Source organism: Micrasema longulum, unplaced genomic scaffold (genome assembly GCF_059751315.1).
Source record: "Micrasema longulum isolate JH-2025_06_02 unplaced genomic scaffold, ASM5975131v1 h1tg000548l, whole genome shotgun sequence".
Lineage (NCBI taxonomy): Eukaryota > Metazoa > Arthropoda > Insecta > Trichoptera > Brachycentridae > Micrasema > Micrasema longulum.
The window spans coordinates 108,153-252,331 of record NW_028277744.1 but is presented as its reverse complement, the minus strand read 5'-3'; the positions used below and the strand labels follow the sequence as shown (position 1 = coordinate 252,331).

General features: G+C 32.0%; 3 protein-coding genes across 4 annotated transcripts; 2 read left to right on the top strand and 1 right to left on the bottom strand.

Moving 5' to 3' along the window:
- Nucleotides 1-39,801: 39,801 nt before the first annotated feature.
- Rcd1 (Reduction in Cnn dots 1) lies at nucleotides 39,802-62,832 on the bottom strand. Of its 2 annotated transcripts, none has more exons than XM_088227954.1 (17): nucleotides 62,522-62,832; nucleotides 62,001-62,090; nucleotides 58,826-59,008; nucleotides 56,644-56,762; nucleotides 56,045-56,303; nucleotides 55,010-55,253; nucleotides 53,664-53,812; nucleotides 52,947-53,098; nucleotides 51,846-51,993; nucleotides 50,710-50,962; nucleotides 46,576-46,689; nucleotides 45,121-45,220; nucleotides 44,422-44,456; nucleotides 43,951-43,977; nucleotides 43,739-43,863; nucleotides 43,547-43,634; nucleotides 39,802-41,815 (listed from the first exon to the last, which is right to left on the bottom strand). In XM_088227954.1, exons 1-17 carry the CDS (start codon nucleotides 62,615-62,617, stop codon nucleotides 41,196-41,198), a joined length of 2,802 nt encoding a protein of 933 aa, XP_088084080.1. In that variant the 5' UTR covers nucleotides 62,618-62,832; the 3' UTR covers nucleotides 39,802-41,195. The 2 variants fall into 2 exon arrangements, with proteins under 2 accessions (XP_088084080.1, XP_088084081.1); XM_088227955.1 differs by having other exon boundaries at nucleotides 62,235-62,567.
- Nucleotides 62,833-63,038: 206 nt separating this feature from the next.
- On the top strand, nucleotides 63,039-98,871 carry LOC148280703 (inhibin beta chain-like). Its single transcript, XM_088227959.1, has 4 exons — nucleotides 63,039-63,127; nucleotides 86,700-91,581; nucleotides 94,091-94,408; nucleotides 95,876-98,871. The coding sequence occupies exons 2-4, from the start codon at nucleotides 91,300-91,302 to the stop codon at nucleotides 96,149-96,151; spliced, it is 876 nt and encodes a 291-aa protein (XP_088084085.1). The 5' UTR covers nucleotides 63,039-63,127; nucleotides 86,700-91,299; the 3' UTR covers nucleotides 96,152-98,871.
- Nucleotides 98,872-110,081: 11,210 nt separating this feature from the next.
- Nucleotides 110,082-119,278, top strand: XRCC1 (DNA repair protein XRCC1). Its single transcript, XM_088227884.1, has 8 exons — nucleotides 110,082-110,244; nucleotides 110,435-110,632; nucleotides 111,536-111,703; nucleotides 112,416-112,605; nucleotides 113,809-114,306; nucleotides 117,050-117,251; nucleotides 117,759-118,024; nucleotides 118,278-119,278. The coding sequence occupies exons 1-8, from the start codon at nucleotides 110,194-110,196 to the stop codon at nucleotides 118,982-118,984; spliced, it is 2,280 nt and encodes a 759-aa protein (XP_088084010.1). The 5' UTR covers nucleotides 110,082-110,193; the 3' UTR covers nucleotides 118,985-119,278.
- Nucleotides 119,279-144,179: the final 24,901 nt, after the last annotated feature.

The following is a 144,179-nucleotide window of genomic DNA, read 5'->3' as shown; positions in this document are numbered from 1 at the left end:
ATTAGATGAATCTCACCCGCATAAATAAAGGTTTCAGCTCTTTAACTTCACAAACATCAACAGATGAAAGAATTGAAGGAATATGGATGTTCAAATATAGGCAGAATGGTGAATGTTACACAGTGTGTAAAGTGGCCACTTAAACCAGCCATTGACAGGTCATAAGCCCTGTAGATGCTTAGACTTCTATATTACCTTCTCTTAAATGTTCTTCATCTCTGTTGTAATATGTTAATATAAACAGCTCCCCAGGGAGTTGAATCCAGTTCTTGTCTACAAAAATTTGGACAAACTCAAAATATTGTTGATAAATTACCTGGTCCATGAAGAAGTATAGAAATTGAAAAAATAATATTTTCAGGCGTTGCCTAGTATGTAGGTGAAATAATTCAATTAGACAAATCTCACCCGCATAAAAAAAGGTTTCAGCTCTTTAACTTCACAAACATCAGCAGATGAAAGAATTGAAGGAATATGGATCTTCAAATATAGGCAGAATGGTGAATGTTACACAGTGTGTAAAGTGGCCACTTAAACCAGCCATTGACAGGTCATAAGCCCTGTAGATGCTTAGACTTCTATATTACCTTCTCTTAAATGTTCTTCATCTCTGTTGTAATATGTTAATTTTATTATTGCCAATTTCCCATAGCACCTCACCAGAAATAGCTCTATTAACTCCCCATTATGATCGGTACTCTAAAAGAAAAAATATATAGGTGCGTTGGTTTTTTTACTCTTTCCGTCATTTTCGGGTCCTGCGGGTTGGACTCGTTTCAACGTTATGGCTGCCCTTGCAGGAGCTATCTTTAGGGTAGGCGATGTAATATAGTATGTGACATAGTCTACCCTGAAGATGGCTTTTGTAACGGTAGCCAAAAACATCGGATCGAGTCCAATTAACAAGGAATCACCCAAAAAATACGAAACATATTAAAAAATATTGAATTAAAAAGTTTTCTCACACAAACAAAAATTGCGTGATTTGAAACGATAAAAAATTAAAACTGATCACTTTCATGTTTTTGAGGACGTATAGATATATGTTAGTAATTTATCCATATTTTTATTAAATGAAAAATAAATTCAATTAAAAGTTACATAATATATTGCTTACAGTTTTATGATAAAACATATTGTTCAGTAGAATTTATTAATATTTTTCTGTTACACGCTTTGCGTTGTTTATTGTCGTGTAAAATTCTTGAACAATAAATGTAAATTCGTAAATTTTAATTGGTTTGATTCTCGACAAACAAATTATTCCTTCAGTTCTAAAATACCACAATGGAGTTTATTAAAGAAAGTTAATGTGTAAAAGCGTAAGGCACTGCATTAGTATTCCAATCGAAGACAATCTTGATTTTTTTATACGTGAAGACAAGATTATCAGTCCTACACTTTAGATATAGTCCAGGGGCTGTAAAATATTAGAGCAAAAATAACTCTTTCAAATATATATTTCATATCAACCTTGAATGAACCCGGAAACTTAAGTTGGAAAGCAAAACTAGGATGCGTAGTGCTCAGTGGTCTGCACATGATTTTCTTTTTTAGGATTTTTACTAGTGATGAAATTTATAATGGTTTAAAGTTGTCAAAAAAAAATTTTTTTTTTTTTTCATTAAAAAAAAAATATATTTGTGTTCTTATGATTTACCCAAATATTTCATTTTGAGGGCCATTTTCAACGAGTTTTAAATAACTCACTATTAGAAAATGAGAATCAAATTAGAGAAGAGTGAGATTCAAACCACGGACCATTGATCCGTGAGTCCGAGACACTAGCCACTATTATTAATATGTGTGTTTTTATTACAATTATATATATATACATATATATATATATCTCTATTTATATGACATAAATGAATGTATTCAAGAGTCCCAATTTAACGTGGAACTATTTATCAAGTTGGGACATGAAAATGAATAATTGTGTGATAGCGGAACTGTACATATAAAGTGCATTTTAAATAAATACCTACTTAATGTGAGAATTGTTGGGAATTAAATGGATCTCTTGCATGCTTACCAAACGCGATAACCACTACACCACACGGCAGAGAATACATTGACATATTGATGGAGTCATAAAAAATTGAAACACGAAGGTGTGTTTCGTTCATTTGTTTTTCCTTGTTAATGGCTTATCAGATTATAACGTTAAAAAATGTCGCGTCGCTTCATTAAATTATCAAATAATCTGGCGTTCGTAGCTTGAAATTTATGTAAATCCATGAACAAGTAACTGATTGAAAGAAATATGTTAATGCCGGAATGAAACGAAACATCCTAACTGCATGTAGACATGACACCGTGTGAGTGACTTGCGCCGTGCAACTGTCGGTACTGGAGTTGATGGTGCTTATGCGCGTATTAAATCAACTGAATGTAATCGATACTCGATTCGTGTGAAAACGTGCTATTTTCTTGGAAAAGTAAGCTTTTTCCAATCACATCTCAGGAGGTTATCTTCGAAAATGGTCAAGTCTAAAAACGTGTTTTTATTTTTTATTTTTTGAATATTTTTTTACATTTTTTACATATTTTAGAGCATCGCCGTTTGCGTCAAATGTATCATTTTTATTTACACAAAAATGAAATGTTTTTAAATGACTAAATTTCAATTTTTAACAAGTATATGCGAGAGTGTGTAGTGAATATAAGTGGACTTATTGATCAATGATTATATAAAATATAACAGTTTTTTTTTATTTTTATAATCATTGATCATTAATAAATCCACTTATATTCACTACACACTCTCGCATACACAAAATACCCCTACACCCATACACATATACACACACCCTAATACACAATCACACACCCTAAGTATATATACTCACCCAGACTAATATGTACAATAATAAAACGGATACACTAAATAAGAGTACGCATTGTTTTTTTTGTTTATTTTATTTTATTGTGACTATTATTACTATAATTATTGATTTACATTTTAAAAAACTTATTACTACTACGAGATTTTATTAATAATCTAGTAAAATTATATTCGATTGTATAAATTTCATCTATCTTAAATTAAATTTAATTAAAATTAATCTTATTTAAATTCTAATAAACTGATTTAATAACATAAAATGAAAACTAAATTTCGGTAAATATACAATTTTTAATTTTTCTTTTGTGACTATTGGTGTTCACATATAATTGGTGAAAGATGTTTTGTGTTATTATTTTTTATTTTATAAATTGTATTTATATTGTGATATCTTTTACTGTTTGTGAACTGAAAATAAATAAATAATTAAAAGTCTCTCACTGTTCTGCCTCAATAATTAAATGCAAATAAATGGCTCATATGTAACAAGGCTTTATATTGATTATTATTTTATGTTAACAGTCATCTATTTAATTTTTTGTTAATAAATATTGTAAAAAAATACGGTTGCTTTTAGTTCTTAATAAAGTTTATATTACTTTTTAAAATTATACAATTTCTCAAACGTTTTTCTTTGTAAAGGAAAAATAAGAAATCTGCTGACAAACCGGTTTCACTGTTAAGTGGGTTTCATTATTTTTCCTTTTATATTTTTTGTTTATTTTTACTTTCTTAAATAAAAATAAATACAAAAATGCTAGATCTAAATACAGAAGCTTCAGAGACCGAAAGTCACATTTACTCAATTTTACAAACAACCGAAAAACTAAAGGCAGGCAGAGTCAAATTTTAGTTTCGTCGTCGATTGGGCACTGTTCGGAATTTCGCCAATGTAGTACAGTGTGTTTTAAATTATGTACTGCCAATTGATACAACTTACAGAATATATAACGAATGTCACAGTTTGACTAAATTAGACTTATCGCGCGTCCAAGATCATTGGAAGATTCGAGGCATCTTCGAGACTCGAGAATTGGAAAGTGGTGAAACTGGTCGCTGGTTATTCCGAATTAGTGGATTTTAAGAAAAGTGGACATGACCTTTTTTCGAAGATTACCTTATGATTTATGTAGAATATAAACTTCCACCGTGTGTATCCGCTGCAGCTATGTTAAACAAATTCTTAAACTACAAAAAAATTTAGTATAAAAGTAATAATCAACCCTTGCGTGGCTATAATGTCACACGAGTCTACATAAAATACAAGAATTGATAGATCAGAATTTTAAAAGGGTACTTTTTTTGTTTGTGTATTTTTTTTTTTTTCATTTAATTTAATTTTATATTTGAGAAATACAAGCAGTTTAAATCACACAAATTTTAATATATTACAACAAAGATTAAGAACATTTCATAGAAAAAAATTATAAGTCTGGGCATTTGCGGGGTTTAAGACCTGTCATTCTGGTTTAAGGTGGCTACTATGCACACTGTGTAACATTTACCAATCTGCCTATGTTTAAACATCTATATTCCTTCAATTTTTTCATCTGTTGATCTTTGTGAAATTTAAACACTGAAACCTTTATTGATGCGGGTGACATTCTGACCTGTAAATGCCTAGACTTTTATATTCCCTCCTATAAAATTATCTTAATATCTACAATATTTTGAGTTTGTCCAAATTTTCGTAGACAAGGACTGGATTCAACTCCCTGGGGAGCTGTTAAATAATTACACATAAAGGTTTCAGCTCTTTAACTTCACAAACATCAAGAGATGAAAGAGGAGGGAATATAGATGTTCGAATATGGGCAAAATGGTGAATATTTCGCAGAGTGTAAAGTGGCTACTTAGACCAGCCAATGACGGGTCATAAGTCCTGTAGATGCCTAGACTTCTAAATTACCTTCTCTAAAATGTTATTCATCTCTTTTGTAATATATAATTATCAATAACTCTCAAGGTAGTGAATCCAGTTCGATAGTTTCAAAATATTGTTCGCACAAATTTTGACGTATTTTTCTAAAATTATAGGTTAAATTTTGCCTTCAATTATTTTTAAAAAACTGAAATGTCAATAATTATATCAAAGCCTAAAAACACTTAAAATCGTAGCGTATGATTGTGTATTTGACAAATAAATAAAATTGACAAACGTGATCGTAATACTTCAGAGTTGAGAAATATGATTTGAGAATTGTCCGCAACCAATCCGAGCTCTGAGATTTATTTTCCGCTTATTTCACGGGAATCGCACCGCTATTCGCCATTGTGCAGTTGACAGATTTACCGCGGCGCGGGGTGTGCGGCTTAATCGATATCCCCAGGCCGATATATTCAGTGGCATAGCTACCCGAAATATCGATACGCTCACACCTTATGAGGTTGACAAATTTGAATCTGCAGGTTTTTTTTCTTTTATAGTTTTTCAATTTACTATGTATTTTTCTGTTTTTATACGTTTTTTTACTGGATTTTAAAATATGTTTTTTACTATTTCTTACTTTTATTTTTCATTTAAAAAAAAAAGAAATATTAGCGTTCTTACAATTTACCCAAATATTTAAATTTTTGATCCCCATTTTCAACGAGTTGTAAATAACTCGCTATAAAAAAATGAAAATCAAGTTGGAGTAGAGTGGGGTTTGAACCTCGGGCCTCTGGCCCGTGAGTCCGCAACACTAGCCACGGGACCACAATCGTTTCTCACTACGTATTATCTTTTTACTATGAATTTTACTGGGTTTTCAAATACTTTTTTATATATTTTTTTACTCCATTTTTGCTTTGTTTTTAATACATTTTTACAATGCTTTTTCTAACTATGTATTTTACTATGTTTTTCACTTTATCCAATACCTTTATTAATTTTTCTATGTATTGATTACTGTTTCTCATATATATATTTGGCTGGCTTGAAACGGGGTAAATAACCCAAGTTAAATTGTCAAAGCAACGTTTTATAAATGTATAATTTTATGTACATCTTCTTCTTCTTCTTCTTCTCAGCCTATTTCTCTCCACTGCTGAATATAGGCCTCTTCCAAATTCTCTCCTTTGTTTTATGTATGAAATATGATAATTAATAAAAAAAATTACTGACAGCTGAAAAATTATGGGCAGATAGAGTAAAATTTAAGTTGTGTCATCGATTGGGGTATGTTCGGGATTTCGCCGATGTGGTACAGTGTGTTTAAAATTACGTACTGCCAATTGATACAACATTTACTTAATATTTAACGAATGTTTAAATTTGACTAAATCAGACTTTTTGCGCGTCCAAGATCGTCGGAAGACTCGAGACATCTTCGAGACTCGAGAATCACGAAAGCAATAAAACTGGTCGCTGCTTATTTAGAATTTGTGGATTCAAGTAAAAACCTAAAAATTCTGGGCATAGGTGAATGAAAACCATAGTTAGTTCTATGGTTATCGGTATGAATTATACGGTTTCGTTTAAAGTTTCTAGTTGGGATCAAAGAGTAAGTTGATAATTTTAAATATAACCAAAAGGTCAGATTTACTTCGACGGTTTCGAAGAGAAGATATATTTCAGCTAGTTTCTAACTCATTTTACGTATATTGGTTTCTGAATAAGCCCAACCTCCAGCCTTTCTTCCTTACAAATCAATGTTGAACGGATTAAATATTTTTTATGTGAACATCTTAATATGGAGACCATATAACAGAGGAATACTCTAAGTGCGGGCGCATTTACTCAAATCTAACAATAGCAAAGCATTGCTGGGTTCAGTTCGTTTACAATATAATTTAATTTATATTTATTGGGACAGAAGACTCAACTCTGTGGGACCAAAGTCCTGAGTTGAGTTAACAAAAATACCTTAGATATTGACCACTATCATTTAAATCCGGCGACCTTCGTGGTGTAATGGTCAAAACGCTTAACTTACACACGGAAGGTTCGGATTTCCGTTAAAAACGCAAAGTTTTAAAATGTGATTTTTCTCAAACCTGGGTGTACTGTCCTGTAATTCACCACTGTTATTGGACCTCCTGGTCCGATGTGGTGCAAAAAAATAGGTATTGCCTAAGCATTTTCTACAAAAATACTACAAAAATATTTATTATTAAAATATCTCCAAAAAAATATTTTATTTAATTTATTAAAAAAAAAAACAACAGCCAGTAAAAAGGGAATTTCAATTTACAAATAAACCAAAATTATAGTCCAATTATAGTTTTCAATGTATAACTAAATACAATGCCAAAAAATAAGAAAAAAAGCGTAGCTGTGTAAACCCACTCCATATCGTATACAAAAAATTCACGTTCTCAGACATTTTGATGAAAGTCTACGATATGTTTTATTTCTCCTGGAAATTTCTGTAAAAACACGTAGCCGGTTTACAAGGCGCAACGACGTAAAATATCTAATTTTTTTGGAACACAGAGGGAAAAATTTTTTAGATGGTAATATGGAAATCTAGGTATTTACATGGCTTATGATCTATCATTGGCTGGTTTAAGTGGCCACTTTTCATAATGTGTAATATGTGGACAAACAATTGGATACACTCAAAACATTGTTTATTTATTTTTTACATAAACGGCACAAATTGCCTTTAACATAAAATGAACATGAAGAAAAAAAATACATAAATCAATTTAGAGAAAAAAATGACAAAATTGCATAACTACATATAACAATAGTAACAAGTAAGTAAATACACATAAGCAACCAAAAATATTTACGAAACAAATACATAAATATGAAAAAGGAAAACATTTTTAAACATAAAGAAAAGTTTAAGAATTATATTGCGAGAGAATAAAATAATTTAGACTCGTTTTATAACTATTAAGTCCTGAACCCAATATATCTGCCTGGTCCTCATACTGATTACCATATCTGTGGAGCCTAGGGATAGGCGAGTGCATGTGATAGTTGGTCCTAGAACTTGCAGAACAAAAATGAGATTTGTGGCGGGTATGACGACCAGGACGCGGAAAATTGTTGACGTTATTTATTTATTTTATTTGGAAAATCAACAGTTCTACATACATATTTATAGTAAACAAACAGATATAGTGTATAAACTCAGAACTAATAACAGATTTCCACAAAGTATACAAAGTTAGTAAAGAAAATATATTACATATCAAATAAATACATATAATTTATACATATAAAAATGTTATTTTCATGTGCTCATAAATATTTTTCAATAATCAAAGAATTTTTTTATATTTATTTTAAGAACATTAAGTTACTGTAAATTGTTATATAAGTTAAACACGTAATATTATGTAGATGGTATAATCTACTTTGGCAAACAAATGTTTGTCGCAGGAGGCTAAACTAGCAGTTCACAACGGAGTTCTAGTGCCAACTCTAATGTATGGGAGCGAAATATGGAATTGGGAAAATAATGATGAAAGTAGGTTGAACGCCGTCGAAATGCGATCCCTCAGGCGAATGTGTGGTAAAACTATGTATGATAGGTGCACAAACGTCGAGATCCGTGAAGTGTGTAACGCTGAGACATGCATTATAGACAGAATCAAGAAAGGGGTGCTGCGTTGGTTTGGACATGTAGAGCAAATGGACAGCGAAAGAACGGCTAAAAGGATCTACGATGCAAATGTTGATGGATGCAGTAAACGAGGAAGACCGAGAAAGACATGGCACAATCAAGTCCATCAAATACTTGAAGATGGACATGTCAAAAGTAGGAATAATCGGCGTGCGTGCATGAGAAGATGTATGAATGTAGAGGAAGTGAGGTTTGTATGCCAAGATAGAGTGTTATGGCGTTCTATCCTCTCTACCTACCCCTACGGGGAAACGGCGTGATAGTTCCTTTGTTGTTTGTTTGGTAGAAGTCATCAGTAATGTGTGGTTTGCCGAAAGAGAATCATTAAAGAAATAGTTTTTTTTTTACAATTGTAGAACCTACGCCACTGAATTTTATTAATTTAAAATCTTATAAACTTGTCGCCTGAAGTAACAATAATTGGTATTACACCGTGGACATTGATTTAAAGTAATCGCTTTTCGCATTTAAAGCATCTCATATCACATTCATATATTTTTACTATCCTTGGAGTCTGGTAATGAATTCGAAAAGCTCTAGGTAGAAAGCTCTGGCTGATGCAAACATTATACATTCGTAATCGGTTTCGGAGTGTTAACCGTATGTTAGCAACTGGTTCTGTAGGAAAGCACGCAAATAGTAACTTGCGAAAACAAAATTCCAACTGAGTATCATCTGCGTCACAATTATAATCGTCAAAAAGTTTGATAATGCTTTAGTAAGACAAATCAGCTGTAATAAACAATTAAAAAATATTATGGTGAAACAATAAAACATGTTTTTATTTCTGTAATATTGATTGAGGGAATAAAGATAAAGTTATGTGTGTGAAATGGAATCAGTCTTAATGAAGAAGTTCAGTGGCACGGGAAATTGAATGGAAAAAATATGTAATTGGAAACGAGGAACTAGAATCCCAAGCGTCCATGCGCTCTGTAGATGCAAAATGTGCTTGGATATTAATTTATTGCACAGCGCCCTTGCGACGATTTTCACAAAAATGGCGCTATATAAATTATCCAACTATATACATATATTTATATATATATATAAACATACAGATTCATTCCTCGGGTGAAGTGGTCAGCGCGTTTGCCTGCTATGCAAGAGGTCTCGGATTCTATTCCCCGCATAGTTGATATGAAATATTTATTTCATAAGGTGTTTTTACGGTTGAATTTTTCATAATCCATGGGCCCCGATTACAATGGGGAGTTAACATTTATCTTCAATTTTATCTACAAAAGAACAATTAAGTTTTCTGTATGAAAAGCAAAATATTCATACATTTTTTTTTTTTAAACATGTTCAGTTATAGGTTACCGCGAAAGACATTTTAAATTTTCATGCAAATACACTCATTTTAGTTAACACATATCAGGTTTTCTTTATAGACAGCCGAAGATAACTCTGTTAACTTCCAATTGTAATAGGCGCCCTGAAGCGTAACTCTGAGACCTTCATGTAGTAAAAATGATCAAGATACACTGCGATTGGTGTTCCAATGCAATGTCCTCTGCACTATTAGGTGCGAAAAGGGAATTAAAAAGAAGAAGAAAGATGTTTTATTTCTGTGTATTTAGGTTTAGCGTAAAACTACTCCTGTAAATGGAAAGATCTGTGTTTTTCGAAACTATGTAAGTAGAGATTTAAAAAAAATTCAAGTTTTGATTGAATGTTTTAAACTTTTATTATTAAAAGTTAAACACATGTAACAAAAAAGATCTTGCCTTAACACATATAATTTCTAGCTAATCGGGACTTGAAACAACGAACCTGTATACATTGTAAAAAAAGAGAAAAATACTTTTATTATTTTTGTTATTTTGTGCTATAATTTATATTTTAATTGACTACCGCGCCGTGGCCAATTTATACAAATTGTATAACACATCATTCTCTTTCTGCACCTAATGGTGCATTGGGCACCTGCATTGGTACACTAATCAAAGTGTATCTTGATTATTTTATTACATAAAGGTAAGATGATCAGTCTTACGCTTCAAGTACCAGTCCAGGGTATTAAATATTCTAGCGTAAAAACACATTTAAAAAAAACAAAATTCACTGTCAACCATGTCGGGAATCGACCCCGAGACCTCTACATTGTAGGCAAACGCGCTGACCTCTACGTCGCAAGGCCGACACAGTAAAAAGTTATAAATGTAAGATATATATTAAGTTTATAAATCTTGCATACATATTATGATGTATACATAGGCACATTATGTAGGTTGCAGACGTTAGTATAAATAGATTAAATTTTACCTATTTGTAAACAGATACATGTTTACTAAATTTTATTAAACATTTCTATATAAACACTTACTGACTTTTCTTTGTCTACCGGTTTCGAGACGTACCCGTCTCTTTGTCAGCACACATAGATGTTTAATAGTAAACCATCATGCAAAACCCCTACACCTGCACCGATAAGGACAAACATGCACTGATTAGATTATAAAAATATTTTATGTTGTTCACCGGTAGACATAGAAAAGTCGGTAAGTGGTTATATACATATATTTTATTACATTTAGTAAAATGTTTGACCAAAAAGTTAATGCTTTAAATATTAAAAAGATTATTTTTTTGGTTCATTACACAATAGTAGCTATTTCCTATGTAGAACTAAATGAGTATATTGAATCAATGTAAATAGTAAGTTTGATTGTGTGTAAATAATGTTTCAGGGGTCTCAAATCAATTATGTTTACTCTCTCGTTTTAGAAAAAAATCATATATATATTTATATATATATATATATATTTATGTAAATAAGGATATACATTTTTTTATTTTTTTTTTATTCATAAATTTCATAAAAAGTACATGTTTTTGTAAAATTCTAAACATATCTACTTTTACGCATCTAGTAAATGTTATCACTGTAACTCTCCAAAAAAAGAGACTAACTCTTGTGCTTGGAGAGTGACTTACACTGTTTTAGTTGTTTATTAATAAGAGTTTGTATAATTTTACATACGAGTACATGAAAAGAAAAATAAAAAGATAAGAAATATAAAGAAAAAACCTAAAACAATAATTTAATGTTGTTTTTACACGAGTTCCAAAAAAATTCTTTAGATTAACTTTAAATTCATTTATTGATATATTATTTTAATAATTTTTTGTTCATTAGGAAGATTATTATTATTTTTTACACCTTTTGAATACAAAGCTATTTTGACCATGACTTATATGGAATCTAGGAATTTTAATATTATGTTGGTATCTGAGTGACTTATTCATTTCAAATTCTTTTCTTTTTTCTTTTTTATTTATTTGTATAATATAATTTATTTTATAAAGAGTGTCTACTGTATAAACCTTAAATTTTTTAAATAGACTTTCCGTATTGAATGTTAAGGGTTTCTTTAAAATTACTTTAATAATTAATCTATGTACTATTTTAAGAGGGTTTAATATATTGGCATATGCACCACCCCATCCTACAATACCATATTGTAACAAAAATTGTACAATTGAGTAATAAGCTATTTTTAAATGATTGATTTTAAAAATATTCCTTAATCTAATAAATATGTATATACATTTTCTAATTCGTTTAACTGGTTCACTGATATGGTCTTTTCATTTTAAGTTTTGGTCTATGTATACACCAAGATATCTAATTTTATCTGTTGTATCAAGTACTGAACATGTGAGATCGCAGTTAGTTTTGTTACAATTGCTTTGGTGAATAATTATTTTTACTACTGAATCTAAATTTGTTTTGTTAGTAAAAAATAGGATGATTTTTGCCTTTTCCGTATTTAAAGATAATATATTTTTGTCAAACCATAATTTCAATTTCAATCAAGGTATTATGCATTAGCCAGAAATATTGCGATTATTATCTCTTTATAATGTAAATAAATTGCTAAAATCTCATTAATCAAGAGCTCGGTATGCACTACACAATCTACACGGTCATAGCAATTATAACAAACGTATGAAACAAAAAGATTAGCCCGGGGCCTTAATTTGTATTAAAAAATAAAATAACTACTTATCAAGCTCGATTCGTTACTAAAATATGTAATTAGTGCAGCATTGTTTAATATTCAAAGGCACAAGCTCTCAAACATAAACACGCTTTGTACAGACATAGTTTGTGCCTCGGGTCTTATTAGTAGGTTTCATAGGGTCTGTATGAGGCGCGTGGGTGGCAAGATAACCTTTGTTCTGATGGGGTCATGTAAGGCCGGCGTTACAACCGACCGGAAGCGCACTACATAGCGATGTTTTTGATAGGCATACATATCTATTTTTTCATATTTATTTACAGACTGGCAATTTCTATTTTCAAGTATTATGGATATTTGCATTACGTGTGAAATAAAAGACTGTATCAAAATTTATAAAAACTTTACACCAAAAAAGGAAAACACCATTATATACAAAACATTTGTAATAACTGCGAAAAAACGAAATCTGAAAGGTGCATAAAATACCTGGGAGTAATCATTGACTGTCAACTTAAATTGACTAATCATCTTGAAGTAATTATTAATAAACTGAGATATTTAACCTATGTGTTAAAACGGTTAAGTATTTACACCCAGCTAAATACTATGAAAATGGTAAATTATGCTCTTGTACAGTCATCGCTTTTCTATGAAATAATCGGATGAGTGTAAGCTTTTAACAACCATATTAAACCATTAGAAACTGTTCAAAATTTATCTTAAAAATAATGCTTCACAAAAAGAGCACTTTTTTCTCTTCCCAGTTGTTCCAAGAAGCTAAACTTTTGAAAATAAGACAAATATATTGTATTCAATGTTTAAAAGATATATTTAAGAACCAAAATGTATTTACAAGTAATTCAAATAGATCAAGTCAAAGAAAGAATCGTGTGTTAGAAATACCACATTGTAAAACGAGGCTAGCACAGAGACATGCATATTTTATAGGCCCAAAATTTTTTAATTCTTTTTTTACTGATAATATTTCCTTGATCCCAAACTTTTAAAATTTTCCTTCTTTTAAAAAACACGCACTATCCTGGATTCAAACTAAAAATATTAACCAACAATATTTTGAGTTTGTCCAAATTTTTGTAGACAAGAACTGGATTCAACTCCCTGGGGAGCTGTTTATATTAACATATTACAACAGAGATGAAGAACATTTAAGAAAAAGATATGAAAAACATTTTTTCTTAAACGTTCTTCATCTCTGTTGTAATATGTTAATATATACAGCTCCCCAGGGAGTTGAATCCAGTCCTTGTCTACAAAAATTTGGACAAACTCAAAATATTGTTGATAAATTACCTGGTCCATGAAGGAGTATAGAAATTGAAAAAATAACATTTTTAGGCGTTGCCTAGTCTAGTATGTAGGTGAAATAATTCAACTAGACGAATCTCACCCGCATAAATAGAGGTTTCAGCTCTTTAACTTCACAAATATCAACAGATGAAAGAATTTAAGGAATATAGATGTTCAAATATACGCAGAATGGTGAATGTTACACAGTGTGTAAAGTGGCCACTCAAACCAGCCATTGACAGGTCATAAGCCCTATAGATGCCTAGACTTCTATATTACCTTTTCTTAAATGTTCTTCATCTCTGTTGTAATATGTTAATAAAAATATTAACTCTTTTTTTATGATATATTTTGTTGCCCTTTAATTATAATGATTTTTTTTATTTTTTTTATTTTCTTTTCAATATTTATCAAATAAAAAGTACCTTCTAATCTTTTACATCACATTTTATTTTCTCTTTCTTATATAACAGAAAAACATTATACCGACCGATATGAAAAAACACACCAGTTTGACATAAAATACTTGACGAAATAGGAGACGGTAAAAATTATACGCAAAATAGTACCAGCAAACATACAAGACCATGACATAACACTTACTAAAAATGCTGACATACACAAACCAGACAACAACAACACTACCACATTCAAAAAGCAAAGAAAAATATAGGAAAATCAAAAATACTATAAAATGGACAATACGGTGATTCACCTTACCGCTTGAAAAATTACACTGGCGACAAATTTAAATTCAACCTGAAAAAGCACATGATGACTACAATAATCAGACGAGTCATATAATAAATATGTAAATATGAACAGCACCCTAGGGGGTTGAATCCAGTTCTTGTCTACAAAAATTTGTACGAACTCAAAACATTGTTTGTAAGTTTAGAAAAAATTACTATCTTTTTTAATTATTAAACTTACCCAAGCTATCATAACCTAACCCGGCGGCTTTTGGTTCGGCCGTTTCCAAAGGGATAGCTTTCAACCAGCTATAAGTTGAATGTTGAGCTATCTTAATTGTTTTAATGAACGGCGTAGCCATTCTGAGGAATTTAGGCATTTAATGGACAGCCTAGCCGTGCATTTGAGCGGCTGATCGAACTATTTGGTGGCGATATATATAATTTTTTTTTTGTAATTTTTTTATAATTGGGAAAAGTACTTAAATCAGTGAAGGTAACATTGAAACTTGTGCAGCGCACTTTAAGGGCTCTAGTGATAACTTAAGGTTGTAAGCAAACCTTTGCGAGTATCCTTTCAGGAAATCAATTTGGGATGTAAAGTTGAACTGTCAGACGACTGTTTTTTTTATTATTTTAAAAGTACAAGTGTCGAGGTTTAAACTCAAAACCTCATGTATGGAATCATAACTGACTAACGGCTAGACTAAGGAGGCGGGGAAGTGTGCACCTACGTGCGATAAAATGCATTATCGTTGGTTCTCAAACTGGGAACCAAATAATCTGTTATAACGTTTCAAAAACATTTTCAGTTTGTAAATTTTTTTTCAGACAAGGATTAGAAGCGGAGCCCATGGGAGCTGTCAATATTATTGTTAGCATTTTTATTCAGTCTTATTTAAAACTAATTTCAGTTTTCTTGTATTGCTAACTTTCGTTTTTATTAATTTAGATTTCTTGTATTGGTATCTCTGAATACGCGCCTATGATCAGAGCGCATTGAAATTTTATAAATACAACCGCAACGGCATTTTTGTTATCTTTCTCGACAAAGTTCTCAGATCACAACAAATTACTTGATGTTAATATTGGCTGTAAGTTAGTCGCCATTGTTTATTTATACCAAAGTGATTAATTGTAATTAAGTAAAGTTATACAGTTAAAGGGTCAACGCGACTTTTAAGCGGAAAGACAGCGTCTTTATTTTGGTCAGTAAAACATACCTACTGTCCACATTCTAGCAATAATATGGGGGTTGTTTGGCGTGTTATCTGACTCATAAAATAACCCGGGATTGAAAAGATGAACGCGGATCAGGTATAAAGTATTTATTAACAATGTTATGCACTAGAACACCGTATTATATAATAATCAGTAGGAATTTTCTGTAATCAGTACTTGGAAAGAAGTCCCGTGGGGGCTTCGCCAACCTCCGTCAAAAAAATAGGTATATTCGATATTAGTTAGAACAGATTTACAAAAATAAAATTATTCAACTGTTACTTGTGACGAGCCGCGCTGCCAAAAACTGTTGTTTAAAAACATTTTATTTTCATGCGAGTGCACCATTTTCCCACTCTGCTCTAAAAAGTGTTAAAACTGTTTTTTTTACGATTCAGATTAAAAACCGTAGTAAGTGGCGTGCCATAAAAATGACATAACACGTTATGTCATAAAAATTGGCAATTGTTCAAAATGCTTAAAATTTGGTGGATTTCCACCTAATTCAGTAAATCGGTGGGTTGCTCCCGAAATCGGAAGAGTTGGCAACGCTGGAGAAGTGCTGTCAAAGCTCTTGTGTGAAGTTGTGTTCGCACCTGCGTTGCCAACTGAAGAGCGCTTTAGTCCAGCCTGACAGTATTTATTGCGATGCGTTCTGTCTTCCACAATATTATCATATTACAACAGAGATGAGGAGCATTTTAGAGAAGGGAATATAGAAGTTTGGGCATCTAAATAGCTCACGACCTGTCATTGGTTAGTTTAAGTGGCCACTTCACACACTGCGTAACATTCACCATTCTACCTCTGTTTTTACATGGGTATCTCTTCAATTATTCAAGTTAAAAACCTCAAACCTTTTTTTTGCGGGTGAGATTAATAGGATTGAATTAATTTACCTGCGTACTGAAATGTGGTCAAACTCAAAGCTTGTACAAACTCAAAATATTGTAATAAAAACAACTGGTCCAAATAGAAGTATACAATTTTAAAATCGTCTTCAGGTGGTGCCTATTACGTGGAATAGACGAATCTCTTCGCAACACTAAAGGTTTAATAAAAAAAATAATTCAATGTTTTGAGTATGTCCAAATGTTTGCAGGCAGGCTGGATTTCTTCCCTAGGAAGTTATTCAGATCTAAAGTTGTTGCAACATAGGGGGAAATCATTTTTGAGAAGAGAATCATTTCTGAATTGCTTCAGCCGGATGAATCTTATCACATGATGAAGTCAGCTCTTTTATTTAACAAAAGTCAACAGATGGAAGAATTGAAGAAATATGGATGTTCGAACATAGGCAAAATAGTGAATGTTACACAGTGTGTGAAGTGGCCACTTAAACAAGCCAACGATTGTCCTGTAAATGTCTAGACTTCTATATTCCCTTCTTTAAATTGTTCTCCATCCCTGTTGTAATTTGTTGTTGTTTTTATTATTATTCAAATTCAGTTCTACTTATAATGTCAGTAGAGAGAGAAACTCATATAATTTATTTTTTTTAAACCAATCAACAGGCTTATAAAAGCCTTAACAGATTAGCATTATTGAGTATATATTATAAAATCACAATTAATCTAAACAATCTAAAAGCGTATTTACAAAGGTATAATTATAGCATAATCTAGGCAAGTGTGTCATCGCGAATCATGAGTGACAACACCGCTTGCTTCTTGAATGTTTGCCTTTGCTGTAAAAACACATCTACAGTACCGTTTAATGAGATTTTATTCACTGCTCTAAAATATATAAATTTAGATCATTTTGCAGTTTATGACAGTCATCAATTGATTTTATAATTTTTTTATATTTTAAGGTCATCCGCAAATAAAAGATATTTGGAAAATTTTATTTTTAAGCAATATCATTTATAAATATTAGAAAGAGTAGAGGTCCGAGGTTGGATCCTTATTTTAAAAAAAAAAACAAAATAAGTGAACTAATTGTAGTTTGAATATAAATTTGAACAGCAAAATAATGCCATTGAAATAGTTTCAGAAGCTTAAGAAGACGTGGGACGAGAGACTACATCTTGAACCTGGCGCCGGAAGTATCTTTAGTAAGATATTATGTACCTACCTATTATAATTGATAATGGATTATTATTATAGTATTGTTTTTTTAAACAAAAGAGAAATATCAAATCTTGTAAAGCGGAAACGACTGCGTGTGTGTGAGAATTATGAGTATTAAATATCTTACTAAATGTTATTAAATATTTTTACATAACCACTTATCGACTTTTCTAATTCTACCGGTTTCAAAACTTATTCGTCACTTCATCAGGACACCGATTAAACGTTGGTTTGTTGATGCAAAACCCACTATACACCTTCACTATAGTTGTTGCATAAGGGTTAAAAGTAAATAATATGGAATTATTTAACATTACGAAAGCTTTAAAAAATAATGTTCCTTTTTTTTACTATTTTTTTAAGTCAACCATCAGGCTTATGTAAGCCCTAATAGATTGGAATTAATGAGTATATAACACTTATTCTAAACAGTCTTAAAATCATTTATAATTTACAAAAGGTATAAATATGGCTTAATCTAGGCGGACATGGCAAGTGTGTCATCGCGAGTCAGGAGTGACAACACCGCTTGATTCTTGAATGCTTGCCCTTGCTGTAAGAACACATCAACAGTACCTCATCTCACTGACCCCCACCTCTAAGAATATGAATACGTCATCCTTATTGATTGTGGCCACAAATCTGAAAATGTTACCACTTCAGTAATCGGTTAGTTGTTGAAAGAGGTTGAAACAGTATTTTATACAGGTGCATCTTATGGCTAGAGGTGAGATGACCCTTAGTAATTAATACCCAAAAATAGTTTACAAATTATACACTCTTGTGCGTGCTCTCTCGGCATATAGCACCCAATAGCTTTAAGGCCTATCGAAATATTTATTTGTATCTAGCTGATCTGGTAGATGAAAATCGCTTTACGGCTCGTTTTCGTATTCGATAAATTGTTGGGAACAAATAATTAATATATTATAATTTTTTTAATAAATTTATTGCAAAAAAATTGAATACCAGGGAATCTAATTAATAACAGGAAATCTACATAAAATTAATTAATGTAAAATGAAAACGGAGTATTCTCTGTTTATGATAGTCTCCATCTAACATGGCTCAGCCTGTTCTAAGGTGGAGATTTTTTATCTTTAGAGCATAAGTAACCCTGTACTAATAAAACAATAACATAAAAAAGAAAAACCAAAACTACTTAACTATAAATGCCTAGCTAATCAAATGGAAGAAATTAAAAATCGTTATTATACAAATATAAAGTATATTTATGTGCCAAGAATACATGTTACTTAAACATAAATAATATAAAATACATTAGTTTTAACATTAGATTGTTTTCTGTTTATTTTGTTTTATTTTTATTTTTATTTATTAAGAAAAAACAACAGTTGTAAAAAATAGTACATACATCCAGTTAAAGTTTTTCACAAATATAATGTGAGAACGTGTTACACAGTAAAGAGAAAAATAATATATTATATAAGACATGAGAAAAAAAGAGCTCTTAAGAAGGTTAAGGAATGAGGAAATAGACTGGAGGAGTGGAGGAGAGGGATTTTCATAATAAAGTTGACCAATTCAAAATTTTGATGTTATAATAAAATAAACATAATTAAAGGAACATAAACTTATTATACACTGACAAATGTTTTATTTTACAGTGTTTCAAAAAGTTTTTTTTTTAAAGTCACAAAATTTTGTATAAAAAATATCTAAATGGGGACAAAACAAATTAAATTTAGAGCAGCTACGATAAATAAACGAGTTTTGAACAATAAATCATAAACAAATGAACTTGTGAACTTGAAAGATGAAGAAGAAGAAAAAATAAATTATTTATTAAATCTTCAAGTGCATGCAGTTTATCGCAAATAAAACTTTGGTTGTGACGTGTAAAATGTGTATTAATATGTTGATAAATTATTGATTTATTCATCAATATTCAAACCAGGTCATCGGCTATTGTTACGTGGCTATTGTTGCGGACTCACGATTCAGAGGTCCGAGGTTCGAACACCGCTCTCCCACAACTCTTTTCTCCAGTTATTTACAACTCCTTGAAAATAATCCCCAAAATTGGAACATTTGGCTTAATCATGAACGCATATTTTTATTCAAAAAAATAATTATTGTACGATATAAATTGTAGATATAAAAACGAGCCATTGATGTGCTTCACGAACGCCCCAGGATCGTCCAAACTGCAGAAGATAACAAATGTGTACAAAACACATACCTTTTCAATAAACCCAAGTTCTAATTAAGGGGACGGTAAATCACAGGAAGGGATTACTCTCTTGTTAACGCCTTTAAAATCGACAAGTGAAATGGATATAATTTATTTCCAAGTAAAATATTATGAATATCCCAATTTGTAAGGTGCTGTATTGTTACTGCAATGTCAGAGGTGCGTGCGTATTATTATAATGATCGAGGTACGATCGAGCTATCCGATTGATCGCTTTAAGTGATCACCGTACGGTTACGTAATCCAATAAGGGTCTGTCAAAAAACTTTAAACATACCTTGTAAATATTATGCGCAATCGTTCGCCCCCAATTATGTTTTAATTGGCTTTGACGTATGACTTTCACTGCCTAAAAACCCTTTAACAAACGTTTATTCAGCCCACCTTTTTAAATATGACACGTTTAAAAATTGCTTGCTTTAATACATCACATTGAACTCTTATCTGCAACCAGTGGCGCATAGGGCACTGCATTGTTAAATCAAATGCTGCGCATCTCAACCAGCTCTTACAAGAAGGTAAGGTGATCAGCCTTACGCTTCAATTGCTAGTCTAGGATATAAATACTTTTACCCACCATTTAAAACGCATATTTTATGGCAACCTATCCGGTAATCGAACCCGGGACCTCAAGTATGGTAGTCGAACGCGCCAACTATTACACCACGAGACGGACGCTTTTGCCTAAGAGTAGCCCTCAAGTCAAAAACACTTATCTAGGATTCTGGTTCTATTTTACAATTTATTTAATTTATGGAAATTTTTTAGAACTCTATACAATTAACTATGTAATGAAAAACATAATTGTTTTTTATTGTGTTTAGCTTTTATAGTATAAAGCTTAAAATGTGTGTGTGTCTTAGTATGTTTGTTTGTCCGTCACAGGAACTACTCCAAAACGCTAAGTCGTAGCGACGTGAAAAAATGGACACCTTATTCCAGATGAAATTTTTAGGTCGACAGAATTATTTTCTAGACCTACCTCAGTTCAGAATGGATTTTTTTAAACCATAATTAAATTTTAAATGTCAAATGTAATTTTTAAATCAATGATGCTGTGATGTGCAAATATATATACATGTATTACACTATTAAAAATAATTGTTAGAGGCATATGTATGAGAAGTTCATTATATTTTCATGTTCGGGTCGTGAACTCAGCTCGATAACTAAACGTTAAATCAAGTTCAATCCTATCGTGATCTGTCTTTATTAATGAACTGATTTCAGGATCGTGGCCAATCATTTACACAAATCTATAGATTTATCATCCGACTGCGAATAGTATTCTACTTTCGCAAATGCAATTATTACTATTTTTAATTATTATATTTTTGATGTTTGAAGCACTTACTTTGTGGAACATTATTTTTATTTTTTTTAAATGGAATAACCCGCTAAGCCTTTATTTTGAGGCTTGTCAGCAGGTGGGATAGAGGGGATATGGAAGGAGGTAATGAAAAATACACCACAACACCCAGACTAATTGAGGAAAAATCCTTTTTTGAATTTTTTTCATGCAACTGGTGGGAATCGAACCCGCGACGCCAGTTTCACAGATAGCCGTCTAACCAACTGCGCCACGGCACCTGTCTAAATTTTTTTTATTTTTTTATTATTTAATATATTCAAATAAAATAAAATCCCTTTGTTTTTAGATACCACTTGCATATTTATGATTTGACAACCAACTAGTTTAAATATTATTAATAATATTTTTTTATAATATTTTAATATTTTTATAAATAAATTTATACATTATTTATAATCAAATAAATCTTAGTAATAGTCCTATTTTAAATATGTTCCTTCTCCCTAAATCCACACACAAACCCCCTCTCTACTCTACTTCCGTAGCCACGCCCACTCTACCCTCACTGTGAAAATTTTATACATGTTATGTTAGTTTTTAATTAACCCCGAAGAAGGCATAGTATTGCCGAAGCTAGTTGGTTGTCAAATTATAAAAATATAAGTGGCACATAAACATTAAGTGATTTTATTTTAATATATTATAATTATTACTTTATTTCATTGCTATCTTTAGACCATATACTATTTTTTTCTTACATTAACTTACAGTTGTACATGAAATCTGATTGTGATCCCATGGGTAATATTACAGACTTACAAACGGATCAGAGGTCCAAGGTTTAGACTCCACTTTACCCCAATCTCATTCCCATTTTCTAATAGTGAGTCATTTTTAGCTTGTTGAAAATGCCTCCAAAACTAAAATATTTGGGTAAATCATAAGAAAGCAAAAAAATCAACAGTTCAGGGACTATGAAATATTAATAACATCTAAAAAATGCAACAAACCCACACATAACCTTTCGCCTGCGCAGTTACGCGCGGACTGAAGTAAAATTCACTGCGCTCCGTCTTAAATTGAAATAATGAACTGTGTGAGTCTGTTGGATCCTAAAAAGCTGCCGCCCAGTGCTGAATGCACGAGTCCCGCATGCACAAATTGAGGTCTATGGTAGATCTGTGGAAGCAATTCTAACAAACCAACTCATGTTTATTTTTCGAATATTGTGATTGTTTTATAACAAATTTAGCACTTAAATCGGTTGACACGATGATATCATGATATTAAACTAAAAATTGCTTTTTAGTTTATTTCAAAGTATTCACTTCGAATTACTGTGTTGGTAGTAGGCACCTATTTGACCACTTAGTACCAAGTGACTGCTTACTTAATCCAAAACCTCACCGCACGCCCCTGTTAGGTACTGTACTTCGTATGAAATATATAATAATTAATATTTGAACTCCAGTAAATCAAATATTTTATTTAAATTCAGATAAGTCAATACAAAAAATTAAAAACAAACACAACACCTGTATAATCTAGTTTAATGTAACGCATTCCTCCACGGACGATCTATAAATCTTGTATATCTTTTAATAAGTGGTTTAAATTTGAACCATATTTCATGTCGGCAAGGTTTAATTGAATTTAGAGATATGGTTTTTAGTCCTGGATTGAACTTAACATCCAATACTAGAGGAAGATTTGTATTATTGTGAGATTTATTGGACGCCTTGAGCGAATCAATTTATTGGACTTTAACTTCCTATTGCGATTTATATTGATCGCATTTCATTTTTAATGAAATGTGATTGCTTGGCAAACAATAATAATAATTAAATACTTGGTTTGGTTTGCATAAAACATATTGAATGTTTAATTCTTTGCAAATGATATTCTTCCTAATGATTCATCATGTTAAGGGTTAGTTGCCATAAAAAGTTATGTTTAATGTTAAATGCAAGTTTTTTGTTTCTTTTTTACTGCAAAGAATTTGTTATAAAACTGATTTTTATGTGCACATAGCCCTTGCTAATAAAATCTCTAAGAAAAGTAGCATGGATGCTTGGCCTCGAGGGGGGAGACTACACTTACGGAGAAATGGAGTCAATGTTAAAAATCTCAAGTCTACAAAAACGTAGAAATAACATTGACTCCATATTTATGTTTAATTTGCTGAATGGCTTAATTGATGTACCATCGTTACTGGAACAGATGGCATTCAATGTTCCGATCCGCCGGTCGCGAAATAATAATGTGCTGTTCCTCGATCAACACAGCTCAAACTATGGCTTGCATGCACCAATGTCCCGATTGTGTCGTATTGTAAACTCGAGATAAGATCTGGACTTTTTTGGTGAAAGTCTTTATAGTTTTAAAAATTCACTAAGATAGACCGGATCTTGTCTTGAGGTAATAATTTTTTTTTTGTCCTAGCTTTAATTTTATTTAGTTGTATTTCATTTTATTGGTGCCTGTATTTATTATAAGAAATTGTATTTAAGATCAATAGAATGGACTGCATACGTCTGTCAAATAAATAAATTAAAAAATAAATAATATTTTTTTAATGAAGAATAGTCAATGGTGGTGACGGATCAAAATTTTCTATTACGTAATGGTAAGGTTATCCGTCTTACGCTTTAGGTGCAAGTCTCATAATTCCTTTTTTGCAACTAATGGCGCATAGGTTACTTTATCGATACATCAATCGCAGTATATATTGAAGGTAAGATGATCAGTATTACGCTTCAGATGCCAGTCTAGGGGCTATGAAATATTCTAGCGTAAAATTACCTTTTTAAATAAATGTTTTATGTCAACCAATTCGAAAATCGAACCCGAGACCTCTCGCGAGGCGGACAAAGGGTACAAATATAGAGACAGTAAAATATCCTTAGAGTATATACTATATATACTCTAAGGATATTATATATAATATACTATATATAATATTGCAGTGTGAATTCCTCATGCATGATAGGTGAACACACAAACCGCTTGACATCATAGCAGACTAATCTTCACACGATTTCCTTTTTCGGGATTTTTATATAAGAGCAACCGCCGAGTCGAAACACTCATTCATGATTCTGGTTCTATTTCAAACACATAACTGAATGGTTTATCTGCTTAAGCACAGATTTTATTTTTTGTGAATTCATATTATTTATATTTTTTTTAGACTGAAGCACTAACTTTGTGGTTACTCATTATTTTATTATAAAAATATCATCACCAATACAATCATCAATTTTAACCACTAATTTTAATTAGTGTTTAAAAACAAAGTTGTTTTATTTATGTTTTTTATATTATATTTAATAAAACAATAATCACCATTTTTACTGAACTAAACATCCCTAAACTCCCTAAACTCCCTTAATTCTTTGTATTATTATTTGTTTATCTTCTTTTCTTTCCTGGATCCTCTTTCTGTTTTCTTCAAAACTCATTGCCTGATCCCATGTTTCGCATTATTACAATGTGTATGACATAAATATTTTTAATTAATAACTTAATCTGTGCAAGATTTTTCTGCTTACTTATATATTTGGATAATTTATATAGCACCATTTTTGTGAAAATCACCTCAAGGGCGCTGTAAATTGCTTATTATATATATATCGTCGGCCTCGTGATGTAGTGGTCAGCGCGTGTGCCTACTATGCAAGAGGTCTTGGGTTCGATTCCCGACATGGTTGACATGAAATATATATTTAAAAAGGTGTTTTTACACTAGAATATTTCATAGTCCCTGGACTGGCACCTGAAGCTTAAGACTGATCATCTTACCTTCATATAACTTAACAAACTGATCATCTTAACATAACATAAAAGACTGATCATTAAGACTGATCATCTTACTTTCATATAACATAACAGAAATGATTAAAATGCGCTGCCGTTAGTGTACTAATGTAGTCCTATATGCACCATTAGGTGCGGAAAGGGAATGGCGATATATAAATACGTATAATTTGACTGATCATCTTACCTATTTTCTTATTTTCTTTTTTGCACCACAACAGGCCAGGAGGCCCAATTGCAGTGGTGAATTTCATCACAGATTACCCAGGCTTGAGAAAAATCACATTTTTAATTTTTATGTTCTCACCGGGAATCGAACCAGGGACCTTCCGTGTGTATCAAGCGTCTTGATCACTACAACACGGAGGCCGCCTATAACTTAACAGACTGATTATCTTAACCTAACATAACAGACTGATCATTAAGACTGATCATCTTACCTTCATATAACATCACAGAAATGATCAAGATGCGCTGCCGATTTTCGTATCCAATTTCAAGTGGCACTAAACTTCCTTATTTTGAAATTGATTTTAGCAACAAGCCCGCCAAAGTTTAAACATTTTAAGTTCTAAATAAATAATTGCAAGAAATAGTCGAACTCTTTGCTAATATCGATAACTTTGCAGCCAGAAACGGCGTAAACTGACTTACTCAAATAATTGTTAAGGATTACACACTTAGGTACTATGTATACACCCCGCAAGAGGTCGCCCCGGTGATATATTGTACTGGACATAAATATTGGTTATGGGTTATGGCAATACCAGTGACCAATTTATTTTATGCCTCGGGGTATATAAAACAATATTTCTTTAATAATACTGTTGTACGTTAAACTCTCTTCAGTTTTAGTAAAAGTGCGTGCCTATTTAAACGTTATGCTAGAAAAATCTACTATAATTAAAGCCAAGCAAATAAACAGCACAATAGATAGAATAAAAAACAGTGGGGAAAAAAACTTTGGTTTATTACAAAAAAGATTATTGAAGGATTAATGAAAAATTACAATATTTTTTTATAAAATACTCACTAAACTTGTATTAGTATAGCGTATAGCAATAAATAACTCAGTGTAAATCCCTCTTCAAGCACAAGAGCTTGTTTCTTTTTCTAAGATGAACATCATTAAAAAAACTTAATATTACATTTATACATGAGATAAAACTGTGTTTTTTTTTCATGAAATTACATTTTTCTATTTTAATCTACTTTTATTTATTTCGTTAATCTTAAAACTGTAGCTTTTTAAAAAGAGACTAGCTCTTGTACTCGGAGAGAGGTTTACACTGTTTTAGCTATTTATTAATTTGAAGTTATGTCATTTCGAATATATGTAACATGTGAGCATAAAAGTAAAAAATTATACGAAATTTATTTCTTTCCTCAGAGAAAAACAGAAAAGATATTTTTTTAAATATTTATTAAAAATGAAATGATGTTTATATTATAAAAAAAATTTTTTTAGTTAAAATATAATAGTTTTAAATTTACTTTAATTGTTGTAATTTATTAAATAAATGAATGCATTAAGAGCTTTTTAAAAATAAAATAAGTAAAATTTATGTTTTTATTTTAAAAATCCATCATAAAAATACCTGGTTTTTTAATAATAAAACATTTTAAACGCGCTAAAATAAATGTTCTGTATAAAGTCGCACAACGTTAATATAAAGGTTATTTTCGATTTTCGGGCACCGAAATTTAAATAAAGAGCAAATAAATGTCAACTGCGCTATTTTATGGCGTCTTGTGACGATCCTCAATGGTCACATAAATCCTGTGAAAAAAATAAATTTACAAAACGCTACAAGCAAATGCATAAACTACAAATTACACCGCACCGTTGGAACGAACCTTTTTATGAATAAATCCAGGATTTTGATCCGATCAAAATCCCATCAATAAGAGTCCACAAGAAAAGAAATGCCATTTACAAAAAGGTTTGATTCATTTGATTGTGCAGTTATCAATACAGTATTCGTGGATGCGTATTTTTGATGATGTGTCGTTAATGATTGCATTTTTTTATTGATGTAGACGTAATTTTGGGAATGGCGGATCGTAGCGAGTGTACGGGTGGTCTTTTGCCTCAAAATTATGTTTTATTAAATAATTCAATGATGGGAATTAATGATTCCACAGTTCAAGGGGGGTAGTCGCGGTACACAATAAATAACATTGTCCCATTGAATTATAAAAAAACAAATTCTCCAAAATGTTAATGAAGGAATTATTTGACATATATGTTATATATACAAGAGATGATTTTTTTGCGTCCGGGCGCATGAAAAATACGGTTTTGTCTGTGAAATAAAACCAGAACCCTTGACGAGTGTTTTAAATTCGATTGCGATAGCTAGCCTCAGGTAAAAATCCTCAAAAGGAAATCGAGTGGGGATTAGTCGGTGTAGTGGTTTGCTTATTCGCCTCCAATGCTCCAGGTCCCGGATTAAATTCCTGGCAGGGTTGATGTCAAATATTGATTTGAAAGGTGATTTAACTCTGCAATATTCGACCGGTTCCAGAAGCGTAAGACTGATCACTTAACTTAATGTTACGGATGGTCAAGTTTCGCTGCATTTGCTTTTTCAACGCAGTGCCCTATATAGGGTGCTGATAGGGGTGCACATTTTTGAAAACAGAATATAGAAAACTGGGCATCAAAAGGTCAATTAAATTAACCTTCTTGGACGGGTATATAAATAGTAATTAATTAAAGAAATATTTGTTTACAAAATATCGTGGGTATTCTGCGAAAAAGCACTAAAAATTTGACTTTGTGCTTTTTCGCAAAATACCCACGATATGTTCAAAACAATATTCAACTATAAACAACAAAAATATGATTATTTTCCCAAAAAGACAAGACATTGCCTTCTTAATAAGTTTCATCCATCGAAAATTGATTTTTTTGTGTAACTGTCTTTGCTGTAAAAACACACCAAACGAGCTGTCTTTGGACACTTTAGTTTAAAGCTAGCATTCTTGGTATTGGTGAAAAGAAGGCTATGGTTTTATAGTTTCCATCAGCAAATAAAGTGTTAGTGGGATTAGTGCGTTTTATAACATTGGTGTTAATTTAAATTTTATATCTTAAATGTACAACCTGGTACCTTACTAATACGTCACTTATTGTCCAACAGACCATTTTTAAAGAAATTGAGTTAAATATACAGGAGTTCTGAGAAAGCCTTTATTTATAAAATTAAAACGACAAAACCGTTTTGAAAAATACTGTTTAAGGGGTATTTCAAACGAATTTCAACCTAAGTTGTGGTCGTTTTTTATATCTGTAAAAATCTTTAAAGCTAGAGCTTCTGCTGTCTTCCACAAATCTGCAGAAATATATTTCTGCAGATTTGTGTTTTGGTCTGTTGGATAAAATCGAACTGAAGCGACTAATATCCAAAACTCTGTGCTTAGGGAGAATAACAGTAATGAAGTGGTTGATTTTATAACCAACACTGAATTCCGAGAACGGACGCAGCAACCTCTTATAACGAGTGTTTTGAAGGCGCAGCGATGGACCTTGGTTGGACACGTACTGCTAATGTTTCATAACTTTTGTTCGTTGTTTCTTCTTTTATCCTTATGTAATAAATTTATGGCAGCAAGGTTGTATAAAATATTCTCAAGGGTTATCATTTACTCCACTTTCATACTTCTCTGTATTCATAGTTAAATCTTTTGTGTTTTTTTATTCATTTTATATCTGCGTTATTTAAATGTTTTACCATACTTATGTAATTTTTAATCTAACACCAAGTCTTTGCTTTAACCTCATTTTTTATAAAAGTATGTAATACGCGCTCTTATTTATGTACCTACAATAGTTTTATATTTTGCTATAGTTTGCTATGTGTTTCAAGTTTAAATTTATTTTGCCATTGTTAATTATTTCTTATAGATACACATTTGCTATGTATATTTTTTTTCTTATATGTATAAGTTTTTCTAGTTCTTTTAATTATTTATTGACATGTTTTAAAAGCATTTTATAAAATATGTTAAAAATTAGTAAATAATTTTCTTTTCAATCCGCTTACAACTGGGTATTTTAGCAACACTTAAGATTTTTATATTTAATAGCGTCTAAATAAAAAGTTTTTCTAACTGAGAATAATGATTTATTTAAATGTTTTACAATATAAATGTTGTAACGTTGTAAAAAACAAGTCCAACGTACCCCGTTTTTGAAAGCATTTTAGTACTGGATTATAATTCTATGTTGCCTGATTTAGCGCCATCTGACGGCCGCGGTAGTAACTCATCCAAACTAGTGCGCTAGAAATGAATTCTTTTCCATTTGAAAACTCGGGACGAACAGTCCAGCTGTCGTGGAAGGACTCAAAGGGCAGGCGACCGCACATTTCAAAAATATTGTCCTTCAAGAAAGGGAACGTTCAACGTAACGTAAGCCTATTTGTTTTAAATTTATTAGCGCGATTCTCGTAGAGAGAGATATCATATTCTAATGAGATTGTATTTTATAAGGTTCCCTTTTTTTCTTTCTTCTTCCACTTTTTTTCTATGTTTTATTTATTACACCTTTTTATTTACTTTGTCCGATGATAAAGATTTTACAATATGGTATATTTACTCCATGATATGAATAGATCACTAATTATTACGAAGTTTATTTGTAAATACCTAGAAAAGTCGGTGTCAGATTTTAAAGTTTTCTTGAAGATCATGAGACACAAATTAACAAATGCAACGAAGCAGACGATCATTTACTGAATTAAGATGTCGACAATTTTCTGGGAAATTGTCAACTGAGCCAACCATGAATTTAAATATATCAACCGAAGACGTCGCATATCGAATTCCATCTGCGTATTTTATTTTGTAAAATCAACATTATTTCATATTACGGCGAGAAGAAAACAATCAAGAATCTATTTCAGTTGTCATTATTATTGTTACGAATATTTACTTCTTAGGTCAATTTATTGTCAACCATTTATTCATATCAGCTAGGCAGAATTCTGATTTTTTATATCAACTAATCTTGTTACATTTGTAGAGAATTGCTTCTTTTATTAAAATTTTGTATTTCACTAACGAGTTGTTTATTTCATAGAATCCAGATCTTTAAGTCACATTTGTTCCATTATACAGTAAGGTATTTTATATATAACGTTTTTAATGCCGTTCAAAAAAATTAAATTTATTGAACAAAATCTTATTTTTTTGGAGAATTCTCATGTTCTTGCCGATTGAGCGAAACTGGTGAAGGGTAAGTTGTCTGTAGGTACTTTATATGGTTATCTTCATTATTCTTATATATCTTAAAAATTTGCTTATTGGTTTGTGATAACCTACCTATATATATATATATATTGTATGTGTTTTTAAATTATGTTTTCTTACTGGTTTTATGTAGGAATATGTATTTGAATGTACTAAACGCTCTATTTTATTTCTTACTTTATATATTTTATCTGTGTACCATACTTGTAAAAGCCCCCCGGGCGTTTATGTGAATTAAATAAATAAGCCAAGCCGCCTATAATCCCACCTGCGGACTGCCGCCGTCCTGGAAGGTCGTCAATGTCAATTTTTCTGCTGTATTGGAACGCGGAGTTGACACGAGAGTCTCCAGGAGGGGTCTGGTTGTGGAAAAGAAGAAGATACACATGTTTCCTGAATAAAATAAAAAATGCTTATGTTGCACTACACCCCTTGTCAAAACGCCAAACTATCGCTCACCGATTTGCGTAATTCCATTTTATGGCGGAATTAAAAAACAAAAATTGAATATTAATAAAAGCGATTGCTTCACCATTTACACAAGGAAATTACCCGGGAAAAGATTAATATAAACGGCCGTTTTGGCAAATTAAAGCCGGGAGTGCACAATGTTACCCGCCATATTTACATAAACACGGAAGAATGTTTTTAAATTATTATACCCGGTAATCAAAAAGGTGCAAAATAACATGGATAATAATTACTTGCATCATTTTGTTTATTCGCGGTAGAGATTTTTTTCATTAAATGCCTCGGAAGTAACACAATTATAAGCCGTTCATTTTGTATTAAACAGATAATTATAATCAGTTACGATTTTGAAATAATTTAACCGTTTCTGCGTGTAATCAATTCCTTTTTTGCCTTATTAGTGAATTACAGAACAGAATACTCATGATTAAATCAAATATTTTTTGTTTTATTCGTTAAATGAATTAGATCAATATATATATATATTTTAGATGTAAGTACAGTATATATATATTTATATAGATATATATTTGGATCATTTATATAGCCCCGTTTTTGTGAAAATCACCTCAAGGGCGCTGTACAATAAATAAATATCCCAGCACGTCTTGCTATGGAGCGCATATACGATTAGGATTCTAGTTCCTCGTCTCCAATTATGATATATTATAATTTTTCGTATATATTCCAGCTAGATCTAATAATCTAAAATATTTTATGTCATACTTTCAACATAAATTGAAAAATATAATATGTAGCCTCCATTACTAGATTAGTTCTGAAAAGGACCGTAGAAAAACCTAAATGTTAATTTCTTCAAAAACGTAAATTAAATATTCATGTTTCGCATATTTTTAGGAAATATATATTTTTTTACCTTTTTTAGTTAAGAAAAAAACATTAATTCAGTACATTTTTAACTCACATAATACAAGTGAAAATATGCATCAAAATCAGCTCTTATAACTTACGTAGCTACAATATACGTCAAAGGGTAAAGAAATAAGTGAAAGGATTTAAAAAGGACATTAATAAACTTCAATACGAACCGCAAACATAATTGTTTCTTCGTAATAACAAATATTAATTTATTTAACGTTGCGACGGGACTCGAAACAGTGACCCCGTGACCTGAACTCGCGCGGATTACCTTTAGGCTACGATAGGGGATTCGTTTTGTGTAGGACGATAATTTATTACAATTTCTCATTTTTATTGCTTCATTTTTGTATTACTTATTCGCTGAACAATACTGGAAAACCTACGTACTAACACCTACATGATTATTTATGCCTATGTAGAAAATTCAAAGTACCTAACACTAAAAAGTATTTCTATAACTAAGAAATTCAGTGTTTAAAGGATATTTATTTTGAACATGATAAATCATCATCATTCCCTTTCCGCACCTAATGGTGCATAGAGCACGGCGTTGGTACACCAATCGCAGCGTATCTTGATAATTTTGATTAATTTTTTGTTACGTGTACCTCAGATACCAGTTCAGGGACTATGAAATATTATAGTGTAAAAACACCATTTTAAATAAATCCTTTTATTTTATTTTTATTTTTTATTATTAATAAAACATAAAATACAAAAACTACATATTATACTCCTAGGAATTATTAGAAACTCTTTTGGGACCGTACATAAGAAAAAACATTTTTTTGACAATACATAATATCATACAAATTAATACATCCGAAATAAAAAGAAAACATTATTGTTTAAGAAACATAAAACACCATCGTATATAAACTACATTAATAATTATCAATATCAAAAAGATTTAAGAAATATTTTTTTAATTGCGACACTTCTGGATTTTTTATTCAGTTTTTCGTGTCTTAGCTCATCAGGCAGTTAATTATATTCGGAATAGCCAATATTTTCCAAGGACCTACTGCCAAACTTTTCATATCAACCACGTCGGGAATCGAACCCGAGACCTCTTGTCTGGTAGGCAAATGTATTAATCATTACACCACGAGGCCGACAGATATGATATATAAGTTTATATAAACATATGATTGTTTTTTTTTTTTAATTACGTAAAATCCCTGACCAAGTACACAAGAACCAAGGTATTTTTTAGTAAGGTGCAGCGTTGTTTTACTTTTTTGAAAGTAATTTATCGTAGGTATAAGAAAAGAAGTAGCTTTCAAATAAGAATGTAGACGCTCATGGCAAAAAAATATTTTATTTTATTTTTAACACTATTTTAGTTGAAATTATAATTTGCTCATACCGGAATAAACATGTTCCGACTGCAGTTGGAATTCAGCAAGGAGACAGCCTCAGTCCATTGCTTTTTCATTTAATAATGGACAGATTGGTCGAAGAGGTGGCGGAAATGAGCCTAGGTTACTGGCTGAGTCACTGAGTGGGAAAAGGATCAGCATTGTGTGCTACGCTAACGATACCGTTACTGTCGTAGAATCGGAAGATGACCTCCAAAGAACGCTGTATAGATTTTACCTTAGACCACAACAGTTTAATATGGACATATCTACGGAAAAAATCAAACGCCTCACAATATCGAAGAACCCATGAGATGTAAGTTACAAAACTCGACAGTACGGTCAGAATTCACAAAACATATAAGAGTCAATAGCTTCATAAGGAATTGAGGCAAGAGAGAATACCCCCAGAACAAAATTTCGCAATCTACCTCACATAGACATGGCCTGAGCCCTAAAAATTATGACACTTAACACATGCTCAAACGCTTAGTTAAGCCCAACGCGTATTTAGTCGTTCTTCAACCGCCAGCCAGGTGTGACGTTTAGAATCGAAACCAAAATGCCTACTTGTGTCATGAAAGCGTGTAAAAACCCTTCGGATAATTCTTTTTAAATTTGTGAAAGCTAGTCTACCTGTGTATTTCGTTGTGTTTTATTATTGAATTTTACTGCCAAAAATGTATTACATAAATTGTAACAACATAATATTTGACTTTGTCACAAACCATTTTATTGCATTTTTTTATTTAGTAATTATTTCACTAGCATACGAAATTTATTAGCTCAGTAAAGTCGTCACGTCAGATAAGATTGCCTACCTACTCTTACATAGTGACTGCAGTGTAAGAGACGTGTTAGCGTACGCATTCTTATCTGGCGACGACTATACCTACGCCTAATTATTATAAACGAGCTGAACCCGGCAATGCTTTTATTGCTAGATTTGAGTTCTTGCTAAATACGAGTAGATGAAATGAACACAATCGAAAGTTTAATATCAATTATTGAATTTAGTCCAAATTAGATATGTACGAATACATTATTATTTATGTGTTTCGGTTTAGCTAAATTGCGAGGACAGAGAATTTTGATAAATAGGTGTTCGAACATTGTTTTCCTGTCACTGTCTTGCAGATGCCTCCCGATACTGTGCGAAAAAGACAACTGCATGTCAAGACCTTTTGTTAGAATAAACTAAATCGACGTTTCGCTCTACCGTTTTCCGCACCTTAAAACTGAACCGATTTTATTGTTTTTTTAGACGGAGTCTCAGAATAAAATTTTCTGTACCAATATGTTTCTCGTTTTTCAAAAATAGTTACATTTGTATACCGTTCGCCGCGCCGTGCGCCCGAGGACAGCAGATAAAACTGTGCTTTTTTACGGGTTTGGATGGTTCTAGTTCCCATAAATTAAAAAAAAAAAACAAAACACGGCAATAAAGGGACACGCCAACGGAACATATCTATAATGTGTAAAATAGCTCTGCGCAGGTTTGGACATGTAGAGCAAATGAACAACGAAAGAACGGCTAAAAATATTTACAGTGCGAATACTCATGGATGCAGAAATGAAGAAAGACCGAGAAAGACATGGCATGACCAAATTCAACAAATACTTGAAGATGGACGTGGTAAAAGTCGGAATAATCGGCGCGCATGCATGAGAAGATCTATGAATGCAGAGGAAGCGAAATCTGAACGAAAAGAATCATAGAATTTTAATAAGTAAATTACGTCAAATTGGCTTAAAAAAATGAGTGCATTTTGTTTTTTGAAAGTTACTTAACAAATTGACTGCAATGTACCAGGATCGGAATTAATGTCAGTAATACTAAGACTGTTATACACGGAGTCCCACAAGGAACGGTTCTTGGCCCTTTGTTGTTTCTTATACATTAATGATCTTTGTAATATAGCTGTCCCTGGTAAATTAGTTTCTTATGCAGATGATACTGCAATAATTGTACAAAGTGATACCTGGGATAATACTTCCCATAAAGCCAATATACGTATAACTATTATTAAGGAGTGGTTAGATCGAAATCTTCTCTCGCTAAATTGTAATAAAACACTGTTTATTCCATTTTACAACTCAAAATCATCTTCCCTTAATGTTATGTTTCATAATAAATATTGTAATCTTGACATATGTAGTAGCTGCAAAAATATGAAGTCTGAAAAGTGCATAAAATACCTGGAAGTAATCATTGACTGTCAACTTAAATGGACTAATCATCTTGAAGTAATTGTTAATAAACTAAAATATTTAACCTACTTATGTTCAAACGACTAAGTATTTACGCCCAGCTAAATACGATTAAAATGGTATATTATGCACTTGTACAGTCATTGCTTTCCTGTGGAATAATTGGATGGGGGGGAACTTACAACAACCATATTAAACCGTTAAAAACTGTTCAAAAATTTATATAAAAAATAATGCTTCACCAAATTCGCACCTTGCCCTCTTCCAATTGTTCCAAGAATCTACACTTTTAGACCTAAGACAAATATATTGTTTTCAATGTTTAAAATATATATTTAAGAACCAAAATTTATTTACAAGTAATTCAAATAGATCAAGTCAAAAAAGGAATCGTGTGTTAGAAATACCACATTGTAAAACGAGGCTTGCACAGAGACATGTATATTTTATGGGCCCAAAAATGTTTATTCTTTTTTTACTGATAATATTTCATTGATTCAAAACTTTCAAAATTTTCCTTCTTTTAAAAACACGCACTATCCTGGATTCAAACTAAAGAAATGAACTTTTTTTTTCTATGATATATTTTGTTGCCCTTTAATAATAAAGAATATTTCTGTTTTAAAAAAAAAAAAAAATCCTTTTTTAATTACTATAAAAAAAAATACCATATAATCTTTCACAGAATATTTTATTTTCTCTTATGTTACAAAAAAATATTATAACTGTCAATTATTTATTATAGGAGCTAACATTCATTGACATTTTCTTGTATACCCACGAACAGGCCATGCCTTTGTGGGATTTTTTTGTTTATTATTTTTACTATTAATATGTATTTCATTGCTATGTAATTATGCTTTATTTTTTTAATACTGTTTTACCTATTATGTATATTGGAAAAAAACAAAAAATTTAATAAAAATAAATAAATTTAAAAAAGATAGATTGATGAGGCGTTCTATCCTCTCTGCCTACCCTTACGGGGAAACGGCGTGATAGTTTGTTGTTGTTGTTATTGTAAAAAAAACATTTCTCTAGTGCCATAATTCAGAGAGAAAATACGTAAATACGTTTGTATGAAGAAAAGTCGGACCGCGTTTGCTCTTAAGATTAAACATAATTAAGTATACTTACAAATCTTTACTTAAAACATTTTAGTAAATACCGATCGGATAAACGTGAAAAAGATGTTGTAACTTTTCATTGGTAAATAGGGTACCTAATTACTTGTTTATATTTGAATTCCAAAACATAAAATAATCATTATTATTATTTTCAAATAAAGAATTCTTTTAGCAAATGTCAAACTCTGCTCAGGGATGCACTTGAGTTAGGAATGCGATTTTTAAAAATGTATAGAATGTCATTTGATATTATTTTAGTATAACTAAAAATAAAGTAAAAAGAAATAAATAGGTAGAAATTATAAGGTATTCAATGAAATAATCCGATTGGTATCCAACAAAAACCAATGTTGTTATAAACATTCAAAAACAAACTTTTTAATACACAAAAAAATTGCATCCATCCATTTTTTTGTAGACGCATTCTCGGCGAATGCAACCCTGGTGATGAATAAAAAAAACATTTACGCTCCTAACTTTTTTGTACTTAATAAATTGAAGATTTTGTGAGCTTTAAACCTTCTCGCGGCGAAGATGTACATTTATCTGAAAACATTCGTTTGACATTTAAGATCCGTTGAGTTATATTAACATATTATAAATGTCAAGTCTCATGTCTCATCTAGTTAGTGTATTAATTATCTTTTTCATCATTAATTATCTTTTTCATCATTATTTCTCTATCTGCACCAGTGGTGCATAGCTCACCGCATTGGCACTCCAATCGCAGAGTATCTGGATCAATTAAATTACATAAAAGGTCTTATCAGGTTAGAATGCCAGATCGGGGACAGTGAAATATGAAAATGAACAAAACCAATATTTCAGATCCCCTGCCAGGAATCGAATCCGGGACCTCGACAGTAGGCGAAAGCGCCAACCACTACACTACGAGGCGAACTTATCTCTTACCTTGTTTTCTATACATTGATAATTACACAATAAAAATTGTAAAAAACCGCTAAAAGTACTAAACATTTCAATGTTCTTCCTGATTTGTGAAAATATCTTATTCATCAAAACTCAGTAGGCAATCTGAGATAAATAAATAACTTCAATCAGTTTTTTTTTCATTCTATCAAAATAGGTTGGGATTGAAAGGGTTAAAAACAAATATTAATTATTGAAACAAAGGCTTTTATTCAATGATAGGTGTGTGGTGAAAAATATTATTAAGAGCCTTACTCATAAGCTAGGTATAAAGTCACGCCTAGGCAAAGTTATAGAATACAGATGGGAATACCAACCGTATTAGAGTGGTAAAATAGGAAAGGTATTTCCATTCTTATTTTACCACTATGCCTAGGCGTAACTTTATACCAGGTTTATAAGGCCCCAACTGAACTAAAAAATAAATGTAGGTTTGTACATTAAATATTTATAATATAAAAATTTTAATCATGTAATAATTATATTGATGGTTAAAAGGCTAAGTAACTGACGCATACGCTAATAGCCGAAATTGACTTATGCGTACCACTTTTCTCAGAATTTTTAGCTGCGTCATATGATCCGACGCCCATACTGCCCTCATAAGCGAGAAAGCAGCTTTTCGACAAAAATCACAAAACTAATAATATGAGGTAACATTCTATAAGAAATTTTGAACCTTTTGATACAAAGCAACAAGCAGTAAAAATAATATTTCAGTACAAAAAACAATATTATGTTTTTTTTTAGTTTTTAAAGCGATAACACAGTACCTAGATATTCATAGTGACGTGCTGTTTTGTTACTTACAATTATTTACAGGTTTTTTTTTAAATTTGCATAAAACTGATACAAACATATTAAAAAGTGTCATATTATCTCAAAATGTGACTTTTGCAAATAGCTGCCTTTTTTTGAGGGCAGATGTAAATTTTGGAGTTTGATTAAAAAAACCAACGGGATTTGTATTGTAAAAAATCTTTAACTGACTCTCCTTCAATCATTTTATAGCGCATCAGTCACTTAGCCGTTTTTACTGTCAATATATTAACCCAGATATGCCCTATGATACATAATACAATAAAAATTTGACGCAACCTGCCAATTGATGAAGCTTAACCCTACGGGAAATTGGTATACAAAAAATGTATTCTTACATGCGGCAAAAATTAGAGCACTAAATTGTACCGCCAAGTTTCTTGAAATGTAACAAAAAAAATTTTCAAAATAAAAATGAACTACATATATTGCATGACGTCACTAGTTCTTCCGAATCAACCGATGATGAGAGTTGTGATAGGTTTCCGATTTATGGTAAGTCAACTGACGAATTAGCCGATTTCATAGAGAAGGGGAAGAAAACTTGAGACGTCGAAGTACCTACTTTCAAAAATACAAAATTTCAGCGCTGATAATACGATAAATAAAAACTAAAAAAATATTTTTGGATTAGTTTAGTATTTTAACAAATAAAAAATTTTGAATTTCCACGCCAAGTATTTAGTAGTATCTTATATGCCCATTGTCCGGTCTGAAAATCTTTTAATTTAAAACTAAGATAAAAATTTTAGAATGAAATTTTGTTTTATTTGAAGATTTATAATTAAAAATCATTTTTTTTAATATTTACTGAGAAACTAATGTGCATATCTGGGTTTAAGATAAAAGAAAAAAAACAATAACTTACGTTTGGGTACGGATGCTGTATAGCATACTAAGATAATATTTATGTATTATATATGAAATATTATAATACGTAGTTATATGTGTTACATAATAAATATTAAACAGTTCTTTCACTGGCAGTGTCTAAAATATACATATATACATTGTGAAAGAACTTACAAAAAAGATAATGCGTTAATTTTGTTTCTTAACATATTTGACTTCTTTTAAAGTCAAAATAAAGTACATATTGATAAGTGTAGATACAAAATTAAGTCGGTAGTATGTACACACATGACATTTGTTTTATTTTGGATTTGTTAATTTTCTAGGTTAAGTATGTAAAAGTTAATGTCATAATGATGCCCTTGTTAAAGACTGTTTAAGGCTCTAAATAATGGAGGTAGGTATAAATTTGTTTTAGTAATCAGTCAACTAATAATTCCTTCAAGTTTTATTAAATTCAATACCTTATAATTTCCAAAAGTTTCATTATAGAAATAAAAGACGATTGATACTTTAATTCACAAAAATTTGGAATAACCAGTTACCGGTTTCGTTGCTTTCATGATATCTTCGAGATTGGTATTTTTATTATTATATTCAGTGCATTTGTATAAAAACGGTGAGGAGAGAGAATTTTATTTTTGTATTAATATGTACACTGAATTTTATAATAAAGACACCAGTCCCGAAGATGTTGCGAAAGCGATAAAACCTAGTTATTCCTAAATTTTTTGGTTAAGTTTGAATCAGGCTATGGTCCCGTGGCTAGTGTTGCAGTCACGGATCAGAGGTCCGAGGTTCGAACCTGACTCTACCCCAACTTGATCCCCATTTCCTAATATCGAAACATTTGGGCAAATGATAAGAATGCAAATCTTTCTTTTTTTGTTAAAAAAATATAGGAATTCCATTCGAGATTTGAGACTCGAAATTTTAGGAGCCTCGAGACATTTTAAGTCTCAAGATGCTAGTATCAAAAGTTCGAGAACAGCAGTGCGATTCTAAACAATCTGGGCAGTTTTCCAACCACTGATTCGTTGAGATTTTCCTCCGGTCTGCAGAAATACTTGCCACCCATTTTAAAACTAAAAAAAACGTTATTTTTTATTTCTTTACCTGTTATTATATAACATTAAAAACCAATAAACAAAATACTACATAAATATAAGTTTTTAAACCTACGTTACAGGTCTGCAATATTTTTCTCATATTTTCATGGGTCCGTGGGCTTAAAAAGTTTAGGAAACACAGCTCTAGAGGGTAAAGAATGCGTTGCTTGCATGTAATTTACATGCCGGTTGCTATCCAATTTCACCCTTAACTAGCTGTTGATTTAAGAAAAAATTTATTACGCTATTTTAGTTAGGCTATTGTGATCTGTGTGTTTCGTGATATAGGGATAGTCGATTGGTATGTTTATTAATTTTAATTATGATAATATTTGTTATGATGTGATTTATTTACTACATTAACAATTTTTTTATACGAATTGTGTTAGTATCAAATATTCTCGAAGTCTTGAAAAGTCTCAATATTTCGAGACACGGTCTCCGAGTCTTGTCGCAGTCTCGAGACTCAAATTGGTGTCGAGACTGGAAGCCCTACTTAAGTATCACTCGTCTTCTATTTCTATAATAAATTACAATGAACTTCTACTGAGAATTTTTCAATAACAAACTTGAATTTCGAATATTACAGTTCATTGGTGTTTTTTTTAAGTTAAAAAATGTAATAGTTTTATAACAATTATTCTAAAAAAGAGGGATTCAAGCTTCTTACTATTATAATTAACCAAAAGATGGGAAATGACTTAATATTATATGTACATTTAAAGCCTGTCAAAAAAATTATAGAAAATAACTGTGGACGCAGTCAAAATAAAATCAAGCCACTTAAAATTTGGTGTTGCCATCGTAAAATTAGGTTTAGATTTGACAGTTTTTCACTTCTTTTTGACAAATTGTAACAGAAGTTGATCTAAAATCAATGAGTTTTATGTTAATTAAAATGATAGTGTGTGATTTTATCACTTTAGTAGCAAATAGCTTTTTTTCCAGATTTCTAGAAACCAGAAGAAGAAAGTTCTTGATAGTATTGCACAGGTCAGAAAAAATTATACAATAAAATAACACAAACATGTATGTACAGCGAATACATCGACCTATTGCCGGATAAGAATTCAAACAAATTAACACAATTTTATATGGTCAACTGAAACAAAAAATATGTATGTATTTAACACTATTTTTTTACATAATTATAAAAGTTGATTAGATGATTTCTCCCAAGTCTTCTTGTTCTCCTGTAATACTGGCCACAGCGGCTTCGATCGCTCTATCACTCGTAGAATTTTCACACATGATGTCGTCTCGTTTTTTATTAGAGTTACTTTTGTTGTTCAAGTTGCCGGGAGAGGCTCGTTGGATAATAAGTTGTCTCTGATGTGTGGCCATATGTCCTTTGTAGAAAACAGTACCTGGCAAAACCTTAAAAGTTGCCTTAGATCCTTTTCCTTTGACGATAATAGGATTACTGATCCTTTTTCCCGGAGCATCCGCAGCACTTTTAGAATTGTCTATGACCGCTGAATTGTTGGTGGCATCGGGAGTCCGCTTAGCCAGGATGACTTTTGTGTATTTTAAAGTATTATTAGGTGCGTTACTATTTTTCAAATGAAACATCTGATTGGAATTGATAGGCGACTGTCCAATCGTAGTAGGTTTAACTTTGACCTGCACAATATTTTTGCTGGGAGTTTGACCGGATATAGCATTGATTCTTTGTTTTATTTCTCCGGAATTATTCCCCAAGGATTGCTTGTTGATGATGATAGCTTTGATACCGGATGTCGGAGAATTCTTCTTCTGTGGTGATTTGTTTTGTTGATTCACTAAAATGACATTTAAAATTATTAATATTAACATTAAATTTATTAAAACTTTACAAAATTCTATTATAAAATTACTACTGTATAAAGATAAAATGCCAGAGGCACAATATTTCTATATCGTTAATGCATAAATCTGTAAATAAATTATAAGTTACGCCTCTACTTCCGTATAACTTAATTTGTTAGCATGTGTCACACTTCAAGTATAAACACAAATTAGTACATGTTTACAATACCGGGATTACTAGTATGAAATGTCTTGTTGTTCCTAAATATTGTAATCAATATGGCAAAAGGACACAGCAATACAGTGTACCTAAAATATGTAATACTAAGAATAGTAGCTTAAATACAAGAATGAGATGTATGCTCAAATTGTGGTTGATGGAAAAGTTTTTTTTATCTCAATCATAATTTGAAATACAGTAAAACCTCATTTTTACGTTCCTCGATTTTATGTTTTCCCGCTTTTTACACCGAAATGTTAAAGACTCATTTTTCTTCATACCAATATTCTCCCCAATTAACGTTTTTTACATTTTTCATAACCCCGGTTTCACGCTTAAAAAAATTTGGAATTCATTTGATGTGTCAAAAAATCCAAAATTATGTCGTAATTATGATGCCACGGCCCGTGCGCCACCGCGTGTGCCACGCGAATGAAGAATAAAAACAGGTAAACAACTAATAAATGATAAATTATTGTCCTAACCTAAATTCAAAGCAGTTGCAGTGCAATTGCCCTTTATGTTCAAGTGTCCTTTAGGGTTAGTCTTAGTTTTCATTTGAACAAAAACGTCATATTGACTTGTTCAAATCATGATACACAGTTCATAAACGTTTAGAAACAATAAAGTTTTAATATCATTAAATTGCGATGTTTAAAACATAACAATAGAAATTTTTAAAGTTATACAAATATGGTTAAAAAGCCGCGAACTATATGACAGTTGTTTTCAGTGATGCCATAGAAAAAAATTAATACCGTGTTAATAAAATTTCCCAACATTTAAGGGAAAAATATTTTTTTTGTTTTTTTATGCAAATTCAAAATTCTATTATCGTCTTTTTTTATTTACACATAAAATAATTCTAACACGCTGTTTTTAAATCAAATAAAAAACAGATTACATAATATTGTTTGAAAAAATGTAAAAATATTTTTAGTGAAATCATTGAAAATAGGTTAAAAAATATTGATAATTTCAACTTATCACCGTTTTTACAATTTTTCTAGAAGTATATGTACACTATAGTGTAGCAAAATTTTTTTTTTTATGTAATTCCTATTTTTTCCATACATTTTTCATTTCCTCACTATAGCGTTTTCCTCAGTTTTACACTTTTTTCTTGCTCCCTTGAAAAATGTAAAAAGGGGTTTTTACTGTAAAATAAATGTAATATTTCATTAAAATTATTTATGTAGGTTAAGTAAATGATTTAAAATATATACAGTAAAACCTCGGTTGTACGTTACTCAATTTTATGTTTTCCCTCTTTTTACACCAAAATGTTCAGGTCTTATTTTTCTTCATACTTCATACAAATATTCCCCCAAATTAATGTTTTTTTTACAATTTTCTTCTGGTCCTGGCGAGCTACGAATTTCCTATTTAAAGTCAGGACCATTTTCCGCTTAGTCACCAGTGTCTTGAAGGCACTGCCAATGACAAATACCTTATCAAAATGAAACCAGTAGAATATTGAATTAGGTAAATTTTTGGTACACACCTATTGATTTATCATCGTCAGCAAATATAATAGGAATATCCATAATATTTGTAGTATTTATAGAAGTCGATGCTTGTGTGTTAGTGACCTGAAATGTAAACATATTTATTTAAAAGCAATACATAATAAACGTGTGGCAAATTAATATTTATTTGATTGTTTATTGAGAAGTTAATTGGTAATTTAGTGCACCTGTTGTTGACTAGACGCTATCCTTGGCAAGATGATGGGTGTGTTGGCTTTAGTGGGCCCAGAAAAGGCCCCAACGAGACGAGACGTTGTAAACTTGGATAATTTACACGGGATGTTTTCCAAAACTAAAAAAAAATAAAAAAATTAAGTAGTAATATTAAAACACAGTATAAAATAGAACAAAATTATTATTTAAAAAAAGTTATTCTTACCTTTTATACCAGTAGTCACATTTAAATCTGCAAAACAAGTAAACAAAATTTAAAGTAATTAAGTTTTTTTTTTTTAGTATTACATATACTTTTAATTTATCATAATAACTATACTATCATGCTATTATTTAACCTGTAAAACTCACAAGTCCACAAATGGTCAAAATTGATATTTTGTCATTTTCTGTTGGGGCTTCAAACAATCTATATGTGTATAAAACTTGTATATTCGTACAGCTTTAATTTATTATTTTTTTAATATGGAAAAAAACCTTGGCCCCAATTTGCTACTGAAATAAAAACTGTTTCCTCTCCCCCGAAAAAAAGTAAGTCCCTATTACTACTACCATGGGGGTAGGCAGATAAGAAACAGATAAGCCACACACATCTATCCTGACATACATTTCTAGCTTCTTCCACATTCATAGATATTTTAAAATATAAATTAATGATTTATGATAAAATAATAACCTTTAGATTTTCCATTTCCTGACTGTGGAATGTTTCTGAAAAAACACAAAGAATATTAAAAAATACTGTCGGTAAAAACATGTGGTTATAATTATGTTTTTCAAAACTGATTTAGGGTTATTTAATTACTAAATGCCTAATTGCTAAGAAAGTTTTAAAACTTCATATTTTTTGGTCAAAATAATTTTATTTTTAAATGTCAGAACTTATGAAATTTACGACAAAATAAATTGAATAAACTTAACAAACATTAACAGATGAAAGAAATGAAGAAATATATATGTTCAAATATAGGCAGAATGGTGAATGTAACAGTGTGTAAAGTGACCACTTAAACCAGCCAATGACAGGTCATAAGCCCTGTAGATGCCTATACTTCTATATTCCTTCCATTAAGAGGTCTCGGGTTCGATTCCCGACAAGGTTAATATGAAATATTTATTGAATAAGGGTGTTTTCACACTAAAAATATTTCATAGTCCCTGGACTGGTACCTGAAGCGTAAGAATGATTATCTTACCTTCATGTAACAAAAATGATCAAGATACGCTGCGATTGGTGCACCAATGCAGTGCCCTATGCACCATTAGGTGCGAATAGGGAATGATGATGATGATGATTGTATCATATTTATCGTAAATAAACTATTTAATCCTCAATAACAGTAATAATTAAATTTTTATTTTCATTTTTTTTAACCTTGTTAGGCGATTGTTAGATATCTGAATATATGAAGCTGGTTCAACCCGTTTGTTTTGTATAACCATTCCGGAACCTTCATCAAAAGAGTCATCATCATCTGTAGAAAAAAATCATATTTATTTAACAAATTATTGAACACACAGATAAAAATAGCATTCATAATAAAGTACGGTGCCCTATGCTAATGCGTTAGTGCCTGTTGGGCAACCAAGTAAACTTAAAAATTTAGTTTGTGCTTGTAGGCACACTTATTTGAAAACATTCTGTCACCAACAAATTAACATAGGGTTATTAAACATTTGAATGCACTGTATATGTATTTAAATAATAAGTATAAATAAAAATATAAATTTATAAATACAAATTAAATTTAGTGATTCTATAATACACCTCTTAAAACCTGTGATCATTTATATTTTAAAAAATGAATTAAGCAGTCCATTCAAAATTTTATTTTGGCACCTAGAAATTAACCCAATTTTTTGTTCAAATCTAGTATGTAAACCCCAAAATTTAGATGGAAATGTTACATAGGGCTGGATATTGCATAAACAAGTACGTCTATTGTCTAATAGTGAATAATCTTTGTTATGATTTATTCAAGGATATTTGTTGTCATGTTATATTTTTTTAATAAAACTAAGGCACAGTAAACCATTTTTTAAAAATTATGTGCCGAATGAATTTTTATACAAGGAAACCTATCGTTATTTTTTAAATATATTTTATTTACCATGGTACTGCGTGGATCATATCCACTGTGTTAAAAGAGATTCTGGTATACCTTTAAGTCAAAACTACTGTACTTTATTTCAAGCCTATCAATTTTTTAAAGTACATACTGTAATTTACCATATGCAAAATATGTAAGCCTCGTGGTCAGCGCATTTGCCTACCGTGCAAGAGGTGTCGGTTTTGATTCCCGACATGGTTGATATAAAATATTTATTTAAAAGAATGTTTTCACACTAGAATATTTCTTAGTCCCTGCACCGGCACCTAAAACGTAAGACTGATCATCTTACCTACATGTTACAAAAATGATCAAGATACACAGCGATTTGTATACCAATGCAGTGCCCTATGCACCATTAGGTGCGAAAAGGGAATGATGATGATGATGACAATATTTAAGTAAATAAGTTTTTAAAAGAACAAATTTGATCCAATTTTTATATTAATGAAATAGGATGTCTGAATGGGGTAACATGAATGGAAAACGATTATTCATATCAGACCAAAAAACAAGAGGTATCAAAGATTTTTTGTCAACAATAAATATAGTGAAGTGTTACAGAAATCAGGTGACGAGAAAAGGCAGTGAATAAATACAGGTGAAGTGATAATTAGGTCATCGGAATATAAAAGGGCAAGAGATGTTTAAGATATTTAGTGGTAGACATGCCAATATTTGTTCCATTAAATCCACAATAAATGTATAAATGGTTTGACCTTTGGCAGCGGTAGATAGGATCTGGCCAATGCTAATGGTAGCTCCCTCGGGAGGAGGATTGTTCACTTTATACAGCGCCATACCTCGTGCCTTGAGCGGTGAGGCCTTTAAATCTACAAGTAAATATGTATATAGCAGAATATATTTATATTGTAATAATGTACTGTATAATTGAACGTAGTTATGTAGAAAGCACCCAGCCATAGAAAAGAGAAACTGAGATAATAGCACTTTTATGAAAAGAGTCAATATTCAAATCTGCACAACAGCTGGAATGTTTTTGACTTTGACAAATCCACACATCCTACGTACAACTGTGGAACTGCCTCATCCACGGTTATACGACTATTGCATATTGGAAATCAAATCTACACCTTTGAAACTTTGATATCAAATATTAAAAAAAAAAAAATCGTTTGAATGTGTTTTTTTTTAAAACGTATAAATGTGCATATATCTAAAACAAAATCCGAGGAATAATTAAGTACGTGCCAGCTACAGACTATTACGCGGGGGTAATGCTGCGCGGCGCGGGCGAGGGAGATCTGCCCGTCGCTCAGCTCTACCTCAGACAGCGAGAGAATTCGTCAAAAAATTCCGTCAAAAATTTGAAAAAAATTAAAAACACAGGTATTACTTATCAAAATAATGAAAATGATCTAATATTAATGTTGTGACAGCGATACATAAACAAATATAAGACCGTATTTAATTACGATTTTTTGGTAAAAGCTGTGTATGTGAACATTTTAGGGGAAGATATCAAATGAAGTACCGAGTAAAACTATGTAACTAGGCAGATACTCGTGAAACATTTCAATGAATCCTCTTGAAAAAGCCTGTATCAGCGACTTACAGTATTGATGACAGGTTACGTAGCATAGTATAAGTGTGAATGTGTGATAAAACAAAAACTAGTGATCTCAGAAAGAACATTTATTTTTTATCTTATTAAATAACTCAATTAAAAGCGTTATGCCAAATTTCACAGCTTTACTACGTAAGAACAGTGAAATATCATAAGGTGATTTTTTAAAAATCTTTAAATGCTCTCCTGTAAAATTTACTTTTTTCAGTTACACAGTTGTACGTATGTACGTAGGATGTGTCGAAATGATAAACAATGAATACATTAGTTTTTTTTTGTATTACAAACAAGAATCTAATTATGTATTTGACCAGTTTAAATGATTTTTAAAGTACTGTAAGATTTTTCTGGCGCTGTGGGTATTTTCTGCTAATTGAGAAATGCCGTTTTAATAATCGACGCTATTTTCAGAAGATGATTATTACAGTTTTATTTTATTTATTTTATTAACATAAACGGCAAATCTGCCTTTTACAAATATTTATAATATTAACATATTTGGCTTAATATATTTTTTTTCCAAAACATGAATATTAAAAACAAGATTTATAAAAAAAAAAATCACACCAAAAATTATACAAGATTTATAAAAAAAAAAATAACCTAAAAATTATACAGCATATTCAGTAGAAAGTTTAAATAATAAAACATTCTACAGTAAAACAACAAGAAAATCATAAGTACTGTTTTACACAGCTAGGCAAAGTGAACAAAAAATTGTATATGAAATGCATGAATAAATAAATATAATTACCATTCACCATCTTTGAAAAAGTTCTAAAGGTTTGTTCTATAGGAACAATACCCTTCACTAAATATATCAGATACGTGGGAATAACTATTGCCGAGTTCATGAAGTCTATTTAATACTGCATTACAAGTATACACTGTCCGTGAATTGTTGCTACAAAACGGTGGCACCTGTCTAGTCATTCTTCCAGGCACCCTGAAGTTGATGAGAGATAGCAGTTCAGGGCAATCCCATATTGAATTTACAATTTTGAATAAATTTAAAAGGTCTATAATTTTTCTTCTATTGTTAAGTTTTAACAAATAGTTAGTTTTTAATATGAAAGCGGTCTGGCTGTTTTTAGCAGAACATATAATTAACCTTACTGCATCTGATAACACCAATATCTCATTTGTGGACAAATTATGGACTGGCTGCTTTCTGCATGACCACGTTCAATTGCGGGTATAATTTTCAGATATTATATAAATACCAAATTTTAAATATAATATTATAAACAGATAATTGATAATATGTATACAAAAAAGCAAAATATAATATTCTGTGTAATGAGGAAGTTCAGTTGTTTTTTTATTTGTTAATCGACTACTAAACTATGCCAAAAAAATTTTTTTTTTAATTTCTATATATCGTATTATCAGTGCTACGATTTTTTGAAGTCTTATTTTTCTGAAATAAATCGGCGTGCGACGACAGAGGTTCTTTTCCGGTTATTCTCGATCAGTTCTTCCCATTGGTCCATCCACGGCAAGCAAACCGGAAGTATTCTATAACTCTCATATCATGGGTAGATTCATATGAACCAGTGATGTCATTCAAAGTAGTTCGTTTTTATTAAAATGTTTTTTATTATTTTTTTCGTACATTCTCAAGAAACTTTGCCATACAATTTAATGCTAAAATTTTTACCGCGCGCAAGAAAACATTTATTGTATCCAATTTCCCGTAGGGCTGAAGTTCCTCATTCTAAAATTGAAAATAAATGCATGTGGAATTGTATCCATGAATATCTAAAAAAGAAATTTTTCCTGAATTACCTTATAAAATATACAAAAATATGATTTTAAGAAAATAATTCAGTCAGGTAAATCTCATCCGCATCAATAAAGGTTTCAGCTCTTTAACTTCACAAAACTCAACAGATGGGAAGAGTTAAAGAAATATGGATGTTTAAACTTGGGAGAATGGTGAATGTTACATAATGTGTAAAGTGGCCACATAAACCAGCAAATAATGGGTCATAAGCCCTGGTAACACGCCTAGATGTTCACATTCCCTCTAATTTTTTTCTTCATCTCTGTTGCAATATCATCAGTTGACAGGTATAACTCATTAAGTACAGATTTATGGTAAAGCTCATATACAGTTAAACCCCCTTTTTACGTTTTTCAAGGGAGCTAGAAAAAAGTGTAAAACTGAGGAAAAGGAAAGGAAATCAAAAATGCATGGAAAAAATAGGAATTATATAAAAATTAAATTTTTGCTACAGTGTACACATATGTATTTCCAGAAAAATTTGAAAAACGGTGATAAGTGGAAATTGTCAATATTTTTTTAAACAATATTATGTAATCTGTTTTTTTATTTGATTTAAAAACAACGAGAATAGAATTTTGAATTTGCATAAAAAAACAAAAAATAATCTTTCCCCTAAATGTTGGGAAATTTTATTTACACGGTATCAATTTTTTTCTATCGCATCACTAAAAATAACTGTCATGTAGATCACAGCGAACTTTTTAAAAAATGTTTTAAATAACTTTAAATATTTCTATTGTCATGTTTTAAACATCGCAATTTAATGATATTAAAACTTTATTGTTTCTCAACGTTTATCAACTGCGTATCATGATTTGTACAAGTCAATGTGACGTTTTTGTTAAAATAAAAACTAAGACTAATCCTAAAGGAAGACACTCAAACAAAAACAATTACACTGCAAATGATTTGAATTTAAGTTAAGACAATAATTTATCCTTTATTAGTTGTTTACCTGATTTTACTCTTCATTTGTGTGGCACACGCGATGACGCGCGGGCCGCGGCATCATTATTACGACATAATTTTGGCTTTTTTGACACATAATGAATTCCGAAAAATTTTAATGTAAAACCGGGGTGATGAAAAATGTAAAAAACGTTAATCGGGGGGAATATTTGTATTAGAATGTATAGAGAAAAATGGGTCCTGAACATTTCGGTGTAAAAAGTGGAAAAACGTTAAATTGAGGAACGTAAAAACGAGGTTTTACTGTATTTTTAAACCATGTAGTGAAATTTAAAAAAATCTAAGTTGTTGTTTTGGATCCCTTAGTGGACTTATTTTTTTTTATGCAAGAGACTGTTGAAAAATATAGAACTTAATGACATAAAGTCACTCTACTATAAACCTGTACTTGTATGAGTTTTACCTGTCAACTGACGATGTTAATCATCAGATTGGTTGTTGATTGGTACAATTTTTTTTATCAAAACTAAAAAGTACATCTTAACACTACATTATAAAAGAACTTACTTCTTGATAGCCGCGGTTTCTTTGGTTTGGGCGAGCCGATGTCCATGAGTTTTCTCTTGGCCTGCCCGGGGGTCTGGCCGATGATCTGAATGGGCGGAGGCAGGGGGGCAGGAGCAGGGGACGGTGGGCGCAGGGGGGGCAGAGACTCCGCCTCTGTATCTGCCCCGACGCTGCCTTCGGGGGAGGAGCGTCCCTCTTCGTCCATACTGTTCTCCCACTGCGAGAGGCAGGACAGGAAATTGCCAACTTCTTCCTGTAAAATAAAAATATATAATATGAACACTCTCCATACTCTAAAAATGACAAAGTCACTCTCACCATGGCGGTTGATTTTGAATCGTCAAAAGATGACAAAATAACGGCCGCCGTGAGACTTAAGGGCCAATAAAGTATGGAATGTCCACTTTTGATGCAAAGATGACGAGTAAAAATTCAATATTTGATACATATTTAATACCTAAATTTCTGCTCCAAGTGGCGGTTTTTGGTGTGTATCTTTAGTTTTCTGTTAAAATATTTCTTTCTATCACAACCAATCAAAAAACCCATTTAAAAGAAAGGTAATTGTCAGACTTTGATCCTCAAATATTATTTTTGAATATCGCAAATTATCTACTTATTCAATCACATGGAGTGTATTTTTTAATGAAACAATATATCTGCTCTGCTTTTAACAGTTATTGAATTAAAGCATGTCCTCATCACAAATGACAACATTTTTGTGTAACATCACGTCTTATCACGATGGAAGTTCGTTAGAGAATGAAGGCAAGGGAGGCAATTACCCACGAACTGAAACGTGCCATATTTTTTTTACAAGTCATTGAATAATACTTACACTGCATTGGTATTCGAATGCAGCGTATCTTAGTAATGAAGGCAAGATGATCAGTCTTACGCTTTAGATCCAGTCCAGAAACTAAGAAGTTTTTTTATATGCTTCTAAATTCTCCTTTTTCTATTTTTATTATATTATGATTGCATTTTCAATTAAATTTTTAATAAATAAAGCAATTAAAATTATGATACGATTGGTATTGAATAAAATATAAAAACGATGAAATATATTTTAAAATTATATTTCATGTTGACCATAAATCTATGTAAAACTAGACGCAGACAAATATGTTACGTACAGCTATGGCACATTCAACCATCCTCTGCGTAACTCCTTCCAAATGGCGCTTTAGTCGAGGTAACCTAAGAAGGTCATCAGCTCCCCCGGCCACCACGAGCCGGGAACGGACTTTCAACTTCAAGCGGAGTGACTCAACATCTTGTTGTCTGAAAGAAAATTTTGTGATTATTTTTTTTTTATGCACCTAGATACATAATTTAAATACATTATGAAAGCCTTGATTACAAAGGTAACACTATACATATGTGTAGTTATTTTTTAATTTCCCAAGAAATGAAAACAAATTATGATGCGATGAATATATCAAGAGAAAAATTAAAGAAAAATGGAAAAGGTGAAAGCAGGAAAAAGGCAATTATTCATCATCAAATCTGCATCTGATGGTGGAATAGGGCACTGTACTGCATTTGTCACAGGAAGGTGAAGTGATCAGTCTCACGTTTCAGATGCCAGTCTGGGACACTAAAATATTGCAGTGTAAAACCACTTTATGAAAAAATATTTCATGAAAATCCTTCCAGGAATCGAACTCAGGACCTCAAGCATAGATAGCGACTGCCCCTATCACTACAATACGAGTCGGAATTATCTCCACTCGATATCCTTTATCAGGATTTTTATCCAAGAGTAACCATCGAGTCAAAATTGCTCACCCAGGGTTCTGGTCTATTTCACACACAGAACTGTATTTTTCATTTGCCCCAAAACGGACAAAAAAAAAAAAACGTTTTCCTTTCGACAGTTCTGGGACTGTAAGTAGTATTTTGCCGTTTGCCTTTACATAAACCATATTAAAGGTTAAACTTCGTTTTTTGACAAAATATCAATCACAAAAAGAATGGATTGGACAGAAATGCTTTTCTGACTGTCTCTGATGAAGAAGAAATCCAACGCTGGTCTCTTTGTAATTAACTGACTATATTTTCGGAGGTTCAAGCACAAACGTGTTTGTCTCTTTCGCTCGACGTTTTCAAATGTTTGCTTGATATGACAATAATTATTTAGTACACTAGAAATTTCAAATAATCTTTCTGCTTCAGAATCACAATAAATTTAACAAAAGTTACACAGAAATAAGATTTAAATGGCTATGACTTACGTGCACTGATTAGCATTCTGTCCAATGACAAACAGGACTGGACAGGGGATGTCCAGGAGGCAGTCTTCAGGGTCACCCCGGGGACCTGATGCTGTGAGGAGTGGGAGACCCAAGCACACCACTCCTGCTATCCCCTGCATGTTCACGGCTAGCTGAAATTGGCAGGAAAAAAATATAGATTACTGATTTCATTTTATTAAACATAATTTTAAAAATTATATTATTAGATCTAAATTCGTTGCAACAGAGAGGGAAAACATGTTTGCAAAGGGAATATGGAAGTCTAGGCATTTACAGAGCTTATGACCTGTCATGATGAGTTTAGATCTAAGTAATTCCCTAGGGAGGAAATCCAGCTTGTCTGCAAAAATATGACATACTCTAAACATTGTTGAGTATATTATTAATTCATAAATATAAGTACCTAAAAGAAAAAAGAATGTATTTAAGGGTTCTTTTTATGATAACCTATTTTAAAAAGGTAAGGTGTTTTTTTTCCACTTCTTTCGCATGTCACTTAAACATTTTTATTTCTTCTATGCTAATGTGCTTCAGCCAGACTGTTTCTTTTTTTAAAGCTTCATTGTTATACTTAATTCTTAACAATTTGGCAGAGAAATAATACTCCCATCTTTGACCAAATGTTGCCTTAAAGGGAGGAATTTCTCTCTTATAATGATTATCTGATATAGCATTCAAAATGAAAGTTTCCAATACCTGTACTGCGATAGCAGCGCCTGCCCCCTGTCCCACGAGGATTATAGGCCTTTGGGGATACTCGGCCTTCAGGGCTGCGGCCCTCGCCCGTCCTGTGCCAAGCAGTTGGGCCAGGCACGCGGACAGGGGCAACTGTGGCAACCAGCCAGCTGGAAAGAAGATACAATGATATTCAGATAAAAAACACTTATCTGTGACCTGTCCAGCAGTCATTCTGGTTTATGATTTCTAATAAAAGGTTTTTGATATACTAGAATGCCATTCTCCATGTTCTCATATTGCTATAAATGTTTGTCGTACCAACATTCATTGTTCTGCAAACAAGCTATTACCGCTTGGTGGTTAGGGTTAGGCAGAATGGATAAGGTGCCTACAAACACACTTATATATTTATAGACGACACATGAAGATTGTTGAATGTCGAGCATCAAGATTTATTTATCAGTGACGTTTAAAGATCGTAAAAAAAAATAGCGTTATTTGATGGCAACTCACAACATTTGACAATCATCCATCACAGCTTGACAATTATCAAATGGCAAAAATGTCAGTAGGCGCCCATGGAATGCAGTGGCGAGCGGTGACTTTTTTATGGATAAACTTTAAAAAATTAACAAATTACAACAGGGATGGGGAATACCTTAAATAAGGGAATATGGAAGTCTAGGCATTTACAGGGCTTATGACCTGTCATTGGCTGGTTTAAGTGGCCACTTTACACACTGTGTAACATTCACCATTTTGCCTATGTTTGAACATCCATATTTCTTCAATTCTTCCATCTGTTGATTTTAGTGAAGTAGTAATGTTTCATTTAAACCGACATTAAAAAAATATGTAAATGGATATTTTTTCTGTGCTTCTGTGTTATACATCATCTCAATGCTTCAGCTAAAGATGAAGTACTTATTTCTAATGAAAACAAATTACCAATAATCTATCAATTTAAAACGTCAATTATTAGACTTAGTGATATATTACGTAGCTATACTTTACAAACGTTTTTTAAAAACATCATTCAGTAGATGCAAATATTCCCAAATTCCCATTAAGATTGCATATAAAATAATAGCACTGAGTGTGAGCACCATCTGATTCCTTCTAGAATTTAATAATGCCAAAAATAGCCACATTATGACAGCAAGCGCTACAAGTCTTGTCAGATGACTTCATGACTGTCGTCAGGAATATGGTATGTAGCATCCTAAAAAGTAAGAGAAAAGTTAAACTCAAATACCTATTTATCAAATCGCTCTCCCACCGCATATCCTCTTAAGCTTCTATGTCACAAATTCAACACTTTTTTATTTCCTTAGACAGTTTTGTTGATGTTTCTTCATACTCACATTGATGCGAATGCACTTGCTGCACATTGGCGACGGCACGAAGTCTCTCCGCCCAGCGGGCGTCCCTCCTGTCCCGGCCGGAGGGAAGCAGCAGCAACACGGGGGCTGCAGGGTCCGGGGGCCCGGTACTGCCCGAAGCTATGGTGGGGCCCCCCGCCCCGTTCTCATACCCACGCACGCGCCCCACTAGAGGGTGCCCCATGGTCATCTTTTCCACTAGAGAAGGGACCTTGCTCTTCAGTGTCTGAAATTTTCAAATTTTAAAAAACCGTTCAGTATATATTTTCAATTCTATACATTTCACTGCAGTATAATTAATTACAGTACAATTAATTTTAGTTTAGACAATTCAGTACAATGAGGAAGTTGAGGGGTTTATTTTTATTTGTTAAAAAATATTTTATTTTTATGTATCGCACTATTTACTTATGAATTTTTTTAATTTTGTAATTTTGAAAAACCCACTGAAACTTTAAAATTGCACCGCCCATGACGTCGCAAGTTCGGGTCGGTGATCAAAACACACATCTGTAAGGTGTGAAAATAACTGACAAGGACCAAAGGACACATGAGTTTAACCGACGTTTATTGTGCAATCCGCTGGCTTGCAGCCATTCTACGATGTCGTTTCACATAATCGGATTAACGATAGTTTATTTTTATTTCTGACATTCAAAAGTGAGCCAAGTACAAATATAATTTGTACCATAAACACATTAAATTTCTAAAAACATGGCTACCTGGGAGACTGGAAATCTGATGCCAGTTGCAATCATGATCGCCCATGGTTGCCACAGCAATATAACAATGCTATAATCTATTTTTCTTCTTGTCTAAATCTTCTCGATAAGAAAAAAATTGGCCTTGGACTGAGATAGGACAATTTTATTTTGAATCATAAAAAAATTAATTTATTGCATTTTATTTATTTATTTAAATGTATAATACAGCACTACTGCCAATTACACTATACATAAATTATATAATCAGGTAACATGTTTAAAAAAAAGCACAATAGATTATTTGTCTTCTTACCAGCATGATCTCTCGGTAGCACGACAGCATGGGCGGGGGCAGGTGCTCCGTGAGGGCATTATGCAGCCACTGCACAAGGCGCGGCTGCCAACGCGCGGGGGGCGCGGCAAGAAGCGCACGCAGCTGCCGCGCTGCGCCCCCGCGTGCCGCCGCCCGCCGGGCTCCCGCACGCCCCGCGCTTAGCAACGCCGCGCGCGCGCCTAGCACCGCATCTAGCGCGCCTGTCAGGAGGCTCACCTGGGCAGGGTTCCACGCCAGACTGAAGAATTATATTTTTTGGAAAATAAAAATATTTGCTTTCTTATCGTTCGACGCGCACAAATAAAAACCCTAGTTAGGAACCCCGGTATATGTCAGCTAAGTGCAGGACCATCAATAAAGACGAAGGCTTACTTTTACTATACCGGAGGAAATATAGTGCACATAAATGTAGGACAGATTTACAATGCTATTATATATATGTGTTGAGACCCTAATATTTCATGGCATTAAATAAGTTATTAATTAGCGAAAATTCATCTTATCAGGATCAGATATAGGTATTATAATTTGTGCAAAGTTTAAAAGAATAAAACAAATTCTTAAGCAATGCAGCCTACCTGTGAAGTTTATCTTCCCAATCAACTTTATCTTCATTTTCTTCTGGTGTGAGTTCTCCATCTTCTATCGGTTTCTCACAGGGAGGAATATCATCTAGTAGGAGAGGAGGTGTCGGTTCCTAAAATTACAAGACATTTCATCAATAGAACGAAACGATAGTGGTACAATTTCAAATAAGATATGTGTAACAAATAGATGACGAAAGAGTGGTGAAACAAATTTAGGTGCCCGGTGATTGGACGGAAAGAGCTTGAATTATCAGATAAATCAATACCTCAAAACTGGTCATGTCAAAGGTACATATAATATAGTTGAAGAGCACGCGCATGAAAACATGTATGAAAAGAGAAGCTAGGAATGCATGTCAATATAGACCGCGTGTGGAGTATCATTTGTATAATTGATAATTATTGATATACAGTTAGAACTCCGTTTATCCAAACTCGTCATCCGGATCGCCAAATATCGGGATCATTTTTAGGACTCTGTCATCAAGCACATTGCAAGACCTCGCTGCTCGTAAATGAATCTCTTTGTCAAAGCAACTAACATTTCTGGACATGTTTAATTAAGTTTTTAGTGTGATTCCAATTTGCTGTATTATTTCAAAAGCAATAAAAGGGATATTATAGTAAATGTTGCTTTTTCTTTAAAAACATTGTTTTGATTTGATATGTTATCTAACTATCCGGATTTCTGCATATCTGGATAACGTCAGGCACTCATTTATCCAGATAGTTGGAGTTTTATATATAACATTGTTATTGACGTTATTAACATTATTTCTATTTGAAGAACACAACTATAGTTTCAGGAGAGAACTCTACCCATCAATGAGTGTTACAAATATTATTTTTTTTCTATTTGGGCAAGACGCAAGGAAAACATCTTGGCTGTGCAATATAAGAGACCATCGGTCAAACCATAAGTAAGTACCAAGTATTTTTTAATTAATAACTTATATGTAAATATAAGTTATTACATCATAAGTAGGTATTTTGGTGGGTTTCTCGAGTAAAAGAAATCAGCATCCTTTACTTAACTATCGTGTGGCTGTAGTGCAACACGAGTCTACATAGGATACAAGACTTGATATACCGTAAAACGGGGTTAAATTGCATCACTTTTTAATAACTTTTCAGCTATAATGATTTTTTTCATCGAGGAGATGAGTAGTGTTTTTGACAATAAATGTCATGGTTATATAATATATTTCCTTTACTTTTTTGTGGTTATAAGTATATTTTGTAGTTTCATATACAAGCTATAATTTTTTGAAAAATGATGCAAAGTAAGCCCTAGGGCGGGGTGACATTGCATCACTTTTTTTTTCCTTCAGTATCTTAATAGATTCCACATGGACATGGAAATATTAATATTAATATGTTTTGGTAAATTTAGTAAGAAATACTGGTATTTATTTATTTATTTATTTATTGTGGATAACTTATATAGCGCCATTTTCGTAATAAAATACCTCAAGGGCGCTTTACATGGTGATTCTACTGTTAAGTTAATTTAATTTATCAAATACATGACAAAATTCAACATACGAAACCACTTTACTCACCTTAGAATGATACACACTGTTGAAGATGTGATAAGAATTACCTATAGAAATTATTCATAAAAACTGCACAACCAACCCAAACCGCTAATCGCTCAGTCCTAAAGTACCATATTGAATGGAAAATAACCTTAGGTAAGAGTGAAAAGTGACATCCATTGAATATTTGGGGAAACAATGAGTTATTGTTAGTAGCAATGACAACAGGTGTCTCTAAAAACTTTTTTTTTTTGATGCAATGTTACCCTTGATGGTGCAATTTAACCCCGTTTTACGGTACCTCTCTTATTTATTTAAATGATGAAGTTGTATTTTTTGAAATCTTCAAATGGACATGTTCACACCAGATTTGGAAAGTAAAATTTGTATAAATATGCTGGATTTGCATAGAAAAAATATTTATTCTTGCTATGCGAAGAATAATTATACGAATGAAAGTGATGCCAATGCCACAATAAATATTTTTGCTGCGTTAGAAAGAGCACAAGAATACAACTTATAACAAGGAAGGCAGAGACGCTATTCTGTGGCCGGTGCTTGTGTTAAAGAGACAGAAACAACTTTTTAGTAAGTATTAAAAAAAATATTATATTTAAAAATGTTAAAAAGATTACAGGTTCCACAGTCTCAACGTCGATTTGCTCTTCTTGGGTTTGCGTGTGACAATCGGGGCACTGAGGGGCCTTGCGCACCAGGAGCAGACGTGCCCCCGTACCAGAGTTCCCCCCCTCCGTCCCCTGCCCACCCCCCACACAAGCGTAGCTGTGCTCCATCCACACTAACGGAATACGCCGCTTCTGAAATCGCGATGCAAATTACAAATCGTATTAAATTTCAACACTACTAACCCTTCAACGTGAAACAAAACGTCTAATTGACCTAGCGGCGTTATCACTGTAACTCTCCAAAAAAGAGACTAACTCTTGTGCTTGGAGAGTGACTTACATTGTTGTAGTTGTTTATTTATAAGAGTTTATATCATTTTAAAGATACGAGTACATGAGAAAAAAATAAAAACATAGGATATTTAAAGAAAAAACATAAAACAATAATACATTCATACTAATTAAAATTTAATGTAGTTTTTACACGTATTCAAAAAATTTCTTTAGATTTACTTTAAATTTATTCATTGATATATTATTTTTAATGGTTTGTAGTTCATTGGGAAGATTATTATAATTTTTTACACCTTTGAAGACAAAGCTATTTTGACCATAACTTGTGTGGAATTTAGGAATTTTAATATTATGTTGGTATCTGAGTGACTTATTCATCTCAAATTCTTTTATTTTTTTTTCTTTATAAATTTGTATAACAGAATTTATTTTATAAAGAGAGTCTACAACATACAGCCAACATACATTTTATAACATACAGCCTAAAATTGGATTTTGCGGAAAACTTCTTCAAAATCTGAATAACTTTTAAACAAATGAATACCCCAGAACATACATGGGAGTTACATCGATAGGCATTAAAGTCCCCCATCGCTCAGCCATCGATGATCCACTCTCCCAGTTACAGCGTGTATATTCATGGTCACTAGCAAAATACGTGTTCAAAGTAATAAATAAAAGTATCTCAATTTTACACGGGGAAAGGGTTAATCGGCTCTTCCGTAAAATTGGCTACATGTCGCTTAGTAATTTTTGCCTTTCCATTGTCGATATATGATTTTACAAAACGCCATAAATATTCTCATTTTAAAAAAAAAAAGCCTAGTTAAAATGACTATAACATTAAGACTCTTCAAACGGAATACATTTTCTTGTATCGCCTTTTAAAAGAAACAATATTTTTATATTGGCGACATTACCATGAATAACATATCTATTGCGTTTCCATTGAAAGACGTTTTTTTTTTTTAATATTTAGTCATATTAGTGTTATTTTTGTAAAAATCAAACACTGTACGTAAGGGCGTGTAGAGAACGCTTTTCTAGCGCATATTTATTATTACTAAATACACGGCAAGAAAGCCTTCACCATAGCGTTTACAATAAACCAACCAGCCCTGGTTATCACTGCGGCTAAAAATAAATTAAGCCAAATACATATATCTGGAGAAAAAAATTAAACGTGGAACATGATTATTTAATATATTAAAATAAAATCACTTTGTTTTTATGTACCAATTATATTTTTATAATTTGACAACCAACAAGTTTCGGCAATACTATGCCTTCTTCAGGGTTAATTATAAACTAACATAACATATATAAATTTTTCACAGTGAAGCTGTTAATAAAATTTTTAATATTATTTCAAATTAAATAAATCTTAGTAATAGTCCTATTTTTAATATGTTCCCTCTTCCTATATCCACACACAAACCCCCTCTCTTCTCTATTCCCGTAGCTACGCCCACTCTACCCTCACTGTTAAAAATTTATATATGTTATGTTAGTTTGTAATTAACCCCGAAGAAGGCGTAGTATTTCCGAAACTAGTTGGTTGTCAAATTATAAAAATATAAGTGGTACATAAAAACAAAATGATTTTATTTTAATATATCAAAAATAATTACCTTAAATAATATTAGTTAACTTTACTTAGTAACTTATTTTCATTTTGTTTTTCACCAAAACGGGCCAGGGGGCCGAATTACAGTGGTGAATTACACCACAGAACACCCAGGCTTGAGAAAAGTCACACATAATTTTTATGTTCTCACCGGGAATCAAACCCGAAAACCTTACGTGCATGAGTCAAGTGTCAACCACTGCAGCACTGAGGCCGCCTATGAATCTATTTACGTGCGTGAGTCAAGTGTCAACCACTGCAGCACTGAGGCCGCCTATGAATCTATTTACGTGCTTGAGTCAAGTGTCAACCACTGCAGCACTGAGGCCGCCTATGAATCTCTGATTATTGTGTAATACATAGAATCTATTTGATTATTGTATAATATATAGAATCTATTGACAGTGAAAAAAAATTAAAACCGCAAATTGAAAATGCAATAAAAAGATGTCTTTGCTTCTTTTTTTTATCACACAGAAAACCCAATGAACCTCTATAGCGGGGATCGCTCTAGGATAATAAAAAATATTTCAATAAATGAAAACTCCACTAAATAATGTATTAAATTTAACCACCTACACTTGATAACCTCTATTTTTTATATCCATTTTAGGTCAAGACACAGTGACAGAGTGAATATCAGACAATGATTCCACACGCTTTATTTATCATAAGAGCCGATTCAATTTTTTTTTTAAATATGCAAATAATTAAAAGTGCAGCTTCTCTAATGTTTTTTTAATTCACGCTCTTCTAGAAAGAAGTCTCACGGGAATTTTTTTTAATTCAATACAATTTTTTAATAAAATCATGCAAGGCGTTGAAAATGACACACGTTACTAAATACTTATTTTCAAAGTGTTTCATTGTGTGCACTTAATCACTCGTATACACCTAGAAACAGTAAAATATTACTATCACAATGGTGATAAAAACTACAGGTGCAATTACAGACACTGAGTTAGTTTTAAATTAATTATGACCATGTAAAACATTTGAATGGTGTACTTATTATCAAGTTTTATCAATGAATAACTAACACATGTGGAAAATTGAATCTCTGGGAAACATATACTATCTCAGTGTTTGTAGTCCACCAGTTTGTACTAAATAAACCATACACAAACCGAAAGAAAAAATCATGTTTCTTTACAATTTTGAGGTTATATCAGTGCCAATAAAAAGTGAAAATATACTCCTTAAAGCCAGTGATGGGCTCTCAAATCTTACTCAACAACCATAGAAGTGCATTAGGTTACTTACTGAGGAGCCTGTTAGCGCTTGAATATACGAAACGAAAGTTTCGTGCAGATTGTCTTCACTTAGATCTAAGTCTCTATCGCAACTAGCTCCCTGTAAAAATGGAACAGCTATTATGGATTAACAGTAAATAAAATAAATCAAAATAATATTGGGAGGTTTGTCCACTGCCCTCAGATTAATATGCAGAATATTAGAGAAGAAAAAGGAAATAATGTGTGTGTACCTCTGACTTACTTTGATAAACATGGAAAGTTGTTATATATACATGTTTCCAGTCGAAATTCAGTGAAGATGGAGAGTAACCACAGTTTAATCGTTATTGAAAAATGAAGGAGTCTGTATCACAATAGTCCAATCCTTTTTTTAAAACGTTAGATACACGGACATTAGTGGTTAGTGGAACAATCACTGAACATGCAGGGTTAATTTTAATCACTAGCACAATTATTTGCATTAGGTATCCACACACTTTTTCACACAAGGAAAGCTGGTACCCATTTGATAGACGTAAATTTATTTACCAATTCTCTATTCTTCTGTAAAGGAATGCTCGAATTAGTCAATAGCATCTTCATAAGGCTATCCCTGCCTTTTGTAGGTTCAGCCGAAGCTGACATTGTAACATGTACATCAAATCGCAAAACATGAATAGCGTCGTACACTTAAGTTTAACATCAAATAAACTCGAAGTCAACATGGATATATCCGAGCTAAGCAGCTAAGAACGCGTTGAAAATATCAAAACAAGCATATTTCGCAATAGAACACTAAACCCGATCATACGTGAAAAACGGAGAAACCAACTGTAAACCACAGACAAATTTCTATCAATAAGAAAAACGAAAAAATGATTTTCTAGAAACTGCGCAAATAGAAAAAAAATGAACCATAACCAATTTATAAAATGCCTCACACATATAATCCACAATGTGCGGAAACAATCGAATTGGTGAGGTTACGAGATAATGTTTCGGCTACTCGCCGCTAGGAGTTACTTTCATAAAACCGCTCAACTTTCAGAAGAATGCTTATTCCATCATAAACTTTCTCACAGTGAAGCTTAAATTATAATAAGTTTGTGACTGTCGAAGTGTTCAAGTTACGTGTTATTAAACAAAAATAACTTGGTAAGTATTTTCTGCTATTAAAGTTAATCTCATATCTTTGATTATTTATTATTTTTAGTTTTTACGTGAACAGTTACCACTATTATTATGTTTATTTTTTTCCAAACTCTGGTTTTAAAAATTCGTAACTAAGATTTATCCGAATGGATGGTTAAATATTTTCTTTCATTAGTAAAAATAGAAATACTTTTCTAGTGTTCTTAAAATAAGCACCCATCGTTTAGGTAGGTTAAATTATTATGTTATAGCTGTTACGTATGTTTTTCCTGAAACTAGCTAAAATAATTTATTGTTCTATAGGATTATTCAAATAATTAAACATTATTTTCTCAAATAATTATTTTAGTGGTGCGTTAAATATATTTATCCATTTATTTTTCATATTTATATGTTGTTGTGATATTGGCTTAACTTTTGAATAAATAAACGCAATTTAGTGTTTTTTTTTGGTGTTGAGATTTAAAGTTCAATTTTTGAGCGCCTACCGACAACTTACATCATACGAAAAATGTTTATTGTAGAATATAGTGTAGACAAAATATCATAAATTCCATAAGTATCAAAATTAATCATTGATTTCAGTCCACTTTTTTTTAATCGGGCATTCCTTTGAAAATATCCTAATGAGGCAAAACAATTGTTCGATTTATAAATATATAGTAAACGGTGTTTATTTTATTGTTAAAATTATAAAATGAAGTTCTACAAAATAAACGCCAACTCAATAAGTACATAATTATAAGTCAGACATAACTTTAAGTTTCTACGTAATAAATTTGTTTAGAAGTGGATTATTTTTTAATTGAAAGTGTGTATCTATTGATAAGTATTACAATTGAGATGGAGGTTTATTAGTGTAGTTTTTTTTATATAATTAAGCAGTTTTAAAATGAACATTGAATTATTATTATCAAAATGACTGTTTCCTCTTAGTCAATAATTTTTTATTAATTACTTCATCTGGACTGGATTTCACACCCTAATGAGTTATCAAGATTGACATGTACATCTGATTTATTTATTATTTTATAAACCCGTTAGGAAATTTAATTCGACTTTAAAGTTTTCTTATTTCTCTCTCTCATATTTTGAATAGGCTTTTAAGAAAAAAAGTTCCAACCTCAAAATGATTAAAGTATTTAATAAATCATAATTAAAAGAAAAATCGCTTGGTAGAACAAAATTTTGGACACTTTAAATGCGTAAATAAACGTATCGAGGGGTTCTAGACCCGACGGTATAAACTAATGTACTTACGTCAAAACTCGAAATATCTTTATACTCGGTCGGGAGACTTTTATATTCAACTATGACGTCATACAGAAGCTATGTCATTTTAGAGCTTAGATATGTGTACCGTGACGTACGCTTCCCCTTGTTTCATATCGATGTACCTACCCAAAACTTGAAGGTGGGGGTCGGTTGTATATCTTTATAATCGCTAGAGAAAATTTATATTCAACTATACCGTCAAGGTGAAGGTATGAAGTTTTTATCTTTCCATCATAATCGAGGCCCAGGGAGGTGAAAAGATGAAAATCTGAAAGCGTTAAGTCAGTGTTGTATGAAGGGTGGTTCAAAATGTCCCAACCAAATGAATTCAAACGCGTGTTGGTGGCGTTAGCCGTGTGCGGGCGGGCATTGTCGTGCAACAAACACACTTCCTTTGTCAGCTTTCCCATCCGTTTGTTTTGAATTGCTCTCTTGAGCTTTTTTAGGGTCTCACAGTATCGTTCTGCGGTAATCGTCTCCCCCCGAGGAAAAAAAACAATCAAAATTATTCTGTCCCAAAACTCGGATGCCATGATTTTTTGGCCGAAATTGAGGTTTTGAATTGTTTGGCTGCTGGGAAACTAGTCTGCCGCCACTGCGATGACTGTCTTTTCTCAGGGGTGTCATGAGTTACCCATGTTTTATCACCAGTCACAATGGAGCTCAGAACATCCTCACCTTCCAATTAAAATAGCTCAAGGAACTCGCGAGTTGCCTTACTTTATGACAGCGCGCACCTCGCACTTGGCGGGATTTCTCATTGACATCTTTCACAGAAACGAACACTACGAGGCAAGTGTTGGTACTAACGAGGGTCGCCGGTGCTCGTTGTATTCAGGAGACCCCCCACTACCAATAACTGTTGCCGACTTTCGGAAAAAAAACTCACAGCACGAGAGCCAAACAGTACTCTTACTTTCTGGACATGCCTCGTATATTATATATATATGTTTAAAAGGGTTTGTTTGTGTGTATTTGTATGAGAATAAGTGAAAGGGTGTGTGTAAGCGCAATATTTTAAAGTTTACTTTCAATTACTCCGCGTGTGACGCGACGCCGACGTCTCAAATTCGTTTCACCTTCATCTCGGTGAGTTCTGCTGATTGGTCAGTTGACTTACAGTAAACCGGCAATCAAACCCAACTCTCTTATCATTGGTTGATTCAGAAAAACTAGTGACATCGTTCAAAGTAGCTAGTTTTTTATTAAAATTATTATAATTATTTTTTAACCATTTTCAAGAACCTTCGCAATGCAATTTAATGCTTTAATTATTACGGCGCGAAAAAATGGTTTTTTATTTCAAATTTACCGTAGGGTTGAACTTTCTCATGAATCGTTTGAATTAAATTTATAAATGCTTCTATGTTTGATTTTTTTTTCTTTTTAGATTTTCTGTTATTTTTTTTAATGTTTTACGCTGTGTGTATTTACTGTGAATCTACTCTTATATGTAAGAAAGAAAATTCAATAGATTTATTTAAAAAAAAAAAAAATATTTTTTTAATATGATTTGGAGTTAGCCACTTTTTCGAGGGGTCTGTCCGTATTTATATAATTGCACCTTCCCCGACCGTTCACCTTTCGTTTCGCGGTGTGTTTTCAGTTTTCACTCGGGGTAACTTTGAAATGAAGGTCGGTTTCTGGAATGGTGCCAACGGCCGAGTCAGGAAGTTTCGCCGCACGCGATTGGCGCGCATACATAATATGTGCTACGTGTGTTAAGTACGTGCCACGCGCATGTTATGCAACCAGGGACCCGATCACAATGGGAAGTTAACATTTGTCTTCAATTTTATCTACAAAGTAAAATTAAGTTTTCCGTATAAAAAGTAGAATATGCATACAATTTTTTCTTCTAAACATGTTCAATTATGGGTAACCGACGAGGACACTTTAAATTTTCGTGCAAATATACTCATTTTCGTAAACAAATACTGTTTTTTCTTTATAGACAGTCGAAGATAACTCAGTTCACTTACCATGGTAATCGGGGCCTCGATTAGGAGCGATTACAAAGATACACTACCGACCCTCCCACCTTCAAGTTTTGGGTAGGTACATCGATATGAAACAAGGGAGTGTACGTCACGGTACACATATCTACGCACTGAAATGACATAGCTTCAGTATGACGTCATAGTTTTGTATTATAATTAATTAATTAGTTGAAGATAAAAGTCTCCCGACCGACTACTAAGATACACTACCGACTCCCTACCATCAAGTTTTGATGTAAGTGGGCCAGTGGAGTGGCTACATCAATAAATTAAAATAAAATTATACTGAATGTACCTATTGTACAAACAACTTTTTTGTAAACTGTGTATTTGTATTTAATATTGGATTAAATAAATAAATAAATAGTAAAAAAAGTACATCGGTTTTTACCAACGGGTCTAGTACCCCTCAACACACATATCTACACATTAAAAGTGTCAAAAATTTTGTTCCACCTAGCAATTTTTTCTTAATTTTTTTTTTATTTAAATTTTTAATCATTCTGAGGTTGGAATTTTTTTCTTAAAAACCTATTAAAACTATGAGAGAGAAAAAAGTAAATTTTTAAATCGAATTAAATTCCGATATACCTAATAGTTTGGAAAACGAACGCCTAGATGCAAAAAACAATGTGGCTAGATTCTGCCCTATTTACATATAAGATTATCTAGGCGTTAAAAATGTTGCTAGAATATTTCATAGTCCCTGGACTGGTACCTGAAGCGTAAGACTGATCATCTTACCTTCATGTAGCAAAAATGATCAAGATACGCTGCGATTGGAGTACCAATGCAGAGCCCTATGCACCATTTGGTGCGGAAAGGGAACGATGACGATGATGAAAAATGTTGCTACTATACAAAAAATCCTTTTTATATTTTTTCCATCTGTTTTACTATCTTTCTGAGTGTACGGTATCGAAACGTTAAAGGAGCCGGTTTTGAATTCAATCGGAAGTTTGTAATTGATCGTTAAGCGTACCGTCTTGGCAATTGTAAAAAGTCGTATAAAAATTTTCAGCGTGAATTAGAATTTATTGGAGTTCATAATCGCTTTGAAGTGGGCACTTTTTATCACAGAAGCTTATTTAAAATATTAATAAAAAATAATTAAAATTTTTATGAACTAAGGAACGCGGACTGAATTTTTGAGGTTACCATTAATTGGTTAAATTCGATCATATGATGTTAAGATGGCAAGTAGGTAGAACATTCCGAGGTAGATACAGATATTACAGAAATTATGTATACCGTCTCTATATGTACAGATGTAGATAGAGTTTATAATCGAGGCCCAGGGGTGGTATTCTGAACGGAATTGCTCGCGCAGAGAAAGCTCTGTTAGCGAGTATTTAGTACGTAAATACGCGTTAAAAGTGCGTTTTCTACACGTATTTTTGCATTCAGAATACCATTTGATGGTAACACTGATGATTGATGCCCTATAAAACTGTTTAAAAAACGAAAAAAAAACTGGTAGGCGGAGTATGGGGTGAAAAAGAGCATCATGGCTCAGAAATCTTATGCAGTGATTCGATTTGCCGTGTGCAACAGCGCTGATTAGACGCCCAGGATCGTGACGAGTTCAGGATGATGGTCGCTAACTTTCGGTAGAAGTGGCAAAGGAAAAAGAAGGACAGGGACCAAGCAGAGGATAAAAAAAACCAGAAATATTGCTTAAACAAAATTTTAATCCGGACAAAACTTAACTGTTTTTTCCAGATCGATCTTTCTTTCAGTTCTATGTTTTTTTTGGAAATTTCGAGAAGTTTCTATACTTGCTCTATTTTTTAAGATTTTGAATCAGAGAGGTTCAAATGTTGAAAGTATACATACATCTGCATTCCGTTAACGTATTTTAGGCAACTTATCAAACCACTCTAAAAAATTTCTTGTATTTTGAAGAGATAAAATCTGCAATGAATGACCCTTTTGTTCAGAATATTTTGAACAATAGAAACATTTTGTATGATTTCCCAAGGGCACTTCTTATAGAACTGGTATAAAGTTATGCCTAGGCATAGTGGTAAAATAAGGATAGAAATATCATCCTTATTATAGTGGTAGAATAAGAATAGTTTTTTACATCCTAATTCTGAAGTTAAGTAAGGCTCTAAGAATTTATGTTTTTTATATCCACTTATCAGGAAAATTTTTAACACAATATGCGGATTATGTTTGTAAATGGTTTTGGGAGTTGGACTGTCTGATTATAATAACAATAACCGATTGATAACATGATCCATAATTTATATATCTGCATTTCACTGAATTATATTTTAAGTAGACTTAGAAAGTTTTATAAATATCTGTAATTTTTCTATATTAGCGGAATTAAATCGAGCTCAAACTTCAAACACCAAAAGACATATGGGTGACTTTTTTGAAACTAATTCAAATTACTATATATGATTACAAATTTGATTGCTTAATCAAAATTTCAGAGCTCATTAGTATGAAAGCTAACATACTTCGGATGCAATTTACAATTGGCTAAAAGCTTGCTCAATTATACTTCAAATATCGAATTAATATTTTTAACCTAATTATCTGACTAGTTTGTCTGAACAAATAATTTTGTCAAATTAATCGGAAGTAAAACGTTGTAGAAATTACTTATTTTAAAAAATCTGTTTGCCAAATAAATCATTTCTCTTTTCGTTCATTTAGCCAGGATTGGGTAGTCAATTTAATACCTTTAAAATTTCTGCCTTACACAGGTTTACACTCTCAGAGAAAAGTACAGAAAATGGACATCAAATGACGGTTACTCCGTCTCATGCTCTCCCAGCAAGGTCAACATGAAAAAATACACTCGTATATAATATGTTTTTTTTTTTTAAATCATTATAACATTTTGCAGCTCCTGCACGGAATTTTAAAAGTATGATTTATAATCTTGCTTTCACGTATCAAATGACCAAAATTATACCAACGCGAGGAAGTTCATTGCTACGGGAAATAATACATAAAAAATATTTTCTTTCACGCAGTAAAAACTAGAGCATTTAATAAGTAAGCTCAGAGTTTTTATTATATTTTTTATTTATTAATGGACCATCAAACTAAGCCAAAATATTTTATTTTCACGTCTCGTGTTATCAGCGCTGTGGTTTATAAATTTTTGTGATTTTGAAATAACTCGGCCCGTGGCGTCACAAGTTTTTGTCGGTAAGTTCTACTGACCGGTGAGTTGGCTTCCCGGAAATCGGAAATCCATCATAACACTCTATCATTGGTTGATTTCTGAGAACTAGTGACGTCGTTCAAAGTAGTTAATTTTTACTTAGATCATTTTTATATTTTTTCACACATTTTCCAGAAACTTCGACATGCAATCAAATGCTTTTATTTAAACCGCGCGTCAGAAAACATTTTTTATATCCTATTTGCCATGGCACTGAAATTCCTCATTGTACGGCGAAATATCTCAAAAACATATTAAAAAAATAATGATAACAATATAAATATACCGCTTTGAATTACGTCACATGTTTTTTGAATCAAACAATGATGAGCGTGTTGTGGTATATTTCCGGTTTTCATGTTAGTTAAACCATTCAAGGCGTTAGTAAAATAAATAAATAAAACGGCAATACCTACATTTATTGCAACAGAGAAGGAAACATTTATGAGAAGGTAATACGGATATCTAGGCATTTGCAGGACTTGTGTCCTGTCATAAGCTGGTTTAAGTGGGCACTTTAGACACCGTGTAACTTAAATAAGCCAATGATAAGGCAAAACTCCTGTTAATGACTGGACCCAGGAATTTCCGTCTCAAAAATGTTATCCTCTCTGTTGCAATAAATTAAGATTCTAGGGAGGAAATCCAGCATGTCTACAAAAATTTTGAGGAACTAAATTTTTTTTCTCTTAAAACTATGATAGTTATATTTTCAAACTACCTCGACAATAATTATAATATAAAACTTTATAAATGATAAACATAATATATTATAATTAGAATACACATAAGAACAATTACTATTCAATGATGCTCACACTTACACACACCTGAACACTTACTCCCACACTAATACACATGAACACACATCTACACTTACTCTCATACAAATTCACATAAACACACCCTTTTGTTGTAACATAATTAAATAATATGTATGATTCTTATTTAGAAACTTCGCTGGTCTGTCTTTGAACCGTATTTTAAATGTTATTATATCATTGTCGAATGTTTGTTTCATTAAAATAAATAAATAAGAATGAAATGTTTATGTTTGTGCTATTTCAAGATTTTAATAAATTAAATAAACAAAACAATAATACAGCTTTTATTTCTACATTATATTATCAAGGGTTCAAATTGTTTTAATAGTTGCTTTAGGCAATGTTTTTACATAATTTTTCCTACAAAAATATAACCAGTTTCTTTGAAGCGAAAATTTGTACAGTAATTTTTTAGTCTAAATTAAATTTTTAGTATATTATTTTTTAAAATACTTACTTAAAAACCGTTTTTAACATTTTTCCCCCGAGGTATTTTTAAAAATATTTTACCAAGATCATAAACAGGATTTAACCCTTAAATACCTAATTTTTCTAATTCTATCTAAAAAAAATCAGTTTTAATTTCATATTTTAGTTTATGTGGACAATATGCTACATCAGGCATTAAAATGTTAAAAAATACAAGAATGTACGGAAAAAAAGAAATAATGATTCTTATAAACATGTTTTTATAGTATAACTAGCGGACCCGTCACACGTTGTCTTGTCCAAGCGTAGCTTGGAAAAATACTTTTCATTGATAAGTAGGTACCTAGGTACTTGTTTGTGATTAAATTCCACAACTAAAAATTTTTAATATTGAATTTAAGTACCTAGGTACTCGTTTATAGTTGAATTCCAAAACATAAAATAAATATTTTTTCTAATATGGCATTCTTTTCGCAAACGTCAAATTCCGGTCTTCTCATCAACAGAGGGGTGTACTTATGTAGGAATACGATTTTTTTAAATGTAATGAATTTGATATTTAATATTCCAAAAATCCAGTAAAAAGAAATAAATGGGTAGAAATTATAAGGAAAGGAAAGAATCTGATTGAAACCCACAAAAAACGAATGCTGTTTGTTCGAAAACGAACTTTTTTATACACAAAAAAACAACATTTTTTCATTTTTTTGAAAATGCATTGTCCTAGAATGCAACCTTGGTGGATAGATGAATAAAACATTTATGTTCCTTGCTTATTTTTTACTTATTAGATTGAAGATTTTAATATTTACGAACACGCACAGCGCAAAGATCTATATTTCTCTGAAAACCGCACGTAAATCGGTTAAGCCGTTTAGGAGGAATTCAGTGACATCACGCGTACAAAATAATTATATATATATATATATAAAGAAGATAATGAAAGTTGTGCAAACAATTATAACTTCAAATCTTTAAAAAAACAAAGAAATCACCCTTTAAATTTTATCTAAATTAAACTTTGGACAGAATACGTTCAACTGACTTTTTGTTTCAAATTTTATCGAAAATTTTTACCCCGGTGGCGACTTTTTAAAATAAATTATAACGGCTAGTACAAATACAACATAATAAACCAGTCGCCGAGTGATAAACATGTTTGAAATCACTTTTATATACCGATTTTATCGGTATGTAGCAGATCGTTTACACTGGGCATAGTAGGGTTAAAATGAAATTGTTGTTTTTTTTTTTTTGTTTTTGTTCAAAATACAAAATAAGCCCGTGCCATAACTAAACGTAGTTATGCAGAAAACAGTCGGTCCACAATTTTGAAAAAAATAGACTTTGGTGTTATCAGATGCAGTAAGGTCAATTCTCTATTCTGCTAGAAACAGCCAGGCCGCTTTCATTAAAAAAACTGTAACAATCACTTTCTGAAAAATGTGTCAATCACAAAAACGGCATTTGTCAATTTGCAAAAAACACGCACGGCACTAAAAAAATCTTACCTTAAAAATCATTAAAACTGGTCAAATAGGTAATTAGATTCTTGTTTGTAATATTAAAAAAATAATGTATTCATTGCTTATTATTTGTCGAAATTAGAAAACATTCCAACGGTTGTGTAGATTTGATTATTCGCCCTTTTCACAAAAGTGCTTTTATCTCAATTTTTCTTTTTCTATGGCTGGCTGCTTTCTGCATAACTACGTTCAATTGTAGTCACATAAACAATGTTTTGGGTGTGTCGAAATGTTTGTAGACAGGCTGAATTTCCTCCTTTGGGAGTTATTTAAATCTAAATTATTTCCTGTCTACAAACATTTGGACACACCAAAACATTGTTGATTAAACTAACTGGTATAAGAAGAGGTATGAAAATTGGAAAATTGTTTTCAGGAGTTGCCTAGTAGGTGAATTGGTTCAGCCGGATGAACCTCACCCACATGAGAAAGGTTTCGGCTCTTTTAATTCACGAAGGTAAACAGATGGAAGAGTTGAGGAAATGTGGATGTTTAAACATAGACAGAATGGTGAATGTTACACAGTGTGTAAAGTGGCCACTTAAACCAGCCAATGATAGGTCATAAGCCTTGTACATTACAACAATATTTTGAGTTTGTCCAAATTTTTGTTGTCAAGGACTGCATTCAACTCCCTGGGGAGCTGTTAACATTAACATATTACAACAGAGATTAAGAACATTTTAAAGAATGCAATATAGAAGTCTAGGCATCTACAGGGCTTATGACCTGTCATTGGCTGGTTTAAGTGGCCACTTTACTCGCTGTTTTACATTCACCATTCTGCCCATATTTGAACATCCATATTACTTTAGTTCTTTCATCTGTTGATGTTTGTGAAGTTAAAGAGATGAAACCTTTATTTATGCGAATGAGATTCATCTAATTGAATTATTTCACCTACATACTAGGCAACGCCTGAAATGTATATTTTTTCAATTTCTATACTTCTTCACGGACCAGGTGGATTTATCAACAATATTTTGAGTTTGTCCAATTTTTTGTAGACAAGGACTGGATGCAACTCCCTGAGATGAAAGAATTAAAGTAATATAGGTGTTCAAATATGGGCAGAATGGTGAATGTTGCAAAGTGTGTAAAGTGACCACTTAAATCAGCCAATGACAGGTCATAAGCTCTGTAGATGCCTTGACTTCTATATTGCCTTCTTTAAAATGTTCTTCATCTCTGTTGTAATATGTTAACTGTACATTACAATAAAAATTTACTACTTTGAATTACGTCACATGTTCTTCGTAAGTAAAATACCTGAAGCCTTAATTAGTTTAAAGAGATTCATCTGATTGAATTATTTCACATACCAGGCAACGTCTGAAAACAATTTTACAATTTTTGTACTTCTTCTTGGGCCAGTTAGTTAAATTATATTATTTTAAGTTTGTCCAAATGTTTGTAGATAAAATAGGATGTAAAATCTAGTTTTTGTTTACAAAACTCAAAATACCGTATTTGCAAAATAACATTTTTTGCTATCAAAATTCGAGTCAATTTCTGTTTTAATTTCAATTTCATAATCTGCGCTTTTAATTAAATTGAACTAGGTATAATGCTTTTACGCCTGACATTGTTAAGTGCAACTGGAATAATACTAATAAAAATCGAGTAAAACGGCGCAAGTGAATGAATTTAATTGTATCAGATGCGAAATTCTTTAATTAAATGGCGCCATGGGTTATTACAAGTGTTATTGGCTCGCCAGACATGGCCGGTTAGTGTTATATACTTATACAATAGCTTGCAATATTATTAGACATTACGAGAAAAAAAAATCCTAATTCAATTGAGTTTTTGAGTTTTATTTTCAAGTATCCCTTGTTATATTTACTATTTGGAGTTTTATCAAATAATGTACATAGATAAAACACAAGTGATCAAATCTACACAAATTAAAATAAAAATATGTTATAGTTTGACACAGGATAAATAATGCATATTCTTGTTTGTTTTTTTTATCATACAATAAAGCATTTAATTATGATTTGACCAGTTTGAATGATATTTAAAGTCTAACTGACCACACAGCCTAGTCCTCAAAAAAAATGTCAAGCGTGCAAAAATACCAACCTATTAATTTTAAAAGGTGACAACCTAGTGAATTTTGGCACAAAAGTTGATGTTTTAGTATCAAAACAAATATTTATATAAAAAAAATATATTTTTACAACAGCTATAATGTTTTCCACTAACTGTAAAAAATTTAAGCTTAATTGAGGAACGTTTTAACAAAGCGAAATATCTACAAAATGTAAATTTTTCAGGAGAAGGTTTTTTCATGTTAAAAATAAAACTATTACGATTTTAAATTAAATAAAAATTACATTTTATAGATATATAAAATCCTTACATGTGTACTAAAAATCAACAATATAAAATCAGTAAAACTATTTATAAAAATGTTCTTAATTCACGAATTTTCACAAAAAAGAAATATCTACATATTTTTGTGATATGAATATATGGAAAATTGTTTTATGTTGGGAATTAAATAAGTTTACTTTTGCATGAAATCATTTTAAACTGTTTTTTTGTAAAATTATATGTCTACTGACATACCTATGTAAATATACACATTTAGGTATTTGTCTCCTGTATATTTTTTACATACATAATAGCGCAAATAAAGTGATAACAAAATATATTTCAAATAATATTATTATATTATTATTATTATACTTCTTTTTTCTTGGCCAAAATCGTGTTTTGTTTGTGTTTTGTTTTCAATTTTTAAAAACACCCCTTAAAATATGTAGATATTTCGTTTAGTGAATGTAGTAAATATGTAGTGTAGTTATTTTGTTTTGTAAAAATTCACGATATCTGATCCGCTACAAAGTCGCATATATATCGTTTTGTTAAAGTTTTGATTTCACCAATCGATAAAGCTCACATGGAAGAACCCATTTCAATAAAAAAACGCATTTGTTTTTTTTTGTAGAAATTTCACTTTGTGAAAACGGTCCTCAATTGCTGGCGAGCTGTTGAATTTGTTTTTAATAACTATCCATACCATAAGATTTTTCTAGTGATGTGGGTGCTTTCTGCAAATGGAGAAATGCCGTTTTTGTAATCAACAATATTTTCAGAAGGTGATTATCAAAGTTTTTTTTATATTTTAGTACACAAGCGGCCTGGCTGTTTTTAACAGACCATGGAACATATAATGACAATTGCAATTGTCGAGGCACTTCAAAATGCAAGAACAGGCTCTAGATATATACAACTAATAAATTTTATAGATGAAAATGCAATAACGACTGTTTAAATTGATGACGACACTAAGACTGAAAAAATAAAAATAGAAAAAGGTGTGCGACAAGGTGACACGATTTCACCAAAGCTATTTACGTTAGCCCTAGAAGATATATTTAAAACCCTCAACTGGGATAACAAGGGGCTGAAGATAGATGGCACATATCTGAGTCACCTTAGATTCGCTGATGACATCATAGTTGTAAGTGAAAGCATTGATGAATTAAGTCTAATGATTAATGAATTGCATGAGGCTTCAGGTGAAATCTGTCTGAACATGAACATTACAAAAACAAAAATTATAAGTCCAGAAAACAAAATCATCACTGTTGACAATAAAAACTTCAAAATGGTTCATGAATATATATATCTTGGACATAAGATAAAACTGGGCAAAGAAAACTAAATGGCGGAACTGACGAATAGGAATGAGTTCGGCAGGTTTTGGAGAACTTAGACATATACTTGAAAATAAAGAGATTAAGATTTGTCTGAAAAGGAAAATTTACGAATCATGTATGCTGCCAGTGACTACATACGCATTAAAGAGCATGGCCCTCACACAAATAAATGTAGAAAAGCTCAAATACACACAGCGATCCATAGAAAGATCCATGCTTGGTATAAGCCCAAGAGATAAAATAAAAAATGAAGAAATTAGGAACAGAACAAGAATAACGGATATTATCGATCGCGTAGCAGGACTGAAGTGGCAATAGGCAGGACATGTTGCGAGACAAGACCCCACAAGATGGACCCCTAAAATTTTAAGATGAAGACCTTGGGAGAATAAACGAGGCGTCGGAAGACCTCAAAAAAGATGGTCCGACGACATAGCTGCTGTAGGGGGAAAAAATTGGCTGCAAGTAGCAACCGACCGAGAAAAATGGAAGAATACTGAAGAGGCCTAAATCCAGCAGTGGAGGACAGAAGGCTGAAGAGAAAGCTGGAACACATTTGTTGTGGTATTGGCGTCACTTACACTAGTATAAATATTCTTCGCATAGCAAGTATAATTTTTTTTTTTAATATTAAAACTATTCTTTCATCTCAATATGCTCTGAATCATAAACAGATGCGAGATAAAGTTTTATGTACAATTCGTTATGATTTAGTTTAGGAAAATGATGTATAAAAATTACTTTTCGCACAATTGATCATTTACAATGGGTCTAATTGGACACTTCTCCGGAAGGTATAAGTTAAAAACGATTTAAATCAAAATGAACTACTTTGAACTACGTCATAAGTTCTTGCTAATAACCAACGCTACTTTGAAAAATACGTATTTAAAAAAAATCTGCATCCCTCATTTGCTTCGACACGCAAAATAATTCCCTGGGGGTTGAAATCCTGTCCGTCAACCAACTTTTGGGGAAACTCTAAATAGTTTATTTGTTATTAGTTAAGTTACTGATGCGGAAATTAGGCATATTTATTGTTTTACAAAAGCTTAGCATGGAAAACTTTCAAAATTCAAATTCAGATTAATCACTTGAATATTATTATGTAGTTTTATCAATAAACCTGTTTTTAATCTACGTGGATTAAGTTTATATTTTCTTCCTTATTTTCGCAATCGGAAAATAATTAGTAGGATTAAGGCAAGCTATTTTATAAAAACACATCTATAATCTAATGTTCAAGGATTACATATAGCTTCTTTCATGTTTATTATTTCCCTTTCACGAACTACCATACCAACACCGTCATCGGATTTTACCAATTCAAATATATTATCATTAAAAAAACTTTTTTTTTTAAACTGTAAAATTTGTCAAATCTGTACAATTTGTAATATTTGTAAAATTTGTACCATTTGTCATATTTGTAATAAAATTTAAATAACGCGTAAAATGTTGTCCGTTACAAAAGTAATAATTTAATATATTAAAATAAAATGAAATCACTTTGTTTTTAGTGGCACTTATATTTTTTATAATTTGACAACCAACTAGTTTCGGCAATACCATGTCTTCTTCCGGGTTAATTGGTACATAAAAACAAAGTACATAAAAAATGGTACATAAAAAAGCAAAGGGATTTTATTTTATTTTAATATATTAAATTATAATGTTCCACAAAGTAAGTGCAACAAACATAAAAAAATAATAATAATAATGATTGTAAGATAATAATAATGTTGGCCTCGTACTGTAGCGGTTGGCGAGTTCACCAACCATCTTATAGGTCCTAGCTTTGATTCCTGGACGTGAAATATTGATTTTAAAGGTAACTCTTGCTGCAATGTTTCAGAGTTCCTAAAGTGGCGTCCAAAGTGCAAGAATGATCGCCTTACCTTCGTATAAAATAACAGGGAATTTTCGTTGTATTTAAGCGGGAACTAAAATTATTTTTAATAAACTTTAAAAAAAGTGTACAAGCACAGTTTAAGTAATTGAAATGATAAATTGCGTAATTATTTGTATTTATGAAGTTTAGTACTACGGGAAATTGAATATACAAATGTTTTTGTACATGCAGTAAAAATTAGAGTATTTAATTTTAAAGCGAAGTTTCTTTTAAAGGTATGAAAAATATATAAAAATAAATTACTTTAAATGACATCACAAGTTTTTCTAAATTAACGATTGATATTAATGAGGGTCAGATTCATCTAATTGAATTATTTCACCTACATACTAGGAAACGCCTTAAAAAAGAAGAAAAAAAATTCAACTTCTATACCTTCTAGACCAGGTGGATTTATCAACAATATTTTGAGTTTGTCAATATTTTTGTAGCCAAGGACTAATAAAGTAAATTAAATAAATAAAGGTTTCAGCTCTTAAACTTCACAAACATCAACAGATGAAAAAATCGAAGGAATATAGATGTTCAAATATGGGCAGAATGCTGAATGTTTTTTTTTATTTTTTTTAAATATATATTTGGACCCCTGTATTTAGTAGCCTTACGTGTCATGTACAAGGCTAAGGTACTCGGAAAAAAAAAGTTTTTGTTTGTCTTGGAAATGGGATGTTCGATCACTGATTTTGGTTTATTACCTTTATGAGTCCAATCACCATTGTTGCAAAGTTCAAGAACAATGGCGCATGATAACTACTTTTTACTACAGTGTGGATATCTGTTAAGGATATTCCATCTTTCCTGCATTCTGCTTCAAGATTATGGCGTTGCAAACTGAAAAATGGGCACTGAAATAACAGATGTTCTATACTCTGTGAAGAAATATCATCGCATGGACAATAGTCATCATTCCTTAATTTAAACCTATATAGATAACTTCTCATAGCTCCGTGTCCGGTAAAAATTTGGGTCGTTTCGAAAGTACTTTGGTGATGATGACGGAAGTTTGCTGCATCAGCCAGCGTTGGGAAAAACATTTTAGTGATTTTACCTGCAGAAGAAGCGCGGTAATGATCCTCCCAACGCTGCTGCGTATTTTGTTTTATACAGCGTTTGGCAAAGCTAAGGGGAAATTCTGAGAAGAAAGGTGCCGTTCTTTTACAAGTTGCGGATCTTGCTCGTTCATCCGCTCTCTCATTTCCCACGATACCAGCATGTCCTCTTATCCAGCATATTTGAATGTTCATCCCTCTTATTTTTAGATGCTTAATTTTACTCTGAATATCTACAATGAATGGATTTACCGACCGAGTATCTGTTATAGCTTGAACGCCCGAACGACAATCTGATAATATTTTTGCAATAACCCATCTCTCTGGTGGTTTCTTTAATAACCATTCGAGAGCTTCTCGTATTGCGAGTAGTTCAGCCTGGAAAACTGAGCAGAAATTATCTAATTTAAATGTTCTGCCTGGTAATTCTTTACCACTCTCAAAAGGAACGAATGCCGCTCCCACTTTTCCGTCGAGCAGGCTACCATCCGTAAAGATTCTAATTTCGTTGGGAGCATAAGGAGGTATATCTTTGTCAAGTAAAAGAATATTTTCGGGAATTCTTTCGCACGGGTGAGGTAAATCGAAATAGTTTGCAGTTCCTTGATACTTGCGATCATCTGGAATGGAATACAGCTTACCAAATTTCTTAACATTATAAATGTCCTTCCTTTCTTGAATTTTAAGGTCTAACGGTGTAAATCCTGTTAGAGCTTGAGCAGAGATGAGTGAAATGGTTCTGTATCCTCTACAAGATCTTATGGCAAATTGTCTTTGTAAGCTGTCAAGTTTTTTCTTATTGCATTTCTTTTTAACCGCTTCACCCCATAAGCTGGCCGCATATGTAACAAGAGGTTCAATTGCACCATAATATATTTGCTGCATTACCGCAGGAGAGCACCCCCATGTTGGTTTTGCCGCTCTCACAAGCATTCCAGAAAGATTGGCAGCCTTCTTGCAGACGTTATCCACATGTAGTGACCAGTTGAGATGCTTGTCTACAGTTACACCTAATACCCTAATAGAGTCAGCAAGAGCTAGCTTTACACCGTTCATGAATAAATTAGGAAGAGTTTCTTTTCTTTTGGTTACTAACATCGCTTTCGTTTTTTCCTCTGAGAAGTTAAGTTTAACCTTTTTTCCCCAATCAGCTATTGTCGAAAGGGCACAGTTTGTTCTTTCTTCGGCTTCAGACATAAGTTGAGCTCTGACTGTCAGAACAACATCATCAGCAAACGCTTGTATGTTAATTCCATTTCCAAAATCTATTTGTAAAAGATCATCCAAAATTATATTCCAAAAGCTTGAATGCTGAATGTTACACAGTGTGTAAAATGACCACTTAACCCAACTAATGACAGGTCTTAAGCCCTATAGATGCCTAGATTCCCATATTACCTTCTCTAAAATGTTCTTCATCTCTGTTGTAATATGTTCATATTAACAGCTCCCCAGGGAGTTGAATCCATTCCTTGTCTATAAAAATTTGGACAAACTCAAAATATTGTTAAATAAATAACTGTCTCTTTGAAGTAAATGTAAACCTTGTACATTTGCAAGGTTAAAAATAGTGCAACTCTTATACAAAAATTATTTATATTCAATTTACCCTAATAAAAAACCTTATTTGGTTGATGTGTTTATATGTTATGATCTGGTGGAATGTCTCGGCTGTGGCCTGTTTTAGGAGCTTCTTTGCATTTGCTCTAGTGACGAGGAACCAGATTTCTAGTTCTATTTCACACACAGAACTGTATTCTTAATCCTCCCGGATACAAGATTAAAGTTATTTAACAGTAAAGTGTTGCGGACTGTCTGTAGAGTTAATAGTGAATGCCGACACCTCGAGAGATCGCAATTTTCATAATGGTAACAGTATTAGTCATCCACTTGGACACCGAAAAAAAAAGTTAAAATAATACTATTTATATAGACTGATACCATTCAATATTTGGAACCTTTTTCAATTGGGATTTTTATGGTGCCTGCCTATTTTTAAACCGGAAATCGTAATTTTGATTTATATCCGGAATTCCTCTCGTGTTTCCCCCTCCAATTCTACCCGCCGCTACTTCCTTTAGATCGTCTAGACGCCTTAACGAGATAGGCGCCACGCTAGTTATTGAATTGCCGAGTAACTGCAAACTTCTGACTAACTGCAAATCACCAATACCTAGTCATTTATATTTATCTGTGTATTCATATAAAGATGCATATTAAAAAGATACATAATACAGCGTCAACAAACTATTTGAAACAATCTAAAATACCTAGAATATGCGACTAATATAACAGTAGTCCAGATCTTGTCTCGATGTTCCTTATTTTTGTCAATGCTTCTTTTCTTTTTTTTAATTGTTTTAACTATTCATATATTATAATATCAATACACTATAAATTGTATAAATAGATAATGTCCGTTAGTAAATAAATAAATAGAATTGCCGAGGCTGATATTTTTTTATGACAATGTATGTAAATTTAGGTAAAAAATCATAGAAATATTGGGAGAAACAGATATTTAATTAGCTTTATTATTATTAATGTTAAAAGCATTAACTTTGTGGTCAAACATTTTATTTAATGTTATTAAATATTTGTATATAACCACTTACCGACTTTTCTATGTCTACCGGTTTCGAGACGTACCAGTCTAAGTCAGAAAATAAACCAACATGCATAACCCACTATAATTCAATAGTGTTGCTCAAAAATCATAAAACCAACAAGACATGCATTTAATAAGCACATCACTGATTAAATTATTAAAATAATTCCATGTTGTTTGAGAAAGTAATTAAGCTTACCCCCTCCCTATATCCCCTCTACTTTTTTCAACTATTTCTCAAACAACATGGAATATTTTCATAATTTAATCAGTGCATGTGCTTATTAAAATGCATGTCGTGTTGGTTTTATGTTTTTGTGCAACAACTATGGTGAAGATGTATAGTGGGTTATGCATGTTGGTTTAATTGGTGTCCTGACGAAGAGACGGGTACGTCTCGAAACCGGTAGACATAGAAAAGTCGGTAAGTGGTTATATAAAATAAATAATAACATTTAGTAACAAAATTATTATTTACATATTTTTCATTGCTTATCTTTTACGTATGTTATATTTAACATAATTTCAATTATTGTAATAAGTGTAAAAAAAAATTTTGGTGTGTGCATATGGTGTGTGAGTAAAATATTACATAATTTTTAAAGTAATAAATGTCTATCAAGTATTGTCCAGTAAAAAAAACTTTTTTGATAATTATTAGTTTATTATTTATCCTAAAAGTTTTTCATCCAAAATATCCCTTATAGATTTAATTCAATCATTGTCCATACATGTTTCGACATTATATTTTAAACACTGTTTTTGGCTTACTTCGAAAATAAGGATATCAAATTACCACCCGTGTAAGAAAAAACCACTTGATTTATTGGGTCCACGTGTAGTATTTAGTGAACATGATAGAAATAAAATAAAAAGGAATCAATTCATTAGTTACGTAAACCTTGACAAAGAAGCTTGTTTGCTTTGAAACCGGTCGGTGAAAAATAAAAATTAGTGGTTAAAAACAAAGTTGTTTTATTTATTTTATTAAAGAAAACAAAATTCGTAAAGTGCAAAGCGTGGCCCTTAAGAATTTCTTCCTAAACCTTTTTATAGAAAACAAATATAAAGGTTATTTTTGACTGGATATTAATTTGATGTTTTACTGTTTCTATTTATAAGAAATTGTGTTTGTTTTCCTTCTTTTTGATTGCTTGCTTTTTAATGGTTTGTTTTATTTAAGGTTTCTCTATATCTGATGTTTAATGCTTTTTAGCTAGGATGTATGTTTTTTTATTATTTTATAATTGCATATTTGTAGGATAAAATAGTATTTTTCTTGTTTGTTCTTCATACTATGTACTTTTTGGTTAGGATGTATATTGTATATTTTATAATTGTATATTGTAGTATAAATTTATTAGTCTATCATATTATGTATTTTGTTATAATTGTTATACATTAAACTGGTCCATTTCTGGTTGATCTTTAAATGATGTACTTTTTTTATAATTGTTAGATTTTTCTTTCAAGGTAAGATGTTTGTTTGTAGTTAGGATGTATATTTTTAATTGTATAATTGTTACACTTTAAACTGGCATATCTCTATTGAAATTAATCTGATCTGGTTGATCTTCAAATTTCTATTTGTATGAACTGGTTTAAGATTAGCCAGAAATGCGATGTCTCTTGTAACTCTTTATATCATGTACTTTATAAAATTGTTATATTTTCCTCAGTCCCGGAATGAGTTCTAATAACTCCTGGGAGTATAATGTATATGCATTGTATGATTATATTAAATAAAATAAAAAAATAATAATAATAATAATGAATGACCACAAAGTTAGTGCTTCAAATATAAACTTTATACTGTTTTTTTTGTTCAAATAAATAACTTGCTTAACTTTAACTTTAGACTTCTTAGCAGGTGGAAAAGAGATGGTATGGAAAAAAGTTATGAAAAATACACCACAACTTCCAGACTAATTAAAAAAAAAAAAAAAATTCCAACTAATAATAATGAATTTGTGTTTTCTAAAGTTTTTGTGTCTAAGCGTAGTACCCTATGCACCAATCAGTAAAAAAATCAAAGAAGAAATTATTGACATGTGACGCATTTACAGTCAAAATTAAAATAAATTATTAATTCTTTGACAGTAATGTAATTTTCCTGATAATTTCAGTCGCTTGCTTTTAAAATGCGTAATTTTCTGGGCGAATTCCTGAAACTAATTTAAAATTCACCAAAATATTATTGAAACCCCTGGGGGATAGTACTTTTGTTTTCCACTATTTGAAATATTCCGTTTAGTGCCGAATTTTAAGGCTGTTTTTTTTATTTTTCCAACAAAGCCTTCGGGATATGTAATTTTATGAAACAATGTATTATACTATATTTATACTGAACGTATAATATACATTTTAGGTTTAACTATGGATAAAAGCGGCTGGATTTAGTTCAAGGACACTTATTTTAACTAGTAATGCTCCTTGGTTATGATAATCGATTAATTCCATTCTTTTTAAAACCATATAATTCGTTTATAGTTTATACTATCGATTAAGATAGTCCAAAATTCAATCAATTAAAGAATACTGCCTTTTTCGGAGAAAAAATGATAATTACGAAAAACGGAAAGCAAAAATCCCAGACGAAAAAAAAGGGTCACTTTTTTCTTCTACAATATCCATATTTTCTCGGCTGTTCAATCTGTTGACTTTTGTGAAGCAAAATAATCGAAACCTGTATTGATATGGGTTAGAGATTAATCTGGCTGATCTGGCTAACTCCGTAGGGGATAAAATTCAGCCTTGCCTATAAGCATTTAGACATATTCAAAATATCGATGATTCAAACTGAAAAATACAATGGACAACAATTATTCACAAATAGCCCCAACAATACCAATACAAAAAATAAACGTTCAATCAGTACATATCGCACTCCCAGAAGTACACTGTGGTATGTGTAAATCAAAATGATGTATAAAATAATAAACAAAAAAAGACTTTTTAAATTTATTAATGCTCGTAAATTAATATATATTGACATTATAATTCCAAGTATTTTTTGTGGTATTAGTTTATTTAAAATATGAAAAGATCCCTGTTGAATCATAATTGCTGCAGTTTTATTTACCTACTCTAGAGGATCGCAGGAAAATAACTAACCTAATATTTTTATATAATATCATTAATTCGAACTCTTGGGTTTAATAAACATTAATATAAAAAAAGGAGCTTGTGCCGTATAATAAATAAATAAATATTATACTTAAATGATTCCAAATAATACTTAAGTTTGTGGTATTTCTCTCTAAAAAAATTGTGGAGATACATGAATGTTCTCCTAAGAATTTTAAAAAATGTTAAACGGCGTTCATAACTCAAATCAGCCAAATTAAACTAACGACAGTGTACTTCTGGGGGTGGGATTTATAATTTAATACAATTTATGCTCCATCTTTAAATTAAATTTAAGAAATTCTTTTTTCTTAATATTATTCATAATGTTTCCCTTCTTGTAATTTTTTACCTGTCAAAGTTTATTTTGTGATTTATTTTTATTTTTAAAACGGGAGTCTGATCTTTTCCTGGTTCCTAGTATTATGACAATGATTATGTCGACTGTTATTATATTATTTCGGAAATTCAGTATTAGTTCGCATTTTACTAGTCAATCAATCGAATATTCCCATAACCAGTTATGAGTTATTTTGTAATATATGATAGATACATGTCAATCGATTACGCGCACCGCTACTAACCAAAAAAATATAATCTAAGCAAATACAATTTTCTGAAAGGCGTTATTCTTTCTTGTTACAAAATATTTATTTAATAAGCAACAAAATGAAAAACAGGAGTAGAAAGTAATATATTTTGGTATTTGTTCGTTTGACATTGTTTTAAATACAAATTGTCGGTGATGACCGTACCGCGTAACCCGTTTTTTTTACAAAAATGTGTCACTGAAAAAAATTCGTTATAGGGACTAAGAGCTGTTAATTTTAAATTATTGCTATTTTTACTCTAACTAATTATTGTTTTTCTGATATTTAAGTGATATTTTTGGTCGTTTGAATTGTAAGTAATATATAGTACGAACAGAACGCTTTTTTTCATATCCCCTGCCAAAAAATTCAACTAAAAGTTAAGCCATATTGCACTATCACCGCCAACATATCCAATCATTTGTACAAAAGTAGTAGTGGTCTTTATTCTTAGAAATTTTATCAAGATATAGTTTAACAGAATGAAAAACGGTTTTGAGAAGGAAATATGAAATTTGTATCATTTACTAGGTTTATGGCCTGTTCGCCTCTTAGTCTCATAACCAGCGAGATCGCCTTTTACACAAGATATTTCGGGTTCGATTCTTGACATGGTTGACATGGCATTATTTGAAAGAGTATTTTTACATGTATTAATGAATTCATAAAATAGTGTCCTCTCTCATATTTTTAAAAATATATATAATAATAAAAAAAATAATACAGAAAACTCCTAGCAAGTCAGGACCAAAAACGAATCACGTGTTATTTAGTTAAATTTTATTTATTATGGTTCACAAATCATAAAAATATCAATTTGTTCGTAAAATAATCACAATCTGTTATGTTTGTATGTATTGTTCGTATAAATATTATATGTGAGCACAGTATTTATAAATAAGTATTTTAAAAACGTTGTTCGATTTTTTACTCAGAACTTTGAATAATTTTATGATTCAATTTTTTTTTCTTGTGTTGAGCACACGGAATTTGCGCCTATGTTCGGGGTCATTTCATTTGTCATAAAAGGGCGCGCAAAGCCGTTCACGGACTCTCTTTCTGCAAATTCTCTTATCAGTTTAAAGTTCCTAGATTTTAAACGATGATTGGCCCGGCCCACGCGAAGTTCGCTACCATTTTACTTAATTATAATTATTCCAGTAAAGTAGTTCAATAAATCTTTGCAAAGTTACAAGTTATTTGAAACAAAACGACGGGTCTTTTTATTTTGGCAAAAAACATACCGTCCACATTCCAACGAAGGTTTTTTTTAAATGAACAAGATTTTTTTCAAATGTGGTCTAATTTTTAAGTAACCGATTTAATCAATAAAAAATATATCAAATAAACTTATACTGTTTTTTTCTTTTTGTTCCAGGTCATCAAAACAATGAAGAAACACAACAAAAATATCAACGTCCTTACATTTAAATTATCCTAATATATATTTCCATTTTTTTATATTTTACTTTATTTTCTACGTGCCTTTTCTTTTTTTTTTCAAATAAACATTTCTCCTCCACAAAACCAAAAAAACTTACCAAATACGCGAGTATTCCATTAAATAAATTAATATTAATGAGCAGATTTTTATTTTTAATTTCATGGGATGGGGATGTTCAGTGTTATGAGAAATTGGATATGATTTCTTACACGCGGTAAAAATTATAGCATCTACTTGTACTGCAAAGTTTCTCATGAATGCATGAAAAAAATAATTTTAAGGAAAATTTAACTACTTTAAATGACGTCACAAGTTCTTCTAAATCAAGCAATGACAGAGTGTCATGACAGATTTCCGGTTTCCAGGAAGCCAACCCGTCAATCGGGACAACTCACCGAAGAGAACTAGTGACGTCACGCGCGGAGTAAATAAAAAGTTTCGAAATATTAAAAACTGTAGAGATGATATTGCGATACATAAAAATAAAAGTAAAATTTTTTGGCTTATTTCGATGGTCTATTAAACAAATAAAAAAATATTTAAAAAAAAACTCAAATCCCTCATTTAAGCCTTAAGGAAAATTCAAAATACGATGGGATGTATAATTAGAATCAAGAATGGAGTGTATCGAAGGTATGGGTTCGATTTCATGACTTGCACGTCCGTCGTTACTTTAGCTTTAGTAATTCTGTAACTTTTGCGTTCCTAACTTTAAAATATCAGTGTTTATGCAATATAATAATTTCACAACTTTAAACATCCTACATTTATTTGAATTAGTTTGCTAATAAAAAATAATAATAAAAAACATTTCAAAGTTCAAAAAGTCATGTATATTAAAAATATATTCATGATTAATCAACAATTAAGAAATTACAGATCACTACTCAAAATTAAATTTTATTGCATCATTTTTAACATTTTTTTTTCTTTTTGCGATTTCTTTAATTTTTTAATTTTAAAGGCTCTTTTAACTTTACGATTAATTAAGTGATAGAAAAAAACTGTCAAGTTTTGGTAAAACGGGTTATTATATCGGATTTATAACAATATAACACCGGAGTCTAAAATACTATCACGGAACCACATGTCGGTTTCTAACTCATTCAAAATAACTTAGTTCAGAACAAAAATGTGGAAAAAACCATTCATAATTTATTTTAACCCCGTCAATGTCGTTCTTAAAGTTTTATTAATAGCACCCCATCCCTTAAGATTAATAATATGATCCTTTTTGTACCGCGGGGAGGTTCATTATAAAACGGTTTAGTTTGTTGAACCTACACCATTAACCTTTTTATTCAGAAAACCGTTTTTAAGTCAATTTATTGTGTTGTTACTTAATTCATTACATAAAACATTTTAGTTTAAAATATGAATTTATTATAGATATAAAAAACGAATAATACTTAAATCAAATATCACTCAATACTTAAATAAACTTTCGCCAAGAATTTTTATTAGATTTTTTTCTCAACTCTAATAACTAGTAACATATTAAAACAGAGATGAAGAACATTTGAGAGAAGGTAATATAGAAGTCTGGGCATCTACGGGGCTTATCACCTGTAATTGGCTGGTTAAGTGGCAACTTTACACACAGTGTAACATTTACCATTCTGCTCATATTTGAACATCTATATTCCTTCGATTCTTTCATCTGTTGATGTTTGTGAAGCTTACGAGCTGAAACCTTTATTTATGCGGGTGAGATTCATGTGATTGAATTGTTTCACCTACATACTAGGCAAAGCCTGAAATTTTTAATTTTTGTACTTCTTCATGGACCAGGCGGGATTTATTAACAATATTTTGCAATAACTAGGATTGTATACCCCGATCTAACACAGTCAAAACAGTATTATTGTGCAAATAAGTATAATTTAGTATTTTGTAATCTTTATTTCAAATTATATAATTAATTTTAAAAATAGAGTATTATTCTATATTCGAGTTGACAGAACGAGTAACTAACTAAGTGTTGAGTTTGAGAAGTTGTATTTAAGTTTCAGTAAGATGCTCAAGTTTGTATATACAGTAGTTTTTGATAGTACACCATAGTTCTCGTACATAGACATGTACATAGAAGAGTGACATTTTAACAGAGAAATATTCCGTTTTCCCCGACAAACTTTACCCGTTTAGGCGTTTCAAACTATCTTATTATTATTTCAAACATCTGTTTGTATCACGGGGCTTTGTTTTGTCAGTAATGTCAAGACCATCAAAAACTTTTTTATTTAAACTAAGGAATAGTTTTTGCTTTTATATGATTTACCCAAATATTTTGAATTTCGACCACCCCGGTTCAAGTATTATTATAAGTATTAAAAAAATAAATAAAAAACTTTACGAAATTAAAAAAAAAAACTAAATACATACACTTAACTTGTAGCATGATCAAATTTTTTTTTTTTTAGTTTAGCCATATCAAAAATAGACACAGTCAAAGGGCATGTGTAAAAAGACTAATTCTATCCTCTCAACATTAACCTTGTACATAATAAGCGAGGCAAAAAATAAGCAACGCCCATTCATTTTTTTTAATCCTCCCTGCGTACCTCTTCGGGAAAATGGCGTGAAAGTTACTACCATTTAATGACTTATAAAATAATAATTAATTAAATTTAATCAATTAATAAACACTTTTATTCAATGCATGGTTTTTAAAAGTTTTATTAAAAGCTATTTTCATATCGAAAAACGTCTATCTTTATAACGACTTCTATGAAGTTCCAACAAAATAATCGTAGAAATGAGTTAAAATTTTCTAACCTTAATTAAAATACTACACTATAAAACACATACTCACAATTTGATTGCATCAAATAAGTGGTAAGTCAATATTTTTAGAAGAAATTATTTCAGGCAGAAGATTTTAGCATTTTTGCAGAAACGTTATAGATGCAAAACATGGTGAGTTTATTTTTATTGTAATATTAGATTAAATTAATGTAATTTTTCATTCTAAAAGAATTAATTTTCCTTTCGCGAGTCATACAGAATATTCTTAAAGTGATATTTGTAAAATAATATTTTCATGAATGTAACATTACTAAGCGGTTTCCCCGTACTATTCAACGAATTTTCAGACAGGCCTTTCCTTACAACTGATTTCCAAGGTCTTTCAGCGGGTTATTGACCGCAAAATACCAATAAATCTGAAACTGAAAACATGTGGCAGGTTTAACACCTAAAAAATTAAAATTGCTTTCAAATTGTTCATATTGTAAATTCGTTTGTTGTTCCCCTTCTTGGTATTGAAATTAAACAGATAAATCTAATATTATTCAAGTTGTATTTTACCATCACTCTATAGTTTCTCGTTTATTAAAAATTAAAGGGTGATTGTAATTGTCATAATTCATGAACATGGTTGCTACGCTGTACATTTAATATATTTTTTTGACAAATACCTTTCTCAAATACGTTTCTTTGATATAACAATAATATTCAGTATTGAAATTTATCTGTTAAATCCAATAAGTTATTTTACTCTATGCGTAAAATAGAATTTGGATAAATAAGGTTTCGGATTTTAGAAGAACATATTTGAGAATTATAAATAAAATCTAAAACGTAGTAAAACCCAACAATTAAGCGCCATTTTCATTTGTTTTTTTTTTAAATTAACATTTTTAAGATACCGTCCTACCACCAAATTTTATTTATGTTAAAAACCTTTTTTATGCTATGTTCAGTATATTTATATATTTTCAAAATACCGAATATTTTACCATTTTTACGTTATTATTTTAAGTATTAAAGTAATATCAATTAAAGATTTCAGACAGAAAATGAAAATGAATTATTATTTGGATCTATTTTTTTAAATAAAAATAAAAACAAAATGCTTTGTTGTTTGACTGTTACATTTCTAGAGGTATCATGTGTGAAGTTTTCATTTTGTAAGTTTTCAAACAATCTTCGTAAAGAAACATAATTTACTATAAATTGATTTTGCACTATATAGCTTTTGTCACAGGGTACCGAAGTTATGACTTGGTCTATGATTTTTCAAGAAGCTGAAACTTTAAATTGTCTTTACCGTTGGCAGTCTGTAACAAAGTATATCAAATCACCAAGTATTTGCCAGACGTCTGAAATCTTTACCATTTTAGCAGCAATTAAAAAATACTCCACTTGACTCAGATTCTCTACATAGCTGTGCTGTAATCACTGTCAATCACTCCAGTATTTGATAAATTACCACCCATGTCTTTTTTACTTGTATTATCCCATTATTTATGTTTTTCGGCTATCGGTTTTTTTACTTACAGCAATTCTCCAAGATTCTGACATGCGGCTTCTCTCTAGACTAGTGTTGATGTATTTTGTACTTTATCCACGAGCTAGTCCAACCATGTCAAATAAAAATGCTAGTTGGATTATTTTAACCTGTTATGGCTTTTTTCATTTTCCAGCCGATTGGAGCACATTTTTTATATGTTTGATCTAGCTAGTCAGTACCGATCATCTAAGCTGGTCTGTAATTCTAGTATGTGCATTAATTAATATTTTCTTTCAGGGATTCATGTTCCTGGGTTTTTCTGTGATTAGATTAGTAATATGTCTTCAATTTTCTTCAATTGTCTTTTTTCTGGTAGGAGGAGCGCTGAATGGCCAGCGCTTGGTAGAGTTCCCCGTAGGGGGCGCCGCCAGATCACTGGCTGCGCAGGGCGTAGCCACAGCAACCCTATGGCTGCGAGTAGAGGCCAGACCTGGGTCGGGAATTCGAGCCAGGAACCTCACGCTATGGGCCTTTAGAGTCAGGAGATTGCCACCCAGTGGAAATGCTACGAGGCTAAGTCCACAGGTACTTATTTTTCTGTGTTCTAGAGATTCCTTATTTGTATTTCATGTTTGAGAAAAAAAAACACCAACTTCGTAATAAAACCTAATAAAAATGTATTTATGTATTAGGTGTTAACATATCAATTGAGTCTATTTTTTTCCAAATTTAAAAATGAACACCGACAGTGAAACAACATTGTAAAGGTTAAACGTCATTCCAAAGAAAATTCTCTGCTCTTCAAGATATTGTGTTTGCTTTAGATTAAATATGTTACTTCATATTATTATAAGCCTTCAAAATGGAATATCAAGTAGACGAAATTGAGCATTTTCGACATCTCCTTCTGTTCGTGCTCAATCGAGAAAATAAAGGAGAAATCAAATAAGGAGAATACATTATTGACTAATTTGTAGTAACTTTTTTGTTCTCTTCTTATTCTTCTCTGCATTTGCAAAAAAAATAACAAACTTATGTTAAAACCAATATGCTTTATTTTTTGCATCATACTAGGAAGCACATTTACAGTATCGAATTACAGTACAATACATACCCCCCCTAAAGTTGTGCGATTTGGAGTATGCAGATGATGCAGTCTTTTTTGAAAAGTCTGTTGGTTTTCAGTAAATTGTTGACACACTCTAGGAAAACTCAACTCGTCTGGGTCTTAATATTAATACGAAAAAGTCTCAAATTATGTGCAACAAATCTTGTCCTGACCAGGGTCAGGATTAGCCTCTCTATAATAATGGACAGAGGATTGACAAAGTTGACAGCTTTAAATACTTGGGAGCACACATAACTGAGGATGGAAGCATGCATAAAGAGCTCGCAACCCGCCTAGGAATTGCTGGAGCAACTTTTAACATGATGCGTGTTGTCTGGAACTCTAGTCTATACTCGGTCAAAACGGAATGCCGATTATTCAACTTTTGTATAATGCCAGTTCTCTTATATGGGTGCGTAATCTTGGCACCTTACCAAAGCTCAAAACACCAAACTTCTAAGTTTTGAGAGTAAGTGCTTGAGAAGAATATTAGGTATAAGGTGGTTCGATTTTATAACTAACATTGAAGTCCGAGAACGGACGCAGTAGCCTCGAATAACGAGCGTCTTGAAGATTTGGCGGTGGTCCTGGCTTGGACACGTGCTGCGCATGCCTCGGGAGAACCTAAACCCAAGTTGCCTCTTCTTTAAACCTGCGGGATCACGCCGTCCTGGAAGGCCGTCAATGACGATCTTTAGACTTTATTCGGCGGAATTAAGGGGCGCTGGATTGACATGGGAAGAAACGAGAGTGCCAGCTGGCGATAGGGTCTCCTGGAGGCAACTGGTAATGTCCACATGCTCCACTTAGGAGCGGATGTAGAAAAAAAGAAAGAACAAGACAAACAGGCTTGAGGAAAATCATATTTAATTGTTGTGTTCACTCAAAAACCAAAATCGAAATCCGGAATCCTCCGTCCATCAGGCGCATCTTATCTTTCTAACCTATCCTCTAGGAAAATATGCACTTTAACAATTATCTTTTATCACTTTTTACCTATCTCAGAACGTGTAAGAGGCAGGTGCAAGTCGTGATTTCCTTTTTAGGTAATCTACAAAAAAATACCATTAATTTGTACCTACATATAAGTACATAATATGTAAGTAGGTAATATAATTATAAACTACTATTTTTTCTATGATTCTGTGAAAATTAACTCGGCTTTATTCTGCACTGTTTTAAAACAATACCTACATTAAAGTTTATTAATAAATGCCATTCAGCAGTAACTGTCAACACTGAGCACTGGCCGATTCTTTTTAAAATGAATAATGCCAAAAACATCCACTGCTAACGCCATCCTATCAAAGAAAAATAGTCTTTCGGAAACAATGTTAAAAATATTTCCATCTCTATTTCCAAATAGAGAATCTTCAAATAATATTTGTAATCTGCAAGCTTGTTTTAGTACTAAAAAAGCTAACTTTGGGTTTAAGACGTAAAATATAGTGTATTTTTTTGTATGGAGGAATAAGCTGAGTTAATCGGCTAGTTTCATCGTTCACTGAGAATATAAACGGTATAGGAGGATATAAACGGTGGTAGTGATTTATAATAAAAAATAATTAATTAATTAATTTTCCCATACACATATTGATAATAAAACATTATTATTGAAAGTCAAATATAATGGTAAGCTGTGCTTAATCGCTTATTTTGACAATTCGCCCCTGGTAGTAGAAACCTAAGTGTTGGTAAATATTGAAGGCCTTTTTTTTACACCAGAACAGGCCAGAAGGCCCAACTACAATGGTAAATTAAAAAACAGCACAAAAAGAACAGCAATTTTAAATCAATAATTACGCGTACCACCAAGAGCTGTAATAATTCCTATCGGACACCGTCAATAGTGTAGAGGAAAAGAAAATGAAAAATAAAGTTTTTTTTCTTAAAAACGGATTTAGGAGGGAGGAGAAAGATCATTTCGTCGCGTCCCTTAAATGTCTCAGACATAGTAAAACTTACGATGGGGGTATTTTCTCGCAGGAGTTTGACGACTACACGGAGATGGCCGGGTCGCTGGGCGTGCGCGTGGGCAGCGGCAGCTCCGGCTGGCAGCGCGTGGACGTGACGGGCGGCATGCGGCGCTGGGCGGCGCAGGGGACGCCCGGCCCACTGCTGCTGCTGCTGGACTGCTCGGGCTGCGGCCGGGCCGTGCGCCTGCCGCTGCCGGGCCCCGCGCGCCCCTTCCTCGTGCTGCGCGCGGCGCCCCCGACGGCGCGCCGCGTGCGCCGCCGCGCGCTGGATTGCGGCCCGGACGCGCGCAACCAGTGCTGCAAGCAGCGGTTCTACGTCAGCTTCAAGGTACTTATTAGCGTCAGCATCGTCGATTCACATGTTTCCAATAACTGCTAAAAGCACTAACAAATTATCTGTTTGTTGAAATTTAAGAATTATTATAAATCATCATAACCTATCAAGTTTTTGAAAAGACAAAGAAATTATTCTAAAAAATTTTGGAAGCCGTAAAAACACTAATAAAAACTTGAAAAATTCAATTGGTACATCAGTATTTCAATTTCGGAGGCAAGTTTTCAAGTTGTGAGTAATTTAATATTCTTCCTTATTTGGAGTAATGCCAGTATTCAGGCGTTGGCTCCATCATGTGCCACACATTAGACCAAAAGCCTACCCGTTCCGGTCACGATAGCTAGCTGGAACAACTCCCCCACACCAGACCCGGTCCAGTTTCATTTGTTTCCTAGCCAGGAAACCTTTTTCCTACTATTATAATTTGCTAAACCTTGTATTTCTGCCTCCTAATTATGTGTCCGAGGAGCTCCGTCTTGCGGCATTTCTCCGTATTTAGAAGCTCTCCGTCCTCGTGTAATGTTCTAAGAACTGTCTCATTTCTAATATGGTCCGGTCCGTTCATGATATTTTCAGCATTCTTCGGTAGCACCACATTTAGAATGCCTCAAGCCTATGCATCAGATCAACTGTGAAAGTCCATGTTTCACAACCGTACAAGAGAGTTCAAATCAAATGTAACATTTCAAAGTTCTGAGTCGTAATTTTAATGATAATTGGCTTGATGTTATTTTTTTAATGTTTATAAACAAATTTCTTGCCATTTCAATTCCTGCTCTGAGTTCTTCCTTTGCGTTAACATCCTTATTGATCCATGCACTCAGGTATTTAAAATGGTTCGCTTCTCCGATTTGTTAAACCACAAGCCGTAAGTTGGATGAGATCGACAACTTTTTTAAAATTTTATTTTTTTATTAATAAATTTCATAAAAGGTACATGTTTTTTTAAAAATTCTATCTATATCTACTTTTACACATCTAGTAAATGTTATCACTGTAACTCTCCAAAAAAGAGACTAACTCTTGTGCTTGGAGAGTGACTTACATTGTTGTAGTTGTTTGTTTATAAGAGTTTATATAATTTTAAATATACGAGTACATGAGAAAAAAATAAAAACATAGGATATATAAAGAAAAACATAAAACAATAATACATTCATACTAATTAAAATTTCATGTAGTTTTCACACAAGTTCAAAAAATTTATTTAGATTTACTTTAAATTTATTTATTGATATATTATTTTTAAAAGTTTTTAGTTTATTGGGAAGATTATTATATTTTTTTACACCTTTGAAGACAAAGCTATTTTGACCATTACTTGAAATTTAGGGATTTATTTACTTCCTTTGATTTTATTTCGCTTATACTCGTATTTATTGTCAGACTCCAGCTTTAGCAAGCCTAATCTACCAGGTTTATAAGCATTTCAAGGCCTCTTGCACTTGTCATTATTTTTAGGCGCTCGGTTGGGACGACTGGATCATCGCGCCGCACGGCTACTTCGCGAACTACTGTCGCGGCGACTGCGGCGCCAACCGCACGCCGGACACGTTCCTCACGTACTACTCGCATGTCCTGGACGAGTATCGCCGCCTAGACAGGCTAGCGGGCCTGAGGCCGTGCTGCGCCCCGCTCAAGTTCTCCAGCATGTCCCTAATCTACTTCGGCCCCGACTCCAACATCATCAAAAGAGACCTGCCCAAGATGGTGGTCGACGAGTGCGGCTGCCCTTAGTGACAATATCATTATTACATGCTTCGAGTTGTATTCACGAGGTATTTTCTAACACTTTTTTACCGAGTCCTATCGACTGCTTTTAACTAGTTAGCCAAATTATAAACTAATACTTCAATAATGCTAAGGTTAAATGTTAAGTATTTCCCAAACTGATCTCATATAGCGTACAGATTCTTTGAATTGAGCTTGATGATTGGAACATGGAACACTCGTTGTGTTCTATGTAGATAGTTCGACCGTCTGAAGAAGATGAACGAGGAAAAGGTACGAAGAGTAACTGTCAAAAAATGACATGGCAGCAACTCAGCTGATACAGTTTTAAATGGATAATACATTGCCATTGTAGTCTTCTTTTCAGAAGGTCTATGGAATAGTTTTCCTGACTATGTAATGTTAAATCAAAATATATAATTGATTTAAAATCAAAGATTTCCTACCGTTATTCGTGCATCTTCTTACGGCGGAGTCTGTTTTTGCAGCAACTGTCAAATTGTCACTCCTAGGTCGAGGAATGATCATGTTGTTATATAATACCTATGTTTGTAAATAACGTTACCACTGTTTCTATCCAACTTGTTCGATTATATCTTAACATATTTATTATTATTTCTCGCCAAGCTAATATTATTTGGGTAAACTTAATCTAATCTAATCGCCGAGGGGCAGTTAGAAAACAAATTACCTATTACTTGTAAAGAATCACCATTGAACAATTACATTCAGGATAGGGTTAATTATTAAATATTACGATTTAATGATAGATAGGCTTCAAATTAATCGTTTTGTCCCACGCCGAGAGAAGATACTCTCGCGTGGAGATAGCTTATCAGCTCAACGGAGTATTGCTAATCAACAATAAAATTTAACCCCGCAAATTAATATTTTTGTCCCGTGACAGGAGACAATGTTACGGCAATAGCTTGCTAGTCCCAGCCAAATCAGTATGGTTAGTAAAGCATAAAGTTAAACCCTCGCAAATCGTGTAAAAATTTCATTTCTTCAAACATAATTAATTACATACAATTTAATGCTGCCGAATTCATTGACTGTAAGAAATCATTTAAATTATTTTTGTTAAAAATATTTATAATAATATATTCATTTGTATTATATAGGTACGAGTATCAATTAATGTGATCAAAGGGCTGTATGCGTGATTTAGGAAAATGTCCCCAATTTTAGTACATTGACTTCATAAATATGTTAACGAGAATTTTATTTATTGTAATCAAGAACCGCGGGAATATTGAATTAAAAATGAGTTATTTAATTATTTATAGGTAAACGATTGCGCATACAGCCCATTGAATGAGTAACTATAATGCAATTATTAAAATAGTTTGATCGAAATCCAAAAACCTATACATTTTATACACAAATTTGGATTGGGTTGTTGTGGATCTGTTTGGCAGTGTTTATTTAAGTGTTGCCTCTTCCTTCTTAATTACCGAGGAAATAAAAATGTCTGAGAGAATAAATGATAAACGATCGAAAATGGTGAAAGAGAATCAACGGTATATCTGTGTGAGATGAATCGGCGGTGCAATAAATTAAACTGTACGGAATGTCTGTTGAAAGAATATGCCAGAATGCCGAGTTGCTAGAATGAAGATGCCAGAAAGCCAGGAAGATGCCAACATGCACGGATGATGATACCAGAGAGCCAGCACGAAGATGCCTAGATGCCGAGAGAATGCCAGTTGGATGAGGATCACGCGACAATAATAGGGGAATCCTGTGGATGCTTCGTTTCATTATACAAAATACTATAAATTTATATAAACATTTATGTCTAAACATACGAAAAATAACCCTTTTGTAAAAATACCTTTTGACCTATGTAAGAAAACTCATGTTCGAAAATTCTGGAAATCTGTGGCAGGATTTATATTACTATCATTACTATTACAAAAATTTTCATTTTCTGTCACAAAAACAGATTCGTTTAACCAATAAACCGAGCCATAATATTAACCAATGAAAATCAATCATGAATCAAGCGATTTACTTTTAATACAGATACGTGTTTCCAATTCGCGACGCTGGCTTCAAATCTTCGAAACGGGAAACGCGCTGTCGAGCAATACAAATTTACTGATGTTTATAACAGATTCTAATCGATATTCAATCTACAAATGTTTATAATGTTAAGTACATTACGCCTTGTATATAACTAGCTAAACAAATATGTTGATCATTTATTATCAAAACATTTTTTACAAGATATCAAAATTCAGTAATTAATATGACACTAAGACAGATAAATATATAACGTGGTAAATAAAATCCTCTAGTATTAATGTTCGAAGAACTCAAACCATACATGTACTCAATCGTTATAAAGATTTTAATTTCAGGTTTATAATTTTTCATTCCATTTAGACTCAGGAATTAAAAAATACCCCTGTACTATAATTAGGATTAAGATTTCTGCTAATATTTAATAAAATTCATTTTCAATTGAGTAATTTTAAGAAATTCCTGTTAGAGATTTGTTATATAAATCAAAAATCTCAAACTTACCGAAGCCTGCCACAGAACAGTCCCCATTCCTTTCGTGTTATTATCGCAGATTTGCCCTGCGAATGCATTTAATATGTAATATTATTTTCTAAATACATTTCTTTTCATGAACATTGATTATATAATATTTGTTCACAATTCTCAGACAACTTTATCCTATATAAATAAAATAAATTTTGAAGATAACACAGAAACATTTATTTTATTCTCCCTTATTACTTGAAAATCTCGTTTTAAAACAGCAAATATTCCATTTTTATTTTATGGTCCATAACAAAAATGTTCTAAATGTTGTATTTGTATTAATTATTTAATTAAAGATATAATATTTTTATGATTTTCATGTTCTATGCAATACTTAAAAATAAATTTATATAATTTTTATTCATAAATGGTCCCAAAAACTTGCGCATCCTGATAAAACTCGCACGTCCTGAAAAAACTACGCATGCTGAAAAAACTTACAAATCTTGAAAAAACTTATACATCCCGAAGAAAACTTATAAATCCTAAATAAACATGTGAATCCCAATAAAGCTGACACGTCCTGAAAAAAATACACATGCTGAAAAAACTTATAAATCTTCAACTTACTTATGCATCCTGAAAAAACTTACACATCTGGAAAAAACTTACCCATCACCAATCCCCTCAAAGAGTATTGGGCACTGCATTATTATAGTATAGAGTCCTGCATTACCAGTGGCATTACATTTATATGAACACAAGTCCCAACTCTATGAGACTAAAGTCCTGTGTTTAGTTGGACGAGTTATGATCGAGTACAATTAAACAACCCTAAAAAATAACACGTCATTTTAATATACAAAGGATAAACAAACAAATATTTAGACCTAAATTTGTTGCAAAAGAGAAGGAAAACATTTTTGAGAAGGGAATATGGATGTCTAAGCATTTACGGGGCTTATGACCCGTCATTGACTGGTTTAAATTGCCACTTTTCACTTTGTGTAACGTTCACCATTCTTCCTAGGTATGTTTAAACATCCATATTTCCTTAACTCTTCCATCTGTTGACTGTTGTGAAGTAAAAGAGGTGAAACCTTTATTATGTGGATGAGATTCATTCGGCTAAACCATTTCACTTACTAGGCAACGCCTGAAAATAATTTTTCAATTATTGTACTTCTTCTTATACCAGTTAATTTAATCGACAATGTAATAAGTATGTCCAAATGATTGTAAACTTTAAGCTCTTAAACCAGCTAATAACGGTTCATAAACCCTGTAAACGCTTAGTCTTTCATACCTTCTCAAAAATGTTTCCCACTCTGTTGCAACAAATATATATCTAAATAACTCCCAAGGGAGGAAATCCAGCCTGTCTACAAACATTTGGACATACTCAAAGTATTATCAAAGAAATATTTGATTTACACAAAATAATCGCATCACCAATTTAAATATTTAAGCAGTTTTCAATTCAAATCCCTCCGAGTAAGGACAATCCAGTCCTAAACCTTTTACTGGAAAATGAATTTTGACATTTTGAGCTTTGTATGCTCTTCCAAAATATTAAATACTCTCCGTGAGATAAAGGGAAGGTGCCTCGGAGCAGAAGTCGTGTGGGTTTTGGGTATTTCGTGATCAAATTTCTGAAAAAACCTCGTACAAACATTTGAGTGATACCTCTTTTTAATTTTTGACCAGAAGTGTGCGTCAATGCTTTTTTGAGGTAAACTTGTCTCAAATTCAAAACCTAAATGCAACATTGACAAACGGTGTTTTTTTTTACAGGTAAGCTACAAAAAAATGTTCATAAATGTGTATTTATATAGTACATAATATGTGTTATATTTAAATTGCCATTTTTTTCTGTGGTTCTGTGAGATTCAACAGCATTTATGGAATCAATTTAAACGACAATAGTAATTATTATTTTCGCGATTGTTATATGAAGCTATATTTTCCATTATTGTAATACAAAACTTTTACATAAGTTAATAAAAAATATCACAGCGAATTCAGTAGGTATATTCTCTATACGATTGAAATGGCAACTGGCCGATAGTGCCAAAAACGGCCACGCCGAGTGCCACGTATCCTGCGATATGACTGCACGAAAGCAATGGTGGTCATATTTTAACTGTATAATTCAAAGAAAAATAGCCTTTTGGAAACAATGTTCGAAATACTGTTTTCCAAACCGAAAATCTCAAATGATTTGTGTAATCTTCCAACTTACTTAAGGAGGAAATAACCGCAACTGAGTTTAAGGTATTAGAAATATAGAATACTTATATATATATGAAGAAATAAGCTCGAATAATCGGATAGTTTCTTGTCTCACTGCTGGCGCTGGGCACTTCAAATACAAACGGTGGTAATGATTTATTGGAAAAAACAATCATTTTTATGTTTTTTCGTAAATAAAGTTACTATAAAACATTATTATGGATTGTCAAATATAATAGTAAGCTGCGCATAATCGCTTATATGGACGATTCGCCCCTATCGTACAAGAAGCTTTTTGATGGGTGCAAAAATATAAAATGATCAATGATAATGTTCTTGGATGCCAGGTAAACAAATGAAATTAAATACAGAACCTCGTCTACCATGATAAAAATTTCAGCTTTGCTTTACAACAATCAACATTATAGAAGAATAAAATGAATATTAATGTTAAAACTCCGGTAGGGTGGTAAATGTTACCCAGCACGTAAAGTGGCCATCTCACCAACCAATGACAGGCCGTAAGCCTAACGTTAATGCTAAAACATAAATTTTTCCTAAACAAACAAAAAAAATATTTTTAAAATACCTGAAAATATTTTAATTTGACCCAGCCGGGAATCGAAGCTAGAACGTCAAGCAGGAACTATTCTGCGAAGTAATAAAAGTGATAAGTAATAAACGATATTTTTAGTCAAGCAATTATGCATAATTTTTATTTCAAAACTGATTCTCAAGGACTGTTATAATTATTACTAAAAAAACTTTTAAATCTATTTTTTTTAATCACTCATAAAATCATCACTGTCTAATAAATAATGTCGCACATACCGACAAAAACCATTCCATGATTATCGACTACAGTTTTCAGCAATACAACGGGTCGTGGGTACTCAGGTCGAGAATAGTAAGCGCAAATTGAAACCGTCCGTTACACTTTTGTTATTAAACTAAAAACCAAACCAAATATTTAGAAAGCTTTTGTTCTATCCAATAGAGCGAAAGAGCTTTTTCTTAAGCGGGAGCGAATTATTACGCTGAGCACAAAATAGATTATTTTTAAAAGAAAAATTATCGGCTCTAGTAAAAAACCCAAATATATTTTTTTAAATCATCCCCCATCCGCTATCAGAGATGTGCATTTTTATACACATATATGTATTTTAATTTCTCATTAAAATTACACAATTTTGTTTCAACAATTTTTTTTTTTTCTAAAAGAAACTTCGTGTTTTTCGTAACTGATCTTTGTTACGTAAACCTCGACGAAGAAGCTTGTTTGCTTTAAAACCGGTCGGTAGAAAAAAAAATTGTGGTTAAAAACAAAGTTGTTTTATTTATTTTATTAAAATAAATAACCGCAAAGTTAGTGCTTCTAATATTAAATTTATTGAAAAAAAAAATCAATAAAATGTTTTGCTTTTGTGACGTCTCTATCGCAATTTTGAAATGTTTTTATTTTATTTGAATGCCTGTCACAACCTTACATAATGCCTAGTCCATATTTTTATCACATGTTTTCTCGAAAGATAACATTTCGACCAGCATTCAGCGTAATTTTATGTTTGATTTTTCAACCTATACATTCGTATGTACGAATACTCGTGTATTCGCTTTCATACACAAGATCGGCACACGGACTCCATTGCATTTCAATTGCAGCAAGTAACAAGCTTTTACTGGCCAGGGTTGATGTTAGTGCACCGTTTACCCTATTCCTCAATATCAGATCTTTCTCAGTATTTCCACCCCAATTTTCATAATTCCCTGGTGTAGAACATAAATGTATTTTGTTATATATTAATGAGCCGAATTGTAACAAAAACAATATTAAAAATAATGCCCACATACACCGTAATGAAATTCTGTAATAAAAAATAAATTCATGTAGAGACTTGTACTGCTGATAAGGGAGATGAAGCGCTTTGAATTAAGTTTTGTTTCATTTAAGCGTTTGTAGCCTCACTTGCGTAGTCGCCGTTTTATATTCTACTTTGATTATCACAAAATCCTTAATTATTTTTTTACATTTAATGAAAATAATTGAGACACCTATTGCTGTGAAAAATTATATTTAAATTGATAACTAAATCCGGAAATACCATGAGGTAAAAATTATAACCAATAAGATACAGGTCCGGTCGCTGGTTTCCAGATAAAGAAAGCTGTGCCGTGTTTTCTGCTCACTTGGGAACATCTTAGACATTGGCACCCTCAGAAATGTGTAGTTTGCTCTTTTCCAGTCATTAGCTACCTGAGGCGCGTGAGGTGAATATTATCAGTAAGGACACTGATAAAAAAATATCTTGTAGTTACTTTAAGTAGGTATGATAGTAGATGTACGTAGATATCTACTTACGTCATAAAATGTACATGTTTAATCAGTTATGGATTTTTATATTTACACTGTTATAAAATTGGCATTTGAATAAATCCTTAGAATGAGAAGACAAAATAATCGGGTTTTCTGAAAAGTTTTACTTAAATTTTAAGTCTAATTGAAATCAATATTGCATAGAATCATTTTTGTAAATTGCGCTGAAGGATATTACAAAATGGAGTTTTAAAAGTTTACCATTATGATAATAATAATCAATGGTTGATCATCTATAAATTAACGGAGTAGTAATCTTAAATATGCATTTGTCAGGGAATAAAATCCAGTGGTCAATGATACACACGCGCTTCAAATGATTTTACCTGAAATATAGAGCAACGACTGCAAGAAGCAACTCAGCATTTCTTATTGAATACAATACGTTATATTCTTCAAGACCAACAGCATGGCACACAGGACGTTAACTCATTAACGAAATTGGATGACATATTCAGTGAAGCATCTTGGGGGACATTCATTTCACCTGCGCCATAGAGACGTGAAGAACAAATAAATACGACCTATAAGGGACCACGGGGCGTGGTAACATCAGCCAAATTAACCCAGTCTTGTAGCAAGTCAGTCAGTTCCGGCGAGTAGTCTAGTCAAGTCAGTACAACCTTCAGTTTCAGCATATATTCCAAGTACAGCCAGTTCAACTTAATATCGCCGCTACTCTCGCGCTTCATAACAAAGTGCTAAATCTTATTCACCATGCAATGAATACGCATACGAACACCCAACCTTGTATATTTATCAATCTCCAACTGGGGTTATAGCTCCAATTTCATAGACCAGCGAAGTCCCACACATTCAAAAAAAATTGTTCAGAAAACACATTGAAAAACGAAAAAAAACAATTAAACTGACATTAATTACATTTTTTATCACATTCATAATTCAATGCAATAAAAAATTATGGAACGAAAATAAATAATCGTAAAAGTTTTCTATGCAAGCAAATTATGAGAATAAAGAATAATTCCGAATGCACACTGTGTCATTCATATGGATACATGCGCACAACACATACATACGCACATTTATACATGCATATTATATAAAACATAAAAATTACTTTAAGCACTACAATGACTTTCTGCCAGTTAGTAAAAAGCCTTATTATTTTTGATAAATTAATTTTATGATTTTATTTTGTATAAAATCGATATGTTAATCCTACTAACTAAGATAACTTGTTCTAAGAAATACTGTTGAATGTTTAACTTATTATTTGTTCACGTAAATATTTTTTTTTATTTCAGCTAAGATGCTTAGTTATCTGTCAATTTAATTTCTTTAAGTCAGAATAATTATTTGATAGATAAATAATAATCCTTTCACCTTGGTCCAAATGTTACAAGGGGAGAAATATTGACTCGCATATTATTCCTTGCTCTTACAGATGGATTTAATTTTTTTTAAATTTTATTTATTTAATTTTACAATACGCCCAAGGGGCATTTACAAAAAATAAACAGGTAAGTACAAACATAGTAAGTAATAATTTAAAAGATAAACAACGCTTTTTTGTATACATGTAGAAACAATAAAAAGCATACTGCCATGCAAAATAAAAAGTGAAACTTTACATGGTAAAAAAGAAAAAAAATATATGGCTTTAAGAAAAGTAATTGAATTTAAAAGCAAATTGTAACTTGTAAAGAGTTTAAACAAAAAAATATATACATTTACATATACTTATAATGTACATCTTCAAATCTGCCAGCAGAATAATTGTAGTGTACCTAGATAATTACAAAATATAAACAGAGTAAGCAAAAATAAATATAAAAAAACAACTCAACGATTTTCTTAAAGATTTTTAAGAACCAAAAAAGCTTGCTCTAGGTAATACAAATAAAAAATATAACAAAAAAAGAGTAAGTAAATCGACTTTTTGTATGTGGCCGATCCACGTAGGCATATGTGTTTATGTTGCTTCTTATTTGAGTTTTTGTTTTCTTAGCAGAAATATACAAGATGGCGTCGCGGGTTCGATTCCCACCAGTTGCAAGAAAAAAAATCAAAGAAATATTTTTTTCTCAATTGGTCTGGGTGTTGTGGTATATTTATCATTACCTGCTTCCATATCCTCTCTATCCTACCTGCTGACAAGCCTCAAAACAGAGGCTTAGCGGGTTAAAAAAAAGATTAATAATAATAATAAGAGTCATTATAACCAAAAATCTCCAAAAAAATTGTGGCTGGAGATGGCCACGTTTGTTTTTAGCGCCACAATTACAAAATAATAACTTAATTATAAAAAAACAAGAATCAAATGGTATTAAAACATTTTTCATGTCAATTTCAGTAAGGGTATATAAGATTTTGTATGTATACACATTATGAACAGAGAAAATATTTATACTTAATTGAGAAACGGAGTTTAAGGACGTGAAGATGCGATAGTCTATCGGAAGAGACGAATTGAATGGTGCACGCATTGCGGGCAAAATAATAATAATATATTCCTAGACTGGATGGCGTCCAGAAGACGTGGCGCCACCCCTGTGTCTGCTGAGACAGGGTGGAATTGGGACATACGAATAGCTGCGTAATGAAAAAAAATGCACTTAAATCTCAATATAATATATCAGTCAATCCACTATAATTTAACCAAGCCGTTTAGGTTGATATAATATGAAAACATATAATTAGAAATCAAACACTGATTTGAGTCTACTGAACACTTTATTTTATTTTTACAAATATAAACATATAAAAATAAAAACTTGGTGACAATTGTTTCGCCTTATTAGGGTATTTTCAAACGAATGTGAAGATTATTTGGATTGAATGTCCTTATATAGTTATATAATTCAAGGTACTTAAGTAGAAAATAAAAATAATCTTATGAACTATAGCAAGTACATTAATCATAATTGAGGGAAAAACCGATGGTTAAGGGTGAGGCTAAGTGTTTAATAGGTAATGGGGAATTTAGGTATTTGTATTTGAATTTCGGGAAAAATATAACAAAGTAAACATTTATTGACATACAAGTATATAACTATATAAGGACATTCAATCCAAATAATCTTCACATTCGTTTGAAAATGCCCTAATAAGGCGAAACAATTGTCACGAAGTTTTTATTTTTATATGTTTATATTTGTAAAAATAAAATAAAGTGTTCAGTAGACTCAAATCAGTGTTTGATTTCTAATTATAAGTTTAAATATGGAGTTCTACAAAATAAACACCAAATCAATCAATCAATGATATGATATGTGTGAAATAGGCAATTCTCCGTCGGATATCACGCGACTGGTTTGTTCATTTGGAAATTCTTGTAATAATTAACAGACTTTAGTGTTGCCTTTCTAACTTTTAGTATTTTAGTTGTCAGATGTAGTAGGTACCAACACTATTTTCATTGTGACTAGATTCTATTGAAGTAGTTTAAAAATCTTGAAATTTACTGCTTAGTTGCATGCTCATGGAATCACTCCATTTTTATTGGTGACTCGTGTGAAGGGCGTGAAAAACGTGAGAAATCTCAGAAAAAAAACTTTTGAAATGTCATTTCTTTGCTATAACTTACATTTCTGTATTTTTTTAATAAAAAAAAACACCACGAAACAGGCCCAGAAAGCTACTTTTTAAACTGGGTCTATAAGTCCCACTTCGCCACCAGTGTTATTTTTTCAATTATCGGGCTATACGTGTTAACGTTATCATTCAAAATAATGATAATAATCAAAATTTAATGTTTGAGTTTAATTAAATGTGAAAATGGATTGTACAAGTGAATTCATATTATATATATATATATATTTTGTAATTCATTTATTCTACCGTTTGTATCATTGTAAGATGATCCCTTATAACTTTATACAAATTAGATAGTTGGATTATAATTTCGTGGGAACCTACATAGGTATATATTTGTACTTATGCTGCCTACTTTAATTCATTTTACATTAGCCACAGTTCTTCTTTTCTTAAATTATAAATTTCTCACATTATTCCGAATTATTAGGCCTAATGCTGGCCCTGGTTATATAAAGTTTATAATCGATATTGCAGGAGCCATTGCGTCTGCCGCCATGGAAACGGTGCCCCCATAGCGCGCGTATGGCGCCCATTCCATATCCTAATATTAAGAAACTATCAGATCTAAGGTAACTTCCCGCCCGCGCCTCCCCAATGCATTAAAGTCAAGCGTCGTCATCGAATCCCGATAATAATCACCCCCCATGAGTAAGTACTTCGTACGAAGATAACCATAGACTAAATTACAGACATGTGGGAAGGATTGACAAATTGAACAAATTCTTCTTTAATTTGACAGCCGCTCCCTTTGAGGTTTTAAAAAACGCAAATTAAAACTGTGGTGGAAATAAAAATAAAAAACATTTTCTTCCCCCATCTACGGCTACATAAAAAACTGCATATGTGGCCAGTCGCAGAGTTCATTTTTACTTAGTACTTTAAATATCAGTAGAAAGAAACTAAAAAAATACTTGAGTTTCAAACGTGCCAGGAACCGAATCCAGAAACTCCTTAATGGTAGTCAATGGCTGTATTTACCATGAGGCGGGCTTTTTAAAATCAGATTAGAGAAAAATAATAATGTTTTCTAGGGTTCATATCGAATAATCTAGCAGTATGCATAATTTACATTAACTTATAATTACATTATCAATGCTCACCACATTACGGTAAAATTCTTAAGATTTTTAAAGAAAATCGTCAAGTTTTGCTAATATGTAGTAGGTGTGTCTAAAAATTTTTACTTTACTACAGTTGTTTAAATATTTAGAAACCTAACTATTTCAAACAAAAAGATGGAGAAGGGGAAATATATTTATTTATTAAAAAACTATTTTAAATTTATCAAAGTGTAGAAATATAACTTGGAAAAAAAATGGGTAAATTAATTATTCTAAACGCCAAAATAATTTGTATCAGGATTAGTGTTTTTGAAAAAACTTTTATTAAGTGTCCTCTGGAATAGCTTTAATAATTAATATCATTGCAAAGTGATATTTGTATTGATACTCACATTAATTTGAAATACACACTCAAGAAAAATGCAGAAGAGGTGAAGTCATAAATTAATAGTAAATATAGATATCCTGGTTTACGAACCCATCATTTTATATTAGTTAAATGAATAATATATTTTTTGGAAATCCCTACTCAAATTGGTTTTGCTACTCACCGCTAGTTAGCGAAAAAGTACGTGTGTGTATGACTCCCAGCAATCATAAAAAAAGTCTCTGTACTTCGTTGTCTATGATACTGGCAACCACGACTAATGATGTGAATAATCGAGATATTTAGATAATCGAAATACAAGCATTTGAGACATGAAAATAATCGAATTAAAAAATCGAATCAATCGATTTTTTTACCGTGAAAAATAAGAAAATGGCCAAAAAAAAAAAACAACATTGTTAACTGTTGGGTGGGGGGATAAAAATACATCTGTAATAACAAAGTACTTCAAAATAATTATGAGAAAGTTCAGCCCTACGGAAAATTTGATATAAAACATGTTTTAATACGCACGGTAAAAATTAGAACAGTAAATTGTAAATTTCTTGAAAATGTATGAAAGAAAGTTCGCCAAAATCAACCAATAATACAGCGTTGTGATAGTATTTCGGCCTAGTGGTGTATTGGTCAGCGCGTTTGCCTACCACGCAAGAGGTCTTTGACATGGTTGATTTGAAATATATATTTATAAGGGTGTTTTCACACTAAAATATTTCATAGTCCCTGGACTGGTAACTGCAGCGTAAAACTAATCATCTGACCTTCATGTAACACAAAATGATCAAAATACGCTGCAATTGGTTTACCAATACAGTGCCCTATGCACCATTAGGTGTGGAAAGGGAATGATGATGACGACGATAGTTATCCTATTTCCGGGAAACAAACTAACAGACGTGAACTTAATACGTCACACGCAGAGTAATTTCAAAATAAAATCAAAATTAAAATCATAGTGCTGATGATACGACACACAAAAATGTTAAAAGTTGTGAATGTTTACTCACATGTCAGAATTCATATCTCAATTGTCTCGAAATGTCAAGTCCGAAATCATATTTCGATTGTCTCGAAATCTCAAGTCCGAAATCACATTTCGATTGTCTCTAAATCTCAAGTCCGAAATCTTATTTCGAGTGTTTTGAAATGTCAAGATCGAAATCACATTACGATTGTCTCGAAATCTCAAGACCGAAATCATATTTCGATTGTCTCGAAATGTCAAGATCGAAATCATATTTCGATTGTCTCAAAATCTCAAGTCCGAATTCATATCTCGATTGTCTCGGAAAACCATTTCGAATGAATTCACTCGAGATATCTCGATTATTTTTCCGATTAGTACGAGTGAACTCGATTAGTTGTAAAGCTAGGGTTTCCTAGGACAGCGGTGCCCGTATCTTAACGGCCGTAGTGAACGGTGATGCGGTGGACAGCCGTCGTAACGTCGACCAGAGAGGGGTTTCCTAGAGAAACGGTGTTAAATGGTGTTGATAACACCGTTTTCCTAGGAAACCACTCTCTAGGCACCGTTACGACGGCTGTCCACCGCATCACCGTTCACTACGTCGACCAGAGAGGGGTTTCCTAGAGAAACGGTGTTAAATGGTGTTGATAACACCGTTTTCCTAGGAAACCACTCTCTAGGCACCGTTACGACGGCTGTCCACCGCATCACCGTTCACTACGGCCGTTAAGATGCGGGCACCGCTGTCCTAGGAAACCCTAGCTTAAGCATTTCGAAATGTCTCGATCTTTTTAATAATCGAATATTTCGATTATTTTAATTCGATTCTTCCCACCATTAACCACGACGACCACGACACTTGACGTCTTGCATCTATGGTTTGATGTTTACAAAATTTTGAAAATGTGTTACTAAGGAAAATAATATTTTCTCTAAAATATTTTATTGAATCCTGTTAATTTTACAAGAATGCCAAAATTAAAGATAAGTTGTGTCGTGAGCTTTAGCAGTGAAGACTCGGTAATTGTAACACATGTTTTTTTTTCGGAAATGTTTACAATTTTACCGTGTTATGATTTTTCAGAGTACATTTTGATCGTATTTAAGTATAATTTTAATTATTTCCATGATTATTTGCTGTCAAATTTGTTAAGTTTTTATGGCAAGACGGTAAAGATTCGCTTATCTTATCGCCAATTATCTGTTTCAGAGTTACCCGGCTAGCAATTTACTGTCAAATGATATTGCGCACAGCAGATGGATTGGACAAAAAGGTGAAAATTCTAATTCGGTGGTTTTACAGTTAGAAAAATCAACTCAAATTACTTCCGTGTCGATTGGAACCTACCACTCTGCTCTTGTCGAAGTGTTAGTTGGCCGTTCCGAAGCGACTGGACAACCGTTTGAGGTATTTGAAAACCAATTTTACTAAATACCAAGCTAAAGAAAATTAAAAGATTAAAACAATTGTGAATATGGATGGTGTTGTTCTTGATTGCAAAGCCGTTTAACAAAAGCAGTATTTCTTCTCGATATTTCAGACCCCATTGTAGTATTCCATCGTCTGGGTTGATATTTTTGCTATGCTTATGATGTTATTCATTTTTGCAATGTAGTCAGAAACAGGTAATAAATAAACATTATAACAAGTTAGAAAAAAGCTGTGTTAAATTAATCAAGATTTGAAAAATTATCATTGTTCATCACTGTGAATGAAATTGTAATTTTTTCAATCCCAACATTTTGGAGCGCATAAAATTATATGTACCGAGCAACTATTTAAGAGCTAGGCAACACGGACCATTTGTTCTTCCTGAATGCAGGACAAATTTACCGTTGATGATGCCTGCGGGGAGAATGATTGGTCTATTGAACGGCCTACCAAGAGAGGTGCATCTTTTCCATGCTGTGATTAGCAGTTTTAGACTCTTTTTATCTGACTATGTATCATAATGTGTATTAGTGACTTATTCGTCTTTGTTTACTTATGGACTATATGTTGGACCTTAATATTCTTTTGTACATTTTTAAAAAATATGTATTTGTAATTACTTAATAATATAATTTATCTACATTGTAATTGGCAGTAGTGCTGTATTTTACATTTAAATAAATAAATGAACATACTCTAATATATAATGACACAGGTGGTGTTTTTGTATATAAGTAAAAATAAATAACTGAGTTTAGATCACAAAAAATGTTATGTTTTTTTTTTCATTAAAAAGATTGGTACCAAACACGTCATTACCTAATGAATACTTAACTGTTTGATTTATTTGTTTATATAAAGTTGATGTTCTTTTTTTAGGTTTTAATATGTGCCAGTTCATTTATGAACCCATCGGACTCGCGCAACTCGGAGAACATATCACGCGTGAGGACATTTAGTAAAGATCAGATGGTACCCGGAGTTCAGGTCAAGAAATGGGATCGAATTAGAATTGTGTGCACGCAACCTTTTAACAAACATGTACAGGTAATTCATTCCTACGATTTAAAAATTTGCTTTAATGGCGGCCTCTAATGTGTTGTACTTCATCACTGTAATTTGGCCTCCATGGGTGCAATTATGAATCTTCTCTATCCCCTAGAAAGTGGTCAATTTGGGGATATTTATTTTTTCCATGCGTCTTATTTTTGCTTCATGTATGTCCACACTGATGATTAAACGTCAAAAAACATGAACACGTGAAGTCAAACATGATGATTTTCATTAAGAACATTATTGCGACCTTAATTAGGTGGAATTGCATTACCCAAAACACTTAATTAGGTTTAATTGTATTACCCAAAACACTTAATTAGGTTGAATTGACCAAACTGTATTAGTTTTATTTCTGTTTTGACGTTTAATCATCCATTTGACGTTTAATGACCATTATATGAAGCAAAGTGTCGTAGAGAAGATCCAGAAAAGCACTACTGACCTGAATATGTTTATCGGTGTGATCATACCTTATCTGTACCTGATTTGGGCTATTGGGCATTGCATTAGAACACCAACTGCAGCGTATCTCGAACATGTATGTAAGTTCATCAGTGTGATCAACCTGAATTTTTGGTAACACGATGATATTTATGACTTGTATGGTGGTTGGCACATTCTCGCATCACGCAAGGTCTAATTTAAATATTTATTTATAAATATCGTAATATCTAACTAAATATATAGATTTTTTCAATTACAGTTTGGACTTTCTTTTATTGAAATTTACAACACTGAGAGTTCAACTTCTAATGCATCCGGTGAACCCCAGAACTCTTCGCAGACCTCCATGCTGGGAAGGTTTAAACTGAGAGACCTGTCTTCAGATGAAGAGGATTCAAAGCCCGGAGAACTGTTTGCAAGATTCAAACAAAAAGGATTAATCTCTACTGGTAGTCCTATGCTCATCTAAAATAAATAAAACACTTAAATTATTCAACAATATTTTGAGTTTGTCCAAATTTGATAAATCCACCTGGTCCATGAAGAAGTATAGAAATTGAAAAAATAAGATTTTCAGGCGTTGCCTAGTATGTAGGTAAAATAATTAAATTAGATGAATCTCACCCGCATAAATAAAGGTTTCAGCTCTTTAACTTCACAAACATAGACAGATGAAAGAATTGAAGAAATATAGATGTTCAAATATGAGCAGAATGGTGAATGTTACACAGTGTGTAAAGTGGCCACTTAAACTAGCCATTGACAGGTCATAAGCCCTGTAGATGCCTAGACTTCTATATAACCTTCTCTTAGATGTTCTTCATCTCTGTTGTAATATGTTAACTTAAATTATTGATTATAAATGGTATCATATAAATCAAATATCAAACCTGAGTATTCAGTGCTTCTTTGTGATCTGATCTGATCTGCTAACTAGCATAAATTTGATCCATGCATATTTATTATTTCCCCGCAGTATTATAAAATAGTCGCCATTGTCGCGTTTACAGTGTCTTCCGTATTTACACTTTACCGGCTCAAAAACCACATCCATACTCGTAAGTAACTAAACCAAACTGTCTAGCGGTGAATGAGATTGCTAAATAAACAGGTCAACTCTGCAGTTTTCTGTTATTTACTACTTCCTATTATTTTAGAAACATCCCTAGTCAACAACATTTTGAGTATGTCCAAATTTTCGTAGACAAGGCTGGATTTCACTCCCCAGGGACATTTTTGAGAAGGAAATATGGAAGTCTAGGCGTTTACAGAGCTCATGATCTGTCGTTGGCTGGTTTTTGTGGTTGCTGTGCATTCTGTTACATTCACCATTCTGCCTATGTTTAAACATCCACATTTCCTCAACTCTTCCATTTGTTAATGGGGATGTTTAAACACAGTGTGTAAAGTCTCCTCTTTAACCAGCCGATTACAGGTTGTGAGTCCTGTAAATGCCTATACTTCCATATTCCTCTCTAAAATGTTTTTCTCTCGGTTGCAGTGAATTTCAACACCCCTAGTATAATAAAAATAATAATATTGCAAATGTACAGCCCTGCCATATTCAAGTGTACATATTCAGTATTATCATTGTAGTCTGTCTATACGACTTGTTCATTATTATAACGCTGCATTAAATATAATGTTTTTAGATGCTCAGATACGTAAAGCAAGTTCTCCTCTTAATCTGGATTCCGATAAAAAAGATTCAAACCTGTTAGTCAAAGCGTCCAGACCGCAGAAAGCTAGCAAAATGAATGACACGAGATCTAATAATGACGATACTTTATCGCGTCGCAGAGATGAATTGTTCTACAATGACGAAGATGATGAGAAGAATGATAAAATAGACCGGGTAATGAAACGAGATAGAGATGACAAAGCGAAAGAAATCGAAAACAAAAGGGTCAACAGCGAGAAAAAACCGAAACGGGATTCTGAAGATTCAGATAGAAGTCGGGATATCAAGGCGTCTCCGAAAAAGCATAATCTTTTTGAATCCGACGAAAATGAAAGTATACCAAAAGATCGGTATAGTACTGGAAGTAGGGATAGTTCCAGGTCTTCAAAGACAGAATATGACCAAAGCAACAGGAATAAAGAGCACAAGAAGCGCCACAGATCTCCAGATAACCGAGGAAATACTTCTGGTAATAACTTAATAATCATGTTATTTTTTATTTTGATGTCTCATTTAAATATATATTTTATGTGCCTTTTGTTATTTTTTTTCTTCTTCCTGCACCATATCAGGTTCCCCGATATTGGTGATTATTCTCTTTTGAGAGTAATCCTGTGCCAACCGGAGCAGCTTCTCAACCTCACGTACTCTCTTCCAGTCACAGATGTTCCTTATCGACGTGCTTAAAAACATGCTAATCATTTGAGCCATCACAATGAACAATAATGAACGTGCTTTAGTTATCGCAGTCATAAGTCAACGTGTGTGTAATCTCTAAGTCAACGCTCATGTCGGTTTGTTTTTTATTTTCCTCGTAAATAAATACAGTTCATTGGCGAAAAATCGACATTTACCATAAAAAATAATACAATATATTGCATTTGCAAAAAAGGACGGAGTAACTTACACAAAAAGGTGAAAATTAAATTACAATTACTTTGACTTTGAATTGACATTTAGCTTGTCAACCACCGGCTGAATGCAATAAATAACATGATAAATAGTAAATAACTTAATAAAAATAACAGTTTTGGAATATTTTCCATATTTACACTTGTGAAATTCAAATATGTGATTGCGCAGCGAAATGTAAATATTTTGTCATTTAATGTTAGGCATTCACGGATGTTCCATTGCGATCACGAATATGATAAACAATCATGGTGAGAAATTGTTATTACGTCGCTTATTAGCATGTCGATAGTTATTTGTGATTGAGCTACAGCCAGGACATCTGTCACCTTCCAACTCCACGCTTTTCTTCGATCTTCCCCTTTATAATCAGCTGTAGAAGCGCATATTTGCTTTCGCGCATGTTGTGCCCCTGATATGCAAGTTTTTTCTTTATTGAGGACAGTAGTACTCTTTCCGCACTCGTTCGCCTCGACATCTCAACGGGATTCTCTGCATTTTCTGGTGAAGCCACATTTCAAAAGCCTCTAATCAGTTAACGGGGCTCACCTTATGGGTCCATGTTTCAGTCCCGTAGAGCAGTATTGACCACACATAGCACTTGATCATTCTCTGTTCTAGTTTTAAATTAAGACTATCATTGCAGAATAATGATTTCATGACATTGAATGCAGATTGTGCTTTCTCTATTCTGCATCTAATTTCCCTAACTGGGTCGAGGTCGGAAGGAATTTTTCTTTAAATGAAGGAAAAAAAGTGAAGACTTTCTCGACGTTCCTTGATTTTCTATCCACATTTTTGCAATCTGAAGAGACATTCTATAAATTCTAAGTCTTTCACTTTTAAAATAATTATCCGGCTCTGTATAGATAACTAACTACATATTTATTTTGAATACCAAATGTCTTAATTTGTGATAAAATCTTTTAGAGATACTGATTTTTTTTTTGTTGAAATGGTCACCTAATTTCTAATACATATGTACATATGTGCGTATGTGTTAATTTGTACACTAATTAATTAATTCTTTTTAGCAAATATTTTTTTAATTTTTTTTATTTATTTAACTTTTTGTACATAATGTTATTTGTACATTGGCGGGCTTATTGCCAAATGGCAATTTCTTCCGACCAACCAATAAAATAAAAGTTTTATTTTTATTATTCAAGTTACAGAACATATTCAATAGAAAAAAAAGATTAAAAAGTTAAAAATATATAAAAATAGAAATAAACATATTTGTTTCTAAATTACCTTAAATCAAAACTATTACTCAATGGGAAAAAGGAAAAAAGAGGAAAGAGGAAAAAGGAAAGGAGGAGAGATTAAGGAAGAGAAAGGAGATGTTTCTTCAGACGTGATTTAAACAGAGATAATGTAGTAACATCTTTGATGGTGGATGGGAGATGATTCCACAGTCGAGCCGCATGGACACTATATGAGTTAGAGAAGAAAGAGGAATTGTGGATGGGTATTAAGAGAGTGCCTTGAGAATTAGAACGAAGAGGTAAACCATGAACTGATAAGCGTTTTCACGCAGGTATATAGGAGCGTTAGGACTATGAAGTACATTGAACAGAAGTGAGAGGGAGTGATAGTCTCTCCGCTGTCTTATTTTTAGCCATTTCAATTGCCTACGATAATCAGAAATGTGGTCATATTTCCTAAGACCAAAAATGTACCTTATGCATGTATTCTGAAGTCGTTCAAGTTTATCGAGTTGCTCACAGCTTAAATCAGTCATGGAAACATCAGCGTAATCTAGAATGGGTAGTAGTAATGCTTGTACAAGGGTGCATTTAGTATTAATGGGTAAGAATTTTTGCAACCTACTAAGTGAGTGTAAACTGAAAATTATTTTTATCTTAATTCATGAGTATGAGCTCGCCAGCAGAGATGTTCATCCATTTGTACTCCTAGATTTTTTACGGATTTTCCGTATTGAATATTGGTACCATTGACAATAAGAGGATTATGTGAAGGTATGTCTAGCTTACTAAGCAATCTTTGACTACCCGCAAACATAATTTGTGTTTTAGATGGGTTTATTAGTAAACCATACTCTTTTGTCCATGTTACGATATTGTCTGCTTTATTAGTAGAACATTTAGAAGCGTTTTTAGAAAGACCCAAGCGATATTACCATTAAATGTTTTTCAGGATCATATTTTTGCTATGGCATTTTGCAATAATTGTTTGAAAAAGTGAATCTGAAAAAAATTACATTCATTTGCATACTAAAAAAAACACAAATTTGTTTTTTTCCGAGTTGACCATAATCTTTTTTATCTCTATTTCAGCTAAAAAGCAACGCCATTCAGACCCTGATAATCCCGTTTCTAAAGAACTGGTGGCTATGCCGAAAGGTCCCATGTGCTTAAAAGGTGTTGTGTTTGTTCTCAGTGGGTATGTCAACCCTAAAAGAAGCACTCTTAGAGACATTGCCTTGTCTTTAGGAGCCCGATATAGCCCGGATTGGGGGCCAAACTGTACCCATCTTGTGTAAGTTCTTACTTTTTTTAGATAAACATTTTTTCATAAGATTCAAATTACAAATAAACATACATATTTACGATAAAGGAGAAATAGTTGTTTGGATTGACGGCTTTTATCTATCCAGTCATTTTTTACTCTAAATATCACTTTCTACTTTTCCTTGTCCAATAATATTTTGTAATTACATTATTCATCAGCATTAACACTTCAATTGCAGCGTACCTGGATAATTTTTGTAACATGGAAGGTAGCTTTGAGTGCAAATCTATTACCAATTAAATATATACATTGTAAAACTATTATTAAAACCAGTATTGTATGGCCACCTTCCCAGTAATCGAACCTTGGACCTCAAGCAAGGTAGACAAATGCACCGACCAACGCACTCCAAGGCGGACTAATCTCCACTCTCTTGCTTTTTCAGGAGTTTTACCTGAGAGTAAACATTGAATCGAAAACACTCGTCACAACTTCCGAAATGGATGAACATTAATTTGTTTTTATTTTTGTTAGATGTGCATTTGCCAATACACCGAAACATGACCAAGTGCGGAAATCTGGCACCCAAGCTGGAATAGTTAGTGGACAGTGGATTGAGGATTGCAAATTAGAACAGGCTTGTCTTCCTTGGAAGTGGTACGCTTTGGATGCTCAACACAAGATTGCCCGACCCAAGGATACACTACCTAAACTGATGGACGCTCAGGAGAGTAAAGGAGACTTAAATGATGCAAAAAAAAATCGCCAAATAGACAACTCTAAAGCCTCTACCAGCCAAAGTATAATTTATTTTTTTAACTGAACATTTTTACTTGTATAATGCCAGTACTTATTTTACATTACGATGTCAACAATCAGTGCAGAAAACTACCTTAATTGAAAGAAATAAGCTAGTTGTCGGATCAATGCTAATTGACTTTTTTGTTATTATCTTCTTATTTATTAATTTCCAGTTTTCGGGTAATTTAACTGAAATAATGTACAAAGTTTAATAATATTTCATAAAAATATTAAACATGAATTTTTCAACAGTTTCAGATGACGAAATGGACACTGATGAAGAAATAGAAAAAGTAAAAAGACAAAATGAATTGAAGAAAGCAAAAGAAAATGAATCGCCAAAAGTTAAAGCAAACAAGGCAGAAACATCACAGAAGGAATCAAAAAACAATTCTAAAACATCTAAAAATGTGTATTACGATTCTGATTCATCTACAGACATTGATGAGGGTTGGACTGAAAAATGCAATACTAAAACTTCAGATAGTGAGATATCCACTAAAACTGAACAGAGTTCAGAAAATTTTAACAGCAATACTGTTTCATCAAATGATAAAAATGTTAACAAACATCAAAATGAAAACTCTCCAAATGCTACAACAACAAAATTTACAAGTGATGAAGTTAAAGACCATAAGAGTGAAGAGCCTTTCGATGATTTGATACTAAAGGACGCATTACCCGATTTGTTCTCTGGAATTAAATTCTACATTGATCCTAATTTGACTGAAGCCCAATATGATATTGATGAAGTTAAAAGGTACGTGTTGGCTTACAAGGGTGAAGTGTTGAATGCCTGGCCCAATAAGGCAGTAGATGTTGCGGTGACAACTGAGAAATGGGCAGAGGAGTTGAGGAATGGTAAGGCCAAGAAATGCCAGTTCATGCGGCCAGAATGGGTTTGGAAATGCAATGACACAAGAGAACTCTTTGCTTTTGAGAATTATATAATTGCATGAAGACATTATGTTATTTAGATGTTACGCTGTTTTTACCAAGGTTAGAAGACATTTTGAATCAGCTTTATCCCGAAAGTGATTTTAATATCCAAACATTGAAAAAATATCGAAGAATATCATTTGTGATTTACTAATAATTTTACTGTCAAAACCTGAACAAAAACAATATACCCTGTTTTCTGATTTGTGTTATATTGATTGTTTATTATCATTTTGGGAAATGATTTAACCGTTATAATGTTTTTGTATGTGTAAAATTATTTACTGTTCAAAATAAACTTTTGATTTTATAAATTTTGGAGTTTTTTTTATAGGAAGTTAAAACATTATGACAATCTATATATTATTACTCTCGAAATGATTGATTGCATCTGTCCTGTACAGGCTTATTTGGCCCGCTGGTGAATATTTTTTTATATATGTATTTTCGAAGCCAGAAGTTTTGTAAGTGAGTTAAAAGTTTGTAATTTTAGTTCATATATTAGATAAAATTTTGGTTTAACGTTTCACAAATTGGCTGCTAGGTGGCAGGATATTTTAATGTTTTTATTTTGCTTATAAAATAATATCTAAATCTTTATAAGTATATACATAAGACTTGGTTTGCGGTGAATTATAATAATAATAGACAGGCACAAAAAGTAACTTATATCACATTTAATTTTTGTCTTCTCACTAGGAATGTGATTAAAGCGTCTTAACTACTTCAATGCGGAGGCCTCCGGGATATTTAACATATTATAACTGTGTGGTTTTTGAAGCGTTATTCTGAGTGACAGATTATTCTTTTTTTTTTTTTTTTAATAAATATTTGTGTTCTAAGCGATATTCTTATTTACAGATTATTATTTTTTTAATAAATATTTGTGTTCTAAGCGATATTCTTAGTGACAGATTATTATTATTATTATTATTTTAATATTTGTGTTCTTATGATTTACCCGAACTATTTATTTATTAGAAAATGAGAACCAAGTTGTGGTAGAGTGTGGTGCGATGCTCTGACCTTTGATCTCTGGGTCCGCGACACTAGTTACGGGACCACACCCCCGGTTTATTTTTATATTTAGATTGGTCCAAAAAGTTGGTAGCAAAAAAAAATTGTGAGGCTCAAAAGAGTGAAATTTAGGCCCGAAGGGCCGATCAACTAAAGCCCGCAGGGCCGACAAAGCGAGGCCCGAAGGGCCGAATTTCCTGCTAGTAGATATTTATTTGCCTCATCTTTCTCCATAGTGGCTCCTCGATTGTGGCTGCCAATGACACCCCTGCATTGTCCACATTTAAATCACGGTTGAAATATTATATCAAAATAGTTTTTTTTCAAATATTTTATTTTTAAGAAGATAACTTTTAAGGCTAATAAAGTCGCCCATACGGACAAAAACCATCATATGATTTTTAACTACGAAGTTAGCTACAGCTTACAGCAAAACAACGGGCCGTATGCACTCAGGTCGAGAATTCCAAGCGCAAACCAAAACCGTCCGTTACACGCTTGTTAAACTAAACCAATATTTTTGAACGCTTTTATGTGCAACAGAGCTAAAGGGCTTCTCTTTTTAAGCGCGAGCGAATTATTACTTTAAGATTCAAACCCTTAGTTTATACGGATTTCTGTTTTTTGTCATTTTTTAGGAAGACTATTTTGGTTGTGAATATTTTATTTTGAAAGAAATGTGTTTAGCAAAATTGTAATATTCATATCGGCCATTTGACGTCATTAACTATATTAAACTTTAGTAGTAGTTAGTAGGTATCTAAGGTCTATTTACTGTATTTTTAATGCTCCTATTTTTAAAAATCTCTATTTTAAAATGGCAGAATGATATAGTTTCCTTGCCTTTTATTGGACTACGACCAAAAATACGCCAATATTTTTAAATGAAGCCGAAAAGAGTCTGTCTATTTTTTTTAACACCGTTTCAGACCGTTTTCCTTAACAAAGATGGCGGATGGCAACATTTTGACTGCGCGCCTTTTTACTATCTGGGTACTTGACCTTTTTCAATATTCACAGAGAAGGTTTATTATATTACTTTATCCGGCGCCTAAATATCTTATTGTTTTCGTGAAATTTTATTTTTCCCTTTCATCTCGCCAACCTGTGGAACACATAACGTGGACCACTTGGCTCGTTTTCCTCCCACCGAGCGTTGTTCTGTGAACTATGACACTCTTTGTTCGCGGATAAGAGGCTTCTAGAAATAAATAAATACCTCTCCTTTCACCAGTTTAGTGCTTTTGACGCGCACGATCTTCAACAATCGCTTCTGAAAACACAACCCATAAATTTGAACGTTTTCAGTGCGACTATTCTTGTATGCATTGACGTTTTTTGCTAATTCTTAAAAATGCTTTCACAAAAAATAATAATTTGGAAGTCCGGTGTTTTTTTTATTTCACTTTATTTTTATGTATCGTATTATCATCGCTAGGATTTTTTAAGGTGTATGTATTTTTTATTACTCCGTGAGTGACGTCACTAGCTCTCTTCAATAAGTTGTCCTGATTGGTAAGTTGTCTTCCTGGAAACCGGAAATCTATCACAACGCATCATTGTTTAACTTAGAAGAACTTGTGATATAATTTAAATTAGTTCATTCTTATTGTTTTTTTTCTTACATTTTACATAGACGCGCCCTAAAATAGAGTAAAATATTTTTGAAAGTAGCGTCACGAAAACGTAGCCGTAATTACTAAGTTTGTTTATTTATGCCAGGGCTGCATTCAAAGGTCATGCACATGCTACCAAAAATTGGGGATACTCATTTTTACCATATAATACAGTTTGTATTTTAACAATAAACTTTGTTCGTTTTTCATTCGTTTTTGGTGGATCCCAATCAGATTATTTCCTCAAACTCCTTATAATTTCGACCCATTTATTTATTTTTACTAGATTTTGAGAACGCAAAAATAATATTAACTCACTTTTATTCTATTTAAAAAACGTTTTCCTATCAGTGCAGTCCTGTAAGTAAGAATGGCTTCACAATTGCGCCGCTGGGCGTAATTTGAGGTTTCCAAAAAAAATATTTGTGTTTGAATATTAATTGTTTTAAGCTTTGTTTTACTCATGAACAAATATTTACTAATGAAAAGTTACGCGATTCTTTGACTCAAGCAGGCATTTTAGTTTCGATTCTAAACGACACGCCTGGCGAAGAACGACTAAATACGCGTTTGGCATGACAACCTTAAGAAATGAGTTGTGTCATCATTTTTTAGGGCTCGGGGCAGTAGTGGCGTTAGGGTAGGGCGCGGTTGGGCGACCGCCCAGGGCGCCAGATATAAAGGGGCGCTGCAGGCGCCCCATTTAAAAAAAACTCATGTCGTCAGCAAATCTCGACAGTCAATAGACATGATTTCGTTGAATGTACAGAAATGTTCAAAATATGCTTCGCTTTTATGGAAAACTATGGAAATACAGGCTTTAAAAGCCCCATTTTAATTGCAAAGGAGTTGGCAGCAGAACTAGAAATTGAACCTGTGTTTAGAGTCACAACAAGAATTCGACGTGTTAAACACCAAGCTGGTGAAAGCACCCACGACGAGTTTATAACTTCTCCAGAAAATAAATTTGAAATTCAATTTTTCTACAGCCTTTTAGACACTATCTTAATTTCACTCAATGAAAAATTAAAGACGAAATAAAATGTAATTTTTATCTCGTAATCAAATATGTTAATTAATCTCTATATTGGTGTGTATTGTGATGTAGCTCTGTAGTTCTAGTATGATGGGATTTACTATTAATGGCTTGGTGATGTTGGGAACGACATCAATAATGCTTTCTTGATTCTAGCGATGGTGCGTAAATCAACCTTTTGATGTCAACACGACGCAACTTGTCAGCGTCAGTCTGAATCACAGCAATACCTACCTCATGCATACAGACTTTAACTAAAAGTCATTCGTAGCTTCTAAATACGACTTTGAGAGTGTCATTCCACAAAAAGGGTTGCTTTTAAAAACGTTGCGTTAACAGTAATTTCACTCGGCAAATTTAATCACTTGCCAATTTTATAATTAAATAAAATCGTAGAACAACGACGGATGTGCGAAAAATACGACATTGGCTTTCTTTTATGCGTATTTGATTTTGAAAAAGTTATATTAAAGCATTCTCAATCGTTTTTTTTTTTTTAAAGAATGGATTTATTTAAAAATATATTTATAAATTTAACTTAGTTTCCAGGAATACCTGATTTTTTATTTCTTTATTTTAAGATGTTAGACATAATTTAAATTGTACATTGGTGGATTTATTGCCAAATGGCAACATTTTCCAACCAACTGATGATGATGATTTCACTAAATAAATGTATTATTTAGTTGATTTAAGTTTTTTATTTTTTTTATTTTATTGCTCAAAAAACTTATAATTTTTAAAGTACTAATGTTGTATATTTTTTAAATTATTTTTATCTAGTTATTCTCAACTTAACTGTGTTATATTTATATTTAGAACATAAGATTTTTTTCATGGTTATTGTTATCTTTTATTTAGAGATGTTATGTTTCTTTTTCACAATTTGGTTTTTTGTATAATATGTATATTAAATTTTTTAGTTTTGATTATTTTATTATTTCATACTATGTACTACATGATTATTGTGCACTGCTGTGATTGTTTCTGTTTTTTTTTTGTAAAAGGTTCTTTGAATCGTTGATGTATAAATAAATAATGGAATTTTTTTCAAAAGTGGTTAAAAGAGAGACTGATGTATTTTTTATGTAAAACTTTCATTAAATTAATTCAATATTTTTATGTCTCGTTAATAAATTAATAATTAAGTTAATTCTTTCTTATTTATTTACAAATTTTAGATTTTAATTTTAATGGGAACTTTTATTTTGTGTTTTTTTCTAGATGTAAATTTAAATTTTTGTTTTAAGTCTCCTGGAGGGAGAAGATATTGTTTCTTTTAAATATTTTTTATCTTGTTTCGGTTGCATTAGTGAGTACCCACTTTTTTTCTAAAGTTTCATATATATTTCAGTACAACATATTTATTCTTTGATTTAATCATATTTTTCTGTCTCTTTTTCCACTTTTAGCATTCTGCTCATGTTTAAACATCCACATTTCTTCAGACTTCCATATTCCCTTCTCAAAATGTTTTCCCTCTCTGTTGCAATAAATTTAGATCTAAATATCTCTCTAGGTAGGAAATCCGGCCTGCCTACAAATATTTGTATATTCTCCAAACATTGTTTATTTATTTATTATTTAATAGTTTATCGGGACAAATATTTATAATGTATTAATATTGTAATGACATATGTTAGTATTTTTTAAAACATAGACTAATATTATATATATATATATATATATACACATGACATGTTATTCTACTTATACCTAATGATTTAATAAGCGCTTTGTTGAAAATTCTGATGATTTCATTAATTAATTAAATAGGGGATGATTTAACGGCCGTGAAATTCACATGCAGCGATCACACAATTCCAGTCATGAATCAACCCCCACAATTCTTGTACTACCTCCCCACGCCCACTTGTGACGTAATACCACCCCCGCCAAGCCAAATCCTTAAGAGGGTGGTTTCCGAGAATCAAAACAATAATTGACATTACCGCGAAAACAGCCTTTGTTCATTGTTCCGCTCAACTTTGTTAACCCCTTCTCCACCGAGCTCAACCTTAGATGTTTAAGGGCAGTTGCACAAAAAAAATGTTTTGTTGTAAACTGTTTATTATTTAATAACATAATACAACAGAGATAGATAACATTTTAGAGAAGGGAATATGGAAGTTAAGACGTTTACATGGCTTATGACCTGTCATTGGCTAGTTCAAGTGGCCACTTTACACTCTGTAACATTCACCATTATGTCTATGTTTGAACATTCATACATCTTAAATTATTCCACCTGTTGATTTTTGTGAAGTTTAAAAGAAGTGTTTTCTATCTCTGTTGTAATAAACTAATCTCAATTAACCTACGGGGTGAAATCCAGTCTTTGTCTACTATCATTTGGACGAACTCAAAATATATACGTATACGAATACATGACTTTTCAGGGCCATACCACGATGCATCAGAATTTTTTTTTATGATGTAGGTACTTTTAAAAACATCCCTATACTTTTTTGGGAAACCGCATTTCTTTTTTATTAATTTTTAATTAACGTGTTTGACCAATGAAGCGATACATTATTGGGATTTTTTTTATAGTTTACTGTGAGGAATGTTCTTCTGAAGTTTCGCGATCCGTCCCTGAAACACGTGTACATTTTTAATTAGCACTAATTTACATTTAATAATTATATATCTTATTATTTTATTTAGAATCAGTATGACATTTACAAAAGCGATTTCAATGGTTGGAGTGAATAAATGCTTTTGTGCGTCAAAAACGTATATATATGTGTGTAAAAAAAAAGTTTTTTGTTTGTAGTCGATCTGAACGGGTTAAGAAAATCACCCCTCAAACTGCATTGTTTAATTAAAATCAAGTAATTAAGTTAATTTTTTAAATAACTTTCTAAGGCTTTTGATAACGTTGTGAATAGTCGATTAATGCAAATAGTCAAATATTTAATCGGTTTACAGAATAACTGGTTAATTTTTAAATATTTTATATTTGATAAGGCTTTTTACAATTTTAGGTAAACAATTAAAAATTGAAAAAAGTCATCTAAAATGTGTAACTGACAAGAAGTAGAGATACAATTATTATTAAATCTTATCAAAATAACCCCTAACGAATAATGTTTGTATTATAACCAATAATTATCGCAATAATAAATACACGTTAATATAACGTTCAGGCTATCGACTTTGATGCAATACAGCCAATTACCTCATAATTCTGCTATCGATAAAACAGCTCAATTTTTATTTCGAATTAACTGAATATATTTTAACTATCGAATTATTAAATATTTAAATATCGAATTTACTAAATCAATCAGATATCGAATAAACTTAATATATCAGCTGTCGAAATAATTTAATTAACGTAACCGATATTTGCATCACTACGGGCGTTGCGTAAATCAAAGCCTTGTACATTTGAAAATTTACATAATTCTTATAAATTGTGTTTCAATCCGATGCGTAATAAAACTTTATTTTTTAAATAAATATATTCTTAATAAAAATTACAACAAATTTTTAAAAAATCTTGAAGATGAACAATTAGAAAGTTGGAATAATCGTAGTGTGAGCACGAGAAGACGGATGAATGCAGCGTATGAATGGAAGCGAGGTCCTCTACCTGCCCCTACGGGGAAATAGCGTGATGGTTAGTTTGTTTCGAAAATTTTATAGAAAAAATCCTAGAAACATTAGTGGCTAACTTATGAATAAATTTTAAATATTCTAGTTAGTTCATTAACATTTAATCGTTTAGTTTTAGAGTTCTTTAGTTGGTGTTAAAAATGGAGGTCATGTCTATATTTTATTTTGCTGTCGTTAGTCTGTTTATGTCATTTCAATTTCCAGTTCCCTATAGTGGTTGCATATAACATACACTAGATTTTTTTTCCGTTTTTGGAACAAAGTTTTTGATTTTAAAAAAAAGACTTGATAATGTTGCTATTTTGCTAACCAAACTAATATTTTTTATAAACATTCGTTTATAAAAAAACTTCGTTTATTTAAAGTCCACTTAATTTATTTTGAAACACTACTTTGTTCTTTTGGAAAGCACATACCTTTCCATCTACACGTGTAGTTGGAGTTTATAACTATACCCATAGATGGAAGGATCTGTGCTTTCCAAAACTACGAGTACATAGAACAAAGTGTTCAATTTGTTGTTTTAAATCATGTTATTCCACAAAGTTAATGCCGATTAAATCAATCAAAAAATTTATGATCTGTAAGGTAACTTACTGTTGAGTAACATATTTTGTTTATTGTAGAGATATTAAGATTACCCTCTTTATTGGATAATTTTAAATTGCACCAAAAAAAATATGAATTGCCTTTATCAGATCTAAACTTGAATTATTGTAGTAAAATGTTAGATATTTCCATTTTTAATATAAACAACCTTTGGTATCCTAATATTTTCATAGTTATGCATTAATAAACATTTTTTTACCAAAAACCGAATTCGGAATTCACTGTCACGTACTAAATGTCTACAAAATACCTACTGTCGAGTAAAAAAAATATTTTTTGCTTCTCATTCATTAGTAGCAAAATAAATATTTTTCAATTTGAATTCCCGCAAAATCGGTCATTGCATTAGCCACGCCCCTAACACGTCACGATTCATGTTATTTTGAACTTTGTTCCTAACCTTTCAAATATTTATAGAACATCATCACTTATCTGGACCTCACAATTATTATCAATGCCAATGGCCCTTTTTACACATGCCACGCCAATCCACCCGGCACGGTAATTTTACCGAGTTCACTCTACAAACGCATACACAACGTGTCCGCTTTTGTAGGGTGAACCCGGTAAAATTGCCGTGCCGTGTGGATAGGCGTGGCATGTGTGAAAAGGGCCAAACATGTTGCGTTTTTCTAGTGATGATCGGACCAACCTCAACTAAATCTATATATACCTACCTGTCCTTTCCATTTCCTAGCGTACTCCATGCAACAATAATTCTACGTGTGAGTGCCGGTAACAATTTCAAAATTGTATTACTAATCGAACCTCGACCAAGTGAAGCGCTTAACAAATCTTTCAACAAGCGAGCTGTGCCAGCGTCCATTTAGATCGCCAGCTCCATACAAGCTGTGCCAGCGTCTCACGACCGCCAACTTCACCAGCCAGGTTCCAGCACACGTCACGCCTCATTATCAGCAGGTTAGTGGAGTTGCGTAACCTCCCTTCCCCAACAATGCAGTCCACTCCAAATTTTCTCCCTCCTAGGACGAGGTATTCTTCACACCTCGTCTACTCCTTAACAACTGACAATTTTGTTTATATTTTTTTTTTGAAATTATGTATGAAAATATTTCTCCACAATATCCATATTGATTTTAAAAATACAATGAATTATTCTGAGTCCATTTTATATATTTTTGTCGGTATTCGTAGAAAGTGATATTTCTTTATTGTGAATTATAGTATGATGAAAATTTACAGCACCATGCTATTTTTTAAAAATATGTTTTTTTTTACATAGAATTAAGAATAGTCAAGAAGGAGCGTAGAATCATATTTGAATACATCGAACTGAGTCCGAAAATCCCCCCACTATGCCTTACTTTTGCCGGGCGCATTCGTGACGACGCCGCGTAATATTGCACGATGGGAAAAAATACAATCATAACACAAATGTAAGGTTAAAAAAAAAAAAGCAATCTGTCAATTTCTCTAAAATTTTATTATGCACGCGGAAACAAAACAAACAGAGTAGATAATTAAAGGGTCATTTAATAAGAGTAAACGAATTAATGAACTTTAAACTTAAAATATAAAACAAATTTTATTTAACATAAAACGGATATATATATTTATATCATGTAAAATGATAATTGATGTTTTAAAGGTATTGTCGGTCAAATGTCCACCACAGAGTTGTTTAATCCGAGGTCCAATTTTCATTATTTCTCTCATTAGATGAACAAAGTAGGATAAAAAAAAATTACTACCATGGCAACACTATTTAAACACATCGATAAATGCAAAATTATTTCATACCATAAATGTAAACATCCTTTTATTTTTGATTATAAACTTAATGGCCAAGTTCTTTCGATTGTCACCTCTATAAGAGATCTTGGAGTGATCCTAGATAATAAACTAACTTTTCTGGAACACTTTGATAATATAGTAAACAGATCCTTAAAAATTTTAGGCTTTATTAATAGAACTACGTCTGATTTCCAAAGTATGCTTACACTTAAAACACTTTATTGCTCTTTAGTTCGCCCTATTCTTGAATATGCATCTGTAATCTGGTCCCCTCATTATGCTGTTCATATCAAGCGCCTTGAATCAGTTCAACATCGTTTTATAAGAAAAATTGCATGGAAGATGGGATTGGAAAGAGGAGACTATTCATATTCTGATATGGAGAGGTTTTTAAGCATATCAAGTCTTGAAAAACGCAGATGCATTGCAGATATAATCTGCATGTATAAAATTATGAACTGTCTCATTGATGCCCCTGAAATTTTGCAAAAGATTCTTTTTAACGTTCCCACCCGTAGACTAAGAAATAATGAAATGCTTTTCCTCGGTCACTACAGGACCAATTATGGTGCACAGTCGCCTTTGCCCAGAATGATCAGGCGGGTGAACGATCATCAAGATCTTGATTATTATGGTGTAAGGATGTCTTTCTTTACAAATCAGCTAAAGAATCTGTATAGTTAGCCTATGCTTTTTACTTAATCTAAAAAATCTATCATCTGTCTTTGCTGCTTATTTCTGTTCCTTATATTTTTTTATTCCTTTGTAAAAATTTCTTTTAATTGTAATGTTTATAATGGACTTTGTCCGTAAATAAATAAATAAATAAATAACACTAACGAAATGTCCATTTTGATTTCTTCGACAATCTGACAGATAGAAAAATAATTCCATTTTTAAGTAATGTACTTGCTACTTACACATTCATTTGCTAATTACCCATGAAATGTGATCCCATCATGTTTCTTTAAGATCCTAGCAGTATTTCTACACTTTAAAAGGACACAACACGGCATAGTTGAATTCAAATCAGGAGTTGCGTACTGAGCGACGTCTACAAAGAAACTAATGGGTCAAAACGTAATACTATTATGAGTAGTTTAGTCGCCTTCTGTTGGATGCTCGTATGCGGTTTCTAAACTATTCTTAATTCTATGGTTTTTTATCATTATGATTATGTAAAATTATTTATACCCATTACTCAAAATACTTCATTATTATTTATTAATGCAACACAGAAAAACATGCTCTTAACGGTTAATATGTATGTAAACCTAAAGGTTTCCTAAATAAAATAAAATAACTAGTTTTTACTTACGTTCATTTGAGAATAACTGGTTCAGTTTATATTTGTAAAGATGATAAAGAGCATCTCTATTCGGGCTATTGTATTCGATTAACACGTCAACGCAATCTTTACGGGGATTATAAACGGGAAAACTCTATCGCTATCTTTCCTGGAAATCTAAACCTGGCTCAGATGAACTTTTAGAGGTTTTCATGTCAAGTTCGCACCCACCGCCCTCTTTGAAGAATCGGGAATTAAAATCAATGAGGGGAAAAAGAAAAATCCGAACGTCAAATTAATTGAAGAACAGAACATTTTTATCTTGTGAAAATTGACTACTCACCCAATAGAGTTATTTAAGCCTTTTTTGTTTTTATTTTTAGGTTTTTAATATAATAATAATAATAATGCTTGTAAGATATTTATTTATTAATAATATTTTACGATATTTTGTTATTTAGTTCATAAAGTATTATAGCAGATAAAATAGTAATAATTACTAAATTTCATTAAATATTTGTATATAACCACTTACGACTTTTCTATGTATACCGGTTTCGAGATGTACCCTTCTCTTCGTCAGGACACCAATTAAACCAACATGCAAAACCCACTATACACCTTCACCATAGTTGTTGCACAAAAATATAAAACCAACACGACATGCATTTTAATAAGCACATGCACTGATTAGGACAAACATGCGCTGATTAAATTTTATAATGTTTTGCTTTTAAGGCCGTACTCTGATAAAATATTATTAATATTTAAAGCAAAAACTTTGTGGTCAAACATTTTTGTCATGTTATTAAATATTTGGATATAATTTTTTTTATAATAATTGTATATTATAATTGTATATACTTGTATATAAAAAATATAATTTTATAATATTTGTATATCATTTTTATGATAATTTGAATAAACATGTCCTTATTAAAATGCATGTCGTGTTGGTTTTATATTTTTGTGCAACAACTATGGTGAAGGTGTATAGTGGGTTTTGCATGTTGGTTTGCATGTTGATTAAATTTGTGTCCTGACGGTGTCCATTATAGGTAGTCTGTATTATTCGATGAGTGCTATTCTTCATATAATTAGTCTGTTAGTTCGGTATGTCAAAAATTACAGATTGGCGAGTTCTACGGACAGATACGAAATGCTTCTAACAATTTCTGGGCTATCGATTAGGTTATTAACAACTTTATAAAGAAAGCTCATATCCAATATCCAAAACGATACGCCGAGTTGCGAGATTTTTTAATTTTATGATAATTGGTGGACTCAGTCCTACTTTTATGTTAATAATTAATATCATGCATAATAAGTTTTCCTGGGTTATTACGCCGTGTGTCGTTCGTACTATTTACCAATGTTTCGGAGCATTACAGCGTCCATCATCACCTTATTGTGCGGGTGAGATTCATTCGGCTTCTAGATTCTTCAAGTACTATGAATGGGCTAATATCACGGTTTTTTTTATTAGCTAATACATTAATTTGAAAAATCACAAGACAATCGGTATTACTCTTATTAAAATCCTTTAAGAAATAAGGGAGATATAAAGGATTAAAGTCTAGTCATTTGAATATAAATAAAAACAGACAATTCATGACGTCACCAAGTTTGACGTCATCGTATGCGAAGATAGTTTTTACGTAAAAATTTATGATTCGAGTAGAGTAAGTGGAATGGGGTGACTTTGTTCAGTTTCGAACTTCAAACCTTCGTAAAAGAAAAATTAAAATTCTTATTTTTTAAATGAGAAAATATTATGTTGTGTGAGCGAGAAAATAATAAAAACTTTGTGATCAAAGTCAACCCTTCGGAGTGGGGTCGCTTTGATACATCATGATTTTATGCGTTTGTTTTGAACATTTCATTTTATTTTTTACTTTATTTAGATAAAAAATATAAGTATACAACATTACTACTAAATACAATTTTATATTAATTTAATACATATATTTACATTAACGTTTCGCTTTACGTAAAAAAAACGATTCTTGAGTATAAAATGGGGAGTGACGTTTTACAATAATTTGTTTATTTTATTTTTAATCGGTTAATATTTTTAGTATAACATATAAATTATTTTAAAAAACGGTGTTTTAAGTCAGTGCTACACAAAAAAGAATTATAAATATAACTTTTCACTTCTTTTTTAATTATAATATCCATCCTCCGATTGTAAATTAGTTGCAAAAAAAAACACTCAGGTATCAGCAAATTATGATTAGGCGTGTAATAAGTAATAATAAGCGTTTAAGTCGAATCTCGTGAGATAATAAAAAATAATATACTTTAATTCCACATAAAACAAAAATTATTTTTCTAATTATTGTAAACCGAAAAATGGAATTTTTAAATATACCCAAAAATAATAATCGAAATATAAATCAAGATTAAAATATAAATCAAGAAAAATATTATGGTGATTAAAAAAATGTATTTAAGAAATATTTTAGATAATTGATAAAGATAACATAATATACCTTGCTTTTTGATGGAATAAAATTATCAGTTAATGAATGTATTATTGTGTATAGGAATTTGTTCATTGACTGACATTATTATCGAAACAGAATGAGAGGTTATTGTGTTCTTTTTATTTGGTGAAAACTTATCATTCACAGCTTTGAAAACATTTATTTTACCGAATGAATTAGAATCCATTACTTTATTCCAGGAAAGCAATTATTGTATCTGTTTATCTGTTTCTTACAAAGACGTGAAACATACTTAGGAAATTAATATTGGCCATATTCAACAATGTTCGACAAAATTTCACAAGAAGTGTAATTGAGGTGTATGAGGTTTTTTTTACAAGCATTTCGTAGCAATTATCTGATTTACTAGATGAATAACTTCACCGTTATCATTCGAGAACGAAGCTTCACATTTATTTGCTCACCTTCAAAAGAAAATCTTTAAGACTCGTTCATTTGAGTCATAATATTTTTTATTTATATTCTGAAATCCCGTACGTTAAGGGGAAATCCCCAGTCCTCACATTTTGGTAAATAAAATTTTCCTTCTGTTCTGGAAAACTGGCTTTAATGATTTGAAGGATGTTTAACTTTATATTATTCATTGTATAGTGTTTCAAATAATATTTTGTAATGGTTGGAAGCAGCCCGAATTTTTGTAACAGCTTTTCTTAGTATTTGAGCAAAATATTTTTTTGTACGCCCTGTTTCAAAACTTTTATTGATAAGTTCGAATCATGTCGCTCTCAAAAAAAATATGTATATAAAATGATCAATTTCAGCTCATTTTAGAAAACTTCTTATTATTCGTTAAATAAAAATTAAAATATTAAAACAATCATAATAATGGACACTCAGTGATATAAGTACCAGTAATGCCAAGACAATGCAAATTACGAAATTACTTGTATCATCAAAAAAAGTCTATTACTAAATTTAAAAAAAATAAATAATATCTTGACGATTCCACTTCAAACTTCTTGAAATCTTACTTTGAATAAAGTTATATAACAATTTCATTTAAATCGTATTCCGTATTACCAAGGTTCGTAGGTTTTCACGGCCTTCAGAATACAGATAGTGTTTTTCTGGGTTATTATGCCGTGTTTGTGGGCTTTGTATTGCCGGCGTTTCGGAGCACATTGCAGTGTCCATATTAACACACACACACTTAACCACATACATTGCCCGACTGCGACACGGTACAAATTCCTCACAATTAAACACACTAAAAACTACACTCATACATTCAGCCCTGAAGATGGACACTGCAATGTGCTCCGAAACGTCGGCAATACAAAGCCCACAAACACGGCATAATAACCCAGAAAAACACTATCTGTATTCCGTATTACCATTAAAAAAACAGTTAAAATTGACCGAAATTTATTAATGATCAGTAGTTATAGAGATAAATATAAACAATATATCCGCTGATCAAAGTCGCCTTACGATTTAAATGTCGCCCCATTTTACGGTCGCCATTTATTTCAAGGTTGGCTAGAGAAGGGGAAAAAATCATAGAGAGCAATACGCGTCGTTTCAATTTCTATTCGGATTACCAACATTTAAAACAAATGCACGATTCGTGGTGTACTGTTGGGTGGGTTTGGATGATCGAATTTATTACCAACCGAATAGAAACGCTTTTCAGAGATGTTGAAAATAGTAAACGAAATTTATGAATGAAATTATTGATTATTAGAGCTTTTATAAACACTAAAGGAGTCTTTGAGAAATCCTTTATATGTACAATGTGTTAAATCCGATATTCCTCCCGGGTGATAATACCCTATTATTGTAGACGAAGAGGATAGCGCAAAAAAACAGAGGCAACTCTGCCGTGCTGCGCCGTGCAGCGTAATATAACTTTTTTAAACATTTTTAAAACAATAAAAGTCTATAAAATACTGTCCAGCAAAAAAACTCTTATAAATAAATCTAAAACAGTGTAAGTCACTCTCCAAGCACAAGAGTTAGTCTCTTTTTTGGAGAGTTACAGTGATAACATTTACTAGATGTATAAAAGTAGTTATGTTTAGAATTTTACAAAAACTTGTACTTTTTATGAAATTTATGAATAAAAAATATAAAAAAATCCATTTCATATATTTTTATCGGTATTTGTGGTATGTGATATTTCTATTGGCTTAATCCAAAACAGTGAAAATAATATTTCGTCTTGCGGCGACGCGCCACCTCACCGCGGTGCGGTTTGACCTATAAGTAATTAAAAGGATAATAACATAATTGTTTGTAATTGTGTAGATTATAAAATAATGCTGTTAAGAAAATAAATAGTATCTCGTGATAATATTATGATGTCGGTAAAGGTTTGAAGAGTTAATCAGAATCACAGGGATATAACGGGAAAACCTTTTGATTTTAAAAAATAAAAATGCCACAGAAATAATAAAAATAAAAACGACGCTTGCGCATATAATAAGCGGCCTAAAATACAAGGTTATGCAAATTATAATAAAAGGAAAAGTCGAAGAAAAACGATGGCCCGCTAGAAGAAACTTTCCTAGCTATGAAAATACGCAACAGGACCGAGCTTTTAGCGAGGCTAAAAGCGATTTTTTTTACTTTAGGGAAGGATTGAAGGAGGACGCAGTACAGGTAGATCTGAGGTAGATCTCTTGGCAAAAGAACTTGAGTGGCTGATTCAAGCCAATAAAGTAAGAAAAGCTGTGATAATGGAGGAAGGCTAAGAAGAAGAAGGACCAAGCTTGGTGTGGGAACGTTGTTCCAGCTAGCAAAAGAACGTAACCGATACAGGCAGGCTATTGGTACAATTTGTGGCTCGTGATGGAGTCAACGCCAGAACACATGGGCATGACTTCTAAAGAAGAAGAAGAAATAAAAGGGTTACAATTTACTGTACATCAGTTGATAAAGTTTAGAATCGGGTTGTGGTCCCTTGGCTAGTGCCTCGGACTCACAGCTTAAAGGTCCGTGGTTGGAATCCCACTCTACCCCAACTTGACTCTCATTTCCTAATAGTGAATTATTTACAACTCGTTGAGAATGGTCCTCAAACTTTTTGAATCACGGGGTATAATTTTCTATTTGTTCTTCTGTCTCGTAACATTTTTCATACAAATTCATACAAAAACATATTTGCAGAGTTTTTTCCGTAAAGACATAAAAAAGCAATATAATGTAATTGCTCCGAAAACATTTAATGATTTATTGCCAAATATAAACTACTCAATATGTGAAACAATTTTTCACAGAAAAATAACTGCACATATATAAAGTGTAGTGAGAGATTTTTTTGAAAAATATATGTAGATCAATAAACGTAGTACTTTTTATAATTGGTACAACACTTTTTTTTTATTTATGTATTTCATTACTTTATGTTTGTTTTTTATTATATACTATACTATATTATTTTTGTTTAAGTAACATGTATTCTTGGCACATATATATACTTTATATTTGCATAATAACGATTTTTATTTTCTTCTATTTGATTAGCTAGGCATTTATAATTAAGTAGTTTTTTTTTGCTATTGTTATATTAGTATAGAACAACTTACGCTTTAAAAGATAAAAAAATCTCCATCCATGAGCCATGTTAGATGGAGACTATCCTAAACAGAGAACATTCCGTTTTCATTTTCTATTCACCAGTTTTATATAGATTCCCTGTTATTAAATATGTATACTTATTTTATGCAATAAATAAACAAAATATTCAGTTTACATACATATGCATGAGGGCGGGCATATTGCCTTAAGGCCATTTTTCCCTACCTACCAAAGCCGTTCAATTTGAGAAAATCAGTGATATATGAACATATTGTAGGTATATTATAATATTTAATTATGAATCAAAATATTAATAAACCGCTTTTCAAGATATTTGAGGGTATTAGAAGCAAACTTAGAAATGTCCATCAAAAACGGAAAATTATTTATTGATGCCAAAATAAACTATACATAAAAACCTGCCTACCTAAATAATAGCGTAATTCAAACCTGTCTCTGAATCTCGCAAAAACCGATTTCAATTATACTACTTTACACCACAAACTTAGCATTCTCCATTGAGTTGGTGAAGTATATTTAGAAATCTCACAATTCTTTAACACATTACAACAGAGATGAAGAACATTTAAGAGAAGGTAATATATAAGTCTAAGCATCTACAGGGCTTATGACCTGTCAATGGCTGGTTTAAGTGGCCACTTTACACACCGTGTAACATTCACCATTCTGCCAATATTTGAACATCTATATTCCTTCAATTCTTTCACCTGTTGATGTTTGTGAAGTTTAAGAGCTGAAACCTTTATTTATGCGGGTGAGATTCCTCCAATTAAATTATTTTACCTACATACTAGGCAACGCCTGAAAATATTATTTTTTCAATTTCTATACTTCTTCATGGACCAGGTAATTTATCAACAATATTTTGAGTTTGTCCAAATTTTTATAGACAAGAACTGGATTCAACTCCCTGGGGAGCTGTTTATATTAACATATTACAACAGAGATGAAGAACATTTAAGAGAAGGTAATATAGAAGTCTAAGCATCGACAGGGCTTATGACCTGTCAATGGCTGGTTTAAGTGGCCACTTTACACACCGTGTAACATTCACCATTCTGCCTTTATTTGAACATCTATATTCCTTCAATTCTTTCACCTGTTGATGTTGTAATATGTTAATATAAACAGCTCCCCAGGGAGTTGAATCCAGTTCTTGTCTACAAAAATTTGGACAAACTCAAAATATCGTTCACAATTCTTTTTTCAAAGTTTTTCTAGAATATCTCAGAAACACCTTCAATGGAGATTTCTAAAGTTGCTTCTAATACCCTTATTTGTCAATTCGCACCGTAATTGCAAATTTCTCATTTTTTATGTTTAAGAGCGAAACAATCACATTTGTCACAAGCTTGAAAGTGTTAAATGGACGTAAATTTAAATTAATACAGAAACGCATAATTTAAAATAAAAACATAGAAATCACCCAGTTTTTCAAGCAAAGTAAAATATTCAAATTTGCGAATTGGCTATGCACTATTTAGCTATCTTACTTTAATAAAATTTATTATTATTATTTGCATATTCTACGGTTTACACTCGAGATGCGAATTCTGAAAACGAGATTTTTAAAAAAATTATTATACTTAGTATCTGGAGTTGAAGCACTGCGTTTGTGACCCATAGAAATGCATGTGTGTGGGTAATTATATCGTAATTACACATGGAAAGATCTCAACGCGTCACGCAAATATAATTCGTGGGGTTGTTTTGTGATCTATTTACGTCATATAACAAGAATCCGTAAACAGGTAGAGTTTACTATTAAAGCTCCAAACTTTCTATTTTAATTAACGTAACAGATTTGAACTTTTGGACATAATGTTTACAATTTCGAGGCCGTACTTTTATTGCAATTTGAATAGAGGTCTAATTCTATTATATAAATAAATGCACATGCATCATATTCCTATCCGCGCCCAGGGGTGCATAGGACACTGCATTGGTTCGCCAAACGCAAAGAAGGTAAGGTCAGTCTTACGTTTCAGGCGCCGGTCCAGGAATAATACAATTTTGCAGTTATTGCAACCTTTACAAAATCAATATTTCACGAATACCTAGCTAGGAATTGAATCCAGGGCCTCAAGAATGGAAGACAAATTCACCAACTACTACACAACAAGGCGGACTTCTTGTCGATTTCCTTATTCACGAGTCGAAAACTCTCGTCCGGGGTTAAAAGGTAGTAGTGTAATTAATCAAAAGAATTTTTTTTTTTAATGCGATGACAGTTTCCTCCATTTAATGGCCACACTGGTGATTAAACGACAAATGGTGTATAAAACTGCTTTGAAGACGGAAACAAAACTAATATGGTTTGGTCAATTCAACCTAATTAAGTGTTTTGAGTAATGCTTAAGGTCGCAATAATTTTCTAAATGAAAATCATCATGTTTGATTTCACGTGTTCATATTTTTTGACGTTTAACCATCAGTGTGGCCATATATGAAGCAAAAGTAATCGCATGGAAAAAAACAATATCCCCAAATTAACCACTTTCTAGACTCTAGGGGATAGAGAAGATTCATAATTGCACCCCAGCGGTGCTATTCTGAACCGTTCTCGCGGCCGTAGAGAACACTTTGATCTCGCGTTTTTGTACGTAATGAAAGCTTTTTCTACGGCCGCGAGAGTGTTTGGAATATCACCCCGGAGCTGGTATTGTGAACGCATTTATAGCGCGTATTTTTTAGAAGATTCAGAATAGCACTCCAGGAACCCTTGAGCAATGCCAACCATTATTAAGGTATAATACAATAGCAAGAGTATTTGCCTTTTAAACACAGTTTCGCTGATGTTAAAAGTGTCTATCTACAAAGTGATCATGTTCAGTTGCCTCATTGCTCTTCTTACCGGCATGACAGAGACAGGTTTAATAAAATTATAGTATCAAAAAAAACATTTTTACAATGCGTTTCTGGGTACCAGCGAAATTATTTTGATAAAAATTTAAATATTATGTTTACATGGAGAAGAGGAATAAAGCGTTTACGTAAATTTTATTCATTGTATGTAAATAATTTCTTTGAAAATTATATGTATACTTTTCTTAACTTGAGAAAATGGTAGGAAAATTGAAATTATGATATTATGTTTTCATAAAAGTTGATAAAAATTGAAACAGCCCCTATAACTTACAATGCAAACTTAATAACAAAGAAATATTATGTAATACTTTTTGTTTGTGAACAAACTATATAAGTGAAAGGAATAGGTTTACTTCATTCCCTGTAGATTAAAATAAATATTGTCTCATGCCTATTTTACATCTAGGTTCACACGTGGACAATATAATAGACAGGACAATATTGTCTTGTCTCAGCTCCGTGAACAGCCTCGTCCACGTAGGACAAAACTCTGGGACAATTTAAAAATTCGGCAGCAGTTCACACGTGAATGCTGCGAAAATTAATACACGATGACGTTTATTACGGGTGAGTTCACATTTTTTAATATATTTTATGCTAAGATATATTGGAATTCTTCAAGGTGAAGTAAAAAGTAAAAATAATTTTTAAAACATATAAAAGCTTTGTTAATAACCACTTATTTTTTTCTACCTACCGGTTTCAAAGCTATACAAGCTTCTTTAACAAGGTAAAATTCTATCGTTCTATTTTATTTTGACGGTGATTACTAAATATTACACTGAAGCTTATAATGAATAAGCACAAAGTTAGTGCTTCAAATATAATTTTTTGCAAAAATATTTTTTTCTTGCCGCTATTTTCGACGGAAAAAATGCACGGGAGAGACACGCACGCGTCGTGAATGTCCTACGGTCCTGTCCGTGCGCATTCACATGAAGAAAATGTGGCCCCGTGCAGTGGAGGGGGTTAATTGAGTTTGAGTTTCCCACTGAGTTCCTCCAGGGTATGCTTGGTTACAACAGTTTGAAGACCAGTGCCTCGATTATGAACGCTATCTTCATCTGTATATATCGAGACGGTATACTTAACTTCTGTACTATCTGTATCTTACCTCGGTATGTTCTACCTACTTGTCATATCGACATCATATGATCGAAACAAGCCAACGAATGACCGCAAACAATTAGTTCGCGTTCCTTACGTCATTAACATTTTTTTCAGACTTTTATCTCAACTATGACGTCACTATGTCATTCAGCTATGTCATTTTAGAGCGTAGATATGTGTACCGTGACGTACGCTTTCTCTTGTTTCATATCGATGTATCTACCCGAAAGTTGAAGGTGGGGGGTCAGTAGTATATCTTTGTAATCGCCAGAGGGACCTTATCTTCAAATATACCGTCAAGGTGAAGGTATGAAGTCTTTATCTTCCCAACATTACGAGGCTCAGAAGGAATGTATATTTAACTACGCATTTCTTTCGATTGTTGCGCGGTATTATTGACAACCCTGAAATTATGCGTAGCATTGGGTTTTATGTTCCGAATAGTTACCTCAGACAGCGTCAACACACTGTTATACATTCCAATATACAGGACCAGCTTATCTTGTTATTTAACCCTAGTTTGAAGAAATTTCCAACGTATTTTAATCACAAATGTTTTGACTACCAACGATAATAAAAAAAATACTAAAATAATGATAAAAGTTAAAGTTCTGAATGCTCTAAGGTCAAATTTTGGAAGAATCTCAATAAAGTATAAAAATTGACATATCTCCCAAACTATAAAACTTTAATTAGGGAAAGTCAGATCCAATAATAAGCAAATGACCTCCTCTATGTGCGAATTTGCTATGGCGGGTTCAGTTCCACTCACCTCTATAATATTTATTATTTATTTTTAAATCTGGAAGTAAGTCACGCATACGCATATTCTTATGTGTGCACCAATAATAATAATATTATATGAACATAAATCACATTTGTAAATTATTTGACACATGTGCCTTCACTTGAATAAAATTCTGAATTTTGACCTTATTTATTACTACACAATTTTATTCAAATTACAACGAATTATCTAAAAAAAATATTTCGTATTTGTTATTTTATATTATGTATTAATTTAATCTCCTTTTGAATATCTTTATATATATAATTCTTCTGTACGTGTGATATCACTGAACTTCTCCTAAACGGCTTAACCGATTTACGTGCGGTTTTCAGCGAAATGTAGATCTTTGCGCTGCTCGCGTTCGTAGATTCGATAGAATTTTTTAAATCGAAACTGTAAAAAAAAAGTTAGAAGCATAAATCTTTTTTTCATCGACGAAATCATTCATCGACGAGATCGACGAAAATTGTGGAAAAAAAAATATTTTAATGTTTACAAACAACATTAGATTTTATGGATGCCAATTAGATTCTTTTCTTATATTCCTTATAATTTCTTCACATTTATTTCTTTTTATTGGATTTCTGGTAAAATTAAAATAATATTAACTGACATTCAATACATTTTTGAAAATCGCATTCATGAATAAAGTGCAACCCTTATGGTAAGAAGAGCCGAGTTTGACAGTTGCTAAAATAATTCTATATTTGAAAATGAATAATTTTATGTTAAGGTACCTACATTAATTCAATATTTGAATATTAACAATTTTGAGTTTTGGAACAATCATAAACAAGTACCTAGGTACCTACTTATCAATGAAATGTCTTTTTCCAAGGTAATAAATAGTAGGCAAACCAACGTTTTGGCAGGACAACGTCTGTCGGGTCCGCTATTTAATTATAAAAATGTAAAAACTAACAAAAAGGATGAAAATTAAATTTTAAAAGGACAATATTTATGATAAAAATGAGAGATTCCAAAAAATATTCTGTCTTAAAGCGGGGAAGCTACCCTAATTAGGCAGTTTAGATGTCTCACCTGCAAAAAATATGTTTATTTACTTTTACTTCTCATGAAACTTATTAATAAATTACTATAGTAAATATGTAACCATTATGTAAAATAAATCAATATAATTGAATGAAATATTGAAGTATCATTGAAAAGACAAGTTGCATGCACGCAAAAACGTGTGTTTTAATTTGAGGGTAATGGCGTTACTTGCCTTCATCCTCCGACGGACCTTCATAATGATAAGACGTGACGCTACGTATGAAAATGTCGTTTGTAATGAGAAAATGCTGAGTACGTACAAAGGTGTGTAGACAAGAATGAACTTTTCTCCCTTTATTTAGATTAAAACTTAATGCATCAGAGAGATATACAGTTGTGTATACAAACGTTAGGACATACCTACTTAAAATATTATTTATGAAACTATATTGTTGACGAAATATAAAAATTGAAAAGTACTTTCAGGCGTTGCCTAGTAGGTGAAATAATTCAGCCAGATGAATCACCCACATCAATAAAGGTCTCAGCTATTTTACTTCACGAAAGCCAACGGGTGGAAGCGTTGAGGAAATGTGAATGTTTGAACATAGGCAGAATGCCAAATGTTTCACAGTGGATAAAGTGGCCACTCTAACCAGCCAGTGAGGGGTAATAAGCGGTGTAAATGCCTAGGCTTTTACATCCCTAGGCATTTACATTACGGTGGCCTCCATGGTGTAGTGGTCAAGACGCTTGACTCACGCACGGAAGATTCCGGGTTCGATTCCCGGTGAGAACACAAAAAATTTAAAAATGTTGTTTTTCTCAAGCCTAGGTGCTCTGTGATGTAATTCACCACTGTAATTAGGCCTCCTGGCCTGTTGTGGTGCAAAAAAAAAATTAAATAAATAAAATCCTTTCTCAAAAATATTTTCCTCTCTGTTGCACTGAGTTGAAATCATAAAAGACTGTGGTAAATAATTCCTTTGCGCGCTGTGATGTAACATCGTGTTACCACAAGCAAATGATGGAATTTTCTAAAGTTCAGACATTAAAAAAAAAACATGGAACAAAGTTTAATGGTTCCTTTTCCATAATTCACAAAAATAAACATAAAATTTAGTCCAGTTATGGCAAACAAAATGAAAATCATAAATTCGCTGTTTGTAATTCACGCGTGAGTCCCCTATCACAGTCAACAACCGACTGAATTTGTTTCACCCAACACCGGCTCCGGCGACTACAGACAGCGTCTCTGTCTTCCATGTTATAATGTATTGCTATATTTGCGGACATAATTCTTCGGGTAGCAAGGTTAAATATTTTTTGTATCAAAATCTAGCATAGTTAAATTTTAATTTCCAAATCCGGTGTGAAAATTTCCATTTAAAGATTATTTAAAATACAACTTCATCATTAAAAAAAATAAGAGCGATATATATCAAGTATTGTATCGGATGTCGACAAGTGTGACATCATAGCCACACAAGAGTTAAAGAAAATGCATTAATCAAACTTTAACTTTTAAAAAATCGTTTAAAAAATAAATAAAAAACACGAAAAAAACGTTCATAAATACAAATCGATTCATAATTTTCTGGCTAATGAAGAAAATAGTTCCGTGTGTGAAATTGGTCGAAACTTGAAATTCTAAAAAATAAAACCCGAGTGGTGATAAATCTGCCTCGTTGTGTAGTGGTTGGCGCGTTCGCCACCATGATTGAGGTCCTGAATCGGTTCCCGGCATATTGGTTTTAAATATGGTTCTACGCTGCAACATTTCATTGTTTCTGGACGCAACCCGACACATATGACTAATCACCTTACAGCCCAAAATACGCTGCAATTGGAATGCCGATGCAGTGCCCTATGCATCACTGGGTGTGGACAGGGAAATGAAAATAAAGACGAATAAAAAAACTTTTCTTCATACCTAATTTAAAGGATTCAACCCGTCAGCTATGTACTATAGGTAATGCACATTAGATTTAGAATGTTCATCTGTCACGTCAGACTTTTCCACTAAATAATACCGTTAAACTATTTTCGGTTCCATTATGACTAGTATCATTTCAAGGTGTCGACTTCGGGAGCAGCTGTCTGACAATATTATATTACCGAAAACATCGAAATTCACTTTCTGTTTATGTAGTGCCATTTTCCGACCGTGTGTGGGTACCTAATGCAATAACCTCGAAATCCTGACTCGAATATTTTGAGATATTCAATTTTTCTTGAATCAATCGATAATTTTACGAGTTCACGTCTTTCTGCTGCATTGTGCAGATGATTGATTTTGATTACAATATTACGAGTATCAATTTTTTTAACGTGAAAAAATCCACGCGCTCTTGGGCCGCGATTATAAACGACTATCTTCCAGTGGCAAATGGTGATTTTATTTACAGGTAAGATATAAAAAAAATCATATATTTGTACCTACATACGTAGAAGGTACA

What these genes read in the sequence shown, in the direction of transcription:
- LOC148280703 (XM_088227959.1), top strand. Translation starts at nt 91,300, where the DNA reads ATGTTCCTGGGTTTTTCTGTGATTAGATTAGTAATATGTCTTCAATTT. An exon ending in CTACGAGGCTAAGTCCACAG is followed by an intron (nt 91,582 to 94,090) that starts GTACTTATTTTT and finishes ATTTTCTCGCAG; the next exon opens with GAGTTTGACGACTACACGGA. An exon ending in GGTTCTACGTCAGCTTCAAG is followed by an intron (nt 94,409 to 95,875) that starts GTACTTATTAGC and finishes CATTATTTTTAG; the next exon opens with GCGCTCGGTTGGGACGACTG.
- Rcd1 (XM_088227954.1), bottom strand. Translation starts at nt 62,617, where the DNA reads ATGTCAGCTTCGGCTGAACCTACAAAAGGCAGGGATAGCCTTATGAAG. An exon ending in CCTATCTACCGCTGCCAAAG is followed by an intron (nt 45,221 to 46,575) that starts GTCAAACCATTT and finishes TTTTTTCTACAG; the next exon opens with ATGATGATGACTCTTTTGAT. An exon ending in TCTAACAATCGCCTAACAAG is followed by an intron (nt 44,457 to 45,120) that starts GTTAAAAAAAAT and finishes GTGTTTTTTCAG; the next exon opens with AAACATTCCACAGTCAGGAA.
- XRCC1 (XM_088227884.1), top strand. Translation starts at nt 110,194, where the DNA reads ATGCCAAAATTAAAGATAAGTTGTGTCGTGAGCTTTAGCAGTGAAGAC. An exon ending in GCTTTAGCAGTGAAGACTCG is followed by an intron (nt 110,245 to 110,434) that starts GTAATTGTAACA and finishes TATCTGTTTCAG; the next exon opens with AGTTACCCGGCTAGCAATTT. An exon ending in AAAAGGATTAATCTCTACTG is followed by an intron (nt 112,606 to 113,808) that starts GTAGTCCTATGC and finishes TAATGTTTTTAG; the next exon opens with ATGCTCAGATACGTAAAGCA.